The 144,179-nt window shown below is 42.4% G+C and overlaps 6 protein-coding genes across 9 annotated transcripts in view; 4 read left to right on the top strand and 2 right to left on the bottom strand.

Moving 5' to 3' along the window:
- The first annotated feature begins 21,727 nt into the window (after window positions 1-21,727).
- On the top strand, window positions 21,728-29,324 carry LOC121502095 (uncharacterized). Its single transcript, XM_041774868.1, has 3 exons — window positions 21,728-21,780; window positions 26,543-27,457; window positions 27,515-29,324. Exons 1-3 carry the CDS (start codon window positions 21,728-21,730, stop codon window positions 29,322-29,324), a joined length of 2,778 nt encoding a protein of 925 aa, XP_041630802.1.
- Window positions 29,325-29,912: 588 nt separating this feature from the next.
- LOC121502097 (uncharacterized) lies at window positions 29,913-32,987 on the top strand. Its single transcript, XM_070286204.1, has 3 exons — window positions 29,913-30,186; window positions 30,244-31,591; window positions 32,802-32,987. Exons 1-3 carry the CDS (start codon window positions 29,945-29,947, stop codon window positions 32,985-32,987), a joined length of 1,776 nt encoding a protein of 591 aa, XP_070142305.1. The 5' UTR covers window positions 29,913-29,944.
- Window positions 32,988-75,611: 42,624 nt separating this feature from the next.
- Window positions 75,612-76,169, bottom strand: LOC108084632 (NADH dehydrogenase [ubiquinone] 1 beta subcomplex subunit 2, mitochondrial-like). Its single transcript, XM_017180920.3, has 3 exons — window positions 75,994-76,169; window positions 75,818-75,941; window positions 75,612-75,760 (listed from the first exon to the last, which is right to left on the bottom strand). The coding sequence occupies exons 1-3, from the start codon at window positions 76,089-76,091 to the stop codon at window positions 75,689-75,691; spliced, it is 294 nt and encodes a 97-aa protein (XP_017036409.1). The 5' UTR covers window positions 76,092-76,169; the 3' UTR covers window positions 75,612-75,688.
- A 3,665-nt stretch (window positions 76,170-79,834) lies between these two features.
- On the top strand, window positions 79,835-121,249 carry LOC121502250 (proline-, glutamic acid- and leucine-rich protein 1). Of its 3 annotated transcripts, none has more exons than XM_070286951.1 (8): window positions 79,835-79,891; window positions 79,946-80,147; window positions 96,352-96,886; window positions 96,943-97,122; window positions 107,823-107,930; window positions 119,948-120,089; window positions 120,144-120,304; window positions 120,363-121,249. In XM_070286951.1, exons 2-8 carry the CDS (start codon window positions 79,955-79,957, stop codon window positions 121,168-121,170), a joined length of 2,127 nt encoding a protein of 708 aa, XP_070143052.1. In that variant the 5' UTR covers window positions 79,835-79,891; window positions 79,946-79,954; the 3' UTR covers window positions 121,171-121,249. The 3 variants fall into 3 exon arrangements, with proteins under 3 accessions (XP_070143052.1, XP_070143053.1, XP_070143054.1); XM_070286952.1 differs by having other exon boundaries at window positions 79,877-79,895; XM_070286953.1 differs by lacking the exons at window positions 79,835-79,891; window positions 96,352-96,886; window positions 96,943-97,122 and having other exon boundaries at window positions 80,033-80,147.
- A 19,275-nt stretch (window positions 121,250-140,524) lies between these two features.
- On the bottom strand, window positions 140,525-142,253 carry LOC138928824 (uncharacterized). Its single transcript, XM_070286929.1, has 2 exons — window positions 141,137-142,253; window positions 140,525-141,052 (listed from the first exon to the last, which is right to left on the bottom strand). The coding sequence occupies exon 2, from the start codon at window positions 140,939-140,941 to the stop codon at window positions 140,588-140,590; it is 354 nt and encodes a 117-aa protein (XP_070143030.1). The 5' UTR covers window positions 140,942-141,052; window positions 141,137-142,253; the 3' UTR covers window positions 140,525-140,587.
- Window positions 142,254-142,535: 282 nt separating this feature from the next.
- The window catches only part of LOC121501846 (uncharacterized), a 2,408-nt gene continuing 764 nt past the window's right edge, over window positions 142,536-144,179 (top strand). The window contains exons 1-2 of one of the 2 annotated variants that reach the window (XM_070286874.1): window positions 142,536-142,712; window positions 143,636-144,179. The exon at window positions 143,636-144,179 is cut by the window's right edge and continues 764 nt beyond it. The gene's annotated coding sequence lies outside the window, so the exon portion shown is untranslated. Of the gene's footprint in view, window positions 142,728-143,635 lie in introns of both variants that reach the window. The other variant, XM_041774334.2, reaches the window with a different exon arrangement.

Raw genomic sequence — 144,179 nt, 5'->3', positions numbered from 1 at the left:
AATGCAAAGGTTGCCGTTACCTGACTGCACTTTTATGGACGTAGCTTGCAGGTAATTTGTTGCAAACCTTTGGTGGAAGTGGTGTTTGATGCGTTCTCTGATAAGGATGCCGGTCCCGCCGTGGGCTTTACCATCTGGATGATCTGTGCGGTAGAAGGTATAACCTCTTATATGAAAGTTGTATCTGCTTGTGAGGTGCGTTTCAACCAATAGCATGGCGTCGATGTGGTTTTCGTTTAGAAATTGTGTTAGTTCAAGTTTATGCCGTGAGACGCCGTTGGCATTCCACGTGGATATACGTAGATTGGACATTGATTATTTTGACTGTTGTGCTACGAGCAGCTGTATCACCATATTCTGATTCTGGACGAGCGTTTGCATGGTCGTTTTCATAAATGACATGAGTTCCATCATGCTTTGTTGCATGGTCACCATCATGGATTCCATGTTGTTTTGTGGCTTCTCTGGGGCCTGCTGAGCATTTACTGAGTTTGAGGGGAGTGGATTTTGCATACCTGTCCGTAGAGCTTCGGCGTAGGAGATGCCCGTGGGGGCATTTAGCGGACCAAAAGAAGATCTGGCTGCTTTGGCAAAAAATACATCTGGAGTAGTTTTTGAATTAAAATACACATTTTGTGTATTTTGTTGGCGTGTAGCTGTCGCTCTTCGCATGCGACTCTTCAGCTCCTTGTAGACCTCACAGCCTCTGTAGTTAGCTGTATGGTTTCCTCCGCAGTTTCCACATTTTTTCGTGTTGGGGTCTTCTTTGTTCGCAGGGCAGTGTGCGGAGTTGTGGAAGTCTCCACAGACTACGCAGACTGACCGAAGGGTGCAGTATGTCCTTGTATGACCATACTCCTGGCGGTTTGTGCATTGCACAGGACCGTTGCGTTTGTGAGGTTCTTCCACGGTGATTCTTCGATGCAGTAGGAACTGCAACTTGTAGATCGGGTGAACTTCATTCTTCTTTAGGGCTTTACTGTCTGGCTCAAGTTCGACTTTGAAAAGAGGTTGCGGCTTTTTGTTTTTGTTGATAATGTTGCTAACATTCTTGGCAAAGAAACCCTTGCCTTTCAGGGCTTCTAGTATCTCGGAGGGGGCGACATCTGGTTCAATTCCTTTCAGCACTACTTGCAGTCCCTTGCTGCTTTTTAGTTGGTAGGTGTAAAAGCTCTTTTTTGCTTCCTGCAGGTATTAGACACAGCTCGAAAGTGTTCTTCTGTTTTGGTTTGAACTTTGGTTTCGCAGATGTTCCCTTTAATAATCGGAACAACATGAAAGTTTCCGTCCCCGACCACCGCAACAATTTTGTTGACCAGGGCGTTTGAACTTTTCTCCCTTATATATATAGGTGGGGGCTTTGGCTGTTTTTGAGTCTCCTGCTCCAGCTCTGCTTCATTATTCTCACCAGCTGCTAGCGGAGAAAATTTGTTGGTGTTGTTTGGGTCGTAGCTTTTGGTGACACGGTTGATCTTAGGCTTGTTACCAACCGTGTTATGGGGGCTAAGCTTACGCTTAATTTGGATGTAGCGATCCATGCCAGTCTGTATGGCCGGAACCGCTTGTTGCTTATCGGAGCTCACGGTTTTTGTTACCATTGTATTTTGCGCTGCGGCCGTTGGCACCGATTTCGCAATATTGGTCGTTGGTTTAGTTGTTGCTGTTGCTTTTGATGCGTTTGCAGAAATTGCAGCTCTGCTTGTTGTTGGTGCGTCTTCCATCGAAGCCGCTGGTGGTGGGGTTTGGCATTGGGAGCTCCAAGATGTAGGAGCTGGAATAAGTAGGGCGGGAGAGCAAGAGCGCGCTCTCGTGCCGTCGGCGGTCAGTAGAGCCGGGTTGGGCTTGGTAGACGTTTTTTCTGCTTCGATATCGCGAGTTGAGAAATAAGAGAAAACAACGTTTCTTTGGTTTACAGAGGTTCTACGCTCATTCTTTTGATCGCCGCTCATTATTTTGAGCTTGTTACGCGTGGCACCATATAAATGAACTTTGCAGCTCAAAAACACGTCTCACGCACTAGTGTCCGTATGTCATACGCACTGTAGGGCTTGGCCTAGCTGACAGTACGTAGTTTAGAGTTCCGAATTTACTTTTTCACCATGAAAAAACACTTCGAGAATAAACCCCGCGTAGCGGTCGTCCGTAAGCACGTCTGCACTCGATGAAGGTCGAATGCGAATTATTTATAAATAACCATTTTGGCGCTCGTTTAAAGTTATTACTGTATTCATTTATATTTTATAAGTATTTTTAACGGACTATTTCGTTCCTCCAACAATATGGCAACCTTGGCGATAACTTTTTGCGGTGAACTTATCGACCTAGCGCTAAAACGAGAAAACTGGTTGAACACGGCAAAAATGTTGTTGTCAAATTTGAGGAGGGGTCAGAAATAATTTTTTTTATAAAATAACTACCTGCCAGAATGATCGTGTGGTGGTGTGGAATAAACATCAATAGACCACTGAGTAAACTATTTTTTTCCTTTTGTAAATAAGATCTGATTTCATATAAAAAAATCCATTTACTTTTTATTCCGGCCAGAAAAAGGTGCCCGTTTTTCAAATCGAAAGAATCTTTCGAAAACGAAAACGAAAAAATCTTGCCGTTTTCGATTACCGGAGCAGGCCTGATGAAGTTTGGCCGCTATCACAATTGTTACAGCGGATTTTCGTCGTCAGATTAGCCTTAAACAAACAAAAAGTGGATTTTTTAAAATAAGCTTTTTTCTTAGTTTTTCCCTTATTGAATTCAGTTTTTTCAGCTTTTTTTTGTTAATCCAGCTAAAAAAATTACATCACTAGTTTACAGTTGTAGAGCAGTTGTAGTCCTGACACAGGGGCGATCGGGCGATTATGAGTCAGTGGAGGCTGCTGGCTTTGTTACGACCTGAGTTTTTTTGATGGGGCAAGGCCGGCTAGCCAGTCTCTCCTCTCAGGGGGGATTTCTCCCCATTCGCCCGCAGGTCGCACCATAAATCCCAGCTGATCTGGAATCCGCAAAACAAATAAAAAAAAACAACAAGGACCGACAAGAAAGGTAAACAAATTACATTACTCTACAACAATTACTGCTTACTTCATCTTTCTCTTCTCTCTCGGAGTGTAGGCTTGGGCTTGGCTGGAATCGCCCTGGACGCCCCTCCCTTCCAGAGATCCGGACTCTCATCTTCTGCGGATCTCCCCTTGGCAGGCGGACTTCGCCGGCCTACTCCTGACTACGGTCTCGTCATCTTTTCCCCCCCCCCAATCGGAAACGCTTAGTAACTCATCGTTATAAACATTTTTTTTAATTTCCTAGATAATACATATTTAATTTTGACGTATAACTAATTAACAAACTTTCATTTCTATCCTTTCTAGAACATCACATGGGCAAAACAATATCAGAAAATGCGGAAATTTAACAAACGACGATGAAGACAGTGGAGCAGCGAACAACGGAAGAAGACAGCGATTTTCTTGCACAGGTATAAATGGATATCAATATATATATATAATTATTCAAATGTACCCTCGTTTATTTCAGCTACATCCTACCTACTTGGAGCTCCAAATTAGGGGAAGGGACTGAGACGGGACGTTCGAAATGGTTTAATCTTCACACTTATACCCCTACACTACAAACCGGCCTTCTGCAGCGCAGCCGCATCAAGGATCCCTTGATTTAAGCCTTACTTTACGTTAAATTTTCTGAAATTGTTTATGTTCCGGATGTCTATATGTTCCTTATTATTTATTGATAATTATTATTTAGGTGCCTTCGACTGAATTTTTGCGTGCTTGTAAATTTAAAATTTTCATGTATTCGGCGTTTTGTATTGCCAAATAAGCGTATAAACGTATTCACACAATCTTACGCAAAACAAATAAACAATATAAATTTGCACGGGCACTTCAGAATAAATAACATGGATTTACATTTAATAAATAAATAAATAAATATGTACGAATAAATTAAATAAATAAATAAATATGGCGGAATTAAATAAATAAATAAATTAGCCTAATTTTTTTGCGTAAATAAATAAATTAAATGATATCCGGCCGTGGATTTTTTCTTTTGGGCTTCCGTCCCTCTTTTGTCCCGGCTGAGACGGTGGCACCTCGGCCTTGGAGGTCCAGTTTTCGGGGCCCGTTCGACTTTGGGGTTGGGGCCGATTTTTTTTTCTAGTTACTCCCGCCCAGAATTTTTGCCTCCAGAAGGCACAGGACCCTGTGAACGTGTCTTCTTTTATTTTTAATTCTGGTTCCCTTTGGAACGGACTCACTTTGATTTCTTCCTGGCTGTTTCCCTTCTTTCTGGTTTCCTAGGGACCGGCTCCTGGTCACCCTCGTGGCTTCCCGTTTCCGTTTATCCTCCTCTATTTCCTGGCTTTTTCTTCTCGCACTCCCCTCCGAAATATATTTATTTTTTTCACCTTCCCGTACTGTTTTCGGTTTTTTTGGTTTTATTTTCGGGTTTTTTTTTCGGGTTTTTGCGGTTTTTTTCCCGGGTCTTTGCGGTTTTTTTTCTCGGTCGAAAGGTTTTGGGTTTGATTTCGGCTCCGTTTTCCCTACTGGCCGCCATTAGCGGTCACCTTGCCCTATATAGGCTCGGTTCCCACCAATTCCTTCACCCACTTTTCTTTCCTCTCTCTCCCGGGGTCGAGAACCGCTTTCAAGGCCAGTACTCTCTGGTGCCTTGGTGTGGGTGTAGCTAGCCTCTCTCGCGATCGGCACATACTTCCCACACTTCCCCTTCGGTGTGGATCGCATGAGGCGCTCGAGATGCGATCCACTTCCCCTCTTCCTGGCCCTGCCAACCTATCCTCGGTGCGCATCCCAGACGATATTTGTTTCGCCTCCGGCTATCGATTACCGCCCGAATGCAACACCACGCGAAAATTTGCCAATCGCAGAGGACGCTAATATTCGCGAGCATTCCAACAAAGAAAGTAAACAAACAGAAAAACAAAAAACGCAATCCTCCTTCACCCGTTCAGCGGTGTTCCACCGGCGGCGGGTCCTTGCCCCATGCTTTCCGGGCTGCCCCAACGTAGGCCACACCCACGGTATGTACCCTGCTTCCTACCTACACCTACCTACCTACCTACAGCGTGTCGTCTTCCCATTACAGCCGCAAGTCTTTTGCATGGTAGATGCCAATAGGCTTCCCTGCCAGGTTCTCCAGCTCGAACATATTGTTCCCTACGGGCTTCACGACTCGGCACCTGACGAATTTCCGGGCGAACTTGGCGTTGTAATTCTTCCCGAAATCGCTCAGGGTGAAATTCCGTCGGAAAACTTCCTGGACTGGTTTGACGTTGAACTCCCGTGCGCGCTTGTTGTACTGCCGGCTGCTCCGCTCGTACGCCTGATGCAGATGTTGCTTGATCCGGTCGCGTATAATGTTGCGCTTGTCCTGGCAGCTTAATGTGGCCACTTCGTGGTCCGTCATTGACTGCAGCTTCCTGGCCAACTTGTAGCAGCTGCCGTGCAGGTACATGTGCTGCCTGAACACTGCGAAGAAAGGAGTCACGAAGAAAGGAGTCGCCTCGTGCACCGCATTCCGGATCGCGACCTCGATCTCCGGCAGAAATGCGTCCCAGTCACGATGGTCTTCCTCGAGATAAGTCCGAATCGCGGCCAGCACCGTCCGGTTGACCCTCTCTGCAGCGTTACTTTGCGGGGAATACACCGCCGTCCGCATGTGTTTTACTCCATATGCCTCCATCATGTCCTGGAACGCCTTCGAGACGAACTGCTTCCCATTGTCGGAGTGTATCACTTCCGGTACACCAAACTTAAAGAAGACTTCGTGCACCAGGAACTCGACGACGCTGGTGGCTGTGGCTTCATTCATTGCCTTTAGGAAGGTGAACTTAGAGAAGTGATCCACGACCACAAATATCCAGGCTTTCCCTCGTTTCGACCGTGGATATTTGCCCAGAAAATCGATGTATAATTTCTGGAATGGCCTTTCCGTCACCACTTCCTGCCCTATCCCGACCTGCGTGCGATAATTCGGGGCCTTCGCCTCCTTGCACTGAATGCACTGCCCCACGAAGTCTCGAACTTGCGTCGTCATCCCTGGCCAGTAATACTGCCGTTGGAGTTTTTGTAGGGTCTTTTTAACTCCTCCGTGTCCTGACGTCGGTTCCTCGTGAGCCGTCGTGATCATCCCGGCTGTCAGCGATGCCGGAATCCACAGTTTCCATGGTCCACCCTCGACTTCATCTTCCAATCTCCAAAATCCGAGGCGTTTAAAGATGAGGTCGCCTTCCACGCGAACGTCCGGTAGGCGAGCCTGGTTTTCCCGTATCTCATCTCGTATCTCTCTATATTCGGCAGATTGGAACTCCGTCGTGGCAAATCCCAGGGTGTCGTCGGCATCCAGCTTCAACTCCTCCACGCATCTGGACAGCGTATCGGCCACCACGTTGTCGGCTCCCTTCCGGTGCGAAATTCCGAAGTCGAAGCCTTGCAGCCTGAGGGACCATCGTGCCAGGCGTCCGCTGAGGTCCTTCATGTTCATCAGCCACTTCAGACTCGCATGGTCGGTGATTACCGTAAACGGCATCAGTTCCACATATGGCCGGAATCTCTCTATGGCAAGTACTGCTGCCAAGCACTCCTTCTCTGTCACCGATAATTTATTTGGTGTTTGTTCAGTTTTGCGGAGAAGAAGGCTATCGGACGCTCGTTCTTGTCCTCGTCATATTGGAACAGGACTGCTCCCACCCCAAGATGCGACGCGTCGCACTGGACATAGAACGGCCGTTTAAAGTCAGCGTGGACCAGAACCGGGGCCGAGGTGAGTGCGTTCTTCAGCGCCCGTATCGCGCTCTTGGCCTCTTCGCCCAGAACTAACCGCGTGGTTTTTCCTTTCTTTAGGGCGTCCGTGAGCGGTGTCGCCATGGCTGCGAAATCCTTGATGAACCGCCGGTACCACCCCGCTGTGCCCAAAAAGCTCCGCAGTTCCTTCACCGATTTCGGCTCGGGAATCTTTTGGATCGCGACGATTCTCTCCGGATCCATTCGGAGTGTCCCTCCGCCGATGATGAACCCCAGGTACTTTAGCGTCTTGAAGCAAAACTTTGACTTTTTCAGCCCTATTGTCAAATTTGCCTTCCTCAGACATTCCGCCACCAAACTGAGGTACTTCATGTGCGTGTCGAAGTCCGGCGTGATGATCAGCAGATCGTCTAGGTATACGAACACATTTGACCTCAGCTGCGCGGGAATCACCTGATCCATGAGCCGGCAAAGCCGCTGCGCCGCGTTGCACAGCCCGAACGGCATCATCGCGAACTGGTATAGTGGCCTTCCCGCCACCGTAAATGCCGTGTACGGGCGGCTCTCTGGGTCCAATTCCACCTGCCAGAAGGCGAACTTGAGGTCGACACTCGAGATGAAGTGGGTCTGCTCTATCCTGGATAGGATTCCCTCGATGCTGGGCAGCGGATACGCGTCCTTCACGGTCAACTGGTTCAGCTTCCGCGCGTCCAGACAGAACCGGTTCTTGTCCGGCCTTCGCACCACCGTCGTGCGGTTACTCCACGGACTTTCGCTGACCTCGATCACACCCAGTTCCAACATCTTATCGACCTCAGCCCATACGATCTCCTGCATCGCTGGCGACAGAGGGTAATGCCGGTCCTTGAAGGGTTCTGCGCCTTCCACGAGCTGGATTCGATGCTTCTCCACCGATGTCCTTCCCAGTCCTACGTCCTCAAACGCAAGGAACTCCTTCTTCACCGCCTCTAACCGATTCTATTCCTCCTGTTGCAGGTCCCATTCCTCGATCACCGACTCCTTGATGGCTTTCCCGTCGAGCCACGGATTTGTTGCGTCCCAGAGCTCCGAAACGCTTGCCTCAGGATTTTGTGCGGGCATCTCTCCGAGGATGGCCGGTGCCAATGCGAATCGCCTCCAGAAGTCGATCCCGAGGTACATGGCCTGCTCCAAATACGGGCACACGTAGAAGGTAAGCACCTTCTCCACTCCCTTAAACTGCACTGGCACATGTACTCGTCCGATAATCGACCTATCTTCTCCCGCAGCGGTCTTCACTATGGACACGTACTTCTCCATCCTCACGCCCATCTCCTCCAGCAACTCACGGCTGCCTCTCCCGAGGACGTTGACGGACGCGCCTGTGTCCAGCAAACCGGTCACTCGCTTGCCCTTGATGAGGACCTCGGCAAAAACTCGGGGATCGCTTCCCATTCCTCGACGCACGGCTTCCACCACGGCTCGTCGAGTCTGGTGTCTCTGCCGGAATCGTTTCCTCGCCTTAAGGAGCCTCCGGCTGACGGTTCGCATCCCATCTAGCTGGTGACTGTTGAATAAGCGGTTCCGGGCCTCGAGGTACCGCTGCATCCGCTCCTCCGCTGGTAAATATCTTAAATTATTGGTTATCATATTTGTTTTCCTAACGACTACATCTGTACTTCTAGGCAAACTTATAGTTGTGGTCCGCGACTTCATCAGTTGCGGTTGGGCCTGAATCTCGAGCGCTGGTCTCCCACCTTCCCTGCGCTCGCCCTCGCGTTTCCCGCGCATACCGGGCAGTTCGGGGTGACTACCTCCGGTTTGCCGCATCGGTAGCAGAAAATCTTCCGCTCTGGCGACGGGCAATCGCGGAAACCGTGGTCGGTCTGGCCGCAGTTCCAGCAGGTCAATCTCGGCCTGGCAACCTCCTCGACGATCGGGTCCTCCATTCCCGCTTCGACCTCGGGTCCGTCGACCGCCACCTCTTCGACCTGGCGTCCGCTTGGCTGGAACTTGGATGGCCCGCGATAGGTGGGTCTGACCTCCCGCTTCATGAAGGCCTCTTCCACCTCCAGGCATTCCTCACGCAGCTGCTCCACGCTGTATACCCTCAGGGCATACACGAATCTCGCAATGTCTGCGGTAAGTCCCTTCTTGACGATTCGGACCATCTCTGACTCCGGTATGGGTGTTATCAGCCGGTTACCCAGCCGCCGCATCGCTCGGAAGTACTCTTCCACCGATTCGCCCTGCTGTTGCCGTCGGTCCTGGAGCGCTCGCCGACGCTCGAACTCGCCGCCTATGCCACGGAATCTGGCCACCGGGCTCTCCTTAAGGTCGTCCCAGGTCTGCGGCGGATTCTCCTTGACGTGCTGCCAATACCATTCGGCGGCCTGGCCTCGCATCAGCTGATAGAAGTTCCCCAGCACCTGGTCCCAGGAACACCGAGACTGCCGTTGTAGGTATTCCACCCTGAAGACGAAGTCTTCTACGGCGAGCTTGTTCGGGTCGCCGTCGAAGAAGATCTCCCACTTCTCGATCCGCACACCTCTCACCGCCTCCTCTCTTCTTTCAGGGCCCCGGAGACCCTCGGAGCTATATCTCCGGTCGTCATCCCCAGTCTGATGTCGGTATCGCTGCCCGCCGGTTGTCTGCTGCTGCTGCGGTTCGCCTTGAAACCATCCGGCGCCGACGTCCCACTGCGCTTGGCCGCTGTGCACCCTAGGTGGTTTAGGCGGTGAATTGCTCGCCACTTCCTCCTCTCGCTTGGATCGTGGATACGCTCCCGTGGCGCTTCCCACCTCCTGGCGTCTCGGCGCTCCGTACCCGCCAGCGGCTTCGACTTCAACACGTCCCGCCTGCTGCTGCAGCGTCTGGACTGCGGCTGCCGTCTCCTTTAGCGGCTGGATCACTTGGTTGATCATTGCCATCATCTCCAGGAACCCGCTTCGAATCTCCTCCTGGAGCGTCCGGCTGATACTATCCGATGCCGCCGCCCGGTGCGTCTCGTATGCCTGGGCCACCGCTGCATTCACCGAGGATGCGATATCACTGGGGATTCCGCGGCGTGGGGGAGACAACTCCCAGCTGTCCCCTGCTGCATCGCCTGCTGCATAGCCTGCTGCGCCGCCTGCTGCGCCTCCTACTGCGCCTTCCTCCTCTCGGCCCTGCTGACCATCCTTCGAGGGAGTTCTAGTGGTCATGTTCCCAGCTCTAGACCGCAAATTGTATGGTTGGACCATTCACCTATACTATTCCTATCGCTACGTTTTATTTCCTAACACTTAACACGCTTTTGATTTTTTTCTCTAGACGCAACACAACAAAAACAAACTCTATCTGAACAACAAAGGGGGAAAAAGATTTGACGCCTTGCCGGAGCCAACTGCCTCCTGCTTTTTCGCGTCTCCTGCCTACTCCGAGATCAATTGTTATTTTACTGCGAGCTCCGTCGGATCCACCCTCTTCTGCTTGGAAGATAGGGCATCGAGGGCGCTCACTTCTATGTGGGCTTCCTGTCCAATTGTGCCGCGGATGTGTTTGCGAGTTCTTTGGCCGTTCCGGATGCATCGCATGGTGAACCCTGTGTCCCCATGGGCCACCCGGAGAACAGTCATTTCCTCGCACACATCCGCGTCGCAACCGGCAGGAGCCTGCTGCGTCTTCATCCATTGTTTGGAGATCCTCCCTCGTCCACCAGGCAACGAAAAGGAGCCTACTAGCTGACGTTTTTTTCGCCGCTAGTGCCATCCCTCTCCTCTGGAAGAATCCCCAATTTTAGGTGAGTTTCTTGACAAAAACAAAACTTATCATTTGGACATTTACTTTGTGGTTTTTTTCTCTTCCAGCCGCCCAGGTTTTCTTGCGGCGAGCTATTATGCACGACATTCAGAACCGCCGACATAAGCCATCGCATCGCTTTCCAACCTGGACAGCCGGACCACCTGGATTTCAGCCATCGGCTAGAAGATATTTTTTTTTCCTCATCAACAGCATTGTGGGTGCGATTGTCCTTCTCGGAAGGACGCTCGCCACCTCGCTACCTTTTGATGGTTTGGGCGCCATTATGTTACGACCTGAGTTTTTTTGATGGGGCAAGGCCGGCTAGCCAGTCTCTCCTCTCAGGGGGGATTTCTCCCCATTCGCCCGCAGGTCGCACCATAAATCCCAGCTGATCTGGAATCCGCAAAACAAATAAAAAAAAACAACAAGGACCGACAAGAAAGGTAAACAAATTACATTACTCTACAACAATTACTGCTTACTTCATCTTTCTCTTCTCTCTCGGAGTGTAGGCTTGGGCTTGGCTGGAATCGCCCTGGACGCCCCTCCCTTCCAGAGATCCGGACTCTCATCTTCTGCGGATCTCCCCTTGGCAGGCGGACTTCGCCGGCCTACTCCTGACTACGGTCTCGTCATCTTTTCCCCCCCCCCAATCGGAAACGCTTAGTAACTCATCGTTATAAACATTTTTTTTAATTTCCTAGATAATACATATTTAATTTTGACGTATAACTAATTAACAAACTTTCATTTCTATCCTTTCTAGAACATCACATGGGCAAAACAATATCAGAAAATGCGGAAATTTAACAAACGACGATGAAGACAGTGGAGCAGCGAACAACGGAAGAAGACAGCGATTTTCTTGCACAGGTATAAATGGATATCAATATATATATATAATTATTCAAATGTACCCTCGTTTTTTCAGCTACATCCTACCTACTTGGAGCTCCAAATTAGGGGAAGGGACTGAGACGGGACGTTCGAAATGGTTTAATCTTCACACTTATACCCCTACACTACAAACCGGCCTTCTGCAGCGCAGCCGCATCAAGGATCCCTTGATTTAAGCCTTACTTTACGTTAAATTTTCTGAAATTGTTCATGTTCCAGATGTCTATATGTTCATTATTATTTATTGATAATTATTATTTAGGTGCCTTCGACTGAATTTTTGCGTGCTTGTAAATTTTAAATTTTCATGTATTCGGCGTTTTGTATTGCCAAATAAGCGTATAAACGTATTCACACAATCTTACGCAAAACAAATAAACAATATAAATTTGCACGGGCACTTCAGAATAAATAACATGGATTTACATTTAATAAATAAATAAATAAATATGTACGAATAAATTAAATAAATAAATAAATATGGCGGAATTAAATAAATAAATAAATTAGCCTAATTTTTTTGCGTAAATAAATAAATTAAATGATATCCGGCCGTGGATTTTTTCTTTTGGGCTTCCGTCCCTCTTTTGTCCCGGCTGAGACGGTGGCACCTCGGCCTTGGAGGTCCAGTTTTCGGGGCCCGTTCGACTTTGGGGTTGGGGCCGATTTTTTTTTCTAGTTACTCCCGCCCAGAATTTTTGCCTCCAGAAGGCACAGGGCCCTGTGAACGTGTCTTCTTTTATTTTTAATTCTGGTTCCCTTTGGAACGGACTCACTTTGATTTCTTCCTGGCTGTTTCCCTTCTTTCTGGTTTCCTGGGGACCGGCTCCTGGTCACCCTCGTGGCTTCCCGTTTCCGTTTATCCTCCTCTATTTCCTGGCTTTTTCTTCCCGCACTCCCGTCCGAAATATATTTATTTTTTTCACCTTCCCGTACTGTTTTCGGTTTTTTTGGTTTTATTTTCGGGTTTTTTTTTCGGGTTTTTGCGGTTTTTTTCCCGGGTCTTTGCGGTTTTTTTCTCGGTCGAAAGGTTTTGGGTTTGATTTCGGCTCCGTTTTCCCTACTGGCCGCCATTAGCGGTCACCTTGCCCTATATAGGCTCGGTTCCCACCAATTCCTTCACCCACTTTTCTTTCCTCTCTCTCCCGGGGTCGAGAACCGCTTTCAAGGCCAGTACTCTCTGGTGCCTTGGTGTGGGTGTAGCTAGCCTCTCTCGCGATCGGCACATACTTCCCACACTTCCCCTTCGGTGTGGATCGCATGAGGCGCTCGAGATGCGATCCACTTCCCCTCTTCCTGGCCCTGCCAACCTATCCTCGGTGCGCATCCCAGACGATATTTGTTTCGCCTGCGGCTATCGATTACCGCCCGAATGCAACACCACGCGAAAATTTGCCAATCGCAGAGGACGCTAATATTCGCGAGCATTCCAACAAAGAAAGTAAACAAACAGAAAAACAAAAAACGCAATCCTCCTTCACCCGTTCAGCGGTGTTCCACCGGCGGCGGGTCCTTGCCCCATGCTTTCCGGGCTGCCCCAACGTAGGCCACACCCACGGTATGTACCCTGAGTTTCTTGACAAAAACAAAACTTATCATTTGGACATTTACTTTGTGGTTTTTTTCTCTTCCAGCCGCCCAGGTTTTCTTGCGGCGAGCTATTATGCACGACATTCAGAACCGCCGACATAAGCCATCGCATCGCTTTCCAACCTGGACAGCCGGACCACCTGGATTTCAGCCATCGGCTAGAAGATATTTTTTTTTCCTCATCAACAGCATTGTGGGTGCGATTGTCCTTCTCGGAAGGACGCTCGCCACCTCGCTACCTTTTGATGGTTTGGGCGCCATTATGTTACGACCTGAGTTTTTTTGATGGGGCAAGGCCGGCTAGCCAGTCTCTCCTCTCAGGGGGGATTTCTCCCCATTCGCCCGCAGGTCGCACCATAAATCCCAGCTGATCTGGAATCCGCAAAACAAATAAAAAAAAACAACAAGGACCGACAAGAAAGGTAAACAAATTACATTACTCTACAACAATTACTGCTTACTTCATCTTTCTCTTCTCTCTCGGAGTGTAGGCTTGGGCTTGGCTGGAATCGCCCTGGACGCCCCTCCCTTCCAGAGATCCGGACTCTCATCTTCTGCGGATCTCCCCTTGGCAGGCGGACTTCGCCGGCCTACTCCTGACTACGGTCTCGTCATCTTTTCCCCCCCCCCCCCAATCGGAAACGCTTAGTAACTCATCGTTATAAACATTTTTTTTAATTTCCTAGATAATACATATTTAATTTTGACGTATAACTAATTAACAAACTTTCATTTGTATCCTTTCTAGAACATCACATGGGCAAAACAATATCAGAAAATGCGGAAATTTAACAAACGACGATGAAGACAGTCGAGCAGCGAACAACGGAGAAGACAGCGATTTTCTTTCACAGGTATAAATGGATATCAATATATATATATAATTATTCAAATGTACCCTCGTTTATTTCAGCTACATCCTACCTACTTGGAGCTCCAAATTAGGGGAAGGGACTGAGACGGGACGTTCGAAATGGTTTAATCTTCACACTTATACCCCTACACTACAAACCGGCCTTCTGCAGCGCAGCCGCATCAAGGATCCCTTGATTTAAGCCTTACTTTACGTTAAATTTTCTGAAATTGTTCATGTTCCAGATGTCTATATGTTCATTATTATTTATTGATAATTATTATTTAGGTGCCTTCGACTGAATTTTTGCGTGCTTGTAAATTTTAAATTTTCATGTATTCGGCGTTTTGTATTGCCAAATAAGCGTATAAACGTATTCACACAATCTTACGCAAAACAAATAAACAATATAAATTTGCACGGGCACTTCAGAATAAATAACATGGATTTACATTTAATAAATAAATAAATAAATATGTACGAATAAATTAAATAAATAAATAAATATGGCGGAATTAAATAAATAAATAAATTAGCCTAATTTTTTTGCGTAAATAAATAAATTAAATGATATCCGGCCGTGGATTTTTTCTTTTGGGCTTCCGTCCCTCTTTTGTCCCGGCTGAGACGGTGGCACCTCGGCCTTGGAGGTCCAGTTTTCGGGGCCCGTTCGACTTTGGGGTTGGGGCCGATTTTTTTTTCTAGTTACTCCCGCCCAGAATTTTTGCTTCCAGAAGGCACAGGACCCTGTGAACGTGTCTTCTTTTATTTTTAATTCTGGTTCCCTTTGGAACGGACTCACTTTGATTTCTTCCTGGCTGTTTCCCTTCTTTCTGGTTTCCTGGGGACCGGCTCCTGGTCACCCTCGTGGCTTCCCGTTTCCGTTTATCCTCCTCTATTTCCTGGCTTTTTCTTCCCGCACTCCCGTCCGAAATATATTTATTTTTTTCACCTTCCCGTACTGTTTTCGGTTTTTTTGGTTTTATTTTCGGGTTTTTTTTTTCGGGTTTTTGCGGTTTTTTTCCCGGGTGTTTGCGGTTTTTTTCTCGGTCGAAAGGTTTTGGGTTTGATTTCGGCTCCGTTTTCCCTACTGGCCGCCATTAGCGGTCACCTTGCCCTATATAGGCTCGGTTCCCACCAATTCCTTCACCCACTTTTCTTTCCTCTCTCTCCCGGGGTCGAGAACCGCTTTCAAGGCCAGTACTCTCTGGTGCCTTGGTGTGGGTGTAGCTAGCCTCTCTCGCGATCGGCACATACTTCCCACACTTCCCGATCCACTTCCCCTCTTCCTGGCCCTGCCAACCTATCCTCGGTGCGCATCCCAGACGATATTTGTTTCGCCTCCGGCTATCGATTACCGCCCGAATGCAACACCACGCGAAAATTTGCCAATCGCAGAGGACGCTAATATTCGCGAGCATTCCAACAAAGAAAGTAAACAAACAGAAAAACAAAAAACGCAATCCTCCTTCACCCGTTCAGCGGTGTTCCACCGGCGGCGGGTCCTTGCCCCATGCTTTCCGGGCTGCCCCAACGTAGGCCACACCCACGGTATGTACCCTGCTTCCTACCTACACCTACCTACCTACCTACAGCGTGTCGTCTTCCCATTACAGCCGCAAGTCTTTTGCATGGTAGATGCCAATAGGCTTCCCTGCCAGGTTCTCCAGCTCGAACATATTGTTCCCTACGGGCTTCACGACTCGGCACCTGACGAATTTCCGGGCGAACTTGGCGTTGTAATTCTTCCCGAAATCGCTCAGGGTGAAATTCCGTCGGAAAACTTCCTGGACTGGTTTGACGTTGAACTCCCGTGCGCGCTTGTTGTACTGCCGGCTGCTCCGCTCGTACGCCTGATGCAGATGTTGCTTGATCCGGTCGCGTATAATGTTGCGCTTGTCCTGGCAGCTTAATGTGGCCACTTCGTGGTCCGTCATTGACTGCAGCTTCCTGGCCAACTTGTAGCAGCTGCCGTGCAGGTACATGTGCTGCCCGAACACTGCGAAGAAAGGAGTCACGAAGAAAGGAGTCGCCTCGTGCACCGCATTCCGGATCGCGACCTCGATCTCCGGCAGAAATGCGTCCCAGTCACGATGGTCTTCCTCGAGATAAGTCCGAATCGCGGCCAGCACCGTCCGGTTGACCCTCTCTGCAGCGTTACTTTGCGGGGAATACACCGCCGTCCGCATGTGTTTTACTCCATATGCCTCCATCATGTCCTGGAACGCCTTCGAGACGAACTGCTTCCCATTGTCGGAGTGTATCACTTCCGGTACACCAAACTTAAAGAAGACTTCGTGCACCAGGAACTCGACGACGCTGGTGGCTGTGGCTTCATTCATTGCCTTTAGGAAGGTGAACTTAGAGAAGTGATCCACGACCACAAATATCCAGGCTTTCCCTCGTTTCGACCGTGGATATTTGCCCAGAAAATCGATGTATAATTTCTGGAATGGCCTTTCCGTCACCACTTCCTGCCCTATCCCGACCTGCGTGCGATAATTCGGGGCCTTCGCCTCCTTGCACTGAATGCACTGCCCCACGAAGTCTCGAACTTGCGTCGTCATCCCTGGCCAGTAATACTGCCGTTGGAGTTTTTGTAGGGTCTTTTTAACTCCTCCGTGTCCTGACGTCGGTTCCTCGTGAGCCGTCGCGATCATCCCGGCTGTCAGCGATGCCGGAATCCACAGTTTCCATGGTCCACCCTCGACTTCATCTTCCAATCTCCAAAATCCGAGGCGTTTAAAGATGAGGTCGCCTTCCACGCGAACGTCCGGTAGGCGAGCCTGGTTTTCCCGTATCTCATCTCGTATCTCTCTATATTCGGCAGATTGGAACTCCGTCGTGGCAAATCCCAGGGTGTCGTCGGCATCCAGCTTCAACTCCTCCACGCATCTGGACAGCGTATCGGCCACCACGTTGTCGGCTCCCTTCCGGTGCGAAATTCCGAAGTCGAAGCCTTGCAGCCTGAGGGACCATCGTGCCAGGTGTCCGCTGAGGTCCTTCATGTTCATCAGCCACTTCAGACTCGCATGGTCGGTGATTACCGTAAACGGCATCAGTTCCACATATGGCCGGAATCTCTCTATGGCAAGTACTGCTGCCAAGCACTCCTTCTCTGTCACCGAATAATTTATTTGGTGTTTGTTCAGTTTTGCGGAGAAGAAGGCTATCGGACGCTCGTTCTTGTCCTCGTCATATTGGAACAGGACTGCTCCCACCCCAAGATGCGACGCGTCGCACTGGACATAGAACGGCCGTTTAAAGTCAGCGTGGACCAGAACCGGGGCCGAGGTGAGTGCGTTCTTCAGCGCCCGTATCGCGCTCTTGGCCTCTTCGCCCAGAACTAACCGCGTGGTTTTTCCTTTCTTTAGGGCGTCCGTGAGCGGTGTCGCCATGGCTGCGAAATCCTTGATGAACCGCCGGTACCACCCCGCTGTGCCCAAAAAGCTCCGCAGTTCCTTCACCGATTTCGGCTCGGGAATCTTTTGGATCGCGACGATTCTCTCCGGATCCATTCGGAGTGTCCCTCCGCCGATGATGAACCCCAGGTACTTTAGCGTCTTGAAGCAAAACTTTGACTTTTTCAGCCCTATTGTCAAATTTGCCTTCCTCAGACATTCCGCCACCAAACTGAGGTACTTCATGTGCGTGTCGAAGTCCGGCGTGATGATCAGCAGATCGTCTAGGTATACGAACACATTTGACCTCAGCTGCGCGGGAATCACCTGATCCATGAGCCGGCAAAGCCGCTGCGCCGCGTTGCACAGCCCGAACGGCATCATCGCGAACTGGTATAGTGGCCTTCCCGCCACCGTAAATGCCGTGTACGGGCGGCTCTCTGGGTCCAATTCCACCTGCCAGAAGGCGAACTTGAGGTCGACACTCGAGATGAAGTGGGTCTGCTCTATCCTGGATAGGATTCCCTCGATGCTGGGCAGCGGATACGCGTCCTTCACGGTCAACTGGTTCAGCTTCCGCGCGTCCAGACAGAACCGGTTCTTGTCCGGCCTTCGCACCACCGTCGTGCGGTTACTCCACGGACTTTCGCTGACCTCGATCACACCCAGTTCCAACATCTTATCGACCTCAGCCCATACGATCTCCTGCATCGCTGGCGACAGAGGGTAATGCCGGTCCTTGAAGGGTTCTGCGCCTTCCACGAGCTGGATTCGATGCTTCTCCACCGATGTCCTTCCCAGTCCTACGTCCTCAAACGCAAGGAACTCCTTCTTCACCGCCTCTAACCGATTCTATTCCTCCTGTTGCAGGTCCCATTCCTCGATCACCGACTCCTTGATGGCTTTCCCGTCGAGCCACGGATTTGTTGCGTCCCAGAGCTCCGAAACGCTTGCCTCAGGATTTTGTGCGGGCATCTCTCCGAGGATGGCCGGTGCCAATGCGAATCGCCTCCAGAAGTCGATCCCGAGGTACATGGCCTGCTCCAAATACGGGCACACGTAGAAGGTAAGCACCTTCTCCACTCCCTTAAACTGCACCGGCACATGTACTCGTCCGATAATCGACCTATCTTCTCCCGCAGCGGTCTTCACTATGGACACGTACTTCTCCATCCTCACGCCCATCTCCTCCAGCAACTCACGGCTGCCTCTCCCGAGGACGTTGACGGACGCGCCTGTGTCCAGCAAACCGGTCACTCGCTTGCCCTTGATGAGGACCTCGGCAAAAACTCGGGGATCGCTTCCCATTCCTCGACGCACGGCTTCCACCACGGCTCGTCGAGTCTGGTGTCTCTGCCGGAATCGTTTCCTCGCCTTCAGGAGCCTCCGGCTGACGGTTCGCATCCCATCTAGCTGGTGACTGTTGAATAAGCGGTTCCGGGCCTCGAGGTACCGCTGCATCCGCTCCTCCGCTGGTAAATATCTTAAATTATTGGTTATCATATTTGTTTTCCTAACGACTACATCTGTACTTCTAGGCAAACTTATAGTTGTGGTCCGCGACTTCATCAGTTGCGGTTGGGCCTGAATCTCGAGCGCTGGTCTCCCACCTTCCCTGCGCTCGCCCTCGCGTTTCCCGCGCATACCGGGCAGTTCGGGGTGACTACCTCCGGTTTGCCGCATCGGTAGCAGAAAATCTTCCGCTCTGGCGACGGGCAATCGCGGAAACCGTGGTCGGTCTGGCCGCAGTTCCAGCAGGTCAATCTCGGCCTGGCAACCTCCTCGACGATCGGGTCCTCCATTCCCGCTTCGACCTCGGGTCCGTCGACCGCCACCTCTTCGACCTGGCGTCCGCTTGGCTGGAACTTGGATGGCCCGCGATAGGTGGGTCTGACCTCCCGCTTCATGAAGGCCTCTTCCACCTCCAGGCATTCCTCACGCAGCTGCTCCACGCTGTATACCCTCAGGGCATACACGAATCTCGCAATGTCTGCGGTAAGTCCCTTCTTGACGATTCGGACCATCTCTGACTCCGGTATGGGTGTTATCAGCCGGTTACCCAGCCGCCGCATCGCTCGGAAGTACTCTTCCACCGATTCGCCCTGCTGTTGCCGTCGGTCCTGGAGCGCTCGCCGACGCTCGAACTCGCCGCCTATGCCACGGAATCTGGCCACCGGGCTCTCCTTAAGGTCGTCCCAGGTCTGCGGCGGATTCTCCTTGACGTGCTGCCAATACCATTCGGCGGCCTGGCCTCGCATCAGCTGATAGAAGTTCCCCAGCACCTGGTCCCAGGAACACCGAGACTGCCGTTGTAGGTATTCCACCCTGAAGACGAAGTCTTCTACGGCGAGCTTGTTCGGGTCGCCGTCGAAGAAGATCTCCCACTTCTCGATCCGCACACCTCTCACCGCCTCCTCTCTTCTTTCAGGGCCCCGGAGACCCTCGGAGCTATATCTCCGGTCGTCATCCCCAGTCTGATGTCGGTATCGCTGCCCGCCGGTTGTCTGCTGCTGCTGCGGTTCGCCTTGAAACCATCCGGCGCCGACGTCCCACTGCGCTTGGCCGCTGTGCACCCTAGGTGGTTTAGGCGGTGAATTGCTCGCCACTTCCTCCTCTCGCTTGGATCGTGGATACGCTTCCCACCTCCTGGCGTCTCGGCGCTCCGTACCCGCCAGCGGCTTCGACTTCAACACGTCCCGCCTGCTGCTGCAGCGTCTGGACTGCGGCTGCCGTCTCCTTTAGCGGCTGGATCACTTGGTTGATCATTGCCATCATCTCCAGGAACCCGCTTCGAATCTCCTCCTGGAGCGTCCGGCTGATACTATCCGATGCCGCCGCCCGGTGCGTCTCGTATGCCTGGGCCACCGCTGCATTCACCGAGGATGCGATATCACTGGGGATTCCGCGGCGTGGGGGAGACAACTCCCAGCTGTCCCCTGCTGCATCGCCTGCTGCATAGCCTGCTGCGCCGCCTGCTGCGCCTCCTACTGCGCCTTCCTCCTCTCGGCCCTGCTGACCATCCTTCGAGGGAGTTCTAGTGGTCATGTTCCCAGCTCTAGACCGCAAATTGTATGGTTGGACCATTCACCTATACTATTCCTATCGCTACGTTTTATTTCCTAACACTTAACACGCTTTTGATTTTTTTCTCTAGACGCAACACAACAAAAACAAACTCTATCTGAACAACAAAGGGGGAAAAAGATTTGACGCCTTGCCGGAGCCAACTGCCTCCTGCTTTTTCGCGTCTCCTGCCTACTCCGAGATCAATTGTTATTTTACTGCGAGCTCCGTCGGATCCACCCTCTTCTGCTTGGAAGATAGGGCATCGAGGGCGCTCACTTCTATGTGGGCTTCCTGTCCAATTGTGCCGCGGATGTGTTTGCGAGTTCTTTGGCCGTTCCGGATGCATCGCATGGTGAACCCTGTGTCCCCATGGGCCACCCGGAGAACAGTCATTTCCTCGCACACATCCGCGTCGCAACCGGCAGGAGCCTGCTGCGTCTTCATCCATTGTTTGGAGATCCTCCCTCGTCCACCAGGCAACGAAAAGGAGCCTACTAGCTGACGTTTTTTTCGCCGCTAGTGCCATCCCTCTCCTCTGGAAGAATCCCCAATTTTAGGTGAGTTTCTTGACAAAAACAAAACTTATCATTTGGACATTTACTTTGTGGTTTTTTTCTCTTCCAGCCGCCCAGGTTTTCTTGCGGCGAGCTATTATGCACGACATTCAGAACCGCCGACATAAGCCATCGCATCGCTTTCCAACCTGGACAGCCGGACCACCTGGATTTCAGCCATCGGCTAGAAGATATTTTTTTTTCCTCATCAACAGCATTGTGGGTGCGATTGTCCTTCTCGGAAGGACGCTCGCCACCTCGCTACCTTTTGATGGTTTGGGCGCCATTATGTTACGACCTGAGTTTTTTTGATGGGGCAAGGCCGGCTAGCCAGTCTCTCCTCTCAGGGGGGATTTCTCCCCATTCGCCCGCAGGTCGCACCATAAATCCCAGCTGATCTGGAATCCGCAAAACAAATAAAAAAAAACAACAAGGACCGACAAGAAAGGTAAACAAATTACATTACTCTACAACAATTACTGCTTACTTCATCTTTCTCTTCTCTCTCGGAGTGTAGGCTTGGGCTTGGCTGGAATCGCCCTGGACGCCCCTCCCTTCCAGAGATCCGGACTCTCATCTTCTGCGGATCTCCCCTTGGCAGGCGGACTTCGCCGGCCTACTCCTGACTACGGTCTCGTCATCTTTCCCCCCCCCCCCCACAATCGGAAACGCTTAGTAACTCATCGTTATAAACATTTTTTTTAATTTCCTAGATAATACATATTTAATTTTGACGTATAACTAATTAACAAACTTTCATTTGTATCCTTTCTAGAACATCACATGGGCAAAACAATATCAGAAAATGCGGAAATTTAACAAACGACGATGAAGACAGTGGAGCAGCGAACAACGGAGAAGACAGCGATTTTCTTGCACAGGTATAAATGGATATCAATATATATATATAATTATTCAAATGTACCCTCGTTTATTTCAGCTACATCCTACCTACTTGGAGCTCCAAATTAGGGGAAGGGACTGAGACGGGACGTTCGAAATGGTTTAATCTTCACACTTATACCCCTACACTACAAACCGGCCTTCTGCAGCGCAGCCGCATCAAGGATCCCTTGATTTAAGCCTTACTTTACGTTAAATTTTCTGAAATTGTTCATGTTCCAGATGTCTATATGTTCATTATTATTTATTGATAATTATTATTTAGGTGCCTTCGACTGAATTTTTGCGTGCTTGTAAATTTTAAATTTTCATGTATTCGGCGTTTTGTATTGCCAAATAAGCGTATAAACGTATTCACACAATCTTACGCAAAACAAATAAACAATATAAATTTGCACGGGCACTTCAGAATAAATAACATGGATTTACATTTAATAAATAAATAAATAAATATGTACGAATAAATTAAATAAATAAATAAATATGGCGGAATTAAATAAATAAATAAATTAGCCTAATTTTTTTGCGTAAATAAATAAATTAAATGATATCCGGCCGTGGATTTTTTCTTTTGGGCTTCCGTCCCTCTTTTGTCCCGGCTGAGACGGTGGCACCTCGGCCTTGGAGGTCCAGTTTTCGGGGCCCGTTCGACTTTGGGGTTGGGGCCGATTTTTTTTTCTAGTTACTCCCGCCCAGAATTTTTGCCTCCAGAAGGCACAGGACCCTGTGAACGTGTCTTCTTTTATTTTTAATTCTGGTTCCCTTTGGAACGGACTCACTTTGATTTCTTCCTGGCTGTTTCCCTTCTTTCTGGTTTCCTGGGGACCGGCTCCTGGTCACCCTCGTGGCTTCCCGTTTCCGTTTATCCTCCTCTATTTCCTGGCTTTTTCTTCCCGCACTCCCGTCCGAAATATATTTATTTTTTTCACCTTCCCGTACTGTTTTCGGTTTTTTTGGTTTTATTTTCGGGTTTTTTTCGGGTTTTTGCGGTTTTTTTCCCGGGTCTTTGCGGTTTTTTTCTCGGTCGAAAGGTTTTGGGTTTGATTTCGGCTCCGTTTTCCCTACTGGCCGCCATTAGCGGTCACCTTGCCCTATATAGGCTCGGTTCCCACCAATTCCTTCACCCACTTTTCTTTCCTCTCTCTCCCGGGGTCGAGAACCGCTTTCAAGGCCAGTACTCTCTGGTGCCTTGGTGTGGGTGTAGCTAGCCTCTCTCGCGATCGGCACATACTTCCCACACTTCCCCTTCGGTGTGGATCGCATGAGGCGCTCGAGATGCGATCCACTTCCCCTCTTCCTGGCCCTGCCAACCTATCCTCGGTGCGCATCCCAGACGATATTTGTTTCGCCTGCGGCTATCGATTACCGCCCGAATGCAACAGCTTTCAGTTTTAGATGAAGTTTCTTGCTTTAAATATGTCTTGGCCATGTTAGGCTGGTGGACGCCCAGGTGCGTTACCACGTTAACTTCGGGCTGTTTAATTAAAGCGGAGGGCATGTGTAGTAGGCCAGATAATGTTATTATGATCTGGTCACTTTATCGTTGAGCTCCGCTCTCTGAGAGAGCAGGTTACTCTCTCTCTCAGAGAGCGCTGCTTATGAATTTCGGAGGTTGAAAGGCTAGGTGTCGTAAAAAAAGTACAAATGTGTATTAAGTTCCTTAAGCATTCTGACAGCACATGTACCAGCGAAAATTTGTGTTCGCTGTGTAATAGAGGGCATCATACAATGCTGCATATAAATTCCCAAAAAAGAGAGAAAGTCAATACCAGCGTGGCTTCGACTCAGGCGTTGCTGGCAACAGCAAAAATTAAGGTAAAATCGGCAAATGGCGATTTTAAGAATTTAAGAGCTCTGATAGATAGTGGATCCCAAAGCACTATCATATCAGAGGAGGCAGCACAAATTTTAAAGTTGCCACGAATAAAATCTAAAACAGAAATTAAGGGGATTTCGTCTTCTGATACAGTGAGTCAAAACAAAATTAAATTAATTATCGACGACCCTACATCAAAAAAGGAATTCATAACGGAGTCAAAAATATTGCCAAAGTTAATGAAAGCCCTACCTATAAATAAAATAAATATAGATAAATTAAAATGGCAAAGATTTACATTAGCTGACCCGGACTTTAATAAGCCAGGTCGAGTTGATGTAATTATTGGAGCGGATTTATATACATACGCATATCATGAAGAGAAGTTAGGCAAAAATTAATGGATTATTACAGTGTTGCCAGGTGATGAGCGCCCGTATAGGCTAGATTTTTGAAAAAAATCGGCTAGAATATGCTAAAATTAAAAAAAAAACAAGAAAGGAAGCTAACTTCGGCACGCCGAAGTTTGTATACCCTTGCAGATATTATTTCATTAAATTTTACCTATACTTATTATGTTGAGAGTTTGACAGTTACAGTTTTACATTCCCAGTTTATATGGCAGCTATATGATATAGTTGTCCGATTTTCATGAAATTTATACCAAAATTCTGAACTAATAAAATAAGCTTATATCTCAGAGTAGATAAAAATAGGTTGAAAAACAACGAAGTTATAATGTTTTTTCTATTAATTTCCCGATCGTTCCTATGGCAGCTATAAGATATAGTCGTCCGATTTTCATGAATTTTTTACCGAAATTCTGAAATAATATAAAATGGCCATATCTAAAAAATGGTGCAAAAATGTTGATAAACAGCCAAGTTATAATTTTTTTTCTAAAAATTTATCGATCATTTGTATGGGAGCTATATGATATAGTCGTCCGATCCGGCCCGTTCCGACATATATAGCAGTGAGAGTATATAGAAGACTACATGCAAAGTTTCATTCAGATAGCTTTAAAATTGAGAGACTAGTTTGCGTAGAAACGGACAGACGGACGGACAGACGGACGGACAGACGGACAGACGGACATGGCTAGATCGACTCGGCGGTTGATGCTGATCAAGAATATATATACTTTATAGGGTCGGAAACGTCTCCTTCACTGCGTTGCAAACTTCTGACTGAAATTATAATACCCTGCAAGGGTATAAAAATGCTTAAAAACAAGCTACTCTGAAATGAGAGAAAGCTTTAAACCTTATGTTTTTATGTGGGTGGCAGAAACAATTGGGGGCTATATTTATGATTAGGTCATTTTCATTAGGACAGTTTCCGAAAGAAAAGAACATCAAATTAAAGGCGATTGTTGATGCATTTATAATAGTTTTTGGTATGTGTGAAGAGAAATCTTATTAAATATGTTATTATTAAAGCAATTTAAATATATTAGTTATTAATTCACCGATTTCGTCATCTTGATCATCATTTAAATATTGTTTTTTTTTTTATAACCATGATGTATATTTCTGGCAGGATGTATGTCTGGTTATGCAGCCCTCACCTGATGACCCAGCGGCCAAACGACAACAATAAATTTGCTCTGCGTATGCCCATATGATACTGTAATGCAGTTTTCATTAATTAGCTACTTCATTAGAACCTTGAAAGAGTCAACTATATTGTCATTTTGCTTGGATTATTTTGGTAATACGACTACGGTCACACCGACCGTAAAAGGTAAACAAAACAAACGGCCGCCATTCGCGGCGTATTATTATGAATTTCTGAATTCCTCGTCGAAGTATTCTTGCATAAATAAATGCAGAATCCTTTAAATTTATGTTTTTAACCTATAATGCTTAAAATTTTTTTAATTATTACCAAAAAAAAATGTTTAATTCATTTTACACCGTAAGAACCTTGCCACCGCAAAACATATTATTTTTCCTAATTTTCTAATATCTTTTCAGTTCAAAAACCAGAGAAATGCTGTAGAAATAAAATTCTCATTGTGAGACCATACTGTCAATGAGCTGGCTAATACATTTTTCAATTACAATTTTCTTCATTAAACCCGTATTTTGTTATCGAATATCTAGTATATAGTATGTAGATCTATCGATTATCGCGGCAATGAAGTAGCTAATGCATTATTCTAATGCATTAGAGCGCCATATAGTCGTCTTGCTCGCACTTGTGTAAAACGCTATAGCGCTGTCAAATCTTTAATGAAGTCTCTAATTAATGCGGCAGTGTCATGCCAGTAGTAGCAAAGCTTTACCTCTCCTCCTGCCTTCTGCATGACATAAACTTTATCACTCTCTCGGTCTATTTGCATAGCTGCCCTTGGCCGTCCGCTAACTGCAGCAAAAATTCTTTTCTCAGTTCGTCTTCGTTTGTCTTCGCCTATGCTTGATAGCGATCAACTCAAATATTTGCCTATAACTATTTTCGGACCAATTCGGGTCATAAATATCCGCAGCGGCAATTCGGCTCGCCTGCGCTGATAAATAATAGAAGCTTCGTGGCTTAATAAATATTGCATTTAATTTATAACGTTTAAAACAAGTGCGTCGAATTGTCCAATTTCTTTTGACCCAAATATGGTCAAAAGAAATTGGACAATTCGACAGCTATTGAAAAAGCTCAGTAGCTCAACATTTTTTGACCCCGACGTGATTGGCTATTAAAAACATTAAACATTTCGGTTTAATAATTGTGCATTGCTTGTGGCTGTACTTTGCCGCGCCGCGCTAGGCAAACGTACATACATACATACATATGCACCGGTACTTTGGCGTGCACTCTTTGCTCTCGTTCGTCTGCTTGCTGTTCATTTGCCGTCGGTAACAGCTATTCGAATTCGCGATAGCTGCCCATGCTAAAAAAATTGCTTCTGGCCTTACTGCCGATAGGGTTAAGGCCGTCCCTGAGGAGGAGCTCACACTGCAACTTGAGCTTATAAATAAAACCGAAGCCTCTTTCTCATTGGCTCATGATTCGTTAGAGGAACTCGATTATGAGGAAATTGGCAGCAAGGCGCGGGACGACTTTGAGGAGTTGGTGTTCTCCATGAGATCGTTGGTGCTGCAAGAGCTGGGGAAGCGCAAATTCCCAGGAGTTCCGTGTTCAACCATGCATCCAGAGGTGGCCATGGAGGCAGCTGCGCCTGCTCCAAGAAGATCGTGCCTTCCTGAGCTTAAGTTGCCAACCTTCAGCGGCGGCTACACTGAGTACGCTGATTTTATTTCGATGTTCCTGACAATTATTGATAGGAATAGTGATCTGGCTCCAATTGAGAAGCTGCAGCACCTGAAATCATGCCTGAAAGGTCCAGCTTTAGATGCCGTTCGTTCGCTGGAGATCACTGACTCTAACTATGGAGTAGCTCTGGAATTACTTGACAATCGCTTCAATAATAAACGCCTTATTTTTCAGGCTCACATAACAGATATTTTTGGTTTGTCAAAGGTGGAAAGTGCATCAGCTGTGAAGCTTCGTGAGCTCTCCGACAAGCTCAATGCCAATCTTCGAGCGCTTCAGAGCTTGGGTACCTTGGAGGAGATAGCTGGTTGCATTCTTGTTCATACGCTGCTGCAAAAGGTTGACCCGACTACCCAGGCTAAATGGGAAGAGTCTGCCTCGCTGGACAAAATACCCACCTGCACAGAATTTACTAAATTTCTGGAGAAGCGATGCCAGAAACTTGAAAATGTGGAGCATGCTGCTGTATCCAATGGTGGCAATTCGCAAGCTTCAAGGACCAGGAGGTTCAGCAGTCATGGGAGAAGTTCGTTCGTCGCCACTAGCATCACAGCCTCGACCAGATCGTGCGTTATGTGCTAGGGTGCAAATCATGGCATTTATAATTGCGCTTAATTCACCAGCCTTTCTCCTCAAGCTCGTCTGCGTGAAGCTAAACGGCTAGCCGTATGCCTAAACTGCCTCAAATCTGGACATCAAATGAGGAATTGTAGTTCGGGCTCCTGTCGAGCATGTGGATCTAAACATCATAGCCTTCTACACTTTCCCGCACCGCCTGTAACAGCGCCCCCACAACCTGCTCCACCTAACGAGCCATCTTCGTCAAATGCTGTTCCAAATGGATCGTCAAACTCTTCGCTCGCTTCGTCGTCATCGCAATCCGCTGCTTTGGTCGCTCAGAATCTTGATACGGATTGTGTTTTGCTTGCCACTGCAGTCATCAGTGTGCAAAATCGCTCTGGTTCGTGGGTTCCTTGCCGCGCCCTGCTCGACTCGGGATCTCAATTGCATATCATTACTTCTCGCCTCGCACACTCGCTTCAGTTGCCGAAGGTCAAATCCGCGGCCACTGTATCTGGACTTGGAGACTCTAAATTTTGCTCGGATGGTTTTTCGGTAAATATTACTTTAAAGTTTCAAGCTTCAGATTTCGTCTCCAGTATCTCGGCTTTGGTTGCGCCTGCCATCACGGACGACCAGCCTAGCTTCACCGTCAGCCCAGAGGACTGGAACATACCCTCCAACATTCCCCTGGCCGATCCACAGTTCTTCAGATCGCAAAGAATTGACTTATTAATTGGAGCAAGTCTATTCTTTGAGCTGTTATGTGTTGGCCAAATTAAGTTGTCTGATGGGCTCCCGCTGTTGCAAAAAACCCGACTGGGATGGGTTGTCACTGGCGGAGGATCAGCGCCACGCCAGTCAGCGGCCTTGGCTGTCCAATCTATTGCAGGGACGTTAGTCGGAGATGACGCTGGTCTGGAGAGCGTTGTGCGGAAGTTTTGGGAAGTGGAAAACGTTGGAGAGTCTGGATCTCAACGTACCAAAAAGAAACTCGATTGTGAAGCTCATTTCAACGACAGCTTTACTCGGCTGCCGTCAGGAGAATACTCGGTTCGCCTGCCAACTAAGCATAGTGTTGAAATCCTGGGAGATTCATATCAACAAGCTTATCGTCGTTTCGTCAACCTGGAGAACAAACTGGATCGTCATCCTCATCTCAAAGCGCAGTACTCGGCATTTATTCGTGAGTACCTCGATCTGAATCATATGTCTCTTGTGGATTTAGACTCACGGAATTTATGCAAGTTTTATTTGCCACATCACTGCGTCATTAAAGAGGATAGCACAACTACTAAGCTGCGTGTTGTTTTTGATGGGTCTGCCAAATCGTCGTCTGGATACTCATTGAATGAGGTGCTCATGGCAGGTCCCACCTTGCAGCCGAGATTGTTCAACACACTGTTGCAGTTTCGCACATTTCCTGTCGATATTTGCAAAATGTATAGATGCGTTCGGATTGCTGAGCCGAATAGCTACTTGCAATGCATTTTGTGGCGTGACTCACGGCAAGAGGAAATTCGTGTTTATAGGCTGGACACTGTCACCTATGGAACTAAACCTGCCTCGTTTCTGTCAGTTCGAGCCATGCATCAGTTGGCAGAGGATGAGAAGGCATCGTTTCCCCTTGGCGCAAAAATACTTTTGCGAGACTTCTACGTGGATGATCTCATCACAGGAGGCAACTCGATACAAGACGTCTTGGAGATCATGCGGCAGACCACTGGACTTCTCGAAAGGGGCAATTTCAAGCTGAGAAAATGGTGCTCAAACGATCCTGCGTTGCTGCAACAAATCCCAGAGGCCGAAAGGGATTCTTTCTTGAAGTTCGACGATGGCAGCGACATTACAAAAACGCTTGGACTTGCTTAGGATTCGTCGTCTGACGTTTTGCTGTTCTCCACATCGCCAATGAAAATTATTGCCAAACCAACCAAGCGCTCAGTCTTGTCTACGATCGCTTGCTTTTATGATCCTCTAGGTCTTATTTGTCCTGTAATTACTAAAGCCAAAATATTTTTACAGAAGATTTGGAGAGAGAGATTCGACTGGGACGAAAGCTTGCCGGCAGCGCTAAATTCTTCGTGGCTAAGTTTGTCGGCCAATATTTGTGAGACGCAAAAGCTCCAGTTTCCTCGGCTAGCACTGAACCCAAACAACGTGATCGAAGTTCACGGATTCAGTGATGCCAGTATTGACGCATACGGAGGCTGCATTTACGTCGTTTCCATGGAGGATGACCGATGGATTGCCCATCTCCTCTGCGCTAAATCTCGTGTGGCGCCACTCTCACGGTCCCTAAGTTGGAGTTGTCTGCTGCCGTGCTGCTGGCTCAACTCATTCAAGAAGTACAACAAATGGGGTTATTCTCGTGCTCCTACTACTGCTGGTCGGATTCTGCAGTTGTTTTGTCCTGGATTAGAGATGAGTCGTCACGTTTTCAAATATTTACTGCTAACCGAATCTCTTTAATTCAGTAGATTACAAACGGAATGGAGTGGCGCTACGTCCCTACGAACTGCAATCCCGCAGATATCCTGTCAAGAGGTGCTCTTCCCAGTGAACTGGTAGCGTCTAACCTATGGGCTCATGGACCTGACTATCTCCGAAAGGAAAAATCTCAATGGCCAGAGTCCTGCCTTGCAGTGAAGACTCTTCCTGACCTTAAAAAGATTGCTTTGGTTGGCATCTCGACAGCTGCTGATGTATCCTTGTACTGCAAATTCTTCAACTCGTGGGAAAATTTAAAGCATGTCTTCGGCTACATATACAAATTTCGCCATCGCATCAGGCAGCCAGGTCTCACTTCGGAGCATGTTCGCTGTGGCACCCAAATGCTCATCCGCTCCATCCAGATGGTTCATCTTAATGACGAATATCATTGCCTGCTTCGAGGACGGCCAATAAGGGCCTCCAGCTCCATCGCATCGCTCTCGCCCATTATCGACGAACTTGGGCTTTTACGTGTTGGCGGCCGACTCAAAAACTCTGCTCTGGACTATGAGGCACGCCATCCACTGATATTACCTCGTCAGCATCCTGTAACTCGCGCAATAATCCTGCATTTTCATCGGCGCAACCTACACTCTGGACCACGCTCCCTGCTCGCTTCAATCCGGCAGCAGTTTTGGCCAATTGGTGGCCGCAAGACGGTTGCGAGTGCTGTGAGCAAATGCATAATTTGTTTTCGGGCCAAGCCACATGTTGCTGGCCACATTATGGCTGATCTTCCGGAGGACCGCGTCAGCGCATCTTACGCCTTCCAGGTGACTGGACTGGATTTTTGCGGCCCTTTCTACCACAAGTCGGAAGTTCGGAATAAGGCACCCATCAAATGCTACGTCTGCATTTTTATCTGCTTTTCCACAAAGGCTGTGCACCTCGAGCTGGTCCAGGATCTCTTCACTTCAGCGATTCTTAGCGCATTGAGGCGCTTTATACTGATTCGTGGCAAGCCTGCTCGCATATGGTCGGACAATGCGACTAATTTTGTTGGCGCTAAGAACGAGTTGGCTGAGCTAAAGCGATTGTTCCTGAATGCCAGCCAACAAACCGCAATAGATGAATTCTGCTTGACTGACAGCATCGAATGGCAATTTATTCCTCCTCGCTCTCCCCACTTTGGAGGTCTATGGGAGGCGGCTGTGAAGACTGCGAAGTACCACTTCTACCGATTTGTTGGACCTGCAGTACTGCCCGCTGATGACCTGCGCACTCTCGTTTGCCACATCGCGGCAATCATTAATTCTCGTCCTTTAGTCTCACTTTCAGAACACCCTGGCGATCTTGATGTGTTGACACCGGCGCATTTCTTGGGTACTGCTCCTCTGGCTTTGTTTCCTGAGCCTGACTACACTAACTTGAACCTCAATCGGTTGGATCGCTGGCAGAAAATTTCGTTCTACCAGCAACTGTTCTGGTCCCGCTGGAAAAAGGAGTACCTGACGCTCCTTCAACAGCGCTCCAAGTGGCGCACACAGAAGACGGATATTCAACTCGGTGATGTCGTTCTGGTTAAGGACGAAAACCTGCCCTCCCTCAAGTGGCCACTAGCTCGAGTGGTCAACCTCGTCGCTGGATCCGACAATTTGGCTCGAGTCGCTGTGCTGAAGACCGCCACTGGCCTCATCAATCGCGCAGTTGCTAAGTTGTGTGTGCTGCCGAAGCAGGATGAAGTTGAAAGCCAGTGTCTTCCAACGGGGGGAGAATGTCTGGTTATGCAGCCCGCACCTGATGACCCAGCGGCCAAACGACAACAATAAATTTGCTCTGCGTAGCAAAGCTTTACCTCTCCTCCTGCCTTCTGCATAACATAAACTTTATCACTCTCTCGGTCTATTTGCATAGCTGCCCTTGGCCGTCCGCTAACTGCAGGAAAAATTCTTTTCTCAGTTCGTCTTCGTTTGTCTTCGCCTATGCTTGATAGCGATCAACTCAAATTATCCTATAACTATTTTCGGACCAATTCGGGTCATAAATATCCGCAGCGGCAATTCGGCTCGCCTGCGCTGATAAATAATAGAAGCTTCGTGGCTTAATAAATATTGCATTTAATTTATAACGTTTAAAACAAGTGCGTATTTTTGGGTCAAAAGAAATTGGACAATTCGACAGCTATTGAAAAAGCTCAGTAGCTCAACAATGTATATTTCTGGCAGGGTGTATTTATGGCAACATATCCCACTCAAAATTGATTGATTGGGGGAAACACTTCAGCCAACATATAGGTCTTCTATGGCACCATAGAGTAGAAATAAATTCACGATCATATGAAATAAAAAAGAACCAGCTCCGATATTTTCATGCCATGAAGCATATTTTTCTAAAAAAAACTATTAATGGCGCAAAGCCAGTCAAAGCTAGGATATGCTATACGAATTTTAAAATAAGCTATATTTCAAGCCATAAGCTAGATGGAGATTTTACAAGCTTTTCCAGTTTCAAATATGCTAGAACTAGCTTACAATAAGCTAAACTGGCAACACTGGCCAATAGTGTAGCAGGCAAGTTAACGTAATTATGATCGTAACGTAACGTAATTATTATCGTTGAGCTACGATCTCTGAGAGAGCAGGTTACTCTCTCTCTCAGAGAGCGCTGGCAACATTCAAGACAACAATATAATACTAAATAAAAGAAACAAAATAAAATAATATACGGCCACAATCTCAGAAGTGGGATCGAGAAAAAATTTGTTATGCACGGCAACTATAAAACTGAAATGGATTTGGACTTTAATAAAGTGATGGTGGCTCAGCTAAAAAAAAAATGGCTAGAGTGTTTAAACTTGTCGACGAAGGGGTCAAAAGCTTATCTGTACTCCCGGATATGTGCGATTCCACCTGAAAGCCGAGGGAGTGCTCCACTGATGAACCAGGGGAGGAGGAGCAAGGAATTCAGGACGAAGAGGCGGAAGGGGCAGCAGTGGAGAAGCGAGTGAAGCCGAATCGGACGGAACTGGCTCGTGGCATGGCAACTGTGGAGGAGCTGCATCGTGAAATCGAGAAGGCAAGAAAGGTTCTCGAGAATCTTTAACAGCAGATCGACAGCGTCAGTTCGAGAACAAGCGACGTGCGAGAGAGAATAACGGCGAAGTGTTCGAAAGAGACGGCAAGCGTAGCAACGGTGCGGCAGATAATGTACGTAGGAGCGAAAGAGATGGCGAGCGAAGCATGGGTATAGCCAATGAGGCAAAAAGGAATGAAAGAGACGCCAGCGAGAATTCTGGAAATTTAGAACGAAGCGACAACGGGCAAAACGGCAGCAGCGACGCTAACAGTGAAAGAGGCGTTCGAGACGATTTTTCATCAGCCGGATTTGGCTTGGCGAAGGAAATCCTATTGAATGTTCGTTCGTGCCTGGGTCTCCCAATGTAAGAATGTAACCGGATTATACAAGCTTACGGACACACAGAGTAGAGTTTTGCTGATTGGAAAACTGAAAGGCATCGCGTTGCAGTGGTTGCACGCAGATGCAACCCTGTTTGGAGAATCGACGAGTGAGCTGGTGGACCAGTTACTTCTTGCGTTTGGTGGCAACGAGCCGAAAGCAGAATTGAGACGCAAGTTCGAGGAGCGGCTATGGAAGCCGACAGAAAAGTTTGCTGTTTATTTCGAAGAAAAACGCAGGCAGAGGTCAACATGGAAGATGATGAGCAGTTGGACGGACTTATTGTTTGCATTCCGGCGATAAATCTACGCAATTAGGCCAAGCTTCAGTGCTTCGAGAACCCGGGAAGGATGCTTGAAGCATTTTCCAACATAATGTTGCCGGTAAGGGCTGCTGGAAAAAAGAAGATGGACAACGCGAAGGATAAACTGGCGAGCAAAGAGACGCGTTGCTATAACTGCAACGGTAAAGGGCACTGGGCAAGAGTCTGCATAAAATCGAAGAGGACTCCTGGGTCTTGCTATGGATGTGGGGCGAAGGACCACATGATCAGCAAGTGCCCCCAAAACAAGAAGGATGCTGCGAATAATTATGTAAGATTGTTTAAAATATTTGTTTATGAAAACTCTAACCAGCCAATTATTACAGAATGCTTGAGAAAGTTTAGAAAGTTAAATATAAGGAAAAAGTTTTGGAAATGAGATTTTAGAAGAAGAAAGGTAAGGAAGCAAAATATTAGAAGAGCCTTTAGGAAATAATAGAGACGAATTCGCAAGAGATATGATGAATATTAATATTTTTTATTATTGGTGAAAAAATTAGCTACAAGGATAGAGAGAAGTTTATTAAGTTGTTAGAGACACATTATATTCAAGTCAAGCGACCTGAAAACTCTAAAATAAAATGTGAAATGAACATAGTGTTAGAAAACTCGAAACCATTTAGTTGCGCACCGAGGAGACTGTCATATAGTGAAAAAGAAGCACTGGTAAAAATGTTAGAGGAATACATTAGAGATGGAATTATTCAACCTAGTAAATCGGAGTATGCTTCTCCTATTGTATTAGTGAAGAAGAAGTCGGGGGAACTGAGACTTTGTATCGATTTTAGAAGATTGAACAAAATCATGTCGAAGGATAATTATCCGATACCATTGATTGATGACCTTTTGGATAATTCAGTTGGAAAATCGGTGATTACGAAATTAGATCATAAGAATTTTTTTTTTTTTTATATTCCATTTATTAAAACATACATTTGACTAAGCAACAAATAAACAAATAACAACAAAAAGAGCGAAGACTGCAGGTTGTTGGGTAGGAGGGTGCTATTTTAACGGTGTAGATGGCCATGGTCGCGCGGTACCGCCGCTAAGCATTGCTTCGCGCGAGTTACGGTGGCCTGTACTCCGCTCGCATCCTTCTTTCCGTCTCCAGGGTCCTCTGCGTTTTCATAACGCTAGCCACGAACGTGGCTGTCGCGTCCCAGGCCTTCTGGCTGGCAAGCATGATGGGGACCAGGTTATCAGCTCCGATGGCGGCGCCCACGGCTTCCTCCAGTGCTAGCCGCTCGTGGTGAAATCGATGGCATTCGAAGAGAACGTGGTGCACGTTCTCCTCCACTCCAGTCCCGCATTCAGGGCAGTGGTCCTCTGTGGCGTGGCCGAATCTTTTGAGGTAGCTTCGAAAGCAACCGTGTCCACTAAGTGCCTGTGTCAGGTAGAAGTCTACCTCGCCGTGTTTTCGGCCTACCCAGCTTTGGACGTCCGGAATCAGGCGGTGAGTCCATCGGCCCTTTGTAGAGTTGTCCCACCTGGACTGCCACCGGGCAATGCTCCTGCGCCTGGCACTCACCCTGGCCTCGCGCCTTTCCGAAGGGTTGTCCGGCTCGCGTGAGAGACGGGCTTCCTGAGCTTCTCGCACTAGCTCTCCTAGCGGCACCAGCCCCGCAATGACCAGGGCCGCTTCGTCGGAAACCGTCCTGAAGGCGCGCGCTACTCTCAGGGCGCACAGGCGGTAGGTACCTTCCGCACCCCTCACGTAGCTTCTAACATTCGCGGCCTCCGCCCAGACCGTGGCTGCATAGAGGAGTTGCGAAGTGACGACACTCGTGAGCAACTTCCTCTTGCACTGCTTGGGGCCTCTGGTGTTCAGCAGGATTCTAGAGAGGGCTCTTACTGTTCCGCTAGCCTTTCCGTGGATATATTCCAAGTGCTCTCTATAGCAGAGGCGGGTATCCAGATAGACGCCCAGGTACCTTATCGCGCGCTGCGAGGTAATTGGCAGGCCGCCAACCCGAATCTCGGCCGTTTCCACGCGCTTTCTGCTAGATATCAGCACTGCTTCCGTCTTTTGTGAGGCCAGTTCAAGGCCAGCGACTGCCAACCAGGACTCAACCGCTCGGATCACGCTGTTTGCCATTGACTCTGCCTCTGCCAGCTCCTTCGCTACGACCACCAGCGCCACGTCGTCGGCAAAGCCGACTATGGTGGTGTTTTCGGATAGCGGGAGGTTTAGTACTCCGTAATACATAGTATTCCAGAGCAGAGGCCCCAAGACGGAGCCCTGCGGGACGCCGGCTGAGACCTCGTGCGATCTGGTGCCAATGGTGGTATCCAGGATGAGTGTCCTCTCGCTGAAGTAACTGCGGATAATCCTTAGTAAGTAACCAGGGATGTTGAAGGCTTCGAGGGCCTCCAGTGTCCGCCTCCAGTCCGCAGAGTTGAACGCGTTCCGGATGTCCAGCGTTACCACTACGCAAAACTCCTTAGCGCCGTTTTTCCATCTAGTGCCTGCGATGGCATTCGCGGCCAAGTTGGTGACCACTTCGATGGCGTCCAGGGTCGATTTCCGTTTCCGGAAGCCGAACTGGTTTTCCGAGAGTCCACCAGCGCGCTCTATAGCAGCCTCCAGCCTCGCCACGATAATCTTCTCAAAGACTTTCCCGATCGTGTCCAGCAGACAGATGGGTCTGTACGACGACGCTTCTCCCGCGGGCTTCCCCGGCTTCGGCAGGAGAAGGAGCTTCTGTCGCTTCCATCGCTCTGGGAACGTGCCTTCCGAGAGGCACTTGTTGAAGATCTCGGCGATCACATTGGGGTGCAGGGAGAGCAGCATCTTGGTATCGAGTCGGGACCTGGTGCCTTCTTATTATTCAGGGTCCTCGCAGACTCTAGAATCTCCTGTTCCGAGACCGGGCATATCTCCCAAGAGTCACTGCTCACTGGGTAGTACAGCGGCTGTCCAGTTGGGAAAAGCACCCTAACTATTCCTTCAAGGGCCTCCGGGTCCGAAGAGGCTTTGCTGCCGGCGTTCACGCGCTTCACCACCTTTTTATAAGCCCCGCCCCATGGGTCCTTCTCGACGTCGTCGCAGAGCTTAAGGAAGCACTCTCTCTTGCTGGTCCTAATCGCGTTCTTCAGGGCGGACCTTGCGGTCTTGTACTCCTCGCTTCGGGCTAGAAGGTTCGGAGAGCCGCGCGCTCTCTGGACGAGCCTCCTAGCTCGGAGGCAAGATGAGCGTAAGGTGGCAATGTCGTCGTTCCACCAGTAAACGGGCGAGTGGTGCTTCCGGAAAGTTTTCCGCTGCTGCATGCTTGCCTTGCATGCTCGCTCGACAGCGACCGCCAGTTTGAGCGCAGCATCGTTGGCGCTGTCCGTCTCGTCAGTCGCTAGGCCCGCTAAGGCGCTCGTGAACACTTGGGCGTTGAGCGTGTCCTGCCGGAACGCCTTATTTGCACTGGGCGGGATCGTCCTGCTCGGTGAGTTCTCGCCGAGGGAGATGAGGATGGCCTCATGATCGCTGGCTGTATAGATCTCGCTGATCCTCCACCTGGCTAGGCAGGATAGTGCACTGCTAGCGTAAGTGAGGTCTATCACGGACCCTGTTCCCGCTCTGTTGAAAGTATGCTGGGTACCCTCGTTGAGCAGAGCGATATCCAGGGAGGCGAAGGCCTCCAGGATGATTCGGCCTCTGGCGTTGGTTGAGGGCGACCCCCAATCCTGAGCCCAAGCGTTGAAGTCGCCGCCCACTAGTGAGTTGCTCCGTCCCCGGATGTCATCGCTGAGCTCGTCGATGATACTGCTGAAGGCCTCCAGGGTGAGGCTTGGTGCCAGGTAGCAGCTGTACACCCACTCCCCGCCTACTCTACCGCGAACGAAGCCATCCGCCGATCTGACGTCGGACATGTGAGCGGGTTCCCGCCCGCACATCCGCAGCGCAGCTTTGCCAGTCCGGTCCATGGCCCAACCATGTGTGCTTGCAGCCTTGTATGGCTCGCTGAGCACCGCCACATCCACGTCCAGGTCCCGCACCGTCTGCATCAGCAGGTCATGCGCTGCCCTGCAGTGATTCAGGTTCAGCTGAATCAACTGCATGGCGCGTTACGGGGGACGGCGCCACTGCTACTGGAGCTCCTGGACGGGCAGCTTTTGCTGCCTGCCTGGTGCCTCGTCTCCTTCTTGAGGGAGCAGCGCAAAGGAAGCATTTCGCCTCGTTGGGGCACTTAGCGGCTTTGTGTCCCCTCTCCCCGCATTTTATGCAGCAGCCGGTCGCGCTTCTGCTGTTTGCGGCCAGGTGGCCAGCCTCGAGACACCGGTAGCATCTTGGGGGGCCTGTCCTTTCCCTGATCGTGCAGGAAGTCCAGCCTATGCGTAGAGAACCTCTCTTGAGCACCGCCTTTGCCAGGGGGCACGGGAGGCTAATTACTGCCGTCTGTGACTCTGCATAGCCAGGGCGGAGGCTTCGCACTTTGACCTTGGCCCCATCCAAGCTGAATTGCTCCGCGATCGCGGCCACAATCTCGGGCTCTTTGGCTAGGGCGTCCAGCTCTCGGATCTCGAGCACCGAGACCTTTGAGTCCTCTGACATCGCCCGAACCTCCGCCGTTTCACCAAGCACCTGCGCTATGCTCGTTCGCATTGACGCTGCGCTCTCAGCGCTATTCTTCGCCACCTCTAGCAGAAGGTTTCCGTTGGTGGTTCGTCTCACCTTTTTGACGCAATTACCCAGGCCTGCTAGCTGGCTGTCGTCCCTTCTGGTGACCATGGCCAGGATTTCACTATATGTCTTCCCTTTCGCAGCTATAATGACTGCGTCCGGGCGGGATTGATGAGGAGCCTCGAGTTTCTTACGCCGCTTTTTCCTCGTGAAGGTTTTCCAGGCGCCTCCCTCGGCTTCTGGGCCTTCAGTCGCTGGGCCGATTGGCCGCGGCGGGTTGGGTGCCCTGGATTTGGGCGCGCTGGCCGCGGGTGTCCCTCTTGCGGAAGTTTTCCCCTGCTTAGCAGCTTCAGCCGGCGTGGGGGCGCGCCGCGGGTACTTCGCGCTCGGGTTGGCCGCCGTTACTTGCGATTTCTCTGTAGTGGTCGGGGCTCGCCGCGCCTCCGTCTGTGTTGCTCCAGACTAGTGATGCTAAAAACATCGATGCATCGAGCATCGATGTTTTTTTTAGCGATGTTTTCCGATGTTTTTAGATGTTTTTGTTGATGTCGATGTTAACCGATGCATCGATGTTTGACGAAACATTGGTCTCTGATTCCACAATATTTATTATTTATTTATTTTTAAATTTTTTGAGCCTCTGGATAACTACTTACAAATTGAAAGACTGCTATAAAAGATTTGTTATATTTTTTTTTGCCCTCTTTATAATTTCAATCAAAATTAAAGAGTGCTATGGAAGCATCAATATTGATATAATTTTTAATTATGTCATTTCATATCTAAAAAATAAGAACAATATATATAATTACTACGGTAGCTTATTTTCAGTTTTTAATCACACATAAGATAATAAAAATAAGCCCTTTGTAATTTATTACAAAATTCATCGATGCATCGAACATCGATGTTATTTTTAGCGTTATTTTCCGATGTTTTTCGATGTTTTTTTGATACCGATGTTAAGTTATATATCGATGGCCTTTTTTGAAAACATCGATGGGCATCGACATCGATGTTTTCTGTCGAACTAGCATCACTACTCCAGACCTTGGGCGTCTGCTGTGCTGCGTCCCGCCTCTGAGTGCTCTCAATCTTGTTCCCGCTCTGGGAACAGTTGTGGCATGCTACTGCAGTTTCGGGTCGGTCCGTCTCCTCAGTTTTCCGACCAGAGTTGAGCCACTCCCCTATGTCGGCTTGCAGGTCCTTTACCCTCGCCAGCTTGGTCTTCATAACCAAGGTTATGTGCCGGACCTGCTTGTTATTGATGTCGTCGAGGACATCATCCAGGATCTTTCCCAGCTCCGCGATGTTTTTGAGACACTGGGATTCCCTGCATCTCTTAGGTGGCGTATCTCGCTGAGAGCCTGCTGGGCTGGCGGCGTCCCGTGTCCTTTTGGGAGTTTGGGAGTCCGCATTCTCTCCTGCTGTCGGTACCGGAGCCTTGCTCGCTGGGAGGAGCGGGGATCTTAAAACCCTGCTGCTCCTTCTAAAGGCCATTGGACCGTCATCTTTCTCATCGTCTTGGCTTGGCGTATTAACTACCGTGGCGGCCAAGTCAGCCACCGCCACGTCAGTGCTTGGGGAAATGTTTTTTAGGGCCTCCAGAATCCTTGCCCTGGCCGCGGGGTCTCCCGCGGGTGGATTTCCACATGTGTGGCTGCCACGTGGAGTATTCTCGTTTTGCGAAGACATTCCAATTTTTGTTTGCATTTTGGCCCAATGCAAGGGCTGCATTTTATACCACCTGCCAGGTATGTTTCACTGCCGGCCAATGTGGCTCAGACGCAGACCAGGTAGCCGCCTAATGTGGGTCAGACGCTGCCTGGGTTTGGGAGATTTAATGCAGCTAGAGCCTGCTCCCAGGTTTGTTCTTCTGCCGGCCAATGTGGCGCAGACGCAGATCGCATAGCCGCCCATTATGGGACAGACGCTACGTGGAGGAGTGTGGAGAAAAGGCGAGTGCACTTATGGGGTCCCTCGATGGTCAGGAGTTTCCCCGAGACTTAGCAGGTGGGGGTTATACCGCCCCTGCTCGGTCGCCAGAGCCCCGATTTTAAAGGTGGACCGCAGAGCGGAGGGGATGGCTGTTGGTCGGCTCCTTGACCTTTACCACCATTTAATCCCCTGTGCGGACCTTGGTCACGAGTTTCGTGATGATCCCACTTCCTCGAGCCAAGGATCAGGAGCAGCAGCCCTAAAAGGTATGCTACCTCCTGGATCGGTGTTTGGCATGTACGTGCTTTAGCATGCAGCTTTCGTCAGCTAAGGTTGGCGCACTAGCGCCAACTGCTGGGTGGATCCGCTCAGCGTCACCTGGTGGCGACGAGGGGTTGCCAGACCGATGCAGAACTGGGGGCTACCCAACACTGGATCGCAGCTGATCTGTCCATCAGCTGGCGTGACTGGCATGTGCTGCGGGGGCAGCCACATTTGCCGTGGAAGGAATATTGCACTGGACTGGAGGAGGCAACAACAATAGGGCAAGAAACTGGAAGGAATGCTCTCACCACTCTCTTCGCTCTCGCCGCCGGCCCAAATCACAGGTTTTGTAATTCGGATTTACTTGGTCATCCGTGGACATCCAAGACTTGCCGCTGCAGGTGAGTGTTCCCCACTGCCTCACTCGTCCGGCCTGCACCCAGGTTCGTTGGGGACATGCCGCAGCCCACACACAACGCGGATTACGCGGGAGCGCCTCCGCGGTGCATCCGTACTCGGAAACTTCACTTCACACTCATAAGAATGGCTATTTTTATGTATTTGTTAACAAAGAGTCAGTAAAATTTACGTCTTTTACCACCCCATTGGGCCAATTTGAGTTCTTGCGGCTGCCTATGGGTCTAAAAACAGCTCCGCAGGTATTCCAGAGATTCTTTAATGACATATTTTCGGTCATGATAAGGCAAAAGAAGGTGATCATATATATGGACGATATTTTAGTGACAGGCAAAAATTTAGAAGAACATTTAGAAGTTTTAGTAGAAGTATTTAGAAGGCTAGTAGAAAATATGGGATGGGATTAAGGCTGTCAGTAAGGGTTTAGAAGCGATACAAAACTTTCCGGTTCCAGGCAAGGTGCAAGCAGTTCAAAGTTATGTAGGTCTTTATTGGATTTTCGATTATTCATTAAGGATTTTTCGATATTAGCGAAACTATTGTATGATTTGTTGAGAAAATATAGAGTTTTTAAGTTCGAAGCAGAAGAATTAGATTGTTTTTCGCTGCTGAAAGCGAAATTAATGAAAGCGCCAGTTTTAGCGATATACGACTACAGAGATGATGTTGAGCTTCACTGTGACGCAAGCGCTTTAGGATTTGGGGCTGTGCTTCTTTAGAAAAAAGAGGACAACAAGTTGCATCCTATTTTCTATTTTTCAAAAAGATCGACCACAACAGAAGCAAAGTATCATATTTTTGAGTTTAAGACGTTAGCCATAATTAACGCGTTAAGAAGGTTGAATATATTTACTAGGCAAACGTTTTAAAATTGTAACAGACTGCAACTCTCTAACTTTAACGCTCAATAAGATTCAGTTGAATCCAAGAATAGCACGCACAATAGCATACACAACTTATAGATTGGACCGTCTTTCCCAGCGAGAAGGTGGAGTTTTAATTACCGTTGACTTCAGCCTTATTACCGAACTGGTTCAAATTGACGATACCACTAGTAATGAATTTATCTGTGTAAAACTATCATTTCCAGGTAGTTTCTATCAGGAATCGCAAATAAGAGTTATGAGAAAGTAAAAAATTGACATATAACTTTTTTTTTTAAATTTGAAAATAAAAATTGACAACAACTTGTATTTTGAAACTAGAAAATAAAATATGTATTGCAATAACTTTTTAACATTTACATATAAATTTAATCTACTTTTCAATACCTTTCGTTTGATGTATGTAGTGATACTTGGAATTTAAATATTTGCATTTTTTTTATGGGACCAAGATATTTTAACCAATACATCCGTCACAGCATGATCTCATAGATGGCTAGCTTGACATTTCTTTGTCTCAAGCTAAATCTGTGTTTCGTCCCCGATCCTGTAGGTGTAAACTTAACAAAACTTGATCCATTTACGCTTCCTGAAGGCCCTTACCATCCTTATCTTACCTTATCCTTACCATCCAATAAATCTGAACGCTTAGCCACAAAAGTTCGGTGCTTTTTTATAGCAAACTTTTAAAGGCCAGATATTTTAACTTCCGAATTTAATTGGTCTGATTTTTACATGTGTACTGACATGGCCTCCGCCGCGCCATGAATTCGTTCTTATTATCGTGTGTTCCGTTACTCTATCCGTCGGTTTCTAGTAAACCACCTTGGATGACTAAAGAGCTGGCACGCCTAAAAAACATTAAGTCTAGGATTTATAATAATTATAAACGTACCGGTCCTCTTACTGTTCTTTATAGTTATCTTAGCGCTCGGTCGAACTTTACCGTGCTCAAGTGTTATACAAATTATTTAACTCGCTGTAGGGTTCAGTTCACGCAGAACCCGAAACAGTTTTATAACTTTGTTAACACTAAACGTAAACCCAAAGTGTATCCTTCCTCGCTTTCATTTAATAACACTACTGCAAACTCTTATCAGGCTATCGCCGATCTCTTTGCTGAGTTCTTTAAAACTACTTATTCCTCCTCAAATAGCTTAAATCCGACTTACTCTTTTGATATGCCCAGGTTGAACCTAATCTTCCTCGTGTACAACAAGTTTATTCACCGGTTCCCGAATCTCTAAGTTGTCGGCAATTCCAAAACTTTTTGAGAATGTAATTACTCCTCACTTGCAGCATTTATGCAGATCCGTAATTTCTCCATTTCAGCATGGATTTATCAGGCGAAGATAGACCACTACAAATCTCCTGGAACTCACCTCTTTCATTATTAGGGGTTTCCAACGTAACTTTTAACCCGACGTGATTTACACAGACTTCAGTAATACTTTCGACTCGGTTAAACACTCTCTTCTTGTATGGAAGCTTGAGTTAATTGGGTTTCTCGTCGATCTTTTTAAATGGATTTTGAGTTGTTTAAGTAATAGAACTCAAAAGTTTTTGTTTAAAAATTCTCTATCCAAATTCCTCAGTATAACATCTGGCGTCCCACAAGGTAGCCACCTCGGCCCGCTGCTATTTACTTTGTTTTTCAATGACCTTGTATCGGTCGTCGGGTAGCTCGCGGGACGTCCAGTGTCCGTTCCGGAGATTCCGACCCAGTCCCAGAGTAGAACGCTAGAGGATTATGCCGTAAAATTTATCTTAATGTTTCTTGACTTAAAAGGTATATTTCTCAGTAAGTTCATGCCGGGTCTCCATTCTGGGGTACGCCGTGGTTCCGATTCATCCTCCTCGTCCAGATTTGCGGCTGTCCGGTAGGGTAGATACCGATAGTCCCGCCAGAACATAGGTTATTTGGACTCGAAAGTCATTCACGAGGGGATGTGTCTGGACTCAAAAGTCAACCGACCCCCGTTGTTGTTGGACTCGAAAGTCAGCTCAGAGACGTTCTTGTCGGACTCGAAAGTCAGCTCAGAGAAGTTTGTTGTTGGACTCGAAAATCAGCTCAGAGAATTTTGTTGGACTCGAAATTGCCATTGGTATTATTGGAGAGCGGTCGTGTTTTGCAGTGCTCCGTACTTTTTCAATTTGTATCAGTGAATTAATATACAAATAAATAGTATTGATGTGCTAATCGTGACATAAACTGTTCTCGATTTAAATATTAATTTGCAACTGCACTCCAAAACAAAGCTTTGTGCTTTATTGCCAAATTAAATAACGCCAGTAAACAACGCTGTGCCTGTGTGTGTGTGTGAAAGTCTCCAACTGCAAACAAGCTGAAAAGTTTTTTGGCGTTTGCTGCCCACACCACTTTACACTAACACAAATAAACACACTACACCAATACACCAAGAACCTTACACTGCCAAAAATCTCAGACACTTAACAAAATATGTCGTCGACGTCCAACAAACGCTTAAGGAAGGACACTGGAGCCGCTGAGCGTCTCTCCGATGCCCCCTCGCCGCAGATGCTGGAGCTCATCAAGATACGGTTCCAGGAGCAGACTGAAGCAATTGCTGGTCTAGTGAGGGAAGCTGAGATGCGTATACTCAGTACCCTCTCGGAACGTCTGGATTCCATAGCGGGTGAGGTTAAGCAGACGGGCGTGCGGGTCTCTAATCTGGAGCGGGAGGTAGCTGATCTACGCTCGCAACGGGAACAGCTGTGTGCGCGTGTAGAACACTTGCACCGGGAGGTCGCGGATATGCGTGCGATGAGAGAGAGAGTGGGCACTGTAGAGGCTAAGCTGGCTGCACAAAATTTAGCCAACAATGCGTTTGATTTACGCATGCATGGCGTGCCCCACTCAGAAGGCGAGAACTTACGCACTTTATTTAACACTCTATGCTTCTCACTTCACATCACTCCTCCGCCTCGAGTTCGGGACATTTTCCGGGCCCGTAAGTCGCAGAAAAGTAAGGTGGACCCGGTCATCATTATTAAAATGGAAAACGCGCGTGAGAAAGTCATGCTGCTACGATCTACGGCAGCTTATCGGCGTGAATCAAAATCACAACTAAGCTTAAAGTTTGTGGGTATTGATTCTGATGCGCCAATTTACATAAATGAGCAGCTTCAAAGAGAACAATACCAGATATTTAAAGAGGCAATGAGACTAAAAAAGCACAAGGTCTTAAATGCCGTATTCACTCGCCGTGGACTTGTCCATGTCCGCTGCAAAGGGAGTGAGAGAATATGATGCATCGAACACATGGATGAGCTTTTGAGATTAGCTGATAATGACAGTGGATCTCTTTCTGCTCTTACTCTCTCCACTTCGCCCGCTCTTCAGCCGAATGAGGGCCTTGATGACCAACCTGCTGGTTCGGAGAGCTTTCGCTCTTAAATTTAGTTATTTATTCTATGTCAGTTTAGTTTCTAAGATTAATTTTAAAATTGGTAATTGTCTTCAAAATTTTTGTCATTATTGTTTATTTTTTACATGTATTTTGTAATACTGAGTTTGCGATTCTAGAATTTTATTACTATGTCAGTGACGGATAATATGAGGGTCTCTACGACGGGTAGCATGATTCGAGTTTTATCTAATTATAAAAGGGGTATAAAAGTTGTTCATATAAATGCACAGAGCCTATTTAAAAAAATTGACGAGTTCAGGTTACTTTTTGTCCAGTCTAATGTTGATGTTATCTGTGTATCTGAGACCTGGTTTACGTCTGATTTGTCTAATATTTTGATTGATTGTGAGGGTTATGTTTGTTTCGTTCAGATCGTGTTGGTCATGCTGGTGGTGTCGCTATATATGTTAAACGTACCTTTAACTGTAGGGTCAAATGTAGGCAACCAATTGACAGTAAAATTGAATATGTTTTTTTAGAAGTAGCCAACAAATCTCTCCACAACAAAGTGCTAATTGGTTGTATATATCGTCCAAATCGCACAATAGACTTTGATCCCCTTATGGAAACTATTAGCGAATTATCAGCTTCATATGATGACGTCATTCTAGCTGGAAATTTTAATAGTAATATTCTAAGCGAATGTCACTTATTAGATAGCTTTGAAGCGTTGGGGCTGTATGCTGCCAATAAAATTACACCTACACATTTTAGCAACAACTGTGATACTCTTCTTGATCTTTTTTTCATTAATGACCCTAGAAAGATATTACTATATGACCAGGTCTCCGTACCAGTTTTCTCCAGACATGACCTAATTTTTATAACCTGTGATATAACTTTGGACGATACTGAAGAATCTTTTAGCTATAGAGACTTTAAGAATATTAATTATACAGACCTTCAGCTCCAATATAATGCATGTGATTGGTGTCCCATATATCAATGTTCTACTGTAGAGTCCCAATTGAATGTTCTAAACAATAATCTAGGCTATATTTTTAATAAATGCGTACCAGTCAAGACTAGGGTGTCTAAACCGAGGCAAAATCCCTGGTTTAACAACGAAATAAAAAAACTTATAAATCAGAGGGATGTTGCCTATTTTAGGTGGAAGCGATACAAAACCCATAATTTTTGTATGCAGTACAAGGAAGCAAGATTTCTTGTTACCAAAAATATTAGGGCTGCTAAATGTGAACACTTCAAGTCCAAATTTAACACTCAACTTACTGGTAAACAAACTTGGCGAGAATTAAGTAAAGTAGGAATAGGGAGGGTTAAGCAGAGCGTCGATAGCAACGTCGATGTTGAAAAATTATGTCGATCGTTCTCTCAAATTGATGTGCCTGAAGCTACATCTAACCAGTACCTTAATAATATAATTCACTGTGATAATAGTTTTAGCTTTGTGTGTGTTGATCAATGTGATGTCTTGGAGAGCATTCTCAAGATAAAGTCTAATGCGGAAAGCTTAGACAATGTCAATCCCAAATTTATAAAAATAATGTTGCCCTTACTTCTCCCACATATTACACATATTTACAATTCTGCAATTACTACCTCCACATTCCCATCATCTTGGAAAATAGCTAAAATAATCCCAGTGCTAAAACCCAATAAAGACTATAGGCCAATCTCAATCCTTCCTTTTCTTGCCAAAGTGCTTGAAAACCTAATGTCCCAACAAATTCAGAAGTTCCTTGAAAGGAATTCGTTACTTTCACCAAAGCAGTCGGGTTTTCGGAAAAAGAGAAGTTGTGTGAGTGCAATAACAAATATCGTGGAAGACATTCGACAAAAACTTGACAATAATTGTGTGACTTTTTTGACCCTTCTTGACCATAGTAAAGCGTTTGACTCTGTCAATCACCATATTTTAAGTACAAAACTAAAAAACCACTTTAATTTCTCGTGTACTGCAGTTCGATTTATAGAATCATATCTTTGTGATAGGCTACAAGCAGTGGTTGTAGGTGACAGGACTTCCGACTTTTGCCAACTCTCACGTGGTGTTCCTCAAGGATCAGTCTTGGGTCCATTATTGTTTTCCATGTATGTGAATGATTTGCCCAGTCTCTTGTCTGATTGTGAAGTCCACTTGTATGCAGACGATGTGCAAATATATGTTAGCAGTCCCATTAGGCAGTTAAATGTTTGTGTTAGTGTAAGTAATAATATGCTTAATGTAATTTATAAGTGGGCAAAAGGTAATGGCTTGTGTATAAATCCTAGTAAATCAAAGTGTATAGTAATTGCCAAAAAACCGATTGATACAACGTACATTCCAAATCTAGCAATCAATGGCACGCTGATTCAATTTGAACAGAGTGCAGTAAACTTAGGATTTACATTTAGTAACACCCTTAGCTGGAGCAAACATATATCCAAAGCTGCAGGGCGAACATACGGTATGCTAAGGCAGCTGTCATATTCCAAGTCATTCCTCCCGATCCAAATAAGGCTTTTAGTAGCCAGGGTAATTTTAATACCAACTATGTTCTATGGAGTGGAATACACGAGATATGCACAAGCTGGCTGTAGGTTTGAACTCAATTGTACGTTATGTCTTTAATCTAAAACGACTTGACCATGTATCACACTTGACTAATAAAATTCTTGGCTTAAACTTGACCTCGTGAATTCGCTATAGGACTCTATTATATTTCCACAAAATTGTGATATCCCATGAACCAACATACTTGTTTGACAAACTCAAATCTGCTACCTCAACTAGAACGAATAATTATATATGCCCAAGATATAATTCGCTGTGCTCAAATAGGCAATTCTTTACTAATGCTATCCGTCTGTGGAACAATCTGCCACATAGATATATGACAATTAGGGCCGCAACTCAGTTTAAATCTCAAATAAAAGAATATTTAAAGTAAAATGTAATGTAAGAATAAAATAATTATTAACTAGAAGACATGTAGTAATACGTTATAGATATAAGTTCATATGTGTTAAAATTAAGTACATACAATTTCAAAATCTTTGTGACTAGCGCTACAATTATAAGTGTAAACTTGCTGTGCTAGGATAATATAATAAATAAATTGAAATTGAAAGTCAGCTCGGAGAAATTCGGACTCGAAAGTCAGCAAAGATCGGACTCGAAAGTCAGCAGAGGTTCGGACTCGAAAGTCAGCAGAGGTTCGGACTCGAAAGTCAGCAGAAAACATTCGGCCTTGAAAGTCAGCAGAGGTTCGGACTCGAAATTCAGCAGAGAGATTCTAACTACGATTTATTAATAGGAAACTGGTTTCCCAATAAGTGACTTCGCTGCTAACTAGTGGGGAGTTTAACTCGACCCAATCGTAGTCGGCTGCTAAGTGATTTCTCCAGTGCCGTGGCCCGTTTTATATAGGCCCTGGCGAGGCTTCAGTGTGTGGCCAGCCTCCGTTCGGTCCAGTATGACCCTCTGCTCGCGATCTGTGGCGCTTTGCATTCTATCGCCGATCCATTTCCTATGTCGTTAAATGTTCCTATTCTATTCTATTTATATAGAGCGTGTCGTGCTAACTGATGACATTATTACGTGTCACTCCCCAGTTGACGATTTGGGTGTTCACTTAGGCCACGCGCACACTGGCAGCAGAAAGCGGAGCTGATAATTTTAGTGAAAATTTCTAAGCGGAGCTCTCGGTGTGCGCGCTCACATACAAATAGTGTGTTTGTTTCAGAGAGCTAATAAGCCGTCAGCCGTCAGCTCCGCTTCCCGCTGCTAGTGTGCGCCCGGCCTTAGACCCTAAACTTTCGTTCTCTGAACATATTTCAGGCATGGTTAATAAAACTAGAGGCATGCTCGGTTTTATTAAGAGGTGGTCAAAGGAATTCGATTCCCCTTATATAACGAAGACTCTTTTTACTGCGTTAATACTCCCTATATTGGAGTATGCGTCTGGAGTCCTCAATTTGGAGTCCATATTGAATCTGTACAAAAGAATATTTTATTTTTCGCCCTCCGTAGCCTACCCTGGGATGCTGTAGTAGACTTCTATAACTTACTTAACTTCGTTAACTTACCCTCCATAGCTAACCGTAGAACGTTGCTTAGAGTCGTATTTCTTAACAACTTAATAAGCGGTGATGTTGAGAGCCCCTATCTTTTAGGGTAGCTCAATTTACATGTTCCTCGACTAACATCTAGAACCCATATTCCATTAGTAATAAATCACTGCAGGCGAAAGTTTGAACCCTTTGGGGTTTTATGCAGGGACCGTAAATAATGATTATCAATGTTTTCTTTGAACAAAAAAATCATCCACTTGGAAAAGCCGCACAAAAAAACGAATTATACCAATCGGCTACAATTTGGACCACACTGTGGACCATGGATTGAACAGGTTACTAATCTAGTAATAGGTACTAGTTCTGGTAGTATGAGGACTCAGTTTGCGAACTGAGACTGTGTGAGGCTTGGTTTGCGTTGCCTAGGTCTGGTAATAGTAATAGTATTTTTTTTAATGCATTTTCTTAGTTTGTCTGTTGTTTATTCAAAAGAAATTATAATACAAAAATCAAAAAAAGTATATTAATACTGTTCAAACATGAACACGGTTATAGATAAGAAGCATCTGTTAGCGATTAAGTCCCAGCAGCAGAGCTCTGCCGCAGCACTGGTATGTGCATATCTATCTATTAATACAACCGCCACTTGAGCCTATGTAACAAGTAACCCGAAATATGACCTCCTGTGAGCGGTCTGGGTTTGTTTAAGATATGTACGATCGGGTTGACATGTGCACCCTTATCGTACGTAAAATATTTCTCACGATCGGGAACTGTCCGATGCGTGGGTCTAGAACTAAGATCTACAATGTACATTCTCATGTTAGCTATGTAAGCTAGGGTTTGAATGAAATAAAATCAGTTTGAAATATTAACTCAGCAAATGAAGACTTCTCATTTATTTGGGGCTTTTTCATTTTGGTCCTTCGACCGCACTGTAACTTTCCCCCCTGTGGGGGGAACATTCTCATGTTAGCTATATAAGCTAGGGTTTGAATGAGATAAAATCAGTTTGAAATATTAACTCAGCAAATGAAGACTTCTCATTTATTTGGGGCTTTTTCATTTTGGTCCTTCGACCGCACTGTAACTTTCCCCCCTGTGGTAAGAGGATCAGAGTTTTAAACCAGCACCTTAAAAGATTAAGGCTGCAAAAATAAAGATCTCTTGTTTTCCCCCACCCGTGGTAAGGAACAGAGAATAATATTATAAAACAAATAGACACAAAAGAGTCTTTTATGTTTAAATTGAAGCACCATTTTGGCTTGACATAGCTAAAGGTTGCTGTAATACCATTGAAATATATGGTTTGGAGGCGTACTGAAGCCTTTTTATGAAAAAAAAAAATATATAAAAAAACATCAGTACCATTGAAATATATGGTTTGGAGGCGTACTGAGGCCTTTTTATGAAAAAAAATATAAAAAAACATCAGTAGTGAATGAGATACCATTGAAATATATGGTTTGGAGGCTTACTGAGGCCTTTTTTTGAAAAAAATAAAAGAAAACATCAGTAGTGAATGTGCTAAGGAAAGAAAAGTGCATTAAATTGGAAAATAATAAATAACATTATTTTGTGGCATTTGAAATTGCCAAAGCAAAAGGATAAAAAAAGAGTCCTTTTTGTTAAAAAGAAAAAAGTGAAGTAGTGCTCAACGGCTACGGCGGCAGCGACTACAGCGACTACGGCGACAGCAACTACAGCCGCAGTTAAAAATACAGCGACTACGGCGGCAGCAACTACAAATAAGTCTGCAACAACCACTACAGTCGCAGCGACGACACAGGCGGCAGCGACGACAGCAGCAGCGACGACAGCAGCAGCGAGGATTCAGGCGGCACCTCAACGCATCCAACACTGACTACAGCATCACTCAGAAGGTTTGTCGCAAGAAGAGGAAAATGCGCTACTAGCAGCTGGAAAGTTGGTAAAGGCCATTAAAAGAAGGAATTGAGTGGCATTTTATTCCACCTATTCCGCCGGCAGGACCTCACTTTGGAGGTATCTGGGAGTACTAAAAGCACTCAGCTAATAAAAAATAAAAATAATTATAATTTCGTAAGCAGGCAATTACAAGCTTATGCTTTCGATGTCCGTACACAAAATCTTAACATTTGTAATTCGTAAAAAAAATCATTTTGAATTGTATTGTATTTTTTGAGAAGTTGATAACCTAAAATTCCACACCTTGCTGGCCCTTAGCAGAATGTTCACACAGGAACATGAATTAAAAATTAAAATGAAATTGTAATTGTATATTAAGGCATGATACAGAGGCATTGTAAAATATTAGTTGCAAAATTAATTATACTGAATTAAACAAAATAAATACAGTCCACTTATTTTTAATTGCAACTAATTTAAATGTACACCTACACCTTGCTGACCCTTGACAGAATGTTCAAACATGAACACGGTTATAGATAAGAAGCATCTGTTAGCGATTAAGTCCCAGCAGCAGAGCTCTGCCGCAGCACTGGTATGTGCATATCTATCTATTAATACAACCGCCACTTGAGCCTATGTAACAAGTAACCCGAAATATGACCTCCTGTGAGCGGTCTGGGTTTGTTTAAGATATGTACGATCGGGTTGACATGTGCACCATTATCGTACGTAAAATATTTCTCACGATCGGGAACTGTCCGATGCGTGGGTCTAGAACTAAGATCTACAATGTACATTCTCATGTTAGCTATATAAGCTAGGGTTTGAATGAAATAAAATCAGTTTCTTACAAAAACTCAGCAAATGAAGACTTCTCATTTATTTGGGGCTTTTTCAAATACATTTTAATAAAAAAAAGTATTGATTTTTTTTAAATTTAAAAATGTGTTTATTGGGTTCGTCTGTTTTCGATTCATAGAATCATGTAAAAAAGTGTTCAAAGAAACCTCTTAGAAAGAAGTTATTGCAATTTGAGCAAAATTCTGAGCGAAATTTTGAGCGATCTTTTTTCGCTCAAAACAATAATAATTATTTTTCGAGCGATGAATTAAATATAAAATTATAATTATGGCAAGCAAAATATATTAAAATCCATAGATAATCATTAAACGTTGATTATTATTTTTTCACTTATAATGATTACGTGCCCTGGTTAATCTAGTTTGGCATGTGTTTTTATTTACTTTTTTTTATTTATCTATTTTATTATTACCATTTTTTTTTTTTTTTTTTTTTTGACTCGTTCGTTTATCTTCTGTGGAAACGGGAAAAAATATAAATATCGCGCTGCAATAATAGTTCCCTGATGACCTTCGTGATCTCGTTCGGCCGAAATGATGCTGGCGTAGATTCCGTTTCAGAATGGATTTGTGTTAGTTTAAATGGATTTACAGCAGGGTTCGGCTGGAAAACGCCTTGGAGATGAAAGGCAAAAGTTTCGGCTCTGCCTTTGTGCAGATGAGTTTCTTATCGGGAGAGCCCTCCATAAGGGATGCTTAGTGCTGGTTGGCGAGAGTTTCTCAATATATCTTAATTGTGCATTTTCGGCATCTTGGGTCAGGATCCTGTCTGCCGTCACAAGCACTTCTTACAAAGCGGAGGTGGAGCAGTCGATGTCCACTTCAGTATTGAGCTGGGGGGCTAGCTCAATGTGGGAACTCACATACTTTTTGTATTTCATCCAATTGGTTCTGTGCGACGTCAGCCTGTAGGGGCGATCTGTACTTTCTGGGCTATGAAGGAGGGTTATCAAAAGTGGCGAGTGATCTGAAAGAAGGTTCGGAAGGGCCTTGGCGTTTATTTAATTGCGTAGGATATTTTTAGTCACCGCGAAGTCAATCAGATCAGGTATCTGTCTGGGGTCTGCTGGCCAATATGTGGGGCTACCAGGGGAAACGTAGTCTAGTTTATTTCTCACACGGGATTCCCTGTGCGTATGCTTGGCGCTGTAATCTCCTTCAGCTTTGAAAGGATCTCTAAGAGAGTTGTAAAAATCCATGAATTGGCTTTCAGAGATTGTAAAGCGAGGTGGGCATGAGACAGCGGCAATGCAAAAGTTGTCGTTACCTGACTGCATTTTCATGGACGTGGCTTGCAAGTAATGTATTGCAAACCTTTTGAGTGAAAATTGTGTTTGATGTGTTCTCTGATAAAGATGCCGGTCCCGTCGTGGGCTTAACTATTTAATCTATTAATAATCTGTGCGGTGAAAGGTATAACCTCTTATATGAAAGTTTTATCAGCTTGTGAGGTGCGTTGCATGATGACGATGTGGTTTACATTTAGAAATTTTGTTAATTTTTATGCCGTGAGACGCCGTTGGCATTCCACGTGGATATACGTAGATTGGTTATTTATTATTTGGACTGTTGGCCTACAAGCAACTGTATCACCATATTCTGATTCTGAACAAGCGTTTGCATGGTCGTTTTCGTAAATGACATGAGTTCTATCATACTTTGTTGCATGGTAAACATCATAGATTCAAAATTGTTTTGTGACCGCCCTGGGGCCTGCTGGGCGTTTACTGAGTTTGAGGGGAGTAGAGCTTCAGGGTAGGAGATGCCCTTGGGGGTATTTAGCGGACCACAAGATTATATGGCTGCTTTGTCATGGTATCATATAACACGTTCGGTAATCTAAAATCCCTACCGAACACGAGCAGTGCCTGGCTGTCCCAATACCGGTACGTGTTCATCCCATTTGGTTTGTTCTTGACAGCTGGGCGATAATTTTTTTGTACTGTTCTGTTGGTTCGATCCGTTGGATTCTCCTGGGGTATGTACGGTGCCGTCAATTGTTGACGTATCTTTCCATGGCTGTTCTTGTCTTTCGCCCTGTTAACTGTACGCCACATTCCGATATCGAAACTTTTGGTGCTCCGATTCGTGACAGAATTTGTTCCTGAAAGATTCTCAGGAATGCGTCTGCCGATGCCTGTCTAATTACAGTCTTCGGAATACGTCGTGTAGCTTTCTAAGTGTTCCCTTTTGCGAGATACGCAAACGCAAAAGTCCTATTATTGTGTCTAGTCCGTCCTGGTACCGTGAATTCTATGTAGTGTAGACTGCTTTTCCCTTTAGGATCTTAGTTGGTCTAAAAAGAAGCTCAATCTAGGTACTGGATTGGATCTTTTTCCGTATTATTGTTTAACAGCCTATAGTTTATACACATTCTTCACTCGTTCTTTTTTCACTAGTAGCTCCGGTGCACTGTACGGACTACGATATGGTTCGATCAGTCTCAGAGCTAGTAACTCGTCCACCTGTTCGTATATAATCGTTTGTTGTTTCCAGGTTTGGTTTATCATATTTAAAATAGATTTTATGGGTTGTAATATAACTAGCTCCCTGCATCCTCTTTTGCCTTTGCGCGACGATAAATATTTTTTTCTTCCTTTGTTGCTTCATCCTCCTCGTCGCTGTAAATTTTCCCACGGTGATTTGTTTCGACCCGTTGGCTAGTGTTATTTATAATCGGGCTCCGTTCCATCAACCTTGCCCTCTGAGGTCCCTGTACTTGTTCATGCGTATTGCGCTTTGTGACGCTCCTGTGTCCACCACTCTTTTAGCTTCTGTTCTTTTAACCGCTGTTATTTGGAATCCATTGCAACTATATTGCAAAATAGCCTTTTTGGGTTGCCACAGGTCCGTGCCGCATGACCTGGCCCGACACACCGCATGCAGACGTCTTTATGTGACCGGATTTGAGCCCATCACATCAAAAGCTATCGGAAAAGTATACTCCGGTTCTTGGTTCTGCGAATTTTTCAAATTCTGTCGGTCAGTGTTGTCGACTGTAAAAGTAGTGTTTAATAATAAATATAAACGATATAATTTCATATGTCGGTTGCTTGGTTGCTTGGTTGCTAAGTGCAAATATGGAATGCCATGGTAACAATGGCAAGAGAATTATTCGGCATGCTCAGGTATTTGTAGCCCTGTAACTTGGCAGGTGTCGTTGGCGCGCTGACGCAATGACAGTTGAGCGGGTAACAGCAAAAAGGACAGAAGACAGTCTGTTACTGAGGTCTGTTCGTATGTCGCAACAATATGAAAGAGAGAGAGGAACAGCTTGTAACGCCCCAAATCTGGGGCGCACAATTTTTCCTCAGCTTCGTACCGAGAATCTCGGAGTCATCTCAATTTTCCTATTTTGTCCATTTCTATTGTTATAGTTATAATTAGGTTAAGTTAATCACATGTAAATACCTTATCTCATTATAAAGTTACTAGGCTAAACAAACTAAGCAGTAAATATTATTATTAGTTGCGGAAAACGAACCCCCAGAAACCAACTAGGTGGCAACCCCGAGCATTTCGCTAGCCAAGACACGACCCGCGAAAAGACTCCCCTAACTTGATATCGCACTAGCCGCGATCGATAGGCCAATCGCTATCCATCGGGCCGATCGATAAGCGCGACGCGTCACTTAAGTGCGACCACAGATTTTTTCACTCATCCTCTTCCGCTTCGAGATTTCACCGAGGAATGACGTGCGAACGGTCGCCGCATCCTCAGAGCCAGCGAACCACGCGAAGCGAAGAGACACCGCGCTCAGCCAACGCGAACCCGTGCTCCGCCGCGCCACCACTACGCCCGATCGTACGCTGTGACGGGAGCCGCTTTTGCCAAACGCCGGCAACGCGAGGTTTTACCGCTGTTACCCCGCCCGCTTGCACGTGGTGACGCGAGCTTGACTGCCGAACGTCGGCACCGTGAGTTTGCCACGCGCATTCTCCCCCTTCCCGTCGCGCCAGATCGCGACAACCGCGCCGCCAGGGAAAGTCACTTAGGCACCTTCTTTCTTTTACTTATTTGTGAGGGCAGCAGCAGGGCCCACCACAAGATAAAAGAATAATTATAATAAAAAGACATAAAACCAAAGTGGAACATAATTGTTATTATTTCTGTAGTTTGTTATCCTCGTTCCCCCCCCCCCCCCCCTCCTTCACCACGATCGAGACGCACGCCCGTGTCTGGTTTCGCATTCACGAGACGTCTTGATCGAGATTTCCAGGTGGTGTTGGAGACCCACATCTTCACCGTCAGTCATATGGGTGAGATAGGGCAGTTGCTTTTGGCACTAAATCGTAGTAGTACTGTAGTACGTAGTACTGCGCCCGGATGCGCAGTCTGTGACACCTTTCTTACGGTTCTACGTACGGTTATCCTTGTTCCCCGGTATTCTGCCACCCCCATACCATTCCTACTACACGTCCCATCCCTCTATATAAATTTTCTTGTATAGGTTCCTTGGCCCCGACTGAGATTCTATCACGGCCAGAGAACTGCGTGACAAGTGGCGCCCGAACAGGGACTGTAGGGAGAAAATACCAGGAAAAATACCACCTGGATGGGGAGTGCGTAACCCCGGAACGAGTGACATAACCTAAAATTTGAAAATAAAATCGAGAAATAATACGATGTGCCCGTGACCGTGAACATATTTGCGTCGAACCAGTACGCGTGCCCGATACTAAGCCCACGAGCTTACTCGCGAACTCGAACAGTAACGCGACCGAGTGTCAGTGCAAAAACTATAGACTCCAATCAAGAGCCCCAGTGGTCCAACGGCATCCCGAGACAAGAAGATAATTCACGAAGACAACACAGAAGAACCCACCGAAGCTATGGATCTCGACCAAAAACATACCGGTGAGTTCGTTCCACATATGATTAAGAATCCTGGGGTCTTCTCGTGGTGGATTTACTCCCGCTTGAAGGCAGAATTACAAGCTTTTGCCAAAGACTTTGGGTTCTCCCTTGAGGGAGTCGTCGACGATTTACGGCGAAATTTTGTCGCCCTCATCAAAGAGTCCGAGCAAACACAGGAGGTGTGGACTCGACTCGCCGACCTCGAACGGCGGTATACCACTCGGGGCTCGAGCCCTGTGCCTCCTGGAGAAGAGAGGGCGGGACCCAATGGCCTGTTGACAAATCAAAACGCCGGATCGAACGCCGGAGTCTGTCCCGCGGTTCCAAGGCTTCGATTGCCTCGGATTCATCACATTTCCGGCATTTGGCGTTGTCGGTAATACCCAGCTTGACTGCATGTGCAGCAGACAGGCAGTAACCTGTGAGAATACCAACTAACATTCTGCAGGTCTTCCGAGGAAGATGCAGCACTTAGTGGGTGAGTTTCTCGTTGTGCTCTTTGCACATGATTTTTGATATTTTGCAGGTTGCGGAATTACTCCTCCACCTGCTTTTTGCGCTTGCTTCACCCGTCTTTCTAGCTCGCTTTGGAGCGCTCTTAGGGAGATAGGGACGTTTTCTGTTCCAACGCCTTCCTTTGCAAGTTCGTCCGCGGTTTCGTTACCGTCTATGCCTTGGTGGCTGGGAACCCAGTAGATCCTCACTGACTTAGTCGTGCTTAGGCTATCTAGTGACTCCCTGCTTGCCAGTACATTTTTGGAACTGACCGCTGATGATTGCATGGATCTTATCGCCGTTTGACTGTCTACAAACAAATTGACCGCGTCATGTGGACGGTTTATGCTCTACGCAAGCTCTGCTGCTTTCCTGATGGCGAATACTTCAGCCTGGAATATACTGCAGTAGCTTGGTAGCTTATACGACCTTATTTCAGGGTCTGAACAGTATATACCCGCTCCAACTCCTCCTTCCATCTTGGAGCCGTCGATGTATATATTGAGGTATTGGGCATGGTCCTGGCCTGACTTCCAGTCATTTGGTCCCATGAATACTGTTGTGTTTACATCCGGGCACGTTCTGGGTATCATGTAGTCAGATGTACTGCTCATGTCTCGACCAATTGAACTGTGCCCGAAACCTTGTAGCGACCAGTTTCCTGATGCAACCAGACGTTGTGCCGCCTTTCCTGCTGTCAGTTTCGCTTGGATATCTAGGGGATATATACCAGAGCTCGCACAAAACGGTCAACCGTTTTGATCATTCGAATTCTTTCGGAGAGAGAAACAACCAAATAGCCTGAAAAGGGTCTCTCTCGCAGATGTTCTCGCTTCTTTGCTTTGTTTGCGATTCCGGTTAACTGTAACGGGAGATCGCAAAGACAAAGCTTTCGGGAAACGAAGCGGCAAAGAAACTACTCGCTCGCTTCTGAGTCGAAAAGAGTGCCTGAGAGAGAGGGAGAGGGATCAAGCACTCGTATTTTTACGAAAAATTAAAAATACATTCTACAAACAATTTAAACACAAATTAATGAAGAAATAAACTCAAGTTTGTGTTAAATGTTTTTTTTCTTTTTGTTTCATTTGTTATTTATTTTAATCATTTAATTTAATTTAATTTAATCATTTACATTTTTAAATGTTTGTTGTCAAAAATGATGAAATTGTGCAAACAATCAACTGACGCTACGCTACAAATTAACAGCGAGAACTTTCCGCGAAGAAACCGAGAGAGAATAGAAAAAGAGCCCATGGCAGATGTCTCGTTGAGTCTTTTCGCCGCTAACCGGTTACGTAACCTTAATGTTGAGACCTTTTTGGAAATCGGGACTCAACCCTGCGAGCTCTGATATATACCGATTATGGTTTCGAGTGCTTTGGTAGGGGTTGACCTCAGCGCCCCTGATATGCAGAGCAGTGCCTGCCGCTGGATTCTCTCCATAAGCTTATTATAAGTTTTCTTCTCCATGGCTTGCCACCACACTAAGACTCCATACAGCTGAGTCGGACGCACCACCGATATGTAGACCCAATGCATTAGAGCGGGTGAGTGGCCCCATGTGCTGCTAAGCATCTTCTTGGATGCATATAGCGCTATGGTGGCCTTTTTTACCCTCTCTACTACATTGGCCTTCCACGTCAGCTTGCTGTCAAGTACAATGCCGAGGTATTTGACTTGTATTTTCGGGGTCAGCCTGGTTTTGTTAATTTTTGGGGGGATCCATTACGGCGCCTTGTATCTCTTGGTGAAGAGAATAAGGCCCGTCTTATCCGCATTGATATTGAGTCCTACCTTCTCCGCCCACTCACATATGTATCTCCCTGAGTGTTGTTTTCATAATTGCCGTTGACTCCACCCTTATTTCCGAACTGGTTCAAATTGACGATCTCACAGGTATTCAATTTATCTGTGTAAAACTATCATTTCCAGGTAGTTTTATCTATATAACCTGTTCTTACGTTCCTCCATCTGCTCCATCTGCTATAAACGCACCGGATCTTCTACTGTTCATTCAAGATATCTTAGTGCTCGGTCGGATTTCACCGTGCTTAACGCGCAGTGTTATAAAAGTTATTTAACTCGTTGTAGGGTTCAGTTCACGCAGGACCCGAAACAGTTATATAACTTTGTTAACACTAAGCGAAAACCCAATCTACATCCTTCATCGCTTTCGTTCAAGAACGCTGCAGCAAACTCTGATCAGGCCATCGCCGATCTCTTTGCCGACTTTTTCAAAACTACGTATTGTTCCTCAAATACCTTAGATCAGACTTACTCTTTTGATTTGCCCAGGTCGAACCTAATTTTCAGTCCTATTTTAACCGAAAGCTCCCTTAGTTCGGATCTTCATCGTGTAAAACCAGTTTACTCACCGGGTCCCGATGGAATACCAGGCTGCGTGCTCAGGTATTGTGCTGGAGCTCTGTGCAATCCCCTTCTGAAATTGTTTACCTTATCTTTAGAAACCTCAGAATTTCCCCTTATTTGGAAGGAATCATTTATCATTCCTCTCCACAAAAAGATAGCAAATCGGACACCAGCAACTATAGAGGAATCTCTAAGTTGTCGGCAATTCCAAAACTTTTCGAGAATGTAATTACTCCCCACTTGCAGCATTTATGCAGATCCGTAATTTCTCCATGTCAGCATGGTTTTATGAGGCAAAGATCGACCACTACAAATCTCATTGAACTCACCTCTTTCGTTATTAGAGGTTTCCAACGAACTCAAAAGGTTCTGTTTAAAAATGCTCTATCCAAATTCCTCAGAGTCACTTCTGGCGTCCCACAGGGTAGCCACCTCGGCCCGCTGTTATTTACATTGTTTATCAATTACCTCCCGCTGGTTCTAACGAATTCTAGAGTACTAATGTACGCTGGTGACGTTAAGCTTTCCTATGCTAAATGATTGCGCTCTTGAAAGAATATCTCTTGTTGATGATTTAGGCGTTCGCTTAGACCCTAAACTTTCGTTCTCTAAACATATTTCGTGTATGGTTAATAAAGCCAGAGGCATATCGGTTTTATTAAGAGGTGGTCGAAGGAATTCGATTCCCCTTATATAACGAAGACCCTTTTTACTTCGATAGTTCGCCCTATATTGGAGTATGGCTCATGCGTCTGGAGTCCTCAATTCGGAATCCATATTAACCGTATTGAATTTGTACAAAAGCACTTCTTACTTTTCGACCTTCGAGGCCTACCCTGGGATGCTGCTGAGAGGCTACCGTCCAATTCTTGTAGACTCCTATTAATTAACTTACCCTCCCTAGCTAACCGTAGAACGATGCTTGGTGTCGTATTTATTAACAACTTATTAAACGGTGATGTTTTAAGCCTCTATCTCTTAGGGCAGCTCAATTTCCACGTTCCTCGACTAACATCTAAGACCCTTATCCCTTTAGTAGTAAATCACTGTAGGCGGGAGTTTGAATTACATGAACCCTTTAGGGTTTTATGTACGGATTACAACCGCCTCTCTGACATTATTATTCGTAGTTAGTTACGTTCTTTTTTTTTCTATATTTTTTTTGCATGCGTTTTTACTTATATATATATATTTATTATATTATTATTTTTTTTTTTCCTTATTAAATTTTATTTTTGTTCTCTCGTAACGTTTCCTCTTTCTTTTCTTCCTTCATTCACCGCGTCTATCCAGTTCGCGATTTGTGCCGTACGTCACACGGCTGCGCCTCTCGGTCAGTTGGGCGGGAGGTGGAAGCGGGACCCCGCGCGAAAAAAAAAAAAAATCGAGCTGAGGGTCGATGGACAGACCCCGTGATAATTATGCTTATGTCATCCGCATAAGCTGTTATCTTTGGTGCTTTCCTCTCGAATCTCTTGATAAGGTCGTCTACCACCAGATTCCATAGGAGGGGCGACAGAACCCCACCTTGCGGCGTGCCACTGTGCGCTCCTCTCACCATGGAAGCGGTGCCCCAATCTGATTGTACCCGCCGGCAACTTAGAAGATTTTTTATCCACAAGTTGATAGCGGGGGACGAGTTGGTCGCTTCTAGGCGATCCATTATTGCGTCCGTGCCAACGTTGTTGAATGCCCCGGATATGTCCACGAACACTCCATGTGCATATTCCTTATTGTTTAGGGCTCTCTCAATGGTGGCTACCAACGAATGTAGTGCCGTCTCCACTGATTTCCCCTTCGTGTAGGCGTGCTGGTTGGTCGACAGTTATCTCCCTACATCGTTCCTGACGTATAGGGCCAGCAGGAATGGGGAGGAATGAGGAGAGGCTTATCGGTCTGTAATCCTTGGGGCTCACGTGGCTGCACTTTCCTGCTTTGGGCAGGAAGACAATCCGAGAGGTCCTCCATTGGATAGGGATATAGCCCGTGCCTATCCTCGCAAAGGAGTCTATAGCCCAGTGGATTCTACCAGAGGATATTAGATCTTTTGGGAGATGTTCTACTCCAGTTGTTAGATCCTGGTGCTTATTTGCATCGGGTACCTCAGTGCATCCTGGGAAATGCGCGTGCATTAGTGCCGTTAGGGGCTCTTCGCTGCCCACTGTCCGTCGTCGCGTTTGAGCTGACTCTGTATGGTTGGCTGCTTCGATAGCAGCTTCCGGATCCTAGCCGTTTTCGGGGCAGTCTCTATATTGGAGCAGAAGTTTCTCCATGAGTTTCTCTGAGCCATGCGTATTTCCTTCTTGTACTCCCTAAGTAGGACTTTGTATACCTCATGATGATGTCATCGTTCGCCTGCTTGCCGATTTTGAAGAATTCTTTGAGTTTGTTGTGTCCGAGTGAAAGGTCCTTATTCCACCAGGGTGGCCTGGTCCTCTTTTTCGTGTCCGATATAGGGCATGATGCGTGGTACGCATCCAGCAGATCTTTGAAGAGGGTCTCTAGGGACTTTTCTATGTCTTCCGCGGATTCTACTATGCCCGGAGAGATCGCGAGCCGTGTCGCGATAGTCTCCTTGAACTTTCCCCAGTTAGTATTCCGGGGGTTCCTGAGGACTGATTGTTTTGGAGAGTGTCCGAATGCGTATTGGAACCGTATGTACTTATGATCTGAGAAGGATGGTCTCTCAAGGACTCTCCATTCTGATACCAATGTTCCTTGTCCCCTTACCAGAGTAAGATCTAACACGTTTGAGGAGGTGGGACCTACATAGGTGTGTTCCTCCCCCACCTTTGCTATACTCTGGTTGAGTGTATAAAGTCTAAGAGGGACTCACCTCTGTTGTTTATGTCGGGGCTCCCCCATACGCAGTGGTGCGCGTTGCCGTCTGCACCCACGAGCAGTTGCTGGTCCTTCGGGCTGGCTTCTACCAAGCTCATGAGTTCTTCTGGTGGGGCCGTCCTGTCGTGTGCCATCGCTACCAAAAGCTACCAAAAGGCGCTTTTTCCCGATCTCCAGCATAACCACGGTCAGGGTCAGAGCTGTAGTGAGACATAAGGTTGGCGTGTAGACCCTTCCGGTGGTAGCGGTCCGCCGGTGGTAGCGGTCACTCCTTCCACCGACGTTTGGGCTGACATCCCAGCCAACCAGAATGGTTGGTTTAAACCCTCCAGAATGGTTTCTATTTCAGGGGTACCACCCACTTGCGTTTTATGCCTTCCTCCAGGCACCTCCACCCATGGCTAACGGCTCACTTCCTTAGGTTTTTTAGGGCAGAAGGAGTTAAACCGTGGCTTTTGCTAGACACTGTATTATCGCGGACGGGGCAAGCAGCAATGCATTACCCGTGTCCGGGCTAATATAGTGCCCATTGCCCAGCCGGCACCCTCGGGGAGGGTTCAGATGCATGATTTTTGCCGACTACCGCTCGAGCTCCGAGGAGCAGGAAAGCCCAGAGAGCGACCGGATGTTCGTCAGTGACGAACAGGATGAGCCACGACCCACCTACTCAGAGAGCTCCGACGATCGGGAGGACGACGGGGACGATGTCAGCGTCCCATCGGAAGGGGCGCAGCATTACTGGTACACCGGAGAGGACCGGTTCTGGTACAAGCGGGGGTCGTGGGAGTATCTCGTCCACACGACCTACGAGACCATCCAGGTCGAGGTCCCGTGGCGGCCCTCCGAAAGCCCGATCGTCACTTTCCCGGTGCCTCAGAGCACTTATGCATCCTGGGCGTGGACGACATAGCCGTACCCGAGTACGCCAGGACCGGTAGCGCCTACGGCATGCCAGGAAACCTGGCCCCGACGACATCGAAGCCTGCGACGACGACCCAGGATGATGCCCTCCCGCAGGACATTGAGATGCAGGACGCCACCCCTAGCACCTCGGACTCCTCCAGCCGCCAACACCATCCCACTGGCAAGGCAATGGAGTGGGAGTCCGAGTCCAGCGACGACGAGGAGGGCACGGGCCAGCGGTTCCGACGCAAGGAGCCGACCCTGACCCTGGTACCTTACCAGCCGCTACCCACGCACGCACCCGCCGCTGCCACGCCCACCCGGGTGACCGAGGATACCGACCCAAACCCAGCCCTCGAAGCCACAGCCGACGCCAGCGAAAAGTTAAACTTTGAGACGAAATCGAAACCCAGCAGCGCATCATACTCAATGTCCGCATCCTCCACTACAACAAAGTTGTGTGTCGTCAACTCCTGATCTACTGCAACCTCAGCCAAAAAGTAGCCAACTGGGCACGTCATCCTCTTTCCAAGCCCACGCAGCTTCGAGGCACATCTTCTCAAGACGACATTCGGTATTTTTTCAAAGACATACTTGCGCAAAATAGATACGTCGGCTCCCGTATCTACCAGACACTCCACTTCCACGTCGTTGATGGTCACCTTTTTCATGCGATTTGCACTGCGTACAACTTGAACATCTGCAGTTGATTCAGGGCAATCCCTTGACATGTGGCCCTCCTCGTTACATCTGAAGCATTTTACGGCAGCCCTGCAATCTTTGCGAAGATGATCTGCAGATCCACAATTGAAGCAGTGATTCTTTCTGTGGTTGAACTCGCGCTGCATCCTATTGTCCGGTGTCGACCTCTCATTGTTCGGTTTGAACGGCTTCTCGCCCACGCGTTCGTATACCTCATACTGCTCCTGTAGCTCTTTATACGTTTTGCAACAATATAGAGAGTATCTAAAGTCACTCCTCATGCTTAGGCCGTCAACAACATAACGGATTACCGAACGTACATCGATGTTGCCAAGTGACGCAATCTTTTTTATCTGCAGTAGGTATACATGAAATGATTCGTCCTTGCGTTTCTTCCGAGTACAGAGCTGCTCATGGACATCAGCACTGCACACATATTGACGACTGAACTCCGTCTCCATCAGCATACGCATTTCTGCATATTGATGAACAAACGTAGACTCCAAAAATAATTTTGCAGTGTTCACCATTTTCGCCCGAGCCTGGACATACATTTGCTTTATATTCAGCCCGTAGGCTGCAGCGTTCTGCTCAAAATTGTCGAACCAGTACTTCACTGGAATGGATTCTCCGTCAAACTCTGGAATAATTTTCGCGAAGCTTTCCGCTGTAATCGAGCATCCACTGTTCTGCTCCTCCGCTCCAAACTTTATGGCAAGCAGCTGCACAAGGTCTTTCAGCGTTTTTGTGTTTTCATCGATCGAGCTGCTCTCAACTGCTATAACTGTTTCATTCTCCTGTTCTTCAGCTTTTCCAATGTTATCCACTCTGATACTTTTATCTGCTGCGACAGATCAAGTGTAATACGGCTTTATACTCATTCCCTTCCGCTATCCGCCTTTCAAACTTCTCAGGACTTGCAATTTAGGTTTGGACGAGCCCCCAAATGTAAGATGGGTATTTCCCTCTTGTGTTACGTTTATTATAATAATTTTTCGGATATTATATGTTTCTAAAAATGTGCAAGTTTTCTTTCCTATTATCTGCTTCTTCCGTTTTCTTTTCAACTTTTGTTACTTTCTCTGCTTCTATATCTGCTTAATTTCAACTGTAACTGCTGAACTCCCAAAACACAATGAATAATTCTCTCTCTGTTCCTGCTTAGCTGCTGTCAGTTCCAAGCTCTCGGCCTGCTTCGATCCCTTTCCTTTTTACATAAAGTTACTTGGCTAAACAAACTAAGTAGTAAATATTATTATTAGTTGCGGAAAACGAACCCCCAGAAACCCAACTAGGTGGCAACCCCGAGCATTTCGCTAGCCAAGACACGACCCGCGAAAAGACTCCCCTGCCTCACTGCCGAACGCCGGCACCGTGAGTTTGCCACGCGCAGTCTCCCCCTTCCCGTCGCGCCAGATCGCGACAACCTCTCAGCCAGGGAAAGTCACTTAAGCACCTTCTTTCTTTTACTTATTTGTGAGGGCAGCAGCAGGGCCCGCCACAAGATAAAAGAATAATTATAATAAAAAGACATAAAACCAAATAATTGATATTATTTCTGTGGTTTGGTATCCTCGCTTCCCCCCCCCCCCCCCCCCCCCCCTTCACCTCGACCGAGACTCTCGCCCGTGTCTGGTTTCGCATTCACGAGACGCAGTCTTGGTCGAGATTTCCTTCCTTCCCTCTGCATGCCCTAACCTAGAAATAGAACCCTGTAGCCTCCGAGACCATCCGGAGCAGTCGATTCCCCGTACCCTCCGAGCCCTCCTGATTTTGGCCATCCGCAGCGCGGTTGTGGAAGCTTCACTCGTTCGCCCGACAGGTGGTGTTGGAGACCCACATCTTCACCGTCAGTCATACGGGTGAGATAGGGCAGTCGCTTTTGGCACTAAATCACGTAGTGCTGCGCCCTGATGCGCAGCCTGCGACATCTTTCTTACGGTTCTACGTACGGTTATCCTCGTTCCCCGGTATTCTGCCACCCCCATACCATTCCTACTACAGGTCCCATCCCTCTATATAAATTTTCTTGTATAGGCCAGAGAACTGCGTGACAGTAGTTTGATTAGCTTATTCCAAAACGTGTGCGATCAAAGCGAGATTCTGGCCGCGGCTGCCTAACGAAGAGTTGCCAGAGCTTAACCCTGCATTCCAGTATTCGTTCTAGTATTTCAAAGAAGGGAGCCAGAAACTAGTAGGTCATACCGCTCCTGGTGACTCTGGCCACTCCATCAACACTACCGGATCCCACATGTATTTGTTTCGGTCTAGGGGGTATGAAATTAATACATATAACATTTCAAAAATAACATTAGATAATAAAGATGATAAGAGGCTAATATGTGAAGACGGAATTGCCACAAAAGTAATAGGACACTATTCGACAAGAGAAGGGGAACTTATAGGATGTATCTCAACTCTAGCAGCCAAATCACGTGGGTTAAATAATGAAACTCTTGCGATAATGAATGAAAGAAAGAGAGAAGACTTAAAAAGAAAGTTGGAGGAAACAAACAGTGCGCTCGACGAATATGAACGAGATTTAGTATGACATTATATTAAAATAGCTAAACTAGAAAATCCATATCTCAAAAATGATGCAAAAATCTTGAAAAACAGCCAAATTAAAATTATTTCTAAAAATTTATCGAACATTTGTATGGCAGCTTTATGATATAGTCGTTTGATCGGGCCCTTTCCGACATACATATATAGCAGTGGGAGTGTTCAGAAGACTATATGCAAGTTTCATTCAGATAGCTTTAAAACTGAGGGACGAGTTCGCGTAGAAACGGACATGGCTAGATCGACTTGGCTGTTGATGCTGATCAAGGGTATATATACTTTATAGGGTCGGAAAGGTCTTCTTCACAGAGTCGCAAACTTCTGACTGAAATTATAATACCCTGCAAGGGTATAAAAATAAAATGTTAAGACCAAAGAGAGAAACAAAAGAGAATAATAAATGAATATTACTGTTATGTTTAGAGTTATTAGAAGAGACGACGCGCGAGGACTCGTGAAATGTCAGGAAGGCCGTGTCGAGTTGGTTGCTAGGTGCAAATTTGGAATGCTTGTTACCATGGCAACAGAATTATTCGGCATGCTCAGGTATTTGTAGCCCTGTAGCTTGGCAGGTGTCGTTAACGCGCTGGCGCAATGACAGTTAAGCGGCTAACAGGAAAAGGACAGAAGACAGTCTGTTACTGAGGTCTGCTCGTCTGTCGCAACAATAGGAAACAGAGAGAGGAACAGCTAGACATTGTCTACGATTGTCGTTTGAGTGAACACTGAGAAAAGGTGCAAGGGCCAAAGGAAAATTTACAGACCACTTTAAGTCTATCAATTGTTAAAGTCAGCTGTTGCAGTCAAAAGTAATGTTGAAAATAGGCATTTTTGTTTGGTTACTTTGAAAATGTAAAACTTAAAAGTGAAACAAATTTGGGGTAACATTTTTGATGTACACCAATCATACTGTGTTGTGTGTAATATGTGGGTAGCTTACTATTTTTTTTTTGCAATTTTCGTCAATGTTCTTAAAGTTAATTTTTTTTTTAAATTGAACTTTACAGACTTCCAAAAAATATATATTATTTTATAGGTGGACGTCCAATTGCAAATGCAAATATGTTTCAATGTGCACAAATCTTAACAGACTGTGTAAATTCGTTTTTTGACTGGTAACTTCGTGTTTTTAAATGCGGAGCGATTTGCGGTACATGTAGCGCTTGCTCGAGCGAAAGATACTTTTGTAGCGCAACCTATGGGATGATCGTACCGCGTTGCCACTAGATCAAAGGAGGGAATGGAAGATAGAAAGATTATCCGTGAGAGAAGCGATGGCTTCGGTTGCGACCCGAAGTGGGTCCAAAAGAAGGGAGAGGGTTCGCGCTCGAATCGCGGCGTCTCTAATTTCAATGCGAATTTGGCACTCATGTGGAGAGGTTCCTCAAAATTGTTCCGGCTAAAAGCAAAATTTATAACCCGAAAAACTAACGGGGGTGACTTTTCTGTGAGTACTTATTTCATCTTCGCGGCTAGGCCAGCTTTACCTTTGATTCCTCAAATTAATAGGGCGAAAAGCCTGAAGTCCCCAGGGTAAGCCGAGTGCGGCAAGAGTGGGGAAAAATTGTGCCGAAAGAAATTGTACCGCGCAAGAAAGGGCCAAGCGCTTCGACGTCTCCGTCTGGGACCTGCCCCGATCGGAAGTAGGATCGAGAAGCGGCAGCGAAACCAACAGTCAGCAGCTAAGCAGCACCACGCCCCAGCCAGATAAGCAGACTCTCAGCCCTCAGCTCAGGAGCGGAAGCTGGAGCAGCAGCGAAAGAAGTGCCCAATATCTGTTTAACCTCCTTATAAACAGCAGAAGCGGCAGCGGAAAGTGACGCTTCGATTCCTGCCAGCGAAGAGGGCTAAATGTCTCACTGAGACTCATATTTTAGTTCCTGATGACGGCCGAAATAGTTAAATTTAAACATATAATTTAATTTCATCTTTGTCTAAAGCGACAGTAATTGTTTTCGATTCGAAGGTACAGTGGGAATATCTGGGTTTTTGTAGCAAAAAAAAATGTGTGGCCTTTTATTTCTTTTTCCCTCCACAGCTAGCACCGAGGAAAGCGCTTTCGATAATGGATGTTAGTTAAAAGTGAATGATATGCCCATATTCTTTTATCTTTGACCCCCGAAACGAAACATTAAAAGAAAAAAAAGAAAATAAAGTAATGACAATTGCAAATGCTTTAAATTAAAGGTCGCACCGTTGATTTTTTCAGTTCGTTCCACAGTTCGTCTTTGTATTTTTCTCTCTTTAGCTCGCACCCCTGCTCATATAAATTCATTTTAATTGTGTAAGCTTTCGTTTTAAATCGTTTATCTTTTATGTATTTTTTTATTTATGTTTAAAGTTTATTTTACTAAGCATAATCTTGTTAGGAAATATTATTTTTAATTATTTAAAATAAATTTATAATGTTTAAAGCGAATGTTTGTGATGTAGGGTAGCACGATAAAGGGGTCGCTCAGGCTATTATGCGCTGAGGCAGGAGCGACTGCAGGCAGGGAGGGCGAGCCAGAACCTCTAGACCAGCTAAGGAGGTAGGAGGCGGAAGGCAGCAGAAGGGGGAATGATATCTTCTAGGGCAGTATTGTAAGTGTTTGACAGTCATTCTCTATCCGCTTTTATTAGCTTGTCTCAGCACGCGATTATCGTAATTATTTTCTAAGGCAATCCGAGAGTCGAGCAAGACCACTACACCTATAGCCGCCAATCGCAGTCGGGCACTATTTCCGCGAGCGCTCGAATCTCGAGGATCCATCCAGCCGATTATATAGTTAGGTGTAGCCGTTCGTTACATTTATAAATTATATAAATAAAAGTAATAATAATAAAGATTGGCGCCCAAACGTGTAGGCCACATATGTGTTTTTATGTGACTCACAGACACACAAACACAAAAGTATTTGCTAAACTTTTCTTCCAGCCAAGGGGTGGGCTAAGACTAGGTTGTGTTGACAGGTAGTCACTAATCCACGGTACATTTGCTTTCAGAAGCGAGAACCTGACCACGGATGATAGGCATGGACAAAGGGGCACAAAAAATTTCACGGGGACTAATTTCTTCCGGTATTATTTGCATAGGATTTACTGAGCGTTTATCTTTCAGAAGAGAAACTCAGGCCACAGATAATAGCGGAAGACATATTCTCGACATAAACGGAAGAGTAGGAGCATCAGCCGCTTGGACGGCAGACAACGAAGCTTAGTCTGACCACGGAAAAACGCTCCGTGTTGTTGTTATTGCTGATCAGCGATAAGCAACGCTCGACAGTTTTTTCGTAATTCTCTTTTGGGCTGTTGTATGGTTGTATATAAGTGTATTTTAATTGCAAGCATTGCTATGTTTGCTGGCCGACTTGTGTTATTGATATTTGATTTTTGATTTTGGTTTTGATTTTGTATTTGTGAAAAGGTTTTGTTTATATTTTTGGTTTCTTATTATTTCTGTACTTTCTTTAATTATCTGCATTTAAATAATTTTTTTTTGTCTATTTCATTATTAAACACATATAGTAAAAGAACCCTAAATTCCTAGTTCTGTGGAAAGCTGGAGTTAAGTTGTGGAACTTGTTAAAACCAAATAGATTCCATAGCGATCTTGGGGTTAGGAACTTGGGGAAATTCTATATTTATTTATTTATCTTAAATTTTTAATTTTTTTTTTTAGTTCTTAATTTTTTTATAATTTTTAGCGTTATTTATAGTTTTAAATAGTTGTATTTTGTCGTTTTTTTATTTATTTTATCGCTTTATTGAGGGTGTCTCGTAGGCGTCCCATATTCATTACTCCATTTTTGCCAGAAATAATTTTCTTTCGAGAAATCATGGATCCAGAGGCTTCGGGGTCACCGAAATGCATGCTCTGCAACAAGACCTTGTCGCCAGACCAAGTTACACGAAATTGGGGACATTTATTCCATAAGGAATGCGCGGAAGCATTAGTCAGTAAGCAGAGTAGTTGCCCAGGTTGCGATGCCAAGGGAAAGGCCGGCAAGACGCCAAGGACCCCAGTTTCGAAAAAGGCAGTCACAAGCAGCGTTGACGCAGAAGCGATCAGCAGAAAAGTAGCGCAACAGTTTAAAACATTGCAGCACAATATGCTAACCACGCTAACTGAGCAGATGGGGCAAATCATACAGGCATATTTCGCGGCATAGAGGCACGAGCACCGAGGTCAACCGAATCCGTTCATAACTTCGGAGTTCAGTCAGTGACAGGGGATATTGAAATCCCAGATAGGCCCACCTCTGCTTTTTCCAGCTCGGATTTGTGTAGTCGTCCGGATAAAGTCGGACAAATCATCAGCAGCTGGAAGTTGAGATTCAATGGCGCTCAAGACGGGTTAAGTGTAGACAAATTCTTATACCGAGTTGAGGCGTTAACACGGCAAACACTAAATTCGCGGTTTGATTTAGTCTGCGGCAACGCCAGTGTACTGTTCGATGGGAAGGCGAGAGAATTCTATTGGCGCTTTCACAAAGATTCAGATAGCTCAAGGTGGGATCTGCTTACAGGCGCTTTACGCAAGCAGTTTCGAGATACAAGAACGGATGTGGATCTGAGAGAGTCATTTCGAGATAGAAAACAGAGAGATAAGGAAAGCTTTGACTCTTTTTACGATGCCATCGTGCAGATAACGGACTGTCTAGAAGTTCCAGTGCCAGAAAAATATTTAATAAAAACACTTCGCAGAAACTTACGGCCGGAAATAAAGCATGAGCTTTTAAATGTAAGAATAGATTCCATTCAAAAGCTTCGCGATATCTGTCGGCGTAGAGAAGGGTTCTTTGAGGATGTTTAGCGTACTTATGGATATCAAAAGCCAGCTCCTTATCGGAAGCAGGTATCCGAGCTAATGCAGGATTATTTCTCGGATGACGCTTCGGAGTTTTATGACGCGGATCAGTTAGCGGAAGTAGACGCACTTGCTTTGGTATTTTGGAAGTGTAGAAAAGAGGGGCATCGGTATCATGATTGTGAAGAGAAAAGGAAGATATTTTGTTACGGTTGTGGCGCGCCGAATTCCTATAAACCATCCTGCCGCAAATGTCAAAAAACGCGAAGCCGAACACACGACCCCGACAACAGCCGTGTGTTCCTCGGGAAAAGCCAGCGAATCTAGATGTCAATAAACAGAGTATTTTGAGAATTTAGAGGCAGATACTGCCGGCAATCCGCCGCTTTTCTGGCCTCAGACTTTGAAAAACAAACCAATACCGGAAATATCTACAAAAATAGCTAGAACGTGCTCGCGGAATGCAAAGAGAATTAGGAACTTTTGGCAAGCGTCAAAAACGATTGACGCCATCAGGTATAAAAGCCAGGATAGACGCCCATATGCTGAACTTCGCCTTTTTGATAGATTGGTACTTGGCCTTTTAGATACTGGTGCATCCATGAGTGTTCTGGGCGGGAATCTGGCTAAACAAATTATTAAACAGAGAGTACCGTTGAAGAGGGTGGCAACCACAGTAAATACAACCGATGGCCAACAGCAAAAAGTGATAGGTCGATTTATAACTCCGATTCAGTATGAGGAAAAGATACAACAGCTAGATTTATATATTATGCCTTCGCTGAGCCAGGATTTATATTTGGGTATTGATTTTTGGATCGCTTTCGGTCTTTTGCCTCCTGAAATGAGTATAGAGGAATTGTCTAATGACGCACATGTTTTGTCTGATATCCAAACTAAATTGCAGGCAGTAATTGGGCACTTTCCATCTTTTGCGGTGTTGGGTTTGGGAAAAACGAGCATGCTTTCGTATTCTATCGATGTTGGGGAAGCCAAGCCTGTAAAGCAAAGATATTTCCCTGTTTCGCCAGCTCTATGATAAAGTCAAACGTATGATTCAGCTCGGCGTAATCGAGGAATCAGATAGGCCTTGGTCTTCGCCCGTTGTATTGGTGCAGAAACCAGGGAAGGTGCGACTTTGCCTCGACAGCATGAAGGTGAACACCGTGACAAAGAAAGATGCTTATCCTTTGCCACAAATAGATGCCATACTAAGTCGATTACCCAAAGCAAATTTCATTTCTAGCCTTGATCTTAAAGATGCGTACTGGCAAATTCCATTAGATCCGCAGTCGCGGATACCGCGTTTACGATTCCTTGCAAGCCGTTGTACCAGTATAAGGTGATGCCTTTTGGCTTAACGAATGCGTCGCAGACAATGACTAGGTTGATGGATAGAGTAAAACCAGCGGAACTCAGAAATGAAGTTTTTGTGTATCTAGATGATCTCTTGATTGTCTCAGACAGCTTTGAGGGTCACTTAAGGGTCTTAAAAACAATTGCCAGTCACATAAAAGCCGCTGGCTTAGCACTCAATGTGGAGAAGAGCAAATTTTGTATTAAAAACGTTAAATATTTGGTCTTATAGTGGGCGAAGGAGTAGTGCGAACAGATCCAGATGAAATATCTGCAATGACAGATTTTCCGTTACCAAGATCTTTGAAAGCATTAAGAAGATTTCTTAGAATGGTCGGTTGGTACCGAAAATTCATTAGTAATTTTGCAGCCGTATCAGCTCCCTTGACTGATCTTTTAAAGCCGGAAGGAGAAGAAGCATTTACGAAATTGAAAGAGATGCTTTGTTCTGCCCCAGATCTTTGTAGTCCGGACTTCAGTAAGCCATTTTATATTCATTGCGATGCTAACAACTCCGGGGTTGGAAGATTGTTAGTGCAGACATCTGAAAGTGGCGAAGAATGTCCGATAGCATTTGTCTCAAAAAAGTTGAATAAGGCTCAAAAGTCTTACACTGTTAGTGAGAAAGAGTGTTTAGCCGCAATTATTTGCATAAAACGGTTTCGAGCTTATGTGGAGGGCCATGACTTCACAGTCATCACCGATCATGCGTCCCTCAAGTGGCTAATGTCCCAAACGGATTTGAACTCTAGGTTTGCGCGTTGGGCGTTGAAGCTTCAAGGCTTTAGTTTCAAAATGGGCATCGAAGTTGTAAGCTGAATGTAGTCCCTGACGCGCTATCCCGAGTCAATGAGGAAGAGATAGCGGCCGTAGAAGCGAGTCATGGGCTATTAGTTGATCTGGAATCCAAACATTTTCGCGATGCTGGTTATGTAGAGTTAGTCGAGAAAGTTAAGGCTAACGCCAGCAATCTTCCAGATTTAAAAATAACGGACGGATATCTAAACAAGAAAACAGAGCATTTAATAGGAGACCCGGTTTATGACAATTTTTGTTGGAAATTATGGATTTCCACGGGTTTGGGACCCGATGTTCTTAAAAACGCTTAGCTTCGCATGGAGGGGTTCACAAAACTCTAGAGAGAATAAGAAGGTACTATTACTGGCCAAGATTGGTAAAAGAAGTAAAAGAATTTATTCAGGCGTGCGAAACCTGCAAAATGACCAAGGCTCCCTATACTACCTTGAGACCAGTCCCGAGTCCGCGAGGCCTTTCCAAAAACTTTATGTGGACTTTTTGGGCCCGTATCCTAGGTCAAGAAGTGGAAATGTTGCCATATTTATCGTCCTAGATCATTACAGCAAGTTCGTTTTCCTGAAGGCGGTGAAGAAACTGACAGCGGTTGTTGTTGTAAAGTATATGCAGCAGGATCGTTTCCACACCTTTGGTGTCCCAGAGACCATTTCAAATCAGAAGCGTTCCAAAAGTTGTTGAAGGAATACAAGATTTTGCATACTTTTACTCCCGCTTACTCGCCACAATCTAATGCGGGCGAATCGGTCTATCATAGCTGCCATACGATCGTATGTACGAAGCGACCAGAAGGATTGGGACGAGCAGCTAAGCAGCATCTGCTGTGCTCTCAGATCAGCGGTTCACTCAAGTCTAGGCACTTTACCTTATTACATGATTTTTAGGCAGCATTTCATCTCATCGGGCGAAACTTATAAATTGCTTAGAGCTCGCAATCTGCTCGAAAATAGGTCTCTGGCATTCACGAAGAAGGATTCACTAGAACTTGTTCGCAGTAAAGCATTGGATGTAATGAAAAATCAATTCGAAAAGAATAAAAAAAGATACAACTTGCGATCAAAGGAAGTATCTTTTAGTGAAGGCTAAGTCTACCGAAGAAATTTTAAGCAGAGCAATTTTGCAACAGGGTATAACGCGAAATTAGGTCCGTCTTTTATGAAAGCAAGGGTGAAGAAAAAGATTGGACAAGCTTACTATGATCTCAAAGACTTGCAGGGGAGTTATGTTGGTAGGTTCTATGCCAAGGACATAAAACAGTAGCCTCGCAAGTTGTTTTATCAGTCTTGGAGTGTTGACCCCAAGTCTGATCTTGGTGGGGGTATTTTTGTAGCGCTTGCTGTGGCGAAAGATACTTTTGTAGCGCCAATATTTATGTTTAAAGTTTATTTTACTAATCATCATCTTGTTAGTAAATATTATTTTTAATTATTTAAAATACATTTATGTTTTAAAGAATTTTAAAAGTGGCCGCGGCTTGCGAATGTTTGTGATGCAAGATAAATGGGTCGCTCAGGCTATTATGCGCTGAGGCAGGAGCGACTAAAAGTGAGGAAGCGCAAGGAAAGAGCAAAGACTGTTAGAGGAAATTCTAGATTCACGTTTCGTATTTAATGTCTAACAAAGGCCTTACAAATTTTAAAAATGCAAAATTTTGCAATAACATTGACGGTCACCTTATAAACTTTTCTATATAAACAAAATAGACTCTATACCCATTATAAAAAAAAACGGTTTAAAAAATATTACTTTGCTTAAAATTATTAATTTGTACCATCAAAATCGGCAAATTCCAGTAGTGCACAGACAAGGGAAAGAATTTAAAATTTTGTTGAACTAGCCAGATATTTACAAAAAAGACAACCCTCATGATCCATCCGATCAGGAAATGGTAGCTCGATCATCTCTATGATCAAAAAGCTATAATAAAAATCACGTAATAATTAATGAGGCTAAATAGCTAAATTTATTGAATATTTTAAATCAGCTTTGGCTACCCTCCTTTAATAAAGCCAACTGTTTATAAATCATCCTTTGGGATACCCAACTCTGAGTTGCTCCATGTTTTTGGATTTGGATAGTCAAACTCTCCCTGTGAAAAAAAAAAACAAAAATTTAATATGTACAATTTTGATATATGAGGGTATACCGTTATATGATCCGGTTCGTGCCACAAGTGCCAAAGAACCCACCACCACATTGTAGCGCCAACAGCTACAGCTCCAATCCTTGTTGCTTTGGAATGCGGTGGTGGAGCATTACGATAAGAAACACTAGAAATATTATGTAAGCCAATATTGAAATGGGTTGTTTTAAATTACATACACATGGCTGTTTCTTTTAAATATGTTATTTTCTATGATCCTACGGTTAATAAAACCGATTGATGTCTTTAAAGGAACTAATTTAAGAGCAATGCTCATGATTGCAATTACAGCAATTTGAAGATTTATTAATCAAAATCAAAACAATGTGAAGATTTTAATGTGTCAAGGTAGTATCGGCGAGTAAGAGTCAAATCAAGAACGAAGAAAAATATTTAGGGTATTCCATTATCGATCCATCGTTCTTCCCACACAGTGATTTTTGAGGAACGGTTGGGATTTTAAAAAAAAGTGAAACTCGTGTTCCCATAGAGCAGCGTTAAAGCGCATCCGAACAGCTGATCGATCAGCTGAGGCTCATGAAAACGTAAATAATGACTGTCGAATTGGTAGTTGCAAATTTAAAATGGAGCATTTACCAACTATTTTGGCTGTTGTACAATCGCAAGTTGCAATCGCAATTGCGTCAGAATTTAACCGCACTAAATTTAGATGAATTAAATGACAAGGAATTTTCGTTTTTCTAATGATTTTTCTCTAACAATGAGCAAATTCCCCGAAGAGTGTCTATAGGTGGTATAGGCATCCAAAATCTTTAAAATAACGTAGAGGTAGGCGGCTTATATTAAATAGTAACCTGGATAAATTCTGACGCAATCTGTGCTTTTGCGGTTGTACAACAGCCAAAATAAATTGGTAAATGCTCCATTTCAAATTTGCAACCGCCAATTCGACAGTCTTTGTTTACGTTTTCATGAGCCACAGCTGATCGGATGGTGAATGTGGTCGGTGTGTGGGAACACGAGTTTCACATTTGTGAAAAATCCCAAACGTTCCTCACAAATGTGCTGTGTGGGAAGACAGTATAATGGAGGGAAATTTGAAGGAAAAAAGTGGCATTGATAGGGGCTGTCAAGGACATTTTAATGCCATATTTATTAATATTTTATAGGGTCTTCCCACACAACATTAAAGCGCATTTAGCATCCGTTGAACAAATGCTCCATAAGGTTTTGCCGTTCCGAATTTTCCCAAATGGGCCGGCGTTAGTTCAGCATTAAAATCTAACCACGGTTTGTTTGGCGATAGTTAGGCGATAGTTCTTCGGTGCAACTCTAATTCTTCTTCTTAATTTGACCATTCACCACGAAAATGTAAACAAATTGGCGTGGAACAAATGAGATATGGAATTTAAAACGTGGCGCCAAAGCTACAAGCATGCCCAAAATAGATGTTGGCGTTTTTTCTGTATATTCTTGCCCCAATATGTCCCCAATTGTTACTATTTAATATAAACCGCCTGCCTCTACCTTATTTTAAAGATTTTGGATGCCTATACCACCTATAGACACTCTTCTGGGAATTTGCTCTTTGTTAGAGAAAAATCATTAGAAAAACTAAAATTCCTTGTCATTTAATTCATTTAAATTTATTGCGGATAAATTCTGACGCAATCTGTGCATTTTGCTGTTGTACCACAGCCAAAATAGTTGGTAAATGCTCCATTTCAAATTTGCAACTGCCAATTCGACAGCCTTTGTTTACGTTTTCATGAGCCACAGCTGATCGATCAGCTGTTCGGATGCTAAATGCGCTTTAAGGGGGTTTCCTGAATTAGGAGGCAAAAAAAATCGATTTTTTTTTTATTGCTTAAATCGATAGATAAACTATCTAAGAATATACCACACAAATTTCAGAAGCCAATTCGAAGTATTTTCGAAGATACAGGGATGAAAGCAAAGGAGCGCCGGGTAGGTTTGCGAGCGCTTGGCGAACTTTGAGGCCCGTTTTCTCACTTTTCATTTTTACGATTCTTTCGAATTGGCGGGAAAGATAACAAAAAACTTATTGACCGATTGAAATGAATAAAGGCTTATTCTCTTTAGAATTAAATTCTCTTCTAGTTGAACTAAAACGGTTGTTGAAAACCGAGTTTAATATTTTTTACAGCATGTTAAAAAAAAAATTCATTTTTCGGGATAAAATATTGACTTTAACATGCTGTAAAAAATATAAAAAAGCGGTTTTCAACAACCGTTTTAGTTCAACTAGAAGAGAATTTAATTCTAAAGAGAATAAGCCTTTATTCATTTCAATCGGTCAATAAGTTTTTTGTTATCTTTCCCGCCAATTCGAAAGAATCGTAAAAATGAAAAGTGGAGAAAACGCGCTTCAAAGTTCGCAAAGCGCCTGCAAACCTGCTCGGCGCTCCTTTGCTTTCATCCCTGTATCTTCGAAAATACTTCGAATTTGCTTCTGAAATTTTTGTGGTATATTCTTAGATAGTTTATCTATCGATTTAAGCAATAAAAAAAATCGATTTTTTTTGCCTCCTAATTCAGGAAACCCTCTTAAAGCGCATTTAGCATCCGAACAGCTGATCGATCAGCTGTGGCTCATGAAAACGTAAACAAAGGCTGTCGAATTGGCAGTTGCAAATTTGAAATGGAGCATTTACCAACTATTTTGGCTGTTGTACAACAGCAAAATGCACAGATTGCGTCAGAATTTATCCGCAATAAATTTAAATGAATTAAATGACAAGGAATTTTAGTTTTTCTAATGATTTTTCTCTAACAAAGAGCAAATTCCCCGAAGAGTGTCTATAGGTGGTATAGGCATCCAAAATCTTTAAAATAAGGTAGAGGTAGGCGGTTTATATTAAATAGTAACAATTGGGGACATATTGGGGAAAGAATATACAGAAAAAACGCCAACATCTATTTTGGGCATGCTTGTAGCTTTGGCGCCACGTTTTAAATTCCATTTCTCATTTGTTTCTCGCCAAGTGTGTATACACTTTCGTAGTGATGGTCAAATTTTCAGAGTTGCACCGAAGTACTATCGCCTAACTATCGCCAAACAAACCGTGGTTAGATTTTAATGCTGAACTAACGCCGTCCCATTTGGGAAAATTCGGAACGGCAAAACCTTATGGAGCATTTGTTCAACGGATGCTAAATGCGCTTTATATGGTCTTCCCACACAGCGCATCTGTGAGGAACGTTTGGGATTTTTCGCAGATGCGAAACTCGTGTTCCCACAGAGCGTCAAAGTGCATCTGGCATCCGAACAGCTGATCGATCAGCTGTGGGCTCATGAAAACGTAAACAAAGACTGTCGAATTGGCAGTTGCAAATTTGAAATGGAGCATTTACCAACTATTTTGGCTGTTGTACAACAGGAAAAGGCACAGATTGCGTCAGAATTTATCCGCACTAAATTTAAATGAATTAAATGACAAGGAATTTTAGTTTTTCGAATGATTTTTCTCTAACAAAGAGCAAATTCTCCGAAGTGTGTCTATAGGTGGTATAGGCATCCAAAATCTTCAAAATAAGGTAGAGGCAGGTGGTTTATATTAAATAGTAACAATTGGGGACATATTGGGGCAAGAATATACAGAAAAAACGCCAACAACTATTTTGGGCATGCTTGTAGCTTTGGCGCCACATTTTAAATTCCAAATCTCATTTGTTTCTCGCCAAGTGTGTATACACTTTCGTAGTGTTGATCAAATTTTCAGAGTTGCACCGAAAAACTATCGCCTAACTATCGCCAAACAAACGGTCGTTACATTTAGATGCGCTTTGATGCAGGTCCAATTGAGAAAATTCGGAACGGCAAAACCTTATGGACCGTTTGTTCAACGGATGCCAGATGCGCTTTGACGGTGTGTGGGAAGACCCTATTACAAAAAATTACCTTTTCTTTCTTGATTTTCGGCCTTTGTTGCACCACCCATCACAAGTAGTGATGGTGCAACTTGTTACGCGATATATCGAAGGTAAAAAAATCGAGGTTTGCGATGCACAGCCACAATCGATACTATCGATATTACTATCGACGTTCTTACAGCTCTACTGCTTCACAAGACATGAGGTTTTAGTGTTTATTCAGTAGGTAGGAATTTGTTTACGGTTTACTAAATTACTTATATTTTGTTTTTTAAGGGCGTAAACATGGAACAACTTATTACTACTAATCTTCAAGAACGTAAAAGTCGTGCTCTTGGATATCGTCTTCTTATTTGTTATCTCAAGAAGGCCAACATTCAAATTTCTGAAATTAATGTACGACATTGGCTAACCAAAATACTTGAATCATCTTACTCTGAGCTACGGAAGCATGCACAACTTATATTTACGGCGTTGTGTAAGTTTAATTTATTTATTATTTACTTAAGCCTATTTTCTTTGTAGTGTTGTTCCTCGTTTTGTGCATAGGTACATACAGTGGCGGACAAAAGTCTACATACGACACATTTAAAAAAAATTCCAATCCTATACCTTTTACAGGAAAAGTAATGATGCAGTTATAAACAAAAAGCAAAAAAAGAAACTGAAAAAAGTGAAGTGTATTATAGTCATCGTCAACTATTTTTACCACTCCAATGCCAAAACTTCAATATTATAGATCATGTTTGGAAAATTTTGAGCGAAAAGGTCGAGAACACGCAATAATTAGTCCTTAAATAGAGGCTACATGAAGAGTGGGCAAAATTAAGGTAGAAGAAGTAGGATGGTGGCTTCGATGCCCAGACGACTACAGGCAGTTAATTATATCAATATTGTATAATAAAAGTGCACAGTAAGTGCCTTATTTTGTTTTTTTGTTTATAACTTTAAATCTTTATGTTAAATCAGAAATTTTGTAGTATTGTATTAGCAATTAAAAAAAACTGCACCACTTTCCTGTAAAATACGTACATACAGTGTGTCACAAAAGTATTCGTTGCCGGTACCCGACGAATAAATATGTTATTTTTTTAATGATTAATTATTAAATTTATAATTTTAGTTTTTATTTTAGGTTACTCAGATATTTAACATTACGAAAACAACAAAAAGTTGTTAAAAACCTAGCTTCATTGATGTTTTTTTTTTAAGTAATTCATTTGAACTAGAAAATTTCATGTCACAAAAATATTCGTTTACTTGATTACTTATTTATTGTGTTATATCTTATGTGCAATCCTTTGTTTTATTTAATAGCTTATAATCGTATTTGCATTGACTACTCATTTTGGACACCTCTTTTAGGATATATTCGCCAATTTCTTTCGCATTATAATTTTAAGTTCCTTTTTCGGAAGAAATCTGATTTTACTGTTGCTGTATCATTTTTTAACTGGAGGGCTTTTTCCTTCCGACCCCAAAACATTGAAAAACTTCTTTACTCAATATTACTTGCTCTGAATACTCTAAAGTTGGGTACAAATACGTTTTATCACAGAAAATAGCTCCATGTTGATAGGTGAAGGCAAGGATTTTATTTTTGGGCTTCTACCATGCAAATCATGGCTTCTAGGAACTATTCCGATAGTTTAAGTGGATACATTTGTTCCAAAGAATGTGGTCATGGCGGTGTTAATTATTGCAGCCTGTAAATTTATGTTTTTCCTGTTTTTTATACCCTTGCAGGGTATTATAATTTCAGTCAGAAGTTGGCAACGCAGTGAAGGATACATTTCCGACCCTATAAAGTATATATATTCTTGACAAGCATTAACAGCAGAGTCGATCTAACCATGTTCGTCTGTCCGGGCCGGGCCGGAACGGACGACTATATCATATAGCTGCCATACAAATGTTCGATAATTTTAAAGAAAAAAAATTGTAAGACTGTTTTTTAATATATTTTAATAATTTTTTGAGATATGGCCATTTCTCATTATTTCAGAATTTTGGTTTAAATTTTATGAAAATCGGACGACTATATCTTATAGCTGCCATAGGAACGATGGGGACATTAAGGGGGGGGTAAGGTTAATTCGGTGCAAAAAAGGCCACTTTTCAAAAAATTATTGTGGCGGAACGGCTAAAGTTAGCTTAATGAATTAAATACCATATAATAACACAACATTTGAATAATTTTTGATAAATTTTGTATTGAAAAATATTTAGAGGTAGAGAAGTTATAGGGAATCTCCAGAGTCGCCTCCAAAAAAAGTTGTTTTGCGGTGTACATCCTAACAGTCCACAGGATCATCCGATCTAAAAAAATTATACCTCATTCGTTAAAGGATAAGTGTCCCGAGGTATTCACGAAGCGTTTTTTTTTTTTTAGTTTTTTTGTGATTTTTTATGAAATTTGAAAGTCAAAAACCCGATTTTTGACTAAAAAAAAACGTTATTTCTTAATTTAAAAATATATAAAAATTAAAAATTAAAAAAAGGCCGACGTGAATACCTGAGGAATTAGTTAAAGAATGTGTGTGCCAAATTTCAAATCGATCGGTCCAGTAGTTTTTCTGTAATCGTGTACAACGATTTGAAAAATTGAATTTTTCAGGAGAGCGCTTTAAACTTTGTGATTCCCATGCATTAATCACCAACCGACCTTCGTTCAACTCCGCTAAAACTTGGACACAATATTCTTAAGATGTTAAACTTTAAAAATAAAAAAAAAAAAAAAATTTACGAAAAAAAAAATTAAATACCTTACCCCCCCCTTAAAAGAAAAAAAATTATAACTTCGTTGTTTTTCAACGTATTTTCATCAACTCTGAGATATGAGAATTTTTTTATTATTTCAGAATTTTGGTGTAAATTTTATGAAAATCGGACAACTATATCATATAGCTCCCATAAAAACGAACGGTAGATATAGAGAAAATTTAAAGCTGGGAATGTAAAACTGTAACTCTCAATCTGTAAACATAATAAGTATAGGTAAAATGTAATTAAACTTTTTTTTGTGTTTAATTTAACTTAATTTAATTTATTAATTAATTTAACCAGAATGTCTCGATTCTTAATGATCCAATTGCAAACTGCAAGGGTATACAAACTTCGGCGTGCCGAAGTTGGCTTGCATTCTTGTTTTTTAAAGAATTTTATAATTAGTTACGACCCACAATGACCCTCTAGTGCCCAAGACTGCCTCTAGACGGGTAATGTAAAAACACCGTTATTTTATTATTTTCATTCCTTTTCACTCGGTTTTCCGTTTTTCTAATTCAGGGAAGTCCAAAAATTAAGTTCGTTGCGTTTTGGAATACGTACTAGAGCTAGCGCAAGCTGCTGTATTCATTTGAAGCTGAAAATTTGTGCAACTCGGAGGAAGTAATTATTTTGTAAGTGCAACATATAAATATTTTTTTTAATGGGAAACATTAGGAAAAAAATGTACTGTGTTGCTGATAGTCTCAAGGACATATATAATAAACATTTAAACAAAAAAATTGATTACCTAAGCCGCCTCCATGCGGTCCAAGGTTATAGCACTAACCATACAACATACAGACTAGTCATTTCATACAACGAAAATGGACGCGAAAATTTCTTAGCCACAGGCCCCATGTTAGCTATTTGCTGTTAGCGACAGGCCCCCTGTTAGATTTTAGGTCTTAGCGACGGGCCCCCTGTCAGCTGTTAGCGTCACGCCTTTACATGTATGCGTGTTACCCTAACAATATGGGCATATTCACTATTGGGTTAATGATAAAAATATTAATGTTATATGTTATAATATATTTCTTAATGTTTCAGCATACATTTCATATTTGTTTACAATTCAAATCAGTGCACAGTGGTTGCGTCCATAGTCCAAAAATCAAAAAATCAATCTAAAAATATTACGTCAAAATGTAAGCAAATCAGCTCTAAATTGTCAAAATTTTGCATTGGCAAACCAGTTTTTCCCGGAATTCTAAGGGGACTTTCTAAAAATAGAATAGAATGCGTTAACACGTGTTCAATTTAACAGGACAGCAACGTTAAAGTGGTTTTGCGTCACATCAAATCTGCACTTTAAAGTGAACAAACGTACTCGTCATTTTGTCTGTTTAAGTAGATTTTGAGATATGTTGGCCCCCGATCCCCTCTTTATAAGTAAGGTAAGGTTAATTCGGTGCAAAAATGCCCACTTTTCAATAAAAAGTTGTGGCAAAACGGCTAAAGTTAGCTTAACGAATTAAATACCATATAATAACACAACATTTGAACAGTTTTTTAAAAATTTTTTATTGAGAAATATTTAGAGGTATAGGAGTATAGGAAATCTCCTGAGTCGTCTCCAAAAATAGTTGGTTTGCGGTGTACATCCTAACAGTCCACAGAATCATACGATCTAAAAAAGTTATACCTTATTCGTTAAAGGATAAGTGTCCCGAGGTATTCACAAAGCGTTTTTATTTTTAAAAAATTTTCCCGATTTTTTATCAAAATTTGAAGTCAAAACCCCGATTTTTGACTCCAAAAATTAGATAATTTGTTAAATAAAAAATATAATAAAATTAAAAATTAAAAAAAGCTCGACGTGAGTACCTGTAGATTTATCTAAAGAAGTTATGTTCCAAATTTCAAACAGATTGGTTCAGTAGATTTTGAGTTATCGTGTACACCGATTTTCAAAATGGCATTTTTCAGGAGAGCGCTTTAAACTTTGTGATTCTCATGCATTTAACACCAACCGACCTTCGTTCAACTCTGCATAACTTCGTTAATATTCCTATGATCGATGTAAAACTTGTGTGTGTATATTCAAAGTTCAACTTTCAAAAAAAAAAAAACCTTAAACTTACTCTAGCCGTTTCGCCAAAACATTTTTTTGAAAAGTGGTCAGTTTTGCATCGAATTAATTTTGTATGGGAGCTATAAGATATAAATATCCGATTTAAACCAAATTTGCTAAGAATATATAAACCTACACCAAACATATAATTTGTGAATTTGGTTTAGATATTTTGAAAAAACACAAAAGTTGTTCATACTAAATGTTAATTTTTAACAGCAGCTATATGATATAGACGTGCTATATGGCCAATTTGTTGTGGACATACTTGTGACATTTTTCTTGATTTTTATACCCTTGCAGGGTATTATAATTTCAGTCAGAAGTTTGCAACGCAGTGAAGGAGACGTTTCCGACCCTATAAAGTATATATATTCTTGATCAGCATCAACAGCCGAGTCGATCTAGCCATGTCCGTCTGTCGGTTTCTACGCAAACTAGTCCCTCAGTTTTAAAGCTATCTGAATGAGACTTTGCATATAGTCTTCTATATACTCTCACTGCTATATACACTACTGGCCGAAATAATAAGTACATGCGTATGAGGTTTGTTTGAAGTCCTATAAAATTTGTTTAATAAACTTAAGGAAAAAACCCACTTTATTTTTAGTTTCCGTACTTATTCCAGATAATAAAAATAACTGCTTAAAGGATTTTACATTTCAAATTTAGAGACAGGGGTCAATTTTTTCCAAAAAGCATGAAAATGAGTTGGCCAAAATAATAAGTACACCCATTCTTCTAAGCCTAGAACTCGGAAAGTATTAGATATTTTTCACTTTTATCTTCTTATAAGTAAACTTAGATTAGTATCCAATAAAACCACACTCGTTTTAGGTAACTTTTGCTTTTATTTTTGGCATTCTAGCAGGAAGTCTGTGGCAAATCAGTACTAGAAACTGAGACCAGATTTCTTCAGAAAATCTTCACAAATCTTCAAAATTTTAAAATGTTTTGGTTACAATACGACGTTTTAAACGGAGTTTCATAACATTTTACCTATACTTATTGTTTGATTCAAAAGCTTAAAGAAAAAAGAAAGAAAAAGAAAGAAAAGAAAAAAGAAAAGCTTAAAGATCTAATCATAAAAAAAGCCTCTCCAGCGGAGCCAGAGAGATCAGCTGCATTCGCTCGCAAATGTGCCTAAACATAAGATAAGCTGGGTTGTGTCTTGGCTGTTTAATCCAATTGGGTTTGACCCAACATCCCGGCCCCATTGAAAGTCTGAAGCCAACTTTCAAGAGACAGGTAGGAGAGTGAGTTTATGTATGGGGCGTCGGTAGACTCCCTTAGCGGTGCGCACGTCAGCGACGCGCACACGTTGATCCTTGCCAGGTATGGCTGCTTCGATGCGCCCCAACAGCCAGCGTTGCGGCGGCAAATTGTCCTCGTGTATGAGGACCATGTCTCCCACTGAGAGATTCGGGGATGCCTGGGTCCAGTTGGTCCGCATTTGAAGCTCGTTGATGTACTCGTGCGACCAGCGACGCCAAAGATATTGCTTGATCGCGCTGACACTTTGCCAGCGCTCCAGGTGGTCCAACTTTGAATCCTCGACTGAAGGCTCAGGGATTGATTGCAGGGAATCACCCACAAGGAAGTGACCTGGTGTGAGAGCGGCCAGATCGTTCGGGTCCGTCGATAGTGGTGAGAGGGGCCGAGAGTTGAGTATCGCCTCCACTTCAGCAGTGACGGTGGTAAGCTCTTCGAACGTCAGACGAGTGTTGGCCAGCGTGCGATTCAACAGTCCCTTGACGCTCTTGACGGCTGCTTCCCATAAGCCACCAAAGTGGGGTGCCCTGAGAGGTATAAAATGAAAAGCTATAAATTCATTTCGACAAAAATTCGAGATAATGCGAGTTGTTTCATCTTTAAACAGAAACACCTTTAGTGCTTCTAACTTGTTGTTGGCTCCTACGAAGTTTGTAGCGTTGTCGCAAAATATATCAGAGGGCAATCCGCGCCTTGCTATTAGGCGTTTCAGTGCGGCAATGAATGCGTCAGTTGACAGGTCCGACACCACTTCGACGTGCACTGCCTTGGTAGCGAAGCATATGAAGACTGCAATGTATCCCTTGGAAGATGTCTTGCCTCGGCGTTCGACGGGCAGTTGACCCATGACTTGTTTCTCCAGAGTTGGTCGATATCGTACGCAGTGTACGCAGGACCTTACGACGCGGCGTGCCAAGTCCCGTGCATTGACGATCCAGAATCGTAGGCGTATGAGTGCGACTAGAGCCTTTGGGCCGGCGTGGAAGTTCTTCAAATGGATGTGCTGTACGTATTGGTGCACAAAGAAATCCTTGCTTGGGAGAAGAATTGGATGCCGTTGGGTGTCAGGAACATTGGCTAGTTCCAGACGACCTCCGACCTTGAGCAACTCGAACCCATCAGTAACCTGTAGGAAGGGATTCAGATTTCGTAAGTTAGTGCGAGTCAGCTTGCCCTTTTGCAGCAGTCCTATATCCTCAGAGAAATGCTTGGCCTGCAAGTTCCAACAAATGCAGTGCAAGGCGCGAGACAATTCTTGTGGCGATGGCGATAATGTTGCGAACGGCTGCAGCTTTCTGGCGAAGTGAACAAAACGAAGTACCCAGGCGACAACTAGTATGCAACGATTGTGAGAGCTAATAGTATATACAGCTTCCAGAAGACGATTGTTGATGGTGACTATAGTAAAGGCCGATTTGCGTTTTTCCAGCTGGACCACACCCGGATCAATATTGCCAGAACTATCCGCTGGCCAGTGTAGCTGATCTTGTAGTAAATATGCGGGACGTCGAACCATATCGACTGTTGTAATTCAGCTGCGTTGCAGCCCCTGGAGAGTAGATCTGCTGGATTATCGTGCGTCGGAACATGTCTCCAGTCGCAATTGGAAGTGTTTTCCTGGATTTCGGAAATACGGTTTCCGACAAACGTAGAAAGTGTAGCCGAATGTTGTTGAATCCAGTGAAGAACAATCTGAGAATCACTCCATAAGAACACCGTTGGTTGGTAGTCTGCAAATATCTTCTGTATCTTGCGCAATAGGTTTGATAACAAATGCGCTCCACATAATTCCAACTTTGGTAGCGACAATTTCCTAGTGGGAGCGACTCTGGATTTCGATGTTGAGTCGTATCTTAGTGCTGCCATCTGCCCCAACTGTACGTGCATATATACAGCAGCCATAGGCTCTGATCGAGGCGTCGCAGAATCCATGTAACTGTAGACTCCGGAGACTCGGCTGTAAGCAAAGGCGTGGTATTGACAGCCATTCCAACGATGAAAGTGATGAGAGAAACGATGTCCATGCTGCATGAAGATTTTGCGGCACCGATTCATCCCAGTCTAACTTGAGCAGCCATAGTTCCTGCAGAATGATTTTAGCAACTATTATTATTGGCGTGACTAAGCCCAATGGGTCAAATAATGATGAGGCTATCGAGAGTATTGGCCGTTTTGAGACGGTTTCCGATGTGTGTTTTGGTACAAATGCGAATTTAAATATAACGTATTGTTGATCCCATTTCAAACCTAACGTGCTGGTCACTGAATCTTCTTCCAAATTCAAATCCTTAATAGTGCGATCGTCGACGAACTTAGTGTAATTTGAGTGCCATTTTGCAAGCTCAAATCCGCCACTACTAAGTTCGGAGACCTCTGCCTTGATTCGAGCGAGACCGTCCACTGTGTCCGCTCCGCAAAGGAAATCATCAACATAAAACGAGGTTTTAATGGCATCAGCACCGACCTTGAACTTGTTCGAATATTGATCCGCCAGATATATCATGCTTCGTATGGCTAGCTATGGTGCCGTTGCGGTCCCATAAGTTACAGTGTTGAGTTCGAAGGTGCGTACTAGCTCTACGGGGTTGCTCCTCCAGAGAATGTACTGAAACTTACGGTCATCCGCGTCGACGAGGACTTGTCTAAACATCTTAACCACGTCAGCCGTGATCACGTAGCGATATGTGCGGAAGCGTAAAAGCAGCGTATATAGATCGGGTTGAATTGTTGGCCCGACCATGAGCAAATCATTTAGCGATTTCTGACTCGTTGTCTGACAGGATGCGTCGAAGACAACTCTTAGTTTGGTTGACGTACTCGTTGGCTTGAGCACACAATGATGAGGTATATAAAAGTGTGGCACATTGAGTTGAGGCATCTCTACTAAACTCATATGTCCCAGAGTTTGAAATTCCTGCATGAAGTCTATGTATTTCGACCTTATATCCGCTGAGCGACTGAGTCGGCGTTCAAGCGCTTGAAATCGTCTTCGTGCAGTTTCATACGAGTTGCCAAGCAAGCTGGGATCCGTTTTAAATGGCAGCCGAACCACTATGCGGCCATCATCGTCACGGCGAACAGAGTCGACGAATTTCTCCTCACATTTGCGCTGCTCTGGTGTGTATATGTCAGCCGACTTGCTAACATGTTCAACCTTCCACAATCGCTCGACGTTTCGGTTAATAGCATCCTCCAGAGTTAATGAGTAGCTGTGAACTATAGTGGGCTTGGTTTGGCAACGACCAGAGATTATCCATCCTAACAACCCAAATCAATTCGACGAGAGTTATTGAATTTATCGTCAGCGAGGGGCGTGTTTTGAGGTAACTGCCATGATGATATGTCTATATCTGAATCTGGTTTGTATGCGATATGCGATGTGATGCAAAAATCTAGCGACAGTTCCAATGCGTTAAAGCGTGATTTGATTGTGGTAGATGCGCGATGCTTTATCTGCGTTTGAGATTCTCCAATGCTGCGTATTTCCATGTGGCGCTTGATACGTGGTATGCGAAGCGCTTGAGCAAATTCATCACATAAAGTTAACTTGTGGGCACGAGTCCAGCAGAGCGCGACCTATCTTGTACCAACCTGAGGCATCCTTGACCAGAACCAATGCCGTGGCCAATATTACACGATCTACTTGCGATTCCCTGTGAGTGTGAGCAACTGCATTCGATATCTGCGGAGCATTTGACTGAGGTTGAGAAGGCAATGGTGGCGAAGGTGTGGCTCGAACGACTTCTCGATGCAACATAGTGTGATGGGATTGGGAACAGATTCGGCACTTCTGTGTCGACGGGCATTTGGCCACGTGGTGACCTTTGCCGAAACAATTAATACAGAGACCCAAATTCTTTATGAGCGATGATCGACAGAAGTGTTACTAAGTTGGGAACATCTAAATGTTTTGTGTTCGCTACTGGAACAAACATGGCATATTGGTGTGGAGCAAGAAAAAGTAAACCCAGGATGCTGCTGTGGAGGACGTTGTTTAGTGGCAATCTGCTGGGTCGCATTAGGATCACCGTTAGCATTGCTAAGAGCTTCTAGATATTGGCAGTGACGCTCTACGACCTCAACGCATTTGTGCCAGGACGGCAGAGTTCCGTAATCTAAAGATTCATTCCACTTTCTCTTCGTCTCCTGATCGACTTTATTCATAACGATTGAGATGAGCATCGCCTGAACAATTTGGGTTTCACTTCCGAGAGATAACAACGAGTTAAACAATACCGTTGCATTGTCAATAAGGCTGCGCAACGTTTGGCTATTGGATTTCGCAACCTTTGGCAAATTGAATAGCGACGATATATTGTCCAGAAAAACCAGGGTTGGGTTGTCATAACGACTCCTTAGACGCTCGAGAGCCTTTGCGTAGTTTTCAGGTGTAACTTGGAACGCCTTAACCGTTTGAAGAGCTGATCCACGTAGACAATTTAGCAACTGATTAAATTTCTCGATTGGGGATAACAAAGCTTGAGCATCTACAACTTGTTTAAATGACGTAATAAAGTTTTGATATTCCGAGTACTTGCCATCAAATGTGGGTAATGCGAGTCTTGGTAGTTTGATAGATGACGTGTTGAACACACTGAGAGTCGTATCATTTCCAGATGTATTGTGAACATCAGGGCCGAGTTGCTCCTTGATGCTCACCTTGATGCTGACAAACATGTCTTCCAACTCTCCACGAACATCTCGTTGCTGCTCTTCCACATCTTGCTGCTCGATGTCGTTTTGTACCGACAAGACTTGTTTGAAATGCGCCTCCAATATGGACAATCGGCGATTCAGTTCCGCTGACGAAAGTCCATGGCGTGGATCCACAGTAGTCCAAATTCGAGTAATGTTTCTGTGAGATTAGTGCGTTGTTGTTTTAACTGTTCTAAAGAAGCCATGTTTTGAAAATTAAGTTGCCAAAGACCAAAACAAGTGCAGCGATATTACTCCTACAATCTGGCAACCCTCCAATGTATATACGTACGTGTGTATTCCACTCAATTTGAAACTTGAGTGAAATTGCAGTGCCAATTTGAGTGAAATCGCTGTGCAATAACTTACGATCAGCGATATCCAAACGAAGTATTAAGAGTGAGCGAGATGACTGAATTCAACTAAACGGCTTGGTGGACGATGAGGCGGGGGGTGAGGCAGGAACAGCAATTAGAACAGCAAGATCCAAATGAAATGCATGCGGCGAAGTAGCGGTTATTTCCTTTTCCTTATGATGCGGCAGTGGCGCAGGCAAGGGGGTATGTGCCCGGGTGGTGCTCCAACGACGATTGAGACCAAAATTTCCAACGACGAGAAGTTTCTGCAACTTTGGGTGCAGCTACAGCAGCGAATTGGGTAGGAGATCTGTGGTGACTTGATTCGAACCGACAGACCCGAGACTCCAAGTAGAGCTTGGAGACGACAGAGAGGCACACGTTGACCCTTCCAAGTATAGCTTGGAAGCGACGCGACGATAGAAACCTCGAGACCGAATGCTCGAGGCCAATGCACCTTTCGACTTAACCTCACAACACATGCATGTACCTTTACATACAAATGTTGAACGCTGCGGACTTCACCAATTAATTAATATAAACAATGTCACGAGTCCTGTCACGGTCGCCAAAATGTTTGATTCAAAAGCTTATTCTTGAATATTTATTTATTATTATTAGGAGGTGACATTAATTTATATTTCATTAATCAGTTCAGTTCAGATATTTTTACAAGAGTTAATTACAAGAGTGGCCAGAGCCAAGATAAAGATCTAATCATAAAAAAAAGCCTCTCCAGCGGAGCCAGAGAGATCAGAGAGATCATTATGTTTACAGTTTGACAGTTACAGTTATACATTCCCAGCATCTCTACATCTACAGATCACTTCTATGGCAGCTATATGATATAGTTGTCCGATTTTCATAATATTGTTACCAAAATTCTGAAATAATACTAAAAGCTCATGTCTCAAAGTAGATGAAAATACGTTGAAAAACAACGAAGTTATAATTTTTTCTATTACTTTCCCTATCGTTTCTATGGCAGCTATAAGATATAGTCGTCCGATTTTCATAAAATATTTACCAAAATTCTGAAATAATACTAGAAGCTCATGTCTGAAAGTAGATGAAAATACGTTGAACAACAATGAAGTTATAATTTATTTCAATTAATTTCCCGATTGTTCCTATGGCAGCTATAAGATATAGTAGTCCGATTTTCATAAAATTAAAACCGAAAATCTGAAATAACCAGGCCTGCTCCGGTAATCGTAAAATTTTTTCGATTTCGTTTTGGGCGAAAACGAACCGTTTTCGTTTTTAGCTGCTCCGGTTTTCGGCAAATTTCTGCTATCGGAGTGTTTCGTTTTCTCATCGTTTCTCACTGCTCAAGCAGCTAGCTTGTGTTTTTGGTAATAAGCAAACAACGTAAAGTACTGCCTATTATATTTACAATTGCCTTTTTATTAGCCAGAAAAAGGCAAAAAATGGTAGAGTTAAGCAAATATAGGCCCCTAAGATGCTGCCACACTTTTCACAGTTTTAATTCCGGTGGTCTCAAATAATTATTTGGTTAATTTGGACCATTTAAGTAATCACATTAAATAGCATTAATTATAAACAACCATTTTGGCGGTACTTTAAAGTTATTAATGTATTCATTTATATTTTATAAGTATTTTTAACTGGCTGTTTCGTTCCACCAACAATATGGCAACCTTGGCGATAACTTTTTGCGGTGAACCTATCGACCTATCGCCAAAACGAGAAAACTGGTTGAACACGGCAAAAATTTTGTTGTCAAATCTGAGGTGGGGTCAGAAATAAATTTTTTATAAAATAACTACGTGGCAGAATGATCTTGTGGTGGTGTGGAATAAACATCAATAGACCACTGAGTAAACTATTTTTTTCCTTTTGTAAATAAGATCTGATTTCATATAAAAAAAGCCATTTACTTTTCATTCCGGCCAGAAAAAGGTGCCCGTTTTTCAAATCGAAAAAATCTTTCGTTTTCGATTACCGGAGCACCAATTTCTCGTTTTCAAAAACGAAAACAGGCCTGAATATAAATGTGCTATATCTCAAAAATGATGCAAAAATGTTGAAAAACTGTCAAGTTATAATTTTTTTTCTAAAAATTTATCGAACATTTGTATGGCAGCTATATGATATAGTCGTCCGATCCGGCCCGTTCCGACATATATAGCAGTGAGAGTATATAGAAGACTATATGCAAAGTTTCATTCAGATAGCTTTAAAACTGAGGGACTAGTTTGCGTAGAAACGGACAGACGGACGGACATGGCTAGATCGACTCGGCTGTTGATGCTTGTCAAGAATATATATACTTTATAGGGTCGGAAAAGTCTCCTTCACTGCGTTGCAAACTTCTGACTGAAATTATAATACCCTGCAAGGGTATAATAACAGAAACGACTACTTTTGTGAGCATAAAATTTGTTTTAATTTTATAAAAGGTATTCAAAAAAGTTTTGCGGTATTTTTATTGAATTTTCAATTGTTGATAAAATTGCTTAGATTGTTAACAGATTTTTATAGATTCGCAGATTTTTGGAAGGATTGGATCACGTCTCTGTTTCTCGAGAAATATTCTTAAAATTCAATTTACTGTCAGACTGAATGAAATTAAAATAACTGTATTTTTTTTTTATTTTATTATTTTATTATTGCAAGACTTTGATTCACTATGTACAGTACATATCAAGTGGAACTTGCGACACCAAGCACGTGCTTGTTCTGTTAGCAATTATTAAACGCGAAGGAATTAAAAAAAAGGATGCGGGGAAACTATTACTGGCGTACTGCCGGATTGGTTGCTTTGCATGCGTACTAAGTAGGTTAAGATTGAAGTTTTTAGTTTTGGGAGGCTATCAACATTAGATATTATTGTGTACAAATCGTTATAATTTGCACAGAGGACTCTAAAGGGTTCATGCAGTTCAAAGGATGTTCTTCAGTGGGGCAAAACTAATGGTAAAAAGGATCTAGTGTTTCGTATTGGTACGTGAAAATTTAGCTGACCGAGCAAGTCAGTACTTTCCACGTACTTTCCACGTACCTAGCATGGTTCTGCGATTAGATAAGGAGGGTAAGTTAATTAGTAAGAGTCTACTAGAATAAGACGGTAACCTCTGGTTTGCATCCCAGTTTAAACCGCGTAAAGCGAAAAGTAAGAAGTTTTTTTGAACCGATTCTATGCGTTTACTATGGACGCCATACTGAGGGCTCCAAACGCAGGATGCATATTCTAAGATAGGACGAACAAATGAAGTATATAACGTTTTTGTAACATAGGGGTCATATCTTCGCCCACCCTGGCTTTATTCACCATGCATGAAATATGATCGATAAAGTCGAGTTTAGGATCCAGACGGATACCTAAATCATCAACTATATTAATTTTTTCCAAAGAGCAGCCGTTTAGCGTATAAGTTGCAGGCTTAGGAACGACACGGGAGAATGTCATTAGCTCGCATTTAGAGCCATTTAAGTTTAATAAGTTCACGCAGCACCATGTTTGAAAATTGTTAAGATCTGTCTGTAAGTCTGATTGGCAAGTAGCATCGTTATATTGCACACAAAGCTTGACGTCATCAGCATACATAAGTACTCTGGAGTTGGTCAAAACTTCTGGCAGATCGTTGATAAATAATGTAAACAGTAGGGGACCCAAATGACTCCCTTGCGGGACACCTGATGTAACCCTAAGAACATTAGATAGTTTATTTTTAAAAAGGACCTTTTGCGTCCTGCCATTTAGATAACATGAGATCCAATTAAGAAGATCAATCGGAAATCCCATTAAATCGAGTTTCCGAACAAGAAGAGAATTGTTAACAGAGTCAAATGCTTTACTTAAATCAGTATAGATTACATCTGTTTGAAAGTCATTTCGGTAGCCCTTTATAATAAAGGAAGTGAGCTCCAACAGATTGGTTGTAATTGATCTTCGCCTAATAAAACCATGATGACATGGAGAAATAATTGACCTACACAGGTGCAGCAGATGAGGAGTAATGACATTTTCGAACAGTTTTGGGATGGCCGACAACTTAAAGATTCCTCTGTAATTGCAATTTGCTACCTTTTTTGTGGAATAACGAATGATTCCTTCCAAATAAGGGGAAAGTGGGAGGTTTCTTAGGATAAGGTAAACAATTTGAGAAGGGGATTACACAGGGCTTCGGCACAATTCCTAAGCACACAGCTAGGTATTCCATCGGGACCTGGTAAAAAAAACTGGCTTAACACGATGAAGATCTCAAAGAAGAGAGCTTTCGTTTAAGGGGTTATATACAGTTGTGATGATAAAAAAATCGACTTTTTTTTTCATATTCTTCAAGTATATACTGTTGAGAATATTCTCACAAAAATTCATAACGATCGGAGCATTAGAACAGAAGTTGTAGCTATTTATAGTGCACGACCTGCGCATCGGCTTGAACAAACTTGAAACTTTAAACGCGATTATCTCAGAATCGTTTTTTTTTCGAAGTTACCTTTGCGGTGGACACGATTACTAAAAAACTATTAATCCGATCAACACCAAATTTTGACCACTTATTTATTATAACAATAGCTAGTCCTCTAACGAAGAATTTTTAATTTTTTTTGAAAACTTTTTTTTTTTAGAGCATAAAAATCGAAAATCTTATACCTTGAAAAAGTAAATTTTTTGTTAAAACTGTCGCCATTTTTTTTTTAATCAAACGTTTTACAAATCCATGGTCTAGAGGACTAGGCAATACAATATACTAAAGAAAATTTTTTTAATTTTTGATTTCGGATGAACCGTTCTCGGTATATGATGTCCACCGCAAGTCACCATCGAAAAAAAGACGATCTTGGAATTCGGCCATAACATTTTTAATATTTAATATTTTTTTATGAAAAAATTTTATAAAATACCCAGAAACATGTACTAAACAACGTCGGCAAAACATTTTTAATAAATATTTTTTATGATATCAAAAAAAAATCGACAAAATTGCATTTTTGTTGCGCGGTACAACTGTATATAACCCCTTAAGGTAGGACTGAAGATTTGGTTCGATTTGGGGATGATGGAAGAATAAGCCTGATTTGGGTCTATTAAGTTGGAGTAAGTGGTTTGAAAAAACTGAGCAAATAGATCGGCTATTGCCTGATCATTATCTGCTGTTGTATATTAAAAATAGAGCGAGAAAGGATGAGTAATGGGTTTACGTTTAGTCAAAACAAAATTATAGAACTGTTTTGGGTCCTCAGAAAACTGGGACCTGCAACGAGTCAAATAATTATTGTAACACTGCGTGTTATGCACGGTAAAAGTGGACCGAGCTGATAAATAACAAGATAGGACAGTTAGATAACCGTTACGTATTTTATGATATAAAATATAATATGTTCTTGCTAGGGTATACAAACTTGACGTACCGAAGTTTGCTTCCTTTCTGGTTTCTTCCACATATTTATATATTTAGAGTTATACGCTTTACGATTTCAGAATTCTTATATATATCTAGAAAAAATATTACAATTAATGGTCAATATATTTTATCGATTATTTTCAGCACTTCTTATTTCAAAAATGCAATCCGACGTTAATTTATCAAAAACATTTGCATCCAGTTATTTATCAAAGCTATTTGATATGTTATCTCATCACAGAATATATGAAAGCGAGAAAAACATAGTTTCTCTCTTACTAACAATTAAACAATGCCTCATATATTACCCAAAAGCGATTAAAACTGGAATAACATCAATTGAAAAATTATTAATATCATTATTAGACAACAAAAATTCTGATATTATACATCAGTCCGGAGAATGTTGGCTTTTGTTAAAGAATATTCCCGGTAATACAAGCAGTGGAAAAAGTAAAGGTGCAACTTTATGGAGAGATTACCAATTGTCCCTGATAAAATCCCTCTATTATTTTTTGAACAGTGAATTTAATAATACAGACGAAACTTTCGAGAGTTGTTTTATAGTCAATTCTTTCGAACATTTTACATTGGAAGTTAAACAAGATCCTTTTGATAGGTCCGAAATGGTTTTTCAACGAATTTTCAATCTTATTGAATTTCTCAAAATTACATTGAGGTGAGAAACTATTAAAATAATTTTTAGCATGAAATGATATTTATGAATACTTTTAGCAAACCATTAATAAATACAAAATATATTTGTACCCAACAAATACTTGGATTAATAAAATATGGGTTAAGTGCTAAAATTCACCAAAGAAACAACGCTCGAATTGATGAAAAATATTTTGAAACTTTTTTGCCGGAGATGCATGTTAAGTTAATGGAACTACTGGAAATTCTCATAGACATGTAAGTATCAATTTTAATAAACTTAAAAAATGCACTCGCCGAAATCCTTGTGCTTTATTATTTTTCATTATGGTGTTATCTACATATATTTTTTGTTTTATTTAAATAGTTAATTTTGTTATTTTTTTAAACATTTTATACATTTTATACATTGGCGTGACCCAATCTCAATTTTAAATGTTATTACAGATATAATTTTAAATACTATTTGTAATAATAAACCCAAGAAAGGAAGTTAACTTCTGCACCCCGAAGTTTGTATACCTTTGCAGTCTTAAATTGATTCTTTTTTTGTTCATTTTATTTTATGAAATGTTAGAATAGCTTGTAAAACTAAAACTCACATATCAATATATAGTACGAGCTGCCAGGGCCATCGACAATATACGGCGTTAATGGTGTATTATTTACAAAATGTACAATTTGTTAGTTTATGTTAAATGTTGATTCTTTAAGAAATTTGATTATTATTTTGATGTTTTTTGTAGAGGGGTTACCTAAATAGTGTGTGGCGTTTATGTTTTTAAGGATATTTCTTTTCATATGGGCTATTGATGGGCAAAGATTTAGGATGTGATCTATAGTGACTGGAGTGTATGTATGGCAAAGTGGGCAGTTTCGTTGTGTTGTTCTATTTAGGTGATGTTTGTGTGTTAGGCTTGTATGGCCCAATCGTAATCGGGTAAACTTTATTTGGTCGAGACGAGTGACTTCTTCTTGTGCTATCTTTGAGTACATCGATGTGTGTGAGTTGTTGGTATTGATGTTATGGTACCAGGTATTGCATTTGATGAGTAGGCTTTGTGTTTGTTGGTTTAGTTGGTGTTTTAGGAATCCGTTTATGTCTTTTGTGTTATGATTGGATGGGAACATAAGTGGCATTCTTAATATTAATTTGGCTGATTTGTCAGCCATTTCATTTCCTTTAATGTTTCTGTGTCCTGGTATGGAATCCATTTTGAGTTTCGGGTAGTGGAATGAAATGATCGATCGGATGAGTGCTGGATATGCGTTGTTGTTGAGTGGGTTTTTGATGGCTTCGATTGCTTCTAGTGAGTCAGAGCATATTACAAATTTGCCTCTTTTTTTATATTATTTTAGCTGCTTCGAGGATTGCTAAGATTTCGGCAGTTTTTATTGATGAGTAGGGTGGTAGCCTTCCGTTTGCTAGAGTTTCGGTTTCTGTGGTGATTGCATATGTTGTAATCGAGCTTTTCTAAGATCTGTCGGTGAAGATTAACGTGTGATTTTGATATGTTTTTATTTCATCGAAGATTTTTTGGTATGTTTCAGGACGTGTGTTGGCTTTGTTGTAAGTGTGAATTGATATATTGATTGATTTGCTGGGTATTTGCCAGGCAGGTTTTAGTTTGTGAATCGTTATCGGCTGGTATGTTATTCCGTTAGTTTGGCATTTTGTAATTGCGTTTCGTATTGTTGAGATCCATTTTTTCCTTCTGGTGTTTGATTTTATATATTTGGCGATAGGAGTATCTTTAACTTGTATTAGGGATTTGAAGAGATTTGCTGTTTAATGTTCGCGTTTTTGTTTTATTGTTGAAATGTTTGCTTCGTATAGTAAGTTGTGGATGGGTGTCATGCGGAATGCTCCCAGAGCTAGTCGGATTGCTGCGTTGGATGAAGTTCTTAATTTGTTAAGAGTGGTTTTCGCGGCTTGTCCATATGTAGTCCGTAGTCGAATTTTGATATGAGTATTGCTTTTGTGACGTTAAGCAATGTGTGCGTGTTGCAGTTAAATCGTGGGCTAGCCAGGCATTTTATAATGTTGAGTTTGTTTGAAAGTGCTGGGATGAGGGCAATGATTTGGGTGTTCGAGTTGTATTTGTTGTTTATCCAGAGTCCAAGTAACTTGAGTGATGAGGAGTTTGTTATGTTGGCGTTGTTACAGGTGATCGTGCAAATGCAGATATTGGCATTTTGTTGGTGAAAGAGACGCACCAGAGTACTCGCCCCAGGATTTTATTTCAGTGAAGAGTGTTTTAAGGTCATAATTTGTATTTTTGCGTTTATCTAGGTTTATTATTAGAAAGAAGTCATCCGCGTAAGCACTGAAGTTTATCTCTTTGTGTAGAGAAAATATGTTGCTTAATTTGTTGAATGCTATTAATAATATTTTCTAAAGGGTGTATTGTAGAGGTTTGTGATCCTACTCGGGTTGTTAATTTATTATTTTAGGTTCGCATTTCCATTTAATGAGTTGGTCTATTATTAAGGGTACTACGGACCCGGTCGAATGCTCTGACAAAGTTGAGAGAGACTAACGAGATATGTTTTTTTTTGAGTTCAATGCTTTAGTGATAAGGTGGTCTACGCACAGTAGACTATCTGAAGTAGACTTTCCTTTTTTAAATCCGAATTGATTTGAATGTAATTATCTATTATTCGTAAGGAACCACCATAGTCGCTGTGAGATTATCTTGTCCAGGAGTTTTCCTATGCAGCAGTTTAGAAAGATGGGTCTGCAGGAGTTGATGTCTATTTTTTCTTTGTTGGGTTTTAGAATGTACGGGTATGGTAGTATGGGTATGGTAAGGCTGATTTTGTATGATTGCGGAATGTAGTTGTTGTATATTTGGTTGGATTGCGCTATTATTCTATCATGCGTTGTTAGAAAGCTTTTTCTGATAATAGGGTATGAGATCCTGTTAATTCCTAGTGTTGAACCCTTCAGGGATTGTAGTGCCGTGTTAAATTCCATTTTATTTATGTTCTTTTTTATTTCTATTGCTGATGTTGATGGAGAGTGGTTTATAGTTATAGATGTGTATTTTTGTGTTATGAATTTATGGTCGAAGTTTGTGTCCTTTGAAAGGTCAGACCAATGTCGTGCGAACAGGTTGACTATTTTGTTTTTATCCGTAGTCGTCTCATTGGAAGCTGTGATGCAGAGAATTTGCTTTGTTGGGTTCAGTCCGCAAAATCGTCCAAACTTGTTGGTGTATAGTTGATGTAAATGTTGTAGTTGCTTCTGTTTTCCTAGTCTTAATTTCTCTTTTTAGGCGCACATTGGCTCTCCGATATTCTATTATAGTTTGCTGTGTTATTTGTCTTTTTAGTGCTCTCAATTTTTATACCCTTGCAGGGTATTCTAATTTCAGTCAGAACTTTGCAACGCAGTGAAGGAGACCTTTCCGACCCTATAAAGTATATATTCTTGATCAGCATCAACAGCCGAGTCGATCTAGCCATGTTCGTCTGTCTGTCGGTCCGTCCGTCTGTCCGCCCGTCTGTCCGTCCGTCTGTCCGTCCGTCTGTCCGTTTCTACGCAATTTTATAAAAATCAGACGACTGTATCTTATAGCTGCCATAGGAACGATCAGGAAATTAATAGGAAAAAAAATTTTAACTTCGGTGCTTTTTAACGTATTTTCATCTACTCTGAGATATGAGCTTTTTTTTTTATTATTTTAGAGTTTTGGTATAGGTCTTATAGTTTTTTGTTCCACCAGGGAACTCGGGGTAATAGGATGTTTGGTGGTGTTTGGGGTTTTGTATGATGTGCGCTTTGTATTAAAATTTTGTTGATTGGTGCAGCTTCTTTGTTGATGTTGTTTGAGCAGGGGTATAACTCGTTAAAGTTGTGTGTATTTCTGAAAATTTTCCCAGTTGGTTTTTTTAATTTTAAAATAGAAATTACTTGGATTGCTGGTGGGGTTTTTGGGAAAGAGGTTGGTTAGGATTGGAGAGCAGAAGGTAAGATCAACGTGAGTTTGTGATTTATCGTTTAAGAGGGTAAGTTGCGATTGTTCAATAAATTTGGCTATTACTTTTCCTCTTGAGTTTGGTTGCGGGGATCCCCAATTTTGGTGCCAACTATTGAAATCACCTGTTATCATAACTAATTCATTGTTGATGTTTATAACGTTGTTTAAGTTATTGCGTGAAAAAGCTTTGTTGGGTGAGATATAAATGGCATATAATTTAAATTTTTGTTTGGATTTTATTTCGGCTTTTGCCGAAATCTTCATTGATGTTGCATTGCGTATGCTGAATTGATTTATGAATAAGTAGGGCTACTCCTCCAAATCTGTTGGATGCAATGTTTGTCAGTATGTTATAATTTATAGGGGTTGGTAAACTGTTGAGCTGTTGTATATGTGTTTCTTGAAGCGATATAGTATGTGGAGAGTGTGATTTGATAAGTAGTAGTAGTTGGCTGTAATTATTTGCGGATCCCTTAATGTTCCATTGCAATATTTTTAGAGACATTAAGGGGTTATATACAGTTGTGATAGATGAAAAAATCGATTTTTTTTATTGCATATTCTTTAAGTATATACTGTTGAGAATACTCTCACAAAAATTCATAACGATCGGAGCATTACAACCGAGGTTGTAGCTATTTATAGCGCACTACTTGCACATCGGCCGGAAGAAACTTGAAACTTTAAACGCGATTATCTCAGAATCTTGTTTTTTCGAAATTACCTTTGCGGTAGACACGATTACTAAAAAACTATTAATCCGATCAACACCAAATTTTGACCACTTATTTATTATAATAGCTAGTCCGTGAACGAAGGATTTTTAATTTTTTTGAAAACTAACATAAACATAAAAATCGAAATTCTTACCCCTTAAAAAGGACATTTTTTTTTACAAATCCTTCGTTCACGGACAAGGCAATTCAATATACTAACGAAATTTTTTTGAATTTTTGATTTCTGATGAACTGTTCTCGGGATATGATGTCCACCGCAAGTCACCATCGAAAAAAGACGATCTTGGAATTCGGCCATAACTTTTTTATTATTTAATATTTTTTTTATAAAAAAATGCTTTATGGTGTCAAAAAAAAATCGACAAAACTTCTGTATATAGCCCCTTAAGGAATCTACTATATCGGTTATACGAGGTGGATTTTTGATCTTTGGCTTTAAATGTTTTGGATAGGGCGGATTTTTCTTTAGTTTGGCTTCTAAGTGTACGATCCCTTGCTGATGTTGTGGGGACTTCAGAGTCGAGATCAAATAGTGTATCCATTGCTTCATCATTGATGTCATAAGTTACGAGCATCCGGTTTGCTGGGATAGTTGTATTTTCCATTTTTTGTCAGAATCTTTTAGCATTTTTTCTGAAGAGTTTGTGATCCTAGAATTTCCTCTATTCTTATGTGTTTCGGTTATTGTTGTTGGTTTAGTAGGGATTTCTAATGGTGTGTTTTTCAGAGTCTGTGAATATGACGTTACTTGTCGTTATTGTCGTTTGTGTGTGTGGTTTCTGAACAGTTTTTGCATGTGGGGCTATCTTGTTTGCAAAAAGTTTGGAGGTGGTTGAAACTAAGGCATTTTTTTCATTGCATTGGGCGTGGTATATGGGCGAGTAAATACAATTTCATAGCCAATCATTACCTTTTCTGCTTGTTTGATGTTTTTGGTTTTTATTAATAGTGTCCCGGCTCTAGTGAGTTTGCATTTTTCGACTATACTTTCACAGACATAATCAACAGATTTTTTTATTATAAACGGATTTGCATTCTCAAGAGATAAATTGTCTTTTCTTTTGATATTTATATATTTTTGTTCATCTGAGTTTGAATTCTTAGAAAATAATTAATTTTTGTCTGGTAGTATCATTTTGATTTACCAGCACCCCGGCTTGTATTTGCTTTTTGCTGTGTTATATATTTGTTGTGTCACTCGATTTTCTAGTTGATTTATGTCGCAAAGTTTGGTGAACTTGTGATGATATTTAAGCAAAAGAAAAACTAAAAACATAAAACATATATATTTCTACGTAGGATATATGCTTCATTGCAAACTGCAAGAGTATAAAAATGTTGGAGTTTCGAAGTTATCTTTAAATTACCATATAAAAATATCAATATAAGGTCCCTTTAATTAACATATTTTTGGCATTGATGATATATCTAGGTTAAAAATCGTAATCAACAAAAAATAAATGAAATTAAAATAAAACTAGTTAAAATTAGATAAAACATTTTCTCAAGGTAGGTAGGTTTTAGTGGTGAGGTGCCTCTTGGTAACTTCCAATTTGAGCTGAGCTCCGTTTTGATCCACACCGTCGTTTTTGGTGGTAGTCACCGAGTCATCTCAGTACCAGCCCGTGTCATTTGGATAGGCTATGATGGCAGTTACTGACTGCGTTCCCACTTCTTCTAGTGATACGATCTGTTGAGCTCCAAAGTGACGTAGCTTTTCTGTTTGTCTTTTTAATTAAATTTAAATAATATTTTGAATTTTTTTGTGCATTTACTTTTGTGCCTTCTCCGTTTTTATAAACGGTTCAAGTTAGTGCTTAATCCCACCCACTCCTGTTTTAATGCTCTCCCAGTGCCGCTGCAATACCTAATCTCTCTTAAACGAAAAAGGTACGGTAAGTCGAAGAATAAGAATATTTTTTATGGGGTACTCACCATCAGCTGTTGGCTGTGCGACAACATTGTGGACAGTACGTTATTGCCGTGAGACAAACCAAGAGCGGTCTTAAAGAGCTGATATTGAGTTTTCGTATAACTGTAGGTAGCTGTTGGTGCTGGACACTCAATTTCATAGCTTTAAGCTATTAAATGAGTCTCCTAGGCGCAAACAAACCGCAATTGGTGTGCATCAACTAGGCGGCCGGTGAAGGCTGATGTCGAAGATAAGCTCTGCTGGCTATTCGTTTGAAATGGTCTTGAATTTTTGACTGGACTGAGTTCAGTGAAACTTTCCTGCCCAGCTTCTCAGCTTTCTTGTTTTTATACCTTTGCAGGGTATTATAATTTCAGTCAGAAGTTTGCAACGCACTGAAGGAGACGTTTCCGACCCTATAAAGTATACATATATATTCTTGATCAGCATCTACAGCAGAGTCGATCTAGCCATGTCTGTCTGTCCGTCCGTCTGTCCGTTTCTACGTAAACTAGTCCCTCAGTTTTAAAGCTATCTGAATGAAACTTTGCATACATTTTTGTATATACTCTCACTGCTATATATGTCGGAAAAAATCGAAAAAAAATTATAACTTCCTTGTTTTTCAACGTATTTTCATCTACTTTGAGCTTTTCGTATTATTTCAGAATTTTGGTAACAATATAATGAAAATCGGAAAACTATATCATATAGCTGCCATAGAAGCGATCCGTAGATGTAGAGAAAATTTAAAGCTGGGATTGTATAACTGTAACTGTCAAACTGTAAACATAATAAGTATAGGTAAAATGTTATGAAACTCCGTTAAGTGTCTGTTTTCGGCATTATTATTTATAATATAAATATGAAAACCAATCTGCAAGGGTATACAAACTTCGGCGTGCCGAAGTTAGCTTCCTTTCCCAAGCTATTTGTACCCTGGTGTGTTCTGCAAGTCTATTGAGTGTCTCTTTGCATTTGGTCACTAGTGTAGATTTGGTCCTTGCGCTTGCGAGAGATTTGATAGCCGCTTGGCTGTCTAAGTATATTCTTAGCTTGGTATTTCGTGAGTCTCAATTTAGTGAGAGTTCGACTACTTTCAGTAATGCGAAAACCTCCGCCTGGAAAGCAGACGCTGACATTGGGAGGTATAAGGATTCTTCTGCTCTTTAGTTTTCGGCGAAGATCGGTGTAAAGTTATACCTCATTTGGCTCGGATATATTCCCTTTCTTCCATTCTTTTCTTGTAGGGTAGTCTGTGTCCACTGTTTATCTCGTTCAGGATTCTACAGTTCCCGGTGTTGTTCTTCCAGCTATGACTTGCCTTCAGTCGTACCGCGCTTGGGGCTGCTATGTTCATGATGAAATGCTCCATTGGTATTATGTTTGGAATGGCATTTGGAGCTGCTGTGGAGCATGATCCCAATCCTCCTGTAGCACCTGCGCATGCTAATCTTTGTATTCTTGTGAGTTTCTGGTTTTTTGTAGGTCCTAGGTAGTGCTGGTCACCATACTAGTGCTTAAGTCCGTAAGTGACAAAGGGTTGATCAACTGCTGTGCAGAGCCAAATTATTATCTTGCGGTGAATGCTCTAGTGTTTTCCGAAAATTTTCCTTCAGGAGGAGAAAGCTTTGTTCACTTTCTTGACTCTTTCAGTGATGTTTTTTTTCCATGACAGCTTCTCATCCAGTATCACTCCTAGGTACTTAGCTTACTACTTTGATAGTTCAAGCTCTATACCATCTATCTGTCGCTTTTTGTTTCTGGGGTCTTTTTTCTTCTGTGAAAAGCATAAGTTACGTTTTACCGGAATTGATGCGTAATCCACAGGCTTTGGCCCATGAATTAAGTTTAGTAAGTGCCCTCGTCTTTAATTCGCTGATGACGTCGGGGAATGGTTCAGAAGTGAGACTACGTCGCTATCCTTCGCTATTGAGTGCTATATTGAAATGTGTCGACCATGTTTTTCAGCCAGAGGAGTGGAGACTGGTCTCCACCCTGATGTGTGCCCCTCTTCATAAATTTTGTGTAATGAGTGCTATACATATACACTCATACATATACACTCATACATACTTTTGTAATAAATATTCAGTCTTATTCTGTTCTCCACACAACACAGTCGTTTTGTTAGTAATCTTCCTTCTAGCATCTTCTAGGATCTTACTCGCATATGAGACCTCCTCTATTCCCGCGGTCACTGGACTGTAACTAGCGCGGCGGGCCCAAAGGGGTTTGGGCATTAAAAAAGGTCAACCGTGACTTCGCCGCTAAACCACGGCAAGGCAACACAGGGTTTCCTGTGAAGGCTTCTTAAAAACACAGCTGGATTAACCCGTCAGCTGCAAACCTTATAGTCACAGGTTACGGGTTAAGGTTATTTATTAAGGGGGGGGTAAGGTTAATTCGGTGCAAAAATGCCCACTTTTCAAAAAAATGTTGTGGCGAAACGGCTAAAGCTAGCTTAACGAATTAAATACCATATAATAACACAACATTTGAACAGTTTGTGATAAATTTTGTATTGAAAAATATTTAGAGGTAGAGGAGTTATAGGGAATCTCCCGAGTCGCCTCCAAAAAAAGTTGGTTTGCGGTGTACATCCTAACTGTCCACAGAATCATCCGATCTACAAAAATTATACCTCATTCGTTAAAGGATAAGTGTCCCGAGGTATTCTCGAAGCGTTTTTATTTTTAAAATTTTTTCCCTATTTTTTATCAAAATTTGAAGTCAAAACCTCGATTTTTGACTAAAAAATTAAGTTAATTTGTTAAATAAAAAATATAAGAAAATTAAAAATTAAAAAAAGCTCGACGAGAATACCTGTAGAATTATCTAAAGAAGTTATGTTCCAAATTTCAAACCGATTGGTTCAGTATATTTTTAGTTATCGTGTACACCGATTTTCAAAATGGCATTTTTCAGGAGAGCGCTTTAAACTTTGTGATTCTCATGCATTGAACACCAGACGACCTTCGTTCAACTCCGCATAACTTCGTCAATTTTACTTTGATTGATGTAAAACTTGGACACAATATTCTTAAGATATTGAACTTTTAAAATAAAAAATAAAAAAAAATTTACGAAAAAAAAAATTAAATACCTTACCCCCCCCTTAAATAAAAAATGTAATTAAATTTAAAATTAAAAAAAGCTCGACGTATCTGTAGAATTAGTTAAGGAAGTTATGTTCCAAATTTCAAACCGATTGGTCCAGTAGATTTTGAGCTATCGTGTACACCGACTTTCAAAATGGCACTTTACAATAAAGCGATCATATCATATAGCTGTCATAAAAGCGATCGGTAAATGTAGAGAAAATATAAAGCTAGAAATGTGTAACTGTAACTGTTAAACTGTAAACATAATAAGTATAGGTATAATGTTATAAAATGCTGTTTTGTGTGTGTTTTCAGCATTTTATTTTTGCTCTGTATAAATATACTACTTTTATATATTTTCTTTTATTTTTTTTTTAATTATTTAACCAGAATTGCTCGATTCTTAATGATCCAATTCCAATCTGCAAGGGTATACAAACTTCGGCGTGCCGAAGTTAGCTTATTTTCTTGTTTTTAATTATGATTTATAAATCTATGTCGCGCGCTTAATTTTTCCCAGTGTACTTTTTATGTTGGCTTTAACTAACTTTACTTTAAAATGTTTTTAAGTTAAAGTATACTTTTTATAATTTAAAATGTGAATTTAATTTCAATCCCTGTCGCAGGACACATTTTTCCCTCCGTACTTATGAAGTTGTTTCGAGCGGTGTTAGAAACATAACATAACATTATATTTTTAACATTTTATAATTATTATTATTTATAGATATGTGGTATAATTTTGATTTTTTTTACCATCGCCTGTATTTGTTTAGAATTTTGTAATATTCTGCAGGACTTGAGGTCTCAGTCGGAGTTGAAGCCGACTGAGACTTGTATTTGTTTAGAATATTACAAAATATATGTGTTGTGTATTACACTAAATGATGAGATGTGCGTCTGCTTGGCTTGAGCTTCAGATCTTATCTGTTTACAGTTATTAGTTTGTATGTTAATCATAAATGTTGTATGTATGTTAAATGAATAAGTGTGACCAATAACCATTAACTTATAATAGACAAATATCTAACAATATGGTATATATAATTTTTAACGCCGTATTATACGACATTAAAAAATGTTTTGAATTTTATCTGTGAGACAGATCAATACGGAAATATTTTAAAATAAACAGTATTATTATAAAATAAACTTTGTTTTAAAAATATTTTTATGATCACCAAATCATCTAAAGATAATAATTTTTTCTCTTAATTTAAAGTTGTAACACACACCTCAGGATGGACTTCCGAAATGTTTTAAATATTTTAATGGATGCTTTGGAAATAACAAAATCGCCATTAAAAGAAGGTCATCAATTTCGATTTTGGTAAGTAAGACTCATAGTTTTTAATGCCAATTCAAACTTAACTATAAATAGAGCGGAAAGCGAAAGCGATAATTTTTTGTGCGTTTTGCGGATACTATTACAAACCCGTATTAAGTACAGCAAACCGAATATGTAAGGATACTCCAAGACATTCTGGTTTAACATTTAACAGAGTTCGTTGTTTTTGCATGACTTTGTCTTGAAGTCCTAAAATTGTTATTAACGTATTTTTGGGTTTCCCGTTCGCTTAGTTGGAAAATAGATAGAAAATCGGGAAAGAATAATTTAAAATACTAATAACTTTGACTTAACATCTTATCTAAATTAAGTAATTTAAATTCATTTTAGGGGTAGGCGTTTTTGTACGGCTGAATAACAATTTAAGTTAGAGGTTTTTAAAGAAAGTGGGTTCAATTATAGACCGTTTTGGAACTATATGAATTAAACTTTTGCAAATCGTCTTCTTTCTATTTTCATTTAAAGAAAAGTCGGAACGGCCGATATCGAACTGTATCATATACCCATAGGAACGATCTGAAAATTAAAAGAAATTAGTAGAAAATTATAACTTCGCCGTTGTGCAAAACATTTTAATCTACTCTGAGATTTTTATGATTCACGAGTTTTTGTTATGTTTTGAGTACTTTACCTGTGACCGAGTCCTTGTAGCGAGAGGCAGCACAACCCTTTTCAGCAGTTAGTTGCGCGTAAATGTCTAGGTGTGGTGATCCTGTCCACACGACTGGCATCGGTCGTTTTTTCGGCAAGATCCTCCGGAATGGTGGTGGGCTAGGCAGTTGACGCAGTATTTCCTATCGATGACTGCCTGGAGCCGCTTCGGGGCTAACGCGAAGAAAACGGTGGCACTTCCTAAGTGGTTGGTTCTCTTGGCAGACTTATGCTTTTGATATCATCGTATAGTTGAAGGAATTGTGAGAGGTGGTTACTCGTGGGGAGAACGGAAAATCCTTTGGATAGGCGACGATATTTGTGGTGAGGCATCACGAGGAATCGGAACACTGGAGGAAGAGTTGCTGGGATGCAACAAAGTGTGATGTCGACAAGTAAGACAGCTGTGAGCGCTTGTGTAATTACAGAGTGGATGACCGCTCGCATAGCAATTTCAGTACATCCGCTGGCATGATGGATGTTGTCGGCTTGGACAGACTGAGGCCTAGCGTAGGAGGTTGAATAGAATATATAGTTTCCAGAGTTCAATGGCGCTCAGTAAGGAAAGAATCAAGTTCTAACCACGTCGGAATTTCGGTTTTATTTGGTAAGGCTTGCTTCTATAATGAGAGAGTCGGCTTTGGAAGCTTCGTGGAGCTCAAATAAACCAGGAGGCAATCCCAATTTTCCGTAGGAAGGACGGACAGAGCTAGGGACGTGAGGCAATTTTGAATTGCATCTTGCAGCTCCTTCAAGGCTGCCGAGGATTCGCGTACAATGGACCGCATGCTCAACAATTTTTTAGTTGGCTGTTTACCAACGCGCATTTATTTTCGAAACGCTCAGTTAGGTTTTTCCGTGCTGAGGGGAAACTGTCGTGGTAAGTGGCGAAAAAACCAACTCCCGTTTTATTTCCATGGAGCTCCAGTAGGAACAAATAGGTAGTAAATAGGGAGTCACTTTAGGCCCGAACAATTAGCGTTGCAAAAATCGAAAAAGTCATGTTCGCAAAAACGATTTTAACCATACTTATTCGACAGACAAATTCCCAAGGATTCAGAATCTGCAATAAAATCTATTTTAAGATTTTTTTTGTAGAAGATATGAGCATTCAAAGTTGAACTTTCTTTTGTTTTTTGCATCATACCAAAAAAAGTAGGTAAAATGGTCGACTTTCAGGTAATATTACACAAAAACCATAAAACCAATGGTCATGGTTTTTACTTTAAATTATAGATACATTCATAAACTATTAATTAACCCAAAAAAACGGCACTTTGGTTTGGGCTTGTACAGGTAAATCGCTACCTGCCAGGTGTCCATTTTCTTCACCTTTTTCTGCCCAAAGTAGTCTATAACTTCTGAAGCCGATGAAAGCCACCGACTACACTATGTCTACAAGTTACGTGGATCTTTCCTGGACCAGGATTAACTTTCATCGGCTGCGTCTGCGTCTGCGAAAATGCAACGACATAAACCAAAGCTACTCATGGTGAAATATACAAAAATACCGACACAATTTCATACATTCCAAGAAATATACTAACTGTAGCGCGTGGCGGTTACACTTTGAATTAAAAAAAATTTTTTTTTTTTCAGTTTTCAAAATTTTTTTATTTGAGCAAATACATAAAAATAAACATAAAAAATTAAATGAAAAATATTTTTTAAAAATTGTTTTCATTGAAAAAAAAATATTTTTTGCACTTTGATCCCCTTTGAATGATTTTTGCAACGCTAAATGAGAAAAGGCGCTACTGTGCGTCGTGGCAGATCCATCAAAGCCACCAATTCCGTTCCGTTCAGAAATCTTTGTTGCTTGTTTATTTTTTATTTAAACTACTACTGGCGTGCTGCCTGATTGGTTGCTTGCATGCGTACTAAGTAGGTTAAGATTAAAATTTTTAGTTTTGGGAGGCTATCAACATTAGATATTATTGTGTACCAATCGTTATAATTTGCACAGAGGACTCTAAAGGGTTCATGCATGAAAATTTAGCTGACCGAGCAAGTCAGTACTTTCCACGTCACCCCGGATTAAGTTGTATAAGAATGTAATACCTAGCATGGTTCTACGATTAGTTAAAGATGGTAAGTTAATTAGTAAAAGTCTACTAGAATAAGACGGTAACCACTGGTTTGCATCCCAGTTTACACCGCGAAAAGTAAGAAGTTCTTTTGAACCGATTCTATGCGTTTACTGTGGACGCCATACTGAGGGCTCCAAACGCAGGATCCATATTCTAAGATAGGACGAACAAGTGAAGTATATAAAGATTTTGTAACATAGACCATAGAACATAACCAAGAACACCCCTGGCTTTATTCACCATGCACGAACTATGATCGATAAAATCAAGTTTAGGATCCAGACGGACACCTAAATCATCAACTATATTAATTTTTTCCAAAGAGCAGCAGTTTAGCGTAGGAACGATACCGGGGAATGTCATTAGCTTGCATTTAGAACCATTTAAGTTTAATAAGTTCACGTGGCACCACGTTTGAAAATTGTTAAGATCTGCCTGAAGGTCTGACTGGCAAGAAGCGTTCTTATATTGCACACAAAGTTTGACATCGTCAGCGTACATAAGTACTCTGGAGTCAGTCAAAACTTCGGGCAGATCATTGATAAATAATGGAAACAATAGGTGACCCAAATGACTCTTGCGGGACGTCAGATGTAACCTTAAGAACATTAGAAAATTTATTTATAAAGAGAACCTTTTGTCTGAAAGTTATTTCGGAAGCCCTTTATAATAAAGGAAGTAAGTTCTAAAGAGATTGTTATTGACCTTCACTGAATAAAACCATGTTGACATGGAGAAATAATTAACTTACAATACCTAACCATACAGCCAGGTAAAAGTTGAGGCTTATTCGATGTTGATGGATAGTAAAACGGAACACGTTCAGTAAAAAATGAGTTCATAGCACTGTAAAAAAATAACCACGGCTGCAGCCATGTCAGTGCGTATGTACAGATCGGACCGTACGAGGTCCGTCTTGCAAAAGCAGAGGACTGTTTGGGCTGGACAGTCAGATGTATTCCATAAAACAGCCGTAAAAATGTAGATAGTCACATCGAAAGTAGGATGATAGGGACATTCGGGTTGCGTCAGGGGTGCCACCCTAGCTAATCTTGCTAACTCTTGCCGGATCAGAGACAAAGCAAAGATCAAGAAATCGCTATAAGGAGTTTCGTACTTGGTTGATTTCAGACAGCGAAATGTCAAACAAGCTAGCAATAAAATCATGATGTGTTGTGGTAAGAAGTCTATTAGTCGAATTATCTAGGGATATGGAGTCATCATCTATGGCACAGCAGCCAGGACGCATCTTCGAAGGATCCAGGCTTTCCAGGCCAAGTTCCTGAGAAGGATCACCAACGCCGAGTGATACATCAGGAACAAAGACATACAGAAAGAGTTGAAAGTCCCTGCAGTTGGAGATGCAATCAACTCCATTGCAGCCAGACACCGAGCAAGATTGCGGAGCCATCTCAACCCACTGGCCAGAAGGCTGACCGGAACACGGACGAGACGACGCAGAGGGTCATTATTCGGGAGCAGCCCCCCCCCCCCCCCTTCTGTTAGAGAATATTACAATTAATATTAAAATAATAGATTATAAGCCAAGAGTATAGAACTATATAGATAGCGCATCTGACATGCTTTGCCTGCTTTACGCTTGTTGGCGAGGGGAAACTGGGAATGATTTGCTTGTTCTATTTTTAGATTTCGTTTATTACGCACACAATGCATAAGTGTAAGTGAGTTTTGTGTGTATGTGTGCGTGAACGCGGCAACACATTTTGAGACGAAATTTCATATTTGGCTTTGCTAGGACGAGAATCAAAAGGCTTTCAAATTCATATTAGTGTTTGTGCATCACACATTTAATCGGTCCTGTGGTCGTGCTGGTTAAAGCGTTGGTCGGCAATATTAATGAGTGGATCGATCCCTGGCAATGACGGTGTTTGTAGTAATGTGTTTTTTGGTATTAATAATTCATATGTTTATACCCTTGCAGGGTATTATAATTTCAGTCAGAAGTTTGCAATGCAGTGAAGGAGACGTTTCCGACCCTATAAAGTATATATATTCTTGATCAGCATCAACAGCCGAGTCGATCTAGCCATGTCCGTCTGTCTGTCCGTCCGTCTGTCTGTCTGTCCGTCTGTCTGTCTGTCCGCCTGTCTGTCTGTCTGTTTCTACGCAAACTAGTCCCTCAGTTTTAAAGCTATCTGAATGAAACTTTGCATATAGTCTTCTATATGCTCTCACTGCTATATATGTCGGAACGGGCCGGATCGGACGACTATATCATATAGCTGCCATACAAATGTTCGATATATTTGTAGAAAAAAAATTATAACTTGGCTGTTTTTCAACATTTTTGCACCATTTTTTAGATATGGCCATTTTTTATTATTTCAGAATTTTGGTAAAATTTTTATGAAAATCGGACGACTATATGATATAGCTGCCATAGGAACGGTCGAGAAATAAATAGGAAAAAAAATTATACAATCGTTGTTTTTCAACGTTTGTTTATCTACTCTGAGATATAAGCTTTTTTTATTATTCTAGAATTATGGTATAAATTTCATAAAAATCGGACAACTATGTCATATAGCTGCCATATAAACCGATCGGTAGATGTAGAGAAAATGTAAAACTGGGAATGTAAACCTGTAACTGTCAAACTGTAAACATAATAAGTATAGGTAAAATGTAATGAAACTCTGTTTTGTGAGTGTTTTCACCATTTAAATCTATAATATAAACATCGAAACCAATCTGCAAGGGTATTCAAACTTCGGCGTGCCGAAGTTAGCTTCCTTTCTTGTTTTATTAGAGATTTAAACTGAGTTGCGACCCAATTGTCTTATATCTATGTGGCAGATAGTTCCACAGACGGATAGCATTAGTAAAGAACTGCCTATTCGAGCACAGCGAATTATATTTTGAGCACGGGGATAAAATAGGTGGTAAAGGTCAAGGAGCGGACCAACAGCCAACCCCACCGCTCTGCGGTACACCTTTAAACGGGGCTCTGGCGACCGAGCAGGAGCGGTATAACTCCCACCTGGTTAGCCACGGGGAAACTCCTGGCCAACGAGGGACTCCGCACGCGCATGTATCTCCCTACCCCTGATCCCTGATCTGCGGCTGAGCCATAGTGGCCGGCAGAAGACCAAGCCTGGCAGCAGGCACTCGCTGCATCAAAAACCGCCACTAAATCCAGGTAGCGTCTGTCCCATATGCCATATGCTCTCACTGCTATATAGCTGCCATACAAATGTTCGATATATTTGTAGAAAAAAATTAGAACTTTGATGTTTTTCAACATTTTTGCACCACTTTTTAGATATGGCCATTCCATATTATTTTAGAATTTTGGTATAAATTTTATCAAAATCGGACCACTATATGATATAGCTGCCATAGGAACGGTCGAGAAATAAATAGAAAAAAAAATTATAGTTTCGTTGTTTTTCAACGTATGTTTATCTACTCTGAGATATAAGCTTTTTTTATTATTCTAGAATTATGATATAAATTTCATAAAAATCGGACAACTATATCATATAGCTGAGAGCGGGAGAGCGGGAGAGCGGGAGAGCGTGAGATAAGCACTGCCTAAAACCGTTTATGTGTAGCTTTCGCGACAAGGGAATGCAAAATGAACAAAATGCAAAGCAACCGCAGCAGCCCAAACTAAAATTCAATTTAAATTGAATTAAATTATATTAAATAACACAAAATAGAAAAGTAGTAGCACACGCGAAGTGAACTTGAATTATTAGAAACACCAAATATGATATGTTAATAAACCCCGGAGGTTTTTAGGCAAATTCTACACAAATCGGGAGCGCAAGAAAAAAACACGTCCGTTCACTTTGAAGGAAGAGAAGGAATATGTCCGAGACGTCCGATATTTATACCCTTGCAGGGTATTATAATTTCAGTCAGAAGTTTGCAACGCAGTGAAGGAGACCTTTCCGATCCTATGAAGTATATACAAGGTGCGTTCCAAAGTAAACAGGACTTTTAAAAATTAGACAGAACAAATAGTTTTTTCGGCAAAATAAATTTATTTTATTCAAAATAGTCTCCTTCTGTTTTAATACAGAGTTTTGCACGGTCCAAAAGCATGTTGAACGAGTGTTTTAGCTCGTTGCCCGGTATGGCCGCCAGTATGCCGGTGCAAGCCCTTTGAATGGCCTGTACGTCTGCATAACGCTTTCCTTTCACCGGCAAATGCATTTTTCCGAAAAGGTAGAAGTCGCACGGTGCCATATCAGGTGAATACGGGGAGTGGTTGATGGTTAAAATGTGATTTTTCGTCAAATAGTCGGACACAAGCGGAGCAATTTTTGGACGTTAGTCAATTTATGCGGAACAAACCGTGCACACACCTTTTGTAAGGCCAAATGTTCGGTCAAAATGCGATAAATCGATGTTTTGGAGATGTTCAATTCTATTTCCATATATTTCAATGATGATTTCGGCTGATTTTTTATGAATTCTCGCACAATTTCGATGGAATTTTCGGTGATCACGGATTTTGGTTGGTCCACATGTTCATCGTCATTTATGTCCTCATTACCACTTTGAAAACGTTGAAACCCCTCGTGCACTATGCCACGGGATAGGCAATCGTCGCCATAAATTTGTTTTATCAATTGAAACGTTTCGGTAAAAGTTTTACCAATTTTAAAACATTAAGGCTCTTTGTTCGAAGCTCATTTTCGCACCGATGACAAAAACATACTGACACTTAAAACGCAATAACCTCACTTCCAATAGATGAAATGTCTTGAAATTTGTACTGGAAGTCGATAAAGGATAGCAGATTCTAACGCACCAGTTGACATATAGATGACGCCACTAGATGGTGCTAGATTAAAAAAGTCCTGTTTACTTTGGAACGCACCTTGTATATTCCTTATCAGCATCAACAGCCGAGTCGATCTAGCCATGTCCGTCTGTCCGTTTCTACGCAAACTAGTCCCTCAGTTTTAAAGCTATCTGAATGAAACTTTGCATATAGTTTTCTATATACTCTCACTGCTATACATGTCGGATCGGACGACTATATCATATAGCTGCCATACAAATGTTCGATACATTTTTAGAAAAAAATTATAACTTGGCTGTTTTTCAACATTTTTGCACCATTTTTGAGATATGGCCAAATCATATTATTTCAGATTTTCAATTCAAATTTTATGAAAGTGGGACGACTATATCTTATAGCTGTCATAGGAAAGATTGGGAAATTAAAAGAAATTATAACTTTGTTGTTTTTCAACGTATTTTCATCTACTCTGAGATATAAGCTTATTTTATTATTTCAGAATTTTGGTATAAATTTTATAAAAATCGGACAATTATATCATATAGCTGCCATAGAAGCAATCGGTAGATGTAGAGAAAATGTAAGATGTGAATGTAAAATTATACCTGTCAAACTGTAAACATAATAAGTATTGAGCGGCAGAATTTAAAGCGAGAAATCAGAACACCGTGTGTATGCTGCGGAATTTTATTTGCGACTGAATTGAAGTTGAAGAGGAAACAAAAAGTGGTAAAAGTATTCTCTATTCCTTAGAGCGAGACAAATATAGATACTTCAAGATCTCTTTCCTATACCTATACAATCGTGCATTGTATAGAGAGAAATATTCAGGGTATTCTATTTTCTACACCCTTCCTCAATGCAAGCTTGTTTACAAAAAACTATTCTCAAAACTAATTAAACATTTTTATAAACTCTTCGTGTTTCGTTTTTGGAAGGTTTTTCGTCAAAATATCTGCTATCATTACAGTTGTACATTTATATTTTAACAAAACTTGCCCTTCCTTAACAACTTCTCTGACAAAATGATAACGTACATATATCAATGTGCTTTGTTCTGGAATGATGAACAGGATTCTTGGTTAACGCCTGCGCACTCAGATTATCTCCATACACGACGATCGGGGTGTCGTTGTCTCCGCATCCGATCTCCATAATCAGCCTTCGCCTGACAATCGCCTCCTTGAATGCCGCCGATAGAGCCATGTACTCCGCCTCGGTACTGCTTAACGCCATGCTTCGCTGCTTTTCCGAACGCCAAGAAATCGGACCACCTGCTAACAGGTAGATGTAGCCAGTGTAAGACTTCCTGTCAAGTCTATCGCCTGCTCAATCCGCATCCACGTATCCACAGAACGATTGACCACATTGCCGGAAGTGCAGTTTCTTGTCAATCGTGGCTGAGAGATATCTAAAGATGTGCTTTATGCCAGCCATGTGTTCAGTATGCGGGTTTTGGTTCCGTTGTGCCAATTTAGACACCGAATGCAATATGTCTGGCCTTGTTGTAAGAGCTAGCCACATAAGCTCTCCCACTACGGACTGATAAACAGTAGGATCCACCTTTTTGCACTGCAGGATTGTGCAATCTACTTGGAAACCAGCATCCAAAGGTGTCTTCGCCGATTTGCAATGTTCGCTTCCATGGGCATGCAATAGTCCTTCATGTATTGCGTATGTCCCAAAGTAATCGCTCCAAGTTCGCCGTCTTGTTCGATTTCCATGCCCAGGAAATGGTTAGGCGGACCCTTGTCAACGCACTCGAATGACTGTGAAATGCTGCTCTTGATTTTCAGCAAATCCTCGTGCGATTGGCAAGCTATAAGTATATCGTCAACATATACAAGGATTATTGATAGATTACATTCTCCAAACTGCTTGTACAAACATGACTCGTTGTCACAGGCAACGAATCCCATATCCACCAGTGCGCCATTTAGCTTCTCGTTCCAGGCCCTTCCTGACTGCTTCAAACCATATATTGCTTTCTTCAGCAGCAATACCTTATCAGGATTCTTTTCATCTGAGTAGCCATCCGGCTGCTTCATGTAGACCGTCTCACTCAGATCGCTGTTGAGATACGCCGTGCATACATCCATTTGGTGAAGATGTAGCTTGAGCTCCGCCGCCAGTGCAATAATGAATCGCACACTCTCCAATCGGCATACCGACGAAAACGTTTCTTGGTAATTTACGCCAAACTGCTGGGAGCATAATTTTGCTACCAATCGAGCCTTGAAGCGTTCTATTTGGCCATCTTTATCACGCTTCACGTTAAACACCCACTTGCATCGCAGATTTGTGTCTGCCAAGTCTGGTTGGCAACCAGAGATTCATATTCTCTTGCCATAGCTTCACGACACTCCTTGGCATTTGTACTCTCCATCGCCTCTTTGCAGGATAATGGAATCGGAACATTTTCCGAAACAAGTGCGCCAAGGATGTTGTACTGCTTCTTAGGACGTCCAGGTTTCCCAGTCCGGATAATCTTTGGGCGACCGGGGCCCCTGCGTGCCTCCTCCACGACCTCCTCGTCCTTACCTTCAGCACTCTCGTACTGATCCGTGCTCTCATCTGAGCTGTCGGGATCGACGGATAAGTCAGAAACAATTTCTGTATCTCCGGGTCCCTGCTGCTGGCAGGTCTCTTCTGGTTCCTCCAGCTCAATCGTCACAGCATCACCCTTTGATGTCACGTCATGATGTTCATCAAATAAAACATCCCGATTCTCAACCAGTTGTCGAGCTGCTGGGTCGTACAGTCGATACCCTTTGGCTGCCACAGAGTACCCAACCATAATGTACTCTTTGCCCTTAGGTTGAAATTTGTTGCCCTTCCTCGGATCCTTGTCCAGAGCAACTGCAAGAGATCCAAAAACTTTTAGGTGTTTTACACAAGGTCTCTTACCCGTCCACGCTTCCATAGGAGTCATACTCTCGAATGCGCTTGTGGAGGAGCGGTTTCTCAAATAAGCCGAAGCGTCTGCCCAAAAAGAATCTTCCAGACCCGCTTGAACCAGAAGACAACTCGACATCTCCACTACCGTACGATTTGCCCGTTCCGCAACTCCATTTTGCTGGGGAGTATACGATATTGTTAGCTGTCTGTCAATTCCTTGCTGCCTGAGACATTCGTCAAACTGTTTGTTGACAAATTCTCCGCCGTTTTCACTCCGCAGGCATTTAAGCCTTTTTCCTGTCTGCCTTTCCACCAGATTCTTGAAGTCGATGAATTTGGACAGCACCTCGTTCTTCCCACGCAGAAAGTAAACAAAAATCTTCCTGGACTTAACGTCGTTGAAAGTCAGGAAATACTTGGAGCCTCCGAGAGAAAGTGTTGGGAAAGGTCCACATACATCTGCGTGTATCAACTCCAAAAGCTCCTTAGCCCGATTACTTGTTGCTGTTGGGAAAGGTTGGACATGGATTTTGCTAACCATGCACGTTTTGCAAATAATATTCTCTGGTAACTGAATATTATCTATCCCACGAACGATCCCTTTGGATACCATCTCTTTCATGCTAGAGAAATTAATGTGGCCGTATCTCTTGTGTAGCAACATCCCATCAACCGCTGACATAGCAAAACATTTACTGTGGCCACCTTCAAACAAGTACAAGTTGCCAATCTTTTTGGTGTCATACGACACATTTCATAGCAGAATCCAACCCTTCAGATTAAACCGAACTACCAGGCGTGATCGGACAACTTAATGCCACCTAGGCTTGCATGAGCATAGTTGATATTTGTGATTTGTGCATTTCCTTTTTTCGGAGTACTGGACTACGGTCCTTTGTGCAGTTTTAGAAAGCTTTTATTTCTCCTCCAGACGAAGCTAATGTTTTTGTTTGTTTATTTCCAATCACCTGCTTAATGATTTCATCGGTGACTCTTTTGCGAACTCATTTTCACAATTTGCATTTTTCTTCACTTTCTGCTTTTGAACCGACCAAACATAAAATATCGGAAATATCATCTCAAAAATAACAATATCGCCTATTTTTGCCCAAAAAATATCGCGATAATATTTTTTTAAGAGGAAAAATATCGATATTATGATATATTTCCGACATCCCTAATATAAGGAGATAGGTAAATTATAAAAAGTTCCGTCTTTATTCATAAATAACTTATGCACTTTACTAAAAATATCCGTTTAAATTGATGCGATCCAATTAAAATATGCAAGGATATTGAAGTTAGCTTCGTTTCCTGTTTTAGTCATAGTGTGGTTCACGCCATATTATTTATTTATTTAGGAGGTCGTTCCAATGGCAAACAACTTGTATGGAAATGAGTTTTTCATATATGTTCTAATTGAAATTAATTCACTAAAATGAGGCGAAAATCTAACTGTAATCAAACATTTATGCGATTGCTGATATTGGTGTAACCAATTTTAAATATAAAACAAAAAAAAAAAAACATTTTGTGGCTACTAATTTATTACCTGACTACTTATTTTATTTTTTTATTTTTAGCAAGCTACGCACGACAGTTTATAGAGTCGTGTCAATATGGTGTTTGACCTTGAAAGAAGGAAGCCATTCCGAAATTATTTCAGAGGCTGTTATAAAAGAAATAATGATCGACTTAATGCCGCGGACCCAAAATTCGTTTTCGGTAAATATGATTAAGAAAATTATTAAATTGTAAAAACACTTTTATTGTCCTTAGTCTATCAAGCGACATAAACAACATCTTGGTGAAGTATTTCTTATGTTAGACGTCTCCATCGGAAATGAAGATAATAACATGCTTCGCCAGCAAGCCTATTTTTGCCTGCAACAGTTGTTATCATCATCTGGACACATGATAAAAAGTTTTGCTTTGAAGGAAAGTATAAGATTCTGTAAGTTTATAATTGATTTTTTTTAAAGAATACTTCTTACAGGACGTGCACAACACTCTTTTGGATATTAGTATACAAATGCTTTCAAATCAGATGACAAAGCCATGTTCAAGTGGTATTTGGAATGATCGCTTGGAATTATACAAATTTATCACTTTCTTATCGAAATCGCGGTATTGTGGATGCCCTACACCTGTGGAAATAATAATAAGCCTTATGGGCGCATTTCGTTTATGCGATAACAGCATCGAATTAAGCCAAAACGCATACTTTGAAGCTCTAGAGCAATTGATTCATTCTCATAAGAGCGATATTTATTTTAAAGAAAATTTTACTGATAATCGGTACTTAAATTCAGCAAATGAAAATGTAAGAACCAAGGAACAATCGTTGTCAAAAATATCCAGTCTGCAAAACAGTAATCAATTATTGTCTAACCAAATAGAAGAAGAAGATAAGATAGATAATCTTTCTCGAAATAGCAGTGAAAGTGTCATTCTCAATGCAAATTGTAGTCTAAATGCGGATTTAATGATAATGAGCAAACAAGAACTGAATACAATACGTCCGGATAATAATTCATTAAATAGATCGATATCTTTTGGAAATGGTTTTGATAATGATTCTAAACAAATAACTGCAAGGGAAAATGAAGTCACATTTTTACCATTAAGCAATGATGTGAAAAATGCCAAGCAAAATGTAGAAGATACCTGGCAGATTTTAAAAAATAAGAACCTTAAGAAGTTTGAGAAAAACGAAATATCTTTAAAAACATCAAATTGCAAAGACGGAAGCGATGATATTATGATTGCAGAATTAGAAGCATCATTTGTTTCTGAACTAAAATAATGTACAAGGTTTTATATTCGATTATAAAAAATGTACAGAAATAATGGTTAATACATATTTACTTCTTATTGATTATGAATACAGCGAACTTTTATTTCTCACTTATTAATTTTTTAAAACAAAAAATCTTATTAAAGTTATACTCCTTCAAATGTACCTTAAGGGGTATCCTGAATTAGGAGGCAAAAATTATTTGTTTTTCGCGATTTTTTTTTGGAAGGTAAAGAAACGACCAAGCTTCTTGCAATTTTTGGTGTATTTTTATACATATTTAAAGTGCTTAAATAAATTTAAAAAAAATATATATATTTCAAAATGGCGGACTTATAAGTAGTTCACTGAAGCGCCTCGTCACAGCAGTCCCTAATTGGCGGGAAATGTGCAGCTCGTAATTCTTGTCTAAAACAAAAAATCCAAAAAAATTTCAATTTTTATAAGTGCATTGTCTAAATGAACTAAGAAAAACCGGAGAAAATCGTGAAATCGGAACTTTTATTCAGGTTTAAAAAAAAAATGCATTTTTCGGGATAAAATATTGACTTTAACATGCTGTAAAAAATATAAAAAAGCGGTTTTCAACAACCGTTTTAGTTCAAATAGAAGAGAATTTAATTCTAAAGAGAATAAGCCTTTATTCGTTTCAATCGGTCAATAAGTTTTTTTGTTATATTTCCCGCCAATTCGAAAGAATCGTAAAAATGCTTTCATCTCTGTATCTTCAAAAATACTTCGAATTGGCTTCTGAAATTTTTGTGGTATATTCTTAGATAGTTTATCTATCGATAAGCAATAAGCAATAAGCAATAAAGCTAAGCAATAAACAAAAAATCGATTTTTTTGACCTTGTAATTCAGGATACCCCCTTAAAAAATCGTGCTTTTTGCACTTTTAGGTTAAAATATCTCGAAACCCTGACGTATAGAAAAATTTTGAAGCCGCACTTGAGTTCAGCGCGTCAAAATCCTTCGGAACACTATATTCCGGTTCTTGGTTCTAAAAAGCTGTGTCGGCTGTTATGTACTAGGCTTTTTGTTAGTGCTCTAATGCCGCTATCTGGCCATGTCAGGCAAACATTACCAATCATTCCACGTTACACATACATATCAGAGAGCTGCATTGAGTATGATCGGTCCGGATCGATCAACAACGCTCAAGCCGATCACAACTCAACACAGAAGATCGCCACAACATGCTCGATCGATCTTCGCGAACAAAACGAACGATCTCGTTCAGTTGGCTTGATTGCTCTGCTCCCTGATTCAAACTGTTTTTTTGGTACCGGTATGATGATCGGAAGTTTCGATTCGGTACTGATTGTGCAGAAAAAGAACGATCAAGTCCAACGATTCAAAAGAGCTCAGGCTTCACTCATGTTGCGCATGATTTGATTGTGAATGATGCAATCAGATCGAGAATTACCTTGCGAAATGTTTAAAATTTTTTTTTTAACATATCTACATATGGGTATTTCCATAATGGCGCACGCGACATTCGTACGCATTCAAAGCAAAAAAAAAGTGTGGTTCATTTCATTTCTATTTTTTTTATATATGTTAACTTATAGCTCTTGCCTAGGGCTATAATTGGTGCAAATGTTGATTTTGAGTGTTTGCTCAAATTTAAGAAAATTTAAAAAAACTGAAGGATTTGCACGCGACAAAAACAGAAGTCACTTTCGCGGCGAGCTGTTTAAACTGATTTCAGCGAAACGGCAGAGACTTTTTAATGAAACAAATTTTAAAAGGTGATGCAATAATGTCAGTTTCATATGCTTTTTTTTTATAATCAGAAATATAGCGTAGTTTATTTGTTATTTAATTTTAATCAGATTCGCACGCGACATGTCGCACGCGACAGTTTTTATCATCATACTTTGCATGTAATTTTGACTATTATAAGTAAATTGGAAGAGCATATATCCATTTTATTTCGACTTTTTGCATTCTTCTAGTGATGTTAGTAAACAACACTCAAAGCATAATGCCTCGGTTTGGATGTAATTATCAAAAGAAAACGGGCCCATTTTTATGACGTTTTTCATCAAAATAATGAAAAATCGTGTTTGCGCGAATATGCATTCGAATATTTCGAAATTTGTTTAAGAATATGATAAAGCCTAATGTTATTATGTTGGAAAAAAAACATTTTAGAGAAGTTTAAGTGTTTTGGCCGCGGTGGACCTTTCCGTGGAAATGCCCATATGTAAACATTTAAATGTTTTAAAGGAAACAAGTTTCGTTTCAACTAACTGATACAAATGACTTTAGTTATTTCTTCTTAATTTACTCGTATAACTAAAATTTATGTAATGCAGAAAAGACTTAATATTTAATGCTTATAAAAATAACAAACAGTTTGCGTCCGAGATTCTGCTAAATTTCGTCAGACTGAACCGAACCACTCGGTATGAGCAAATCAAAACCGGTGTGACCGAACGGTATGATTGCGATCGGCCTGAATGGAAGCAGCAGTCTCGATCATTCTTTGTTGCTCATACAACGCGTACGATCAAAAAAAATCATTCCGAACCAAGTCAAGGGTGATCGGAACTGAATGTTCGCTTCGATCACGCTTGCTAACGATCATTCAATTTTGTTGATGCAAAGTTTTGGCTCACAAAAAATCCGAGTCAATGATCGGGTATGATCGAAAAAATGTTGATCGTTGCAGCTCTCTGATACATATGTCGACAAAAAAACAAATGATAAAAAATACAAAAAAAAAAAAAAACGTCCTGTGGGTACCTCGGGACATTTTTTCTTTAACTAATGAAAAATACTTTTTTGGTATCGGATGATTATGTGGACAGTTAGGATGCACCGCAACTTGTTTTTGAAGGCACTCGGAAGATTTTCTATGACGTTACTTACTCGAACCTGGCTGACTGGCCATTGGCAATGATATATCTAAAATATGACGGCTAACAAGAACACACGCCAAGAGGTCATGCATTTTTTCGAAGTTTTAACAACCATTGGGTTGAGAATAAAAATAATTTATTTAGAGCATGTAGCATAATTTTGAACTTATGACTTACGATTTTGAGATTCACTCTGAGGATTGCTAACCCCACTCTGCTGCCCTGTTTACCCGTGGTTGACTCTTGTCAGTCCTTATTATCCTTATTTGTTTGCCATAAACTGTATTGACTTACAATTTGGGATTCACTCTAGGGATTCCTAACGCCTCTCTGCTATCTTGTGTTTACCCGTCATTATCTGTTCCCAGCAGAGCTTGCAAATAACTGTCGACGGGGTTTTTCCTGTGCTCTCGTTGCGAGTAAAACCGAAAAAGATCATACTCTCTCCCTCTCGCTCAGAGCAAGGGAGTTTTGCTGTCTTCATTTCGGTTTTTTGTTGAACGCTTTTCGTTGAACCTTTTTTTAGTTCGGCCTTTCAATGAGCCGTGCGTAAAGAGCGGGACGAGAAACGTTCGCACACAGAGAGCCAGCAAAAGACCAAGGGACCGAACAGCTCAGCGCGAACGTTCTTCACCTTTGTTTGTTTTTTTTTTTATTTATTTATTTTTGTGAACAAGTGTCCATATAACAAAATGCTATTAAAAAGAAAAGAAAAGTTTTAGACAATGTTGTTTTTAAATCGCAACTAAACGTTTAAGGATTTGCTTGCCTATGCGTGTGAATGTATTCCAATACATACGCAAAAGACTTTTGTTCACTGACCACGGTTCATGGGACAACCGAAACAAAGCAGAATAGAAAAAAACGAGTTCGCTCTGAACGCGCGCGAGCTCATTCCAAGAACTCATGAACGGGTGCTCTCTGAGTCGTTTCGTAAAGAGTGAGAGAGAGACAGATATATGCAGACAACTAGAAACGGTCGACAGTTTTTTGCAAGCTCTGGTTCCCAGTTCCTTTTCAGATTGACCTGCGGCGGTTCTAGTTGTTTCCACGCTGTGCTACACTGTGATTTTATGCTACCCTGTCCTCCTCAAGAACATAAGCTTGTCCCATGCCCATGCGTATTAGAGTTCGGCTACAAGAACCTTACTCTGTTCTCATAAAGACCGGCTATCTAGAACTCAACCTTGGCCCGTGCCAATGTGTCGTCTTATATAGGCCTCGATCAGATGTTGGCGCCCTGTTCGATATCAAATATTTTTGCTGGAAGCCTTCCGATTTGAGGGTAACCGGAATCCTGCAATTTATTCGATTTGTATCAGCTGTTCAGGGCTGGAGTCCCTGTCCTCATCCGGCATTGCCAGATGGCTCCGAAATTCCATAGTTTTCAAGTGCTGACGCGATCCTTTTTTTTTTAGTTTTTCGCTCCCTCTTATTTATATCTCCCGCACCATTAGTAGTTATGAAAATAATGAATAAATAGTTGCTTGAGCCTTTTATAAAAATTTTAAAATATGTATTTTTTAATAATATCCAAGAGCGACAAGGGTTACCTTATATTTATTGCACTAGTCGAGATAGATATGGAAAATGATTACTAAACTAGTCCCTCAGTTTTAAAACTTTCTGAAGGAAACTTTGCATATAGTCTTTTGAATACTCTCACTGCACTATGGTTTTTCCCTGTTTTTTTTTGGCATAAAGTCAATTTTTAGACCCTTGCAGGGTATTATAATTTCAGTCAGAAGTTTGCAACGCAGTGAAGAAGACGTTTCCGACCCTATAAAGTATATATATTCTTGATCAGCATCAACAGCAGAGTCGATCTAGCCATGTCCGTCTGTCCGTTTCTACGCAAACTAGTCCCTCAGTTTTAAAGTCATCTGAATGAAACTTTGCATAAACTTTTGTATATTCTCTCACTGCTATATATGTCGGAACGGGCCGGATCGGACGACTATATCATACAGCTGCCATACAAATGTTTGATAAATTTGTAGAAAAAAAATTATATCATAGCTGTTTTTCAACATTTTTGCATAATTTTTGAGATATGGCCAATATATATTATTTCAGATTTTCGGTTTTAATTTTATAAAAATCGGACCACTATATCTTATAGCTGCCATAGGAACAATCGGGAAATTAAATGAAAAAAATTATAACTTCGTTGTTTTTCAACGTATTTTCATATACTCTGAGATATGAGCTTTACTTATTATTATAGAATTTTGGTATAAATTTAATAAAAATCGGACAACTATATCTTATAGCTGCCATAGAAGCGATCGGTAAATGTATAAAATATATAAAGCTGGGAATGTAAAACTGTAACTGTCAAACTGTAAACATAATAAGATAGGTAAAATGTTATGAAACTCTGTTTAGTGTCTGTTTTCGGCATTATAATTTTTAATATAAATATGAAAACCAATCTGCAAGGGTATACAAACTTCGGCGTGCCGAAGTTAGCTTCCTTTCTTCTTTTTTTTTAAGTTTCGATAAAAGTACTCTATTCCATAACCACATTCATTCTAAACAAGAACATTTTAGAATTTCTTGTTTCAGACGATTTTTACGACCTGTAGAACAGTCGCCAGAGGAGTTCCATTTTCGTGAATTAGCCTAAGTCGCCCCTGTGTCCTGCTTGGATATGCTTCAAAATTTTCAAAATTTGTACAAAAACTATCATAAATATGCGTGAAAAGTTTGAAGTGTCCATGTTTTTATGTTTGTCCAAAAAAATTCCTTAAGATTTCCTATATTTTTGACACAACTAACCAGACCCTTAAGAGCAATTTGCAAAGTTTGACAAAAGTACAGAGTTCTAAATTCAGTTTGAAGATTCTATTACATGTAATTATTGAAGACTACCTACGAGTAGTAATTAGTTATGATTCAAGCAGGCAATTTACTCTCTAAAAACCGAAGTCGTTAATGAAGCTGCGATAAGCTGGAAGATGATATTAACAATAACAGTGAACCTATTAATAATAATAAGTTAGCTAGAGGAAATATTGAACAATTTTGTGGATAACTTAATATATCGAATTCCAAATTTAGCGTCTTAATATACGGGTGCTTTAGAAATTCGTCTAGTAGACATAAAAAAAAGTGCAGAGGTGTCCGTTCACGTAAAGTTATTGGTTAAAGATAAGATTAAAGATGTTAGATTTCAATGTTTTGCGCTCAATTCCTAGAAAATCCATACGTTAAAAATCGGTCCTTTCAATCGGTGCAAATAGTGACCGTCGTAAGGCCAAAGAACGAACGTTATTAATAATATAACAAGTTAGCCTCTAATCGTTATTAGTTGATTCGCCACATCCGATTTAATTATATACAGATGTAAGCTCTTGTGGATAAGGTGCAATGCTAATATATTTAATCAATGACGATCCTTATTTTGGTGGAGTATATTAGAAAAACTATATTCCTCGTGGAGTCCAAATACCATTTATATGAATTGGAAATATTGGCTGGCGTACAATTAGTTTAACATTTTTGACATTATTTGGTCAGATGAGAGTTCGTAGTCTATACTGATTGTAATTGTAATCATCGGCTCTTGTGGATTTTTTATCCAGAAATTACGTGACTAATTTGGACTCCAATAAATAAAAGTAAAGTGAACTTAGAACAGAAATCTCAAATGACTTACTGGCTGACAACGTCAGGATTCAGAAATTATTGATATAGTTTATAAACTCAACTCGGAAGAATGGAAACTGCATTGAGCTAAGAAAAGAGGGTTTGAAAGATCGAAATGTTAGGTAATGTTGTCTTGCAGTAATGTCCCTTAAATTTCGTATGTGTTTGGGTTGAAAAAAAAACAAGAAAGGAAGCTAACTTCGGCACGCCGAAGTTTGTATACCCTTGCAGATATTATTTCATTACATTTTACCTATACTTATTATGTTTACAGTTTGACAGTTACAGTTTTACATTCACACCTTTACATTTTCTCTACATCTACCGATCGCTTCTATGGCAGCAATATGATATAATTGTCCGATTTTTATAAAATTTATACCAAAATACCAAATATACCAAATAAAATAAGCTTATATCTCAGAGTAGATAAAAATACGTTGAAAAACAATGAAGTTATAATTTTGTTCATATTAATTTCCCGATTGTTCCTATGGCAGCTATAAGATATAGTCGTCCGATTTTCATGAAATTTTTATCGAAATTCTGAAATAATATATAATGGCCATATCTAAAAAATGATACAAAAATGTTATAATATTTTTTTTTTTAATTTATCGATCATTAGTATGGGAGCTATATGATATAGTCGTCCGCTCCGGCCCGTTCCGACATATATAGAAGACTATATGCAAAGTTTCATTCAGATAGCTTTAAAACTGAGGGACTAGTTTGCGTAGAAACGGACAGACGGACGGACAGACGGACGGACGGACAGACGGACGGACGGACAGACGGACGGACGGACAGACGGAAGGACGGACAGTCGGACAGACGGACGGACGGACAGACGGACATGGCTAGATCGACTCGGCTGTTGATGCTGATCAAGAATATATATACTTTATAGGGTCGGAAAGGTCTCCTTCACTGCGTTGCAAACTTCTGACTGAAATTATAATACCCTGCTAGGGTATAAACATAGCAAGATTTATTAATATTATTGGATTTTAAAAATGACTAAGTATGTTTGACGATTGTTTTATGTGTATAGTTTTGAAGGAGTCATATGGATGGATACCAAGACCGCAGTGGACTAGGGTAACCGGTGATGGCAGGATGCTCTTGGCAAGGTGCAACATGCGTCGCATTGCGACGGTACCCATCCTTTGGACTTGGTACCACCACATGACACAGAGAAAAGTGCAGACAATGCTACGGTGCAAAAGGAAGAGCACCAATATTAGGCAAGATTAATTTTAAATTAAAATAATTGTTAGGTATGCTTAAAAAAGAGATACAGAAATGAAGATGGAAAATGAAGCAATGTTTGCTTAGTAGCATAGGATGCAGAAGGACGTGCATCAATTTTGTTGATATCAATGGTTGCAGAAAGACATGCGCTAGGATTTGTATGTTAATTGGTTGCAGAAGGACTTGCACCATAGTTTTTATATTAATGGGTTGTAGAAGGTCTTCCGCCCATGTGTCTAAAACTGGTGTTTATGGGGAAGACAACAAATATGCCACCCTTTGGTTTATAATAAAAACGCACGATAGGTAATTAATATAAGATGTGTCTAATTTCCGTGTTTCTTTATTCAGAGCTGCAGACTGCGTATGTCAAAGCTTGGCTTTAAAATATATACATGTTTATGAGCGTACAAATGTAGTTTGGCTGACTAGATAACGCGACAGCTTAGGCGTGATAAGAAAAAGCAGAGAAGAGAAAACATAAGAGCGCTGCAGGTGCAGTGGTACACCTATGCGCGCGTGACTAGGTGCTGGCGGTCTGCTCCGAACATACTCCCCCCGTTGGAAGAGGTACGGTTCCAACTATATTGGAATCGATAGGCAGAACGGCTATTTTGGCGACGGCTCTCTTGATCAGACCCGTAGCTGTACGGACCATAGCTACTCTGATGACGCCGTCCCCGCCGGGTATGACCTCCTCGATGTACCTAAGCTGCCATTTCAACGGTGGAATGTTGTCCTCCTTCATCACCACTATGCTTCCAACCTTGATGTTGGACGTTTCAACGCGCCACTTGCTCCTTTCTTGAAGAAGGGACAAATACTCGCTGCTCCATTTTTCCAGAAGTGTTGTTGCATCTGGGTAACCCGTTGCCATCTGCTGAGGCGGCCTTCGCGAAGATGAGTGATCTCAGGCTCAGGAAATTTTGTGAAGCTGGAACCCTTTAGGAAATGCGCAGGCGTTAGCACCTCAAGGCTCTCAGCATTTTCTGAAATTGGACAGAGTAGACGGGAGTTAAGGATAGCAGAAATCTCATAGGCAAGAGTTCTTAATTCATCGATAGCTAAGATGGATGCACCGACGACTCTGTAAAAGTGATATTTTGGCGACTTCACAGCGGCCTCCTATAAATCACCGAAGTGCGGGGCACGCGGAGGGATGAACTTCCAATCGATCCTATCAGCTAAACAGGCAGAAGATATCAATGCCGTTTGTTGCTCGCTCAAAAAAAGCTCCTTCAGTTCGGCAAGCTCGCTCTTTGCACCGACAAAGTTCGTAGCATTGTCACTCCAAATGGTACGCGGACTGCCTCGAAGACTGATGAATCTCCTCAGCGCTGCGATGAAAGAATCCGTCGTGAGATCCTGAACCAATTCCAAATGAGCGGCCTTCGTGGAGAAGCAGACAAAAACAGCGATGTAGCACTTGTGGGGTTCCTTATTTCTGGTCTCTGCTTTATGATAGAATGGCCCACAATAGTCCACCCCTGTAGTATGGATTAGGCTGCACTCGATTTGCTGGCAGGCTACCCATGACGTGCTCCCAAGTCACAGGCTTCATTCGGAAACATCGGACGTATTTATTGATAACGCTGGCGACGAACTTGCGGCCTCCAATCGGCCAGAACCTTTGCCGTAATGCAGCAAGCAACGCCTGTGATCCTGCATGCAAATATTTTTCATTATATTTTTTTACGATGATTGCCTTGGTGACTGGATGATCCTTGGGTAACAGTATCGGATGCATCGTATCGTAGCACAATTTTGCGTTCTGAAGTCGTCCAAGCGAAAGCAGGACAAGGTTTGTCCTGACAAAGAAATCCATGCTCCTTCGCCAAGTTAACCTGTTGGATACTCCTCAGAGTTGATCTCCTCCACCGAAAGACGACCCTTTAACGGCGCACATTTGGCTCTGCAATTTGAGATGAACCGATAAATGTATGCAAATACTCGCTGCAAGTTATCAAAAGAGTTTTGCTAATAAATCGATTCGATAAAGTCTTACATTTTCAGGTACACGTACAGGCAATATTCGGTTTAAAGGGTGTCGAGAAGGGATCGTCAAATGGTCTTCAGGAGCTCAGTGATTGCATGAATTCACATTTGAGAGCAATTCGAACCCTGGCCACTACGCAACAAATTTTGGATGGGGTTCTGATACACATCGTCACTTGAAAGACCAGAGGACGCGGGAAAAATGGGAAGAGGATTTGTCGATCACAGAGCTGTCTACCTGGGATGCTATGGAGTCGTCTTTGGAGAAGAGGTGCAGGATGATGGAAAACTTGGATCAAGCCTTGGTAACTCAAACACCAGGCCAGCAGTTGGGAAAAAACTTGCACAAATATAATCCAAATACACTTATTGCTTCTGCCACTAACTTAAGTCAGCCGATATGTTTATTTTGCGATGCAAGGGATCATTATTTGCCAAAATGTTCTCGATTTTTTAACTTGAGTCCGAATCTTCGGTATAGAGAAGCAAAGAAGTTGCACCTTTGCTTAAACTGTTTGCGCAACGGGCATAGTTTGCAGCAATGCAAGTCGACTCACTGCAGATATTGTCGCATGAAGCACCATTCATTATTACACATAAATCATGACCCGATTATGCCGATTGATTACGTGTTGCTTCCGACAGCTATTATGTATATACGTGAGAAATAGAATTGGAGCACTTATGCCTTGCCGAGCAATTTTAGATTTTATAACCTCTCGCTTAGCTAGTCAACTAAATTTGAGTCATAGAAAATAGCAAACCTCGATTTCTGGGATAGGAGAATCTTCCATGATTTCTGATAGGACAGTTAATATTGTTGCGCAATCACGGGATGCCAGCTATCTTGCGTCATTCGCAGCTGTTGTGACTCACAGTATCACGGATTATCAGCCCCATTTCAATATAAATGCAACATCATGGAGAATTCCGCAGAATATTTCGCTCGCTGATCCTTATTTTAATCAATCACAACGAATTGACCTTTTACTCATAATCATAAATCGGTTTTAGCAGCCATCGTCAAGGACCCTGCAGATCATCTTGATGACACACTTGCCGCCATAGTAAAGCGATTTTGGGAAATTGAGGACTTCACTTCGTCAAAGCCATCATAATTACCGGAAGATTTGAGATGCGAGCAACTTTTCAATCAAAATTGTCAATGGTCAATTGTGGAAACGGTCAAAACTCTGTTCGGCTCTTGTCTACTTCAGGATTCGAATCTCTAGGTGATTGGCTCGTCGTCGTTTTAAGAGTTTGGAAGCTAAACTGGATAGAAACCCAGCCCTGAAAGCCAGTATTCAGCATTTTTGAGGGAGTATATCGATATAGGCCACATGTCTCTTGTTAAAAAGGAACCATTGGTACCACAATTCTTTTTGCCTCACCATTGCGTACATAAGCATGAGAGCACGAGCACGAAGCTTCGTGTCGTGTTTGATGGATCTGCCAAAACGACTTCTGGTAGCTCTCTTAACGACTTACTTCTTGCAGGGCCAACTATTCAGCAGAAAATCTTGAACATACTGCTTCGCTTTCCATTTTTTAAACTTGCCCTTTGTGTAGATATCTGCAAGATGTATCGTTGCGTGTGTGTTTCGCACCCGAATGACTTTTTGCAGTGTATTGTTTGGCGAGAGAACCCCACGGATGAGTTGAGTGTTTTTAAATTGAACACGGTAACTTATGGAACTAAGCCTGCTGCCTTCTTGGCCATAAGAGCCATGCATCAACTTTCTTACGATGAGGAGGAATCATTTCCTATTGGAGCAAGAATTGTTCGTATAGATTTCTATGTGTATGACTTAATCTCTGGTGGGGACTGAGTGAGGAGGTGAGAGAAATTCGTCGTCAGGTGAAGGAACTACTGTCGCGAGGCCACTTTCCAATCCGCAAATGGTGTTCGAATGAGTCAGCAGCCCTGGATGGGATCGGATATCGCCAAGGCATTGGGACTAGTCTGGGATAATTTTTCTCAACTGCCAACCAATCAACGACCCACCAAGCGGGTTGCATTGTCACTTATAGCCAAATTCTACGATCCGCTTGGTCTAATAACTCCAATTGTCACGAGGTCTAAAATCTTTCTGCAATCTCTATGGAGTGCGAACGTGGATTGGGATGACGCACTGCCAGAGCCCATTCTTTCGTCATGGGGGAGTTGATCATTATTACACAGTTACCGGTCGTACAGAACTTAAAATTTCCACGATTTGTGCTACATCCAAGGGCTTCCGTTGAGTTGCATGGATTTTGTGATGCTAGCATATCAGCTTATGGAGCGTGTTTATAGTTGCGATCAGAGACTAATGGAGAATTGAAAGTTTATCTGCTCTGTGCCAAGTCATGAGTAGCTCCATTGAAGGCCTTCACTATTCCAAGATTAGAGCTTTCCGCAGCGCTTTTATTGGCTGAGCTAATCGTAAACGTCAAGGAAACCATAGATTTCGATTGCGCCTTTCATTGTTGGTCAGACTCGTCTATTGTGTTAGCGTGGATTCGGCAACCTCCAAGGGAGTTTAACGTTTTCGTGTCGAACAGAATCGCGAAAATTCAGGAGATGACGAAAGACATGACTTGGCATCACGTTCCTACAAGCTTAAATCCGGCTGACGTCGTATCGCGACGATGTACCCCGAGAGAATTGCTGGAGCATTCCCTTTGGGCTAACGGGCCTCTATTCCTTCTGAAAAGTTCGTCGAATTGGCCGTCCCTGCTGGATGTAATAAAGGATCTCCCAGAGCGCCGTTCTGCGACTCTTATTGGGACCGTTTGCATGGATAGTTCTTCAAACTGCAAATACCTGAACTCTTTTGATAACTTGCAGCGAGTATTTGCATACATTTATCGGTTCATCTCAAATTCATAGCCTTATTATAATTGGCATTTGAGGGTTCGAGTGAGCGTATGGTCTCCAGAGCCACGCCGCCTAAACTCGACCGCAAATATTGTAATTTTTCAATATCACTTAGCTCATCATCATTTCCGATGACCGTCGTGAACGTCGCCAGAAAATCCGGCCTCTCCGAATAGGATCCATGAAACCGAGCAATTTCCAGATTTGGCAACCGAGGCTTCCTAGATCTAAAAGAAAGATCCGGATTGTTAGTAATGTCAATAGATGTTGAATTGGCAGCGATTGAAGCCGGCAATTGCGACTTGCGATGAGCAGCTAAGCTTCGGCTTAGTTTCGCCTTTACATCCATGAAAACTCCGGAAAATTCAATCCGATGGTCGCTCGAGATCTCCGTAAAATCAAGTCGCTCCAACGATGTCTGCGCAGCATCAAATGCCTGGTTTAAGGAATTAATCCATTCCGTTCGCGCGAGTAAATCAGCTTCATCAAAGTGATTGACCGAATCAGCATTTAAATAAAATTTCATCGAGTTCATTTGCCGCAAAATAGATTCGGCTTTGGCTCGGTAGAAGTCAATGTCACTTGGGAATTCATTTTGCGCCCGAACCGAATTTTCCGTATCAGACATTTTCAATTCGATCACGAGAAATAAATTAAATAAATTAAAATGTCTGACCGCGTCAGAGGCACGAAACACCCTATGCTTCTACCGCGAAAATGTAGAGGTTACAAGCGTCGCCGAAATGCAACGGAACCTTAAACTTTGTTGTTGTTGTTTTTGCCGGTAAATTGCCTGCTTAGCAACAGTGGATATATGCAAACGAATGTATTTATGTATGGCGGTGGCTATATGTACATATATATATATATATATATATAAATGCACTATTCGCTATTTAAAACGATTAAATTCGATTCACTTTTATTTCGAATTATTTGCACAACACATTTTTGATTTTCACAGCGCGAAATATACAAAAAAATCAAACGGCCGGCTGTGTGCACCTTTATAAGTAGTATGTATGTATGTTCGTGTGTTTGTGACCGATGCCCGCAAACGACAGTGTATTAACCCAGTAATTGCACCAATAATACAAGTAGTTACGTTCGTTTTACATTTGTATTTTCTCGCTTTGTTCAGCACACTCCACTTCGCAACAACAGAATGTTAATCAAAAGCCAACTTGCTTAGCTCTCTCCTAGCCAAATGTCATCGGAAGTACAGGTTCCCACATCCTTCCCTTATTGACGAGCTTCAGCTTCAGCCTTTCTTTGGAATCCGATGCCGTCTCAGTAGTCGCTTCCATTTCCTTAGATGTCTCCGGTATCCTGAAGTTGGAGGGCTGCAGAACATCACCTGTACTCCGGGAGTATGAAGAGTGATCGGCGGTATCAGCTGGCAACTGTAATGGTGGAATCTTTTTCACATGGCTCACGTTTTTTGTCAAGGTCTTGCCTCCATCGGCTATTTTTACAATGTCTCCCTCTTTCTTCTACGACGTATTCAGTGATGTCAAAATTCGGTGTAAGTTTGTGAGGTAATATTACATTTTTAAGAAAAACCTTGTTGCCTACTTTAACATCAATCTCCCTCGCCCCTCTCCTCTTATCGGCATATTCTTTCCCTTTCTGTTTATTTACTAAATCACGGTCTCTTTCTGCTGAATCACTGTATTCTCCTATCAAATCCTGAACCCCCGGGATTTTGTATCTTATCACTCGATTGAAAATCAATTCTGTTGGCGCAGACCCTGTGGTTCCATGGGGAGTAACATTATACATCATAACAAGTGATTGAATTTCTTCCCTGAGATTATTCTTGTTGGTGTAAGCAATTTTCAGCCTTTTCACTAACGATCTGTTCATGTTCTCAACTTCCCCATTAGCTTGAGGCCAATAAGGTGGCGATGTTACTTGCTCTATTCCGCATTGCTTACAATATTCTTTAAATTCTGCACTGACATATTGTCTTCCATTGTCAGTTTTTAACTGTTTAGGGTAACCTAATCTGGAGAAAATTTCTTTCATGACTCCGATTAACGAAATTGATGAGATCGATTTAAGAAATTTGTATTCCATATACCTCGAATAATAGTCGATGAAAACTAAAATGTGTTCGTGGTTTAGCAATGGTCACAAAAGGCGTTCCACGATTCATCCTGCAGGCACGACATTGCATCTACTATCTCTTCGTCGAGAGTGCTTTTCTCTGCAATTTCAGTTATAGTCATGGACGACGGAGTTGCGTTTTCAACTACATGTAGAATGCTATGTTCGCCTTTCATGTCGTAGCAATACCCTGGGTTTATTTTACATAGTCGCGAAAAGATATCCGCAATGCTCTCCTTTCCAGCTTTATACTTGACTACGAATTTGAAAGCTTGGAGGCGGAGGATCCATCTTTCGATCCTTACCGGTGGTTTCGAAGATGCTTTGAAAATGGTCTCCAGTTGCATGTGATCGGTTATCAGTTCAAACTCTAGGCCCGCTAGGTAGTAGAACAATTTTTCTACAATGATAGACTTTCCTTTTCGGTCTGTGAATAGAGCTTTTCGACATCTGTCAGGCTTCGACTAGCGAAAGATATTATTTTCGGCACCTTGTCTCCATGAAATTGTAGCAAAACAGCTCCTAATGCAACCGGGCTTGCGTCTGCAATTAACTGTGATTTGTGCTTTGGATCGAAGTACTGCAATTTTGGAATATCCGCTAGGCATGATTTGAGTCTGTCAAACGCATCCTGTTCCTCAACGCCCCAGATGAACTTTTCATCCTTTCTGAGCAGTTGTCGCAGCGAGTCAGTTTTATTTGCTAAATCTGGGATAAACTTTCCCACATATGTTACTAGCCTTAGAAAACTCCGAGTCTCTTCCTTGTTCTTTGGAGGGCGAAAAGATTTAATTGTGTTAATCTTCTCTGGATCGGCCTCAATGCCTTGGCTCGATAATATGTGTCCCAAAAAGGTCAGTTTATTTAATACCTCATTGTTTTCTTTTAGAATGCCGCAAAATCTTTCCAACGCCGCATCGTGCTCATCCTCAGTTTTTCCAAAAACGATAATGTCATCGATGTAATTTAGGACATTCGTGGATGCTGACAGTACTTGCTGAAGTCTCCTCTGGAAAATCTCTGGCGGCGAGTTGACTCCAAACATCAATCGCTTATAACGAAATAGTCCTAAAGGAGTTATAAACGTTGTTATTTCTCGACTTTCCTCGTCGTTGGTGGTATGCGTCCTTGAGGTCCAGCCTTGAGAAATATCTAGCATCTTCAAGTTGGGTCATGAACGCTTCAAATGTCGGCAAAGGATAATTTTCCCTCAGAATGGCTTGGTTTGCTCGCCGCATATGCAGGCATAATCGGATGTCCTCATTCTCTTTAAAAACCAGAACCATTGGCGAAATCCAGACACTGGGTCCATTTACAGGTTCAATGATATCTCGCTTCAGTGCATCCTGGATTTTACCGCGAACCTTGTCTTCCAGCAGGACTGGTATCCTTCGCATGGGCTGTTGTACTGGCTTTATGATATGATTTATTGCCAATTTGACCCTGTCCCCCTTCCACTTCGGAAAAACTGATACCTCCTGTATATGGTTCACCTGCAGTCCCAGTCGTAGTACATCCAATTTAATGGCCGTTTCTCTTCCCAGCAATGACTGCTTCCCTTTTTCAATGACGAAAAAGGAGGCAATCATTTCCGCTTGTTTACCAACAGAAATTGGTGCCTTAAGTACGCAAATTACATTTAATATTAGGTCTGAAGCATAACCTTTGAACTGGTTCTGTGAGTTTGGGCACACGTTGAATATTGTGGCTTTGTTCCTTTTCAGGATGACCCTGTCGTCTTGACAGATGAGATTATAGCGAGAACCAGAATCAATAATCATAGATATGTCTGCCCCACCAATCCGGCATTTAATCCATTCTTCTTGATGTTCTCAATTGATTTTGAAACAACCCTTCGTCTTTGACCTTTTAGTGGCGGAAAATGTTTCGTGTTGGTTTCTCGATCTCGGTTGAAAATGTCCCCTTTTTAACTTCGTTCTACATTTACGTTCAAAATGGTCAAGACGACCGCAACGATTACATTTCGACTTTCGAGCTGGACAAGTTGAGCAGTCATCTTTGTGGTCAACACGTCCACATCTCCCGCATTCGGAATTTCGCTGTGGTTTACTTATCGAGACTTTATTTACCGGCTCCGCTGTATTCCTTGTCATCATCGCAGATTCCTTTTTTATTTCCTCGTCAATTTGACAAGCCTCAATTACTTCATCCAGTGAGTGTTCTTTCTCTAATAGTTTCCTTTTTAGGTCGCCTGACGCCCATGTATCGATTACTTTGTTTTTAAGGCAAATCTCTTCCATCTCAGCTTTTGTTGATCCAAACTCGCACTTCTTAATTTGTTGTCTAAGACGCAGTACAACTTTGGCAAAGCTTTCGTCATCAGATGGAGTCAAACCCCTGAACATATGCCTTTCGAAGGACGAGTTTTTCTTTGGGGAGAAAAACGCTGTTAACTTGTCTACCAATACCTGGAATACATCGTTTTGTTCAACTTCGTTGAATTCGACCAAAGCGTCGGGTAGTGAAAACGCTACTGCTTGTAGCTGCGTTCCACCTAGATGGAGTAGTTTAGTCCTCTTTTTCTTGGCGGCAGTAATCTCCTCTGATTCAACTTAGATCTGGAATGCTCTCAACCATTTCTCCCACTCGCTACAAAGCAGTGCTTTGTCAATGCTTTCGCACAAGAATGGTTTAATGAATAACTCCGCGTTCATCTGAACAAAATTTTGAATTTCTTTCACTTAATCAGTTCCTTTAACATGCATATATTTATACAGCTGTGTTCACTGAAATAGCTGTGCCCCACGACCTGCACGTTTAAGATTGGAAAATACTATTACAAACACTATTTTCATAAATTTTTTTTTCATAAAGGCTTAGTGTATTTAATTATTAACAATACCACAATCATTTAATTTAGGTAACATAAACCTTATAGAAGATATAGCTAATAACAACAAAAAAGGTCTATATTATGCCGATCTTTGAAATAGCAGTGAAAAACTAAAATTCTTCATAAATTTAAAAATACCTTATAAGAAACCTATTTCTTCTTAAATTCTAATTGACTATGATCTAATATTTTGTTAAATAGCCTTTAGAAGTTATCATAGCCTCATAGCTGGGTGGCAAGGAGTCCACCAAGTCTTAGCAACGCTTGAGGGGAATATGGTCTCATTCCTCCTGCACAAATCGCCAAAGCTGCGGCTTAGAAGTCGGAAACTTCTTTAATACGTAGCCCTTGATGTCTCCCATAAGTTTTCGATCGAAATAATATCCGGGGACTGTGCAGGCCATGGCATTGCATCCACCTTTTCTTTAAGAACCCACTCCTTGGCCACCTTGATGGTATGATTAGGGTCACTTTACTGCTGAAATGTCCAAATTAATGGCATATTTTCCTCAGGATACGGCTGCAAGACAGTTTTTAATATTTAGACATAAACATAATGGTCTTTGATCCCACCGATCATATATACGGGACCTACAACGTTGTATGAAAAGTATACCCATACCATGACTTTTAGGCCACCGTGTTTTACTGTCTTCAGCGTATGGTTTTGGGGGTACTATGTATTTGGAGGTCGACGGACATATTGTCTTGTCCTATTCCACCAAATAAAACCAGTTTGGAGTCATTTGTCCAAAAGATATTACGCCATTTGAATAGTGGCAGTTCAAGTGGCTATTGGCGAACTCCAATCTGGCCGTGATATGCCTTTAACCAAGCAGTGACATTTTCCATGGACTTCGCGAATCTAAAATTTATTCAATAAGTCCCCGGCGAATGGTCCCATGACTGATTCCCATGCCAATTCCCGCTCATATATCCCTAGAGGATGCAAAAGGACGAGCTTTGCTGAAGCGAAGTACGCGTCGAGCCTGTACAATTGAGGTTTTGCGAATCGTACCTCGGTTTTTTTGGGTTTGGTTCATATTTCATGACTTATAAACTATTTTAAAAGAACAATTTGAAAGATTTGGAGTCTCTTTACATGTTTTGCCCTTCTTTCTAGGCTAAGTAATCTGATACCTTTCTCTCATGGAGCAGTGAGGTCCTGCGCCCACGAAAATAATTTGTTTTGCGTTGTAAAGGTGTATTATAGTATAAACTATAATAACGACCGTAATTAAACTCATTTTTTACAAAATTAAAAGAAATTTCGGCACTTTTTGCGAAAGAAAATTAAATACTGCTATTTCAGTGATCGGCCAAAACGAGCTGCATATGTGAAAAATATCAATAAAACATAAAAATAGAGCAAATCTAACGGAATTTTTTCTCGATTCTTATCTTTATGTTCCATTTTACAAAAACAATGTGCAATAGATCAGCTTGCAAAAAGAAATATGTACAAAAAAACGTTTTGAAGTTGTTCCTCTGTCGCACTGCTATTTCAGTGAACACAGCTGTATGTACATACGTTGACCAACATTGATCAACATTTATACACATGTATCTGCCTTCTCGCTACTGCCCTTATTTTAGTTTTCCTTTCTTTTATTTTAATGTCTTTGACATTTGTCAGCTTAGTGTGTGCGTGTCTGTCTCTACTGCCCCTGACCTTGGTCAGCTTAGTGAGTTTTTTTTTAATATTCATTTATTACACAAAAATATTTATTCTTACAACTCGCTAACAAAAAAAAGAAAATGAGAATGACAGGGCAAGGGGCCCGCGATTGTGCGGTACGGCCGCAAAGCAATGCTTCGCACATCGGTAAGCCGCTCAGCCAGTCTGCTCCTTCCTCGATCTCTCCAGGGCCCTGAGAGATCTCATCAGCTTGGCAGCGAACTCTGCCGCCGCCTCCCATGTCCTCGGGTCCGCCAGCATCTGCGGCACCAGCGTATCCACACTGATGGCTGCACCTGCTATCGCCTCCAGCTCGTCCCTTTCCTCGTCGAACCGGCGGCAGTCGAAGATGACGCGGCCGGCATCCTCTGTTATCCCGGATCCACATTCCGGGCAGCTTTCCTCCGCGTCATGGCCAAACCTCTTAAGGTAGCTACGGAAGCATCCATGCCCGCTCAGCACCTGGGTTAGGTAAAAATCTACCTGTCCGTTCTTCCGCTTTGGGATCATCCTGTGGGTCGAGCGACCTTTAGACGAGGCATCCCACCGGGCCTGCCTTTTCAGCTCAGCATGTCACGAATGTCCGCCTTCTCGCGGATCAGCTCCCTCAGAGGGACACACCTGCTTACACCGGGCCTGCCTTTTCAGCTCAGCATGTCACGAATGTCCGCCTTCTCGCGGATCAGCTCCCTCAGAGGGACACACCTGCTTACACCAGCACCGCGTCGTCCAAGATGGTTCGGAAGGCGCTCGCCACTGGAATGGCACAGAGTCTATACGTTGACTCGATACCCCGCATATAGGACTTCTTTCCAGCCGCCCACACTGGTGCCGCATACAGCAATTGGGAGGTGATGACGCTGGTCAGCAGCCTCCTTGTGCTCTGCTTAGGTCCCCTTTTGTGGCTGCCACCTGGAGTAGTATATACTGACATTCCAATTTGGTGCATTGTTGCCCATGCTTGGCTGCATTTTATACCTTCTGCCAGGTGCTGTCACTGCCGGCCACTATGGCTCAGACGCAGACCGGGTAGCCGCCCATTATGGGACAGACGCTACCTGGATTTAGTGGCGGTTTTTGATGCAGCGAGTGCCTGCTGCCAGGCTTGGTCTTCTGCCGGCCACTATGGCTCAGCCGCAGATCAGGGATCAGGGGTAGGGAGATACATGCGCGTGCGGAGTCCCTCGTTGGCCAGGAGTTTCCCCGTGGCTAACCAGGTGGGAGTTATACCGCTCCTGCTCGGTCGCCAGAGCCCCGTTTAAAGGTGTACCGCAGAGCGGTGGGGTTGGCTGTTGGTCCGCTCCTTGACCTTTACCACCTATTTTATCCCCGTGCTCAAAATATAATTCGCTGTGCTCGAATAGGCAGTTCTTTACTAATGCTATCCGTCTGTGGAACTATCTGCCACATAGATATAAGACAATTGGGTCGCAACTCAGTTTAAATCTCTAATAAAACAAGAAAGGAAGCTAACTTCGGCACGCCGAAGTTTGAATACCCTTGCAGATTGGTTTCGATGTTTATATTATAGATTTAAATGGTGAAAACACTCACAAAACAGAGTTTCATTACATTTTACCTATACTTATTATGTTTACAGTTTGACAGTTACAGGTTTACATTCCCAGTTTTACATTTTCTCTACATCTACCGATCGGTTTATATGGCAGCTATATGACATAGTTGTCCGATTTTTATGAAATTTATACCATAATTCTAGAATAATAAAAAAAGCTTATATCTCAGAGTAGATAAACAAACGTTGAAAAACAACGATTGTATAATTTTTTTTCCTATTTATTTCTCGACCGTTCCTATGGCAGCTATATCATATAGTCGTCCGATTTTCATAAAAATTTTACCAAAATTCTGAAATAATATAAAATGGCCATATCTAAAAAATGGTGCAAAAATGTTGAAAAACAGCCAAGTTATAATTTTTTTTCTACAAATATATCGAACATTTGTATGGCAGCTATATGATATAGTCGTCCGATCCGGCCCGTTCCGACATATATAGCAGTGAGAGCATATAGAAGACTATATGCAAAGTTTCATTCGGGTAGCTTTAAAACTGAGGGACTAGTTTGCGTAGAAACAGACAACACATTTTGAGACGAAATTTCATATTTGGCTTTGCTAGGACGAGAATCAAAAGGCTTTCAAATTCATATTAGTGTTTGTGCATCACACATTTAATCGGTCCTGTGGTCGTGCTGGTTAAAGCGTTGGTCGGCAATATTAATGAGTGGATCGATCCCTGGCAATGACGGTGTTTGTAGTAATGTGTTTTTTGGTATTAATAATTCATATGTTTATACCCTTGCAGGGTATTATAATTTCAGTCAGAAGTTTGCAATGCAGTGAAGGAGACGTTTCCGACCCTATAAAGTATATATATTCTTGATCAGCATCAACAGCCGAGTCGATCTAGCCATGTCCGTCTGTCCGTCTGTCTGTCTGTCCGTCTGTCCGTCTGTCTGTCTGTCTGTCTGTCTGTCTGTCTGTTTCTACGCAAACTAGTCCCTCAGTTTTAAAGCTACCCGAATGAAACTTTGCATATAGTCTTCTATATGCTCTCACTGCTATATATGTCGGAACGGGCCGGATCGGACGACTATATCATATAGCTGCCATACAAATGTTCGATATATTTGTAGAAAAAAAATTATAACTTGGCTGTTTTTCAACATTTTTGCACCATTTTTTAGATATGGCCATTTTATATTATTTCAGAATTTTGGTAAAATTTTTATGAAAATCGGACGACTATATGATATAGCTGCCATAGGAACGGTCGAGAAATAAATAGGAAAAAAAATTATACAATCGTTGTTTTTCAACGTTTGTTTATCTACTCTGAGATATAAGCTTTTTTTATTATTCTAGAATTATGGTATAAATTTCATAAAAATCGGACAACTATGTCATATAGCTGCCATATAAACCGATCGGTAGATGTAGAGAAAATGTAAAACTGGGAATGTAAACCTGTAACTGTCAAACTGTAAACATAATAAGTATAGGTAAAATGTAATGAAACTCTGTTTTGTGAGTGTTTTCACCATTTAAATCTATAATATAAACATCGAAACCAATCTGCAAGGGTATTCAAACTTCGGCGTGCCGAAGTTAGCTTCCTTTCTTGTTTTATTAGAGATTTAAACTGAGTTGCGACCCAATTGTCTTATATCTATGTGGCAGATAGTTCCACAGACGGATAGCATTAGTAAAGAACTGCCTATTCGAGCACAGCGAATTATATTTTGAGCACGGGGATAAAATAGGTGGTAAAGGTCAAGGAGCGGACCAACAGCCAACCCCACCGCTCTGCGGTACACCTTTAAACGGGGCTCTGGCGACCGAGCAGGAGCGGTATAACTCCCACCTGGTTAGCCACGGGGAAACTCCTGGCCAACGAGGGACTCCGCACGCGCATGTATCTCCCTACCCCTGATCCCTGATCTGCGGCTGAGCCATAGTGGCCGGCAGAAGACCAAGCCTGGCAGCAGGCACTCGCTGCATCAAAAACCGCCACTAAATCCAGGTAGCGTCTGTCCCATAATGGGCGGCTACCCGGTCTGCGTCTGAGCCATAGTGGCCGGCAGTGACAGCACCTGGCAGAAGGTATAAAATGCAGCCAAGCATGGGCAACAATGCACCAAATTGGAATGTCAGTATATACTACTCCAGGTGGCAGCCACAAAAGGGGACCTAAGCAGAGCACAAGGAGGCTGCTGACCAGCGT

Source organism: Drosophila kikkawai, chromosome 3R (genome assembly GCF_030179895.1).
Source record: "Drosophila kikkawai strain 14028-0561.14 chromosome 3R, DkikHiC1v2, whole genome shotgun sequence".
Lineage (NCBI taxonomy): Eukaryota > Metazoa > Arthropoda > Insecta > Diptera > Drosophilidae > Drosophila > Drosophila kikkawai.
This window is presented reverse-complemented; position numbering and strand designations above follow the sequence as displayed.

Bases quoted from the DNA above. Each gene is read 5' to 3' on its own strand.
- LOC121502095 (XM_041774868.1), top strand. From the start codon at position 21,728: ATGAAGACAGTGGAGCAGCGAACAACGGAGAAGACAGCGATTTTCTTG. The intron at 21,781-26,542 runs GTATAAATGGAT...TACTGCCGATAG, and splicing joins ACAGCGATTTTCTTGCACAG to GGTTAAGGCCGTCCCTGAGG. The intron at 27,458-27,514 runs GTGCGTTATGTG...TTAATTCACCAG, and splicing joins ATCACAGCCTCGACCAGATC to CCTTTCTCCTCAAGCTCGTC.
- LOC121502097 (XM_070286204.1), top strand. From the start codon at position 29,945: ATGGAGTGGCGCTACGTCCCTACGAACTGCAATCCCGCAGATATCCTG. The intron at 30,187-30,243 runs GTGGGAAAATTT...CCATCGCATCAG, and splicing joins TACTGCAAATTCTTCAACTC to GCAGCCAGGTCTCACTTCGG. The intron at 31,592-32,801 runs GTTGCTAAGTTG...TCCACCTGAAAG, and splicing joins CTGGCCTCATCAATCGCGCA to CCGAGGGAGTGCTCCACTGA.
- LOC108084632 (XM_017180920.3), bottom strand. From the start codon at position 76,091: ATGAGCATTGCTCTTAAATTAGTTCCTTTAAAGACATCAATCGGTTTT. The intron at 75,942-75,993 runs GTATGTAATTTA...TAATATTTCTAG, and splicing joins TTTAAAAGAAACAGCCATGT to TGTTTCTTATCGTAATGCTC. The intron at 75,761-75,817 runs GTATACCCTCAT...TTTTTTTCACAG, and splicing joins ACGAACCGGATCATATAACG to GGAGAGTTTGACTATCCAAA.
- LOC121502250 (XM_070286951.1), top strand. From the start codon at position 79,955: ATGGAACAACTTATTACTACTAATCTTCAAGAACGTAAAAGTCGTGCT. The intron at 107,931-119,947 runs GTAAGTAAGACT...TTTTATTTTTAG, and splicing joins GGTCATCAATTTCGATTTTG to CAAGCTACGCACGACAGTTT. The intron at 120,305-120,362 runs AAGTATAAGATT...CTTCTTACAGGA, and splicing joins AAAAGTTTTGCTTTGAAGGA to CGTGCACAACACTCTTTTGG.
- LOC138928824 (XM_070286929.1), bottom strand. From the start codon at position 140,941: ATGATCCCAAAGCGGAAGAACGGACAGGTAGATTTTTACCTAACCCAG.